The 130,357-nt window shown below is 39.7% G+C and overlaps 4 protein-coding genes across 5 annotated transcripts; all 4 read left to right on the top strand.

The window, feature by feature from the left end:
• Positions 1-10,726: 10,726 nt before the first annotated feature.
• LOC134077459 (NLR family CARD domain-containing protein 3-like) lies at positions 10,727-34,800 on the top strand. The gene is made up of 9 exons (XM_062533087.1): positions 10,727-11,144; positions 11,711-13,784; positions 13,947-14,207; positions 14,643-14,816; positions 15,148-15,303; positions 16,131-16,298; positions 16,440-16,613; positions 16,926-16,972; positions 34,173-34,800. The coding sequence occupies exons 1-9, from the start codon at positions 10,727-10,729 to the stop codon at positions 34,694-34,696; spliced, it is 3,996 nt and encodes a 1,331-aa protein (XP_062389071.1). The 3' UTR covers positions 34,697-34,800.
• An 8,174-nt stretch (positions 34,801-42,974) lies between these two features.
• On the top strand, positions 42,975-59,194 carry LOC134086276 (NACHT, LRR and PYD domains-containing protein 12-like). Its single transcript, XM_062540015.1, has 9 exons — positions 42,975-43,034; positions 48,372-48,657; positions 49,240-51,070; positions 51,588-51,761; positions 51,890-52,057; positions 53,165-53,335; positions 53,628-53,801; positions 57,584-57,630; positions 57,755-59,194. The coding sequence occupies exons 2-9, from the start codon at positions 48,402-48,404 to the stop codon at positions 58,312-58,314; spliced, it is 3,381 nt and encodes a 1,126-aa protein (XP_062395999.1). The 5' UTR covers positions 42,975-43,034; positions 48,372-48,401; the 3' UTR covers positions 58,315-59,194.
• A 1,724-nt stretch (positions 59,195-60,918) lies between these two features.
• LOC134086185 (NACHT, LRR and PYD domains-containing protein 3-like) lies at positions 60,919-77,812 on the top strand. 2 transcript variants are annotated; one of them, XM_062540008.1, is made up of 10 exons: positions 60,919-60,973; positions 65,012-65,254; positions 68,037-70,008; positions 72,853-73,110; positions 73,560-73,733; positions 73,826-73,993; positions 74,409-74,579; positions 75,077-75,247; positions 75,807-75,853; positions 76,660-77,812. In XM_062540008.1, the coding sequence occupies exons 2-10, from the start codon at positions 65,047-65,049 to the stop codon at positions 77,103-77,105; spliced, it is 3,615 nt and encodes a 1,204-aa protein (XP_062395992.1). In that variant the 5' UTR covers positions 60,919-60,973; positions 65,012-65,046; the 3' UTR covers positions 77,106-77,812. The 2 variants fall into 2 exon arrangements, with proteins under 2 accessions (XP_062395992.1, XP_062395993.1); XM_062540009.1 differs by lacking the exons at positions 74,409-74,579; positions 75,077-75,247; positions 75,807-75,853; positions 76,660-77,812 and adding an exon at positions 74,094-74,392.
• A 4,166-nt stretch (positions 77,813-81,978) lies between these two features.
• LOC134086117 (NACHT, LRR and PYD domains-containing protein 3-like) lies at positions 81,979-123,887 on the top strand. The gene is made up of 13 exons (XM_062540003.1): positions 81,979-82,013; positions 89,153-89,258; positions 89,455-89,532; positions 106,110-106,320; positions 107,051-107,101; positions 107,836-109,816; positions 115,161-115,424; positions 115,736-115,909; positions 116,405-116,572; positions 116,703-116,873; positions 118,655-118,828; positions 121,129-121,175; positions 122,973-123,887. Exons 2-13 carry the CDS (start codon positions 89,193-89,195, stop codon positions 123,488-123,490), a joined length of 3,903 nt encoding a protein of 1,300 aa, XP_062395987.1. The 5' UTR covers positions 81,979-82,013; positions 89,153-89,192; the 3' UTR covers positions 123,491-123,887.
• The last annotated feature ends 6,470 nt before the right edge of the window (positions 123,888-130,357 follow it).

Here is a 130,357-nt window from a genome sequence, read left to right as displayed (position 1 = left end):
CTCTGTCTCGGTTAAAGGCCCCCTAACCAAGCATAGGCACCTCTGTCTCGGTTAAAGGCCCCCTAACCAAACGTAAGTACCTCTGTCTCCGTTAAAGGCCCCCTAACCAAACGTAGGCACCTCTGTCTCGGTTAAAGGCCTCCAAACCAAACGTAAGTACCTCTGTCTCAGTTAAAGGCCTCCTAACCAAACGTAAGTACCTCTGTCTCGGTTAAAGGCCCCCTAACCAAACGTACTGTAGGTGCCTCTGTCTAGGTTAAAGGCCTCCTAACCAAACGTAGGCACCTCTGTCTCAGTTAAAGGCCTCCTAACCAAACATAGGCACTTCTGTCTCGGTTAAAGGCCTCCTACCCAAACGTAGGTGCCTCTGTCTCGGTTAAAGGCCTCCAAACCAAACATGGTCATTGATTAATTTCTGCGTGTGAATCCATGTGCATTACGTGCCCTTTGTCAACATTTCGGTGTTTTTTCTGGGGGAAACCAAGAAAAACATAGACTACACCTGTAAGTCTGTTTCTCATCTGTTAAACACAATAAAAATGAAAACAATAAAAATCAAATGTGGGCTAAGAGCATCAATGAGAACATACGATTTCAAGACTGACAGCCTTGCTCAAATGTCCTTCCTATTAGCATTAACAAAAGCATCTGTTACATTTTGTACATGAAGCTGAAACTGTGAAAAACTGGATAACAAAATCAGACTGGAAGCAAAACAGTGTGCAGTGGTCTTAGTCACATTCACATGCACCCACACGTGCGCACGCGCACACACACACACACACACACACACACACACACACACACACCGGTCCATTCTGCATCACATCAACTGCATGAGTAACCAGGGAGACCCCAAGGAAGCTCAGCTGGGAGAGTGAGTGTGTGTGTGTGTGTGTGACCAACACACTGCACGCTCTTTTAGTTCCAGTTTGATTTTTCAAGTTATTGTGTGTGTGTGTGTGTGTGTGTGAGAGTGAATGTAGATGGGCTTTTTTGTCTTCTTTTGCTTTGTGGGAACCTCATAGGATAAGTATGCATGCATTTGTGTGTGTGTGTGTGTGTGTGTGTGTGTGTGTGTATGTGTGTACATGCAGATGTGTACTCTTTGTGTTGTACTGCTTGGGGACTGGCTCAAATACCACACACTCTTGACCTGCCATTATAGAGAAAGAGAGAGAGAGAGAGAGGGAGAGAGGGAGAGAGAGAGAGAGAGAGTGAGAGAAATAGAAAGAGAAAGAGAGAGAGAAAGACAGGGAGAGAGTGAGAAAGAGCGAGAGACAGAGAGAGAGAGAGAGAGAGAAAGAGAAAGAGAGAGCGAGACAGGGAGAGAGAGAAAGAGAGAGAGAGAGGGAAAGAGCAAGAGAGAGAGAGAGAGAGAGAGAGATAGTAGCACTGACATTACCCCCCCATACTGTGGTTTCCCACGGTGACCCACATTCCAGCAAGTGCTGCTCAAGACAGCAGGGATAATCCAGCAAATTAACGGTCCACCTTCACACACACACACACACACACGCTACATACAGACATACACACACACACACACACACACACACACACACACACACAAAGTAATATCAAGAAATACTGTACACATACCACACACAGACAGACACACTTTCTCAAAAATCACACACACACACACACACACACACACACACACTACATACAGACATACACACACACACACACACACACACACACACACACACACACACACACACACACACTTTTAGGTCCACTGTGCTAGTGTTCTGTAGTTGTTTGATAACCTCAATGCAGTCACAACCTCAACATCAACATAGAAACCTACTGTATGTACACGCACACACACACACACACACACACACACACACACACACACAGAGATAACCTCAATGCAGTCACAACCTCAAGGCTAAGAATGAAGTTGAAACTCTAATGTGTGGCAACACAGCTCATTTTAATTTCTCTTTCTTTCTTTCTCTCTGTCTGTCTCTTTCTTTATCTCTTACTTTCTCCCTGTCTGTCTGTCTCTTTATCTCTCTCCCTCTCTCTGTTTGTGGACTGCAGGCCTTGTGGTCGAATTAAATCACACACAAACACCTTCTCCCGTGTCACCTTTATATCATAATTCTCTCCCTCCCTCTCTCTCTCTCTCCTTCTCTCCCTCTCTCTCTCCTTCTCTTCCTCCCTCTATCTTTCTCAACAGCCACGCTTTGTTCAACAGAGAGAGAGAGAGAGAGCTGCAGATAGCTGTTTTATTTCCTTTGTGATATTGTTATTTGTAACACTATAGCTTTGGCAACACAGTCATGCTAATAAAGCACCCTTTGAATTTGAATTTGAGAGAGAGAGAGAGAGAGAGAGAGAGAGAGGGGTGAGTGTGTGTGTGTTTATAACACATTGTTTTATGAATCTGTATGTTACCTATATTCTGATGTTTTCTAGATACATACAGTATATTGTATGTTTTGGCAACACTTTCTTTATGAAGTACTATGCCAATAAAGCAATAAAGAGAGAGGACACTGGGTTGGGGGATTCAAACCAACCTCTGTCACTGATTGGTTAGGAGGAGAACACTGTTCCAGTCACAGCACTCCTAATTGGTTAACTGATGCAGCATGACTTTGCTGATACTCACTACACTTAAGGAATACATACATGTACACATATGCACATGTGATCACACACACACACACACACACACACACACACACACCTCACACTCCTCTCACACCCAGCTGCAAGTAAAACTTGAGAGAGAGAGAGCGAGAGAGAGAGCGAGAGAGAGAGAGAGAGAGAGTGGGTGAAGAGGAGAGGACACTAAACAGTGAGTCTAATAGCAGTAAAGTAACTCAGTTAGCCGTAATGCTAATTTAATATGGTAGAGAGCAGAGCCAGTGTAGCCAGGGCTATTATAGGACAGCAAGGCACCAACACACCATCAACAACAACAGCGTTGCCAGCACACCGCACGTACACACAAACACTCTCTCTCTCTTTCACACACACACACACACACACACACACACACACACACACACACACGGATTCACCTCACAAACTCTCTCGCTCTCTCTCTCTCTCTCTCTCTGTAACACAGTCACACATCCAAACCACGACGAAGAGAGGTCGCCAACTAGGAAAATGAACATGACGCAATGTTCTGAGAAGGCAGATTCACAAAAAGCTCACAAACAAAAACAAACACGAAAAAGTAATTGTAGTAGTTTCTTCTCCGGGAGAAACATGGAGGAAGTTTATATTAATTCCACGATGATGGTGGCGGAATTAACAAGTTGACTTCCTAAACACACACACACACACACACACACACACACACACAGACAATGCACGAACACACACTGTGACACAGCTGGTGGTTGGACCTTATGTCACTCTAAGTGACCTCTCCTCTACCCCCCATCTTCCACTTCAGTCAGCGTTGTTATGGAGACCGGATCCCCGCCTTGACAAGGGAGTCTGGCACTGCTACCATGGGAGCCACAGGTCATTATGCCATCATCATCATCGACGACAACAACAACAACAACAACAACAACAACTACATCAACACTGATGCGATAGAGGATACATGATGGAGGAGTTGAGTGGTGACCTTATGCTGTTTATTTGAGGTTCCTTTAACTGTGGTGCTTTCTGTGCACTTTGTGCATTGGCATTATGTAACCAGAGAGATGAACTGGGGAAAGGGAGAGAAAGAGAGAGAGAGAGAGAGAGAGAGAGAGAGAGAGAGTGTGTGTGTGTGTGTGGGGGGGGGGGCAGCCCAGAGCCACATATATAAACAGTTTCCAACACCAGATGACTAACAGCGTAACCCTATGGGGTGAATATACTGTACGATCACCATTATAACAGGCATATAAATGTTTCATCATCAATGTTTGTCAATATGTAAAGGGCCCTTACAGAACGCCATGGCTCTGGGTTAGCCTAGCTAGCTAGAAGTCAGCATTCTATCTGACCTGAAAAACTGCACTACATGAAAAAGAAGGCTCTCTAATGACTGATGACAGAGAAAGAGAGAGGCAATGCAGTGTGTGTGTGTGTGTGTGTGTGTGTGTGTGTGTGTTTGTATGTGTGAGAGAGAGAGAGATAGAGAGAGAGAGAGAGAGAGAGGGAGAGAGAGAGAGAGAGAGAGAGCTGCAAGTGAACACAGTTAACAAAGGTCTGTCCTTGTATGTCATGGACACACAAGCACATGAGGTCTCCTATTGATCAGCTCTGTGTAAAATGTCACCTGATCTTTACCCAATCAATTATGTTCACAGTTAAACGTGCACAGGGGAGAGAGATACCCAAACAAGAAAGAGTTGAGATTTTGACTTACCCTTATCAAAAAGTCCTATAGTATTACAATAGCAACAATCCTATTTTTTAGGACTCATATAGGATTGTCAAAAAAAAAAAACTGATTTGGAATACTATACAGTTGTCAATTCCATGGGAACCCAATCCTATAAGATCTTACTGCTTTCAAAATCTGATTGGAATCCTATATATTGTAGGACTTTTTGATAAGGGTATTTAAAGTCCTACCATGAGTCTGCTATTCTGTCCATTTAGTAGCCTATATTCTCCAACAGGGAATGTGCTCCCTCAGCTTCACCACATCTTACCAGCCACGTGGAAACGCTATGCGCTTTACTTGACAGGCCTTTTTAATACATGTAGCCTACAGAAGCTAGTTATATCGCCTATATGTAGACCAAAGTGATTCTCAACTGACTGAAATCGTGTCCAGCTTCCATAGTGTCTCTCTCACCCCGAAAGTGCATTAAAATTACATGAAGTGGGCGTGGGCGACTAACAATGGTCTTTGTGCGCGTGTTCGATATTAAGGTTTAGGTGCACGCCGTCACTTTAATCACGTCATCATTGGTGCAAAAAGGCTGTCATCCCGGTTACCGGGGACCTCATCAACAAAGGGAAAAAAATCCTCGGACAAAACTTAAATTACGTAGACTACACGGTCGGTGTAACAGACACATCCACACACGCATGTACAGAGGCAGTAAAATGCGGGTCCTTGACATTTACAATGCACCTAACAGTGGGAAATCTTCAGGGCAGCGTAGCGTCGACCTCGCGTGCGAATCCAGCATCACTCCAAACCGGTAGCCTAGGATACTCGTGGTAGCCTAGTAGGCTACCACAATCGAATTACATAAAACATTGACCTGACATCTCGGAGTGCTAGTCGCCACCCAGTTAAAACGTGTGTGAATGGAAAGCTGGGTAGAACAGGGCCATTGAGACACACACAGCACTCAGATAAATGGCCTGAAAACCGGCTTTGAGTATAGCCTACCCAGTGACGCCGCCCTACGCATATTAAGTGTGATGGTGGTGAATCAGAAATAGGTCCAGTAGCCTACACGGTTTTTCATTGACAGCCGGGCGGACCAGAGTGAGTGTCAAGTAGGCTACACTTGAGGGAAACGAACAAGCCAGTTGTCTTCAGTTGAGTTGAGACTACATTTCTAGCTGTTGTGGTTGTGCACGACTGCTTGGCGACCCTGCAGACTGAGGCTTTTTGTTTTGAAGGATGCGCTAGCGCAACAAACAGCAACGTCCCCGCAGAGAGAGCTCGCCGGGAAACGTGGGAAGGAGGGAGGGAGGGAGCGTTACTCGGATGAGAACACCGCCTTGACCCATATTTCTTCCCGAATCAAAACCACAGCCATTTCGTTCTCTCGGGTGGCCCGTGCACAGTGTCCCGGCTCATAAGCACGTTCACCACTGCGCTGACGCACTAAAACGATACGCGTATACACACATACATACATGTAGACACACATTCTCAAGATGTCACAACGCACGTAATGCACGGCACTGATGCTGCTTCAAAATTAGCTTACCTCCAGACCCATAGGCCGTCACCAACAGCCATCGAACACTGGCGTGTATCTTGGCCCGGCCGAAATCGTACCGATCCAGAGGCGTAATCTCCGGTACCGTGGAGGTTTTCCTCGGTACGTTTGCGTCTACCATAGCAGAATTCTTGGACGCAGCCGAGAAAGAAACGAGAAAGGGAGGGGAGGGAAAGAGAGCCAAGGCAAAAAAAAGGAGAACGAGAAAAAGGGGCAGAGAGGGCAAAACGCGGATGTATCAATCTGACATTTTATTTTATCACGGATCCCAGGGCTGGCAATCGAGAAGACACGACGTTGCGATGCCTGTCAAAGTCCCGTAGGCCTATTCCGAGTGAAACGCCGACGAATCCGCATCTTCATGCGGAGGGTGCGTGCGACAAAGGGGCCACCAGGACACCCATGCAAATCCCCCGAACCCTCCTTTCATCAGCACCCGTCCGGTCCGCTCATGTCCGGTCCCCCGCGTGTCGCTCGCGCAACTGGGTGGACAGTCACAGCAAGCGCACAAGTGCCGCAGCTTGACCGAATTTCAGGTGCCCACGCTGTCGCGTCACTCAAATAGCCAGCCACCAATCACAAACGAGACTGAACGGGCAGGGGTGAATATGGGCGGTATGATGTGATGGTCAGTGGAAGGCCGAGGACAAAGACAGGTGTAATGTAGGCTGCCTACAAATCAGCGGAACTGTCCTACTTGTTCCAATTGATCGGGTTCTTTTTATTGAAAGAGGACTAACTCGTCACTCACACCAAGCGATATAGGCCTATTATTGATATGTTTTAAGTCTCAAATTATTGGGCCAATTTTAATACATTTGGGATATTTACAAATATTTCGAATATATATAATTCTGTGTATGGGTTTGTTCATAGTCAAGTCAAGTCAAGTTTAGGCCTATTTATACACATTCCATAAACAGAAGTCACATAAACAAACACCAAACAGTAATAGCAGATAAAAGCATAGACGTGGGCAAAAAGTTTATTAAAGGATAATTAACAAGAAAACATAAAAAAGACTTATGGTGGAATAATGGAAAAAAAAGGTAGATATTCACTCACTATCTCATTCAGTCTATGTACACGTTTATACAATGTAAGCTATTTTCCTATAGATTTCTAGGCTAATTTTCCTACTTATGAGGTCTACACATCTATTCTAATTCAGGAAATCTGGCGCCACCTAGAGGTTAGGTATCATAGTGTTCCATATTGGTCAATATCGATAATTATTTAAACACTGTATGACTTATTTAAAAATAAGAACCAGGAAGGGAAAACATTTTATTTTAAACTTAACCTTCCTCTGATTGTAGGCAAGGAAACATGTTCTTGGCTATGTAATATGCCACTGTCTGAGTTGTCTTTAGATGCAGGGCTCCTAACATTTTGTGTTGGTTGCGCTGGCGCACCTAAGGGTTTTTTTAGGTCCACTTGTCACCTTTAACACCAAAATGTTACCTTTTTAATCTCTCTCCTTTCACATGATGTGATTTTTTTTAACAACGATAAGATTATAGAAGAAGCTTGTCTTTATTTGAAACAGAACAAGAGTGCCCTAGAAAATCATCATACCCCTTTGAAATAGTTACTTTATTTGTCTTACAGCCTGAAATCAAAACCCATTTTAAAAAAAATCTTTTTCCAGTTTTATTTACAAATTTAGCTGTACAACATCAAAATAATAAAGAAAAAGACAACAGTTCTGAAAATCAATTAATGAAAAACCAAAATAACAGGGTTGGGAAAGTCATCATACCCCTGATTTAATACTTTGTAGAGCTTCCTTTTGCTTTAATTACAGCCATACATCTGTTTGGATATGTCTCTATTAGCTTTGCACACCTACTGTAGATCGTGGAATATTTGCCATCTTCCAAATTTAGTCAAATTCTGTGGGGAATGGTGATGGATGTTCTAGGGCTCTGACTTGGCCACTCAAGGACATTCACCTTACAATCCTAAAGCCATTGCTTTGTTCTTTTGGCAGTATGTTTAGGATCATTGTCGTGTTGGAAGGTGAATGACATCTTTGGAACCTTAGTCTAAACATACAGCTAAATGATAAATACATAAATAAATAAATAGTATATACATAAATAATATATATATATCATTATGGTTCATATAATTATGATTATTCTTTTACATTTGAACACAAATAAGAAGATGTGTACTTGCATTACATTTGAATATATAATGTAATTTAAATGAATTATTTCAAATATTTTGTGTTAAAATTCATTATTTAAAATATTTTTGTATAATATATTAAACTTTGCATGTCAAAGTCATTTGTCAAAATGTTGTCTTGGGTCCCCCAGACTCCGCCAGAAATGCGGTCCCCCAATGTTTATTTGTCACATGCTTATGATTACTAATGTAAAGAATGCAGTGAAATTGTCAGTTCCTTCGCCTATTGTGCGTATGGGGGGCAGGATAGGTAACCTGACTTTCGCCAGATCCTGTAGTTCGCTGTCTGCTTCACACAAGGATCTGGGACTTCTCGATAGGAGATGTATTTATGAAGGCGGGTCCTTGTAAAACATCCTCGCATGTGATTTGATAAACCACTTGCCTGTTATCTTGAATGACGTGCTAGGCTTCTTCAAGCTCTTGCCAAACCCGGTCGGAAGAAGAGTAAAAACATCCTTGCCACCAATAAATGTCTTCAAAACTATTCTCTGTTAATCTTTTAAAGAATGAATACTCGATAGATGCGACAAAACGGTTGAAATAGCAGAATCAATGTCAGCACAAGACTCCTCGCTGCGCGCCGCCAATAGGCGTGTTCAAGTTCAACTCCAAATGACCTTTTGCAGCAACGATAGCTGCTGGTGGCAGCAGGGGATACAAACGCTGCTATGAAGTTGTACACTCTCTACTTCCCGTAGTCTAGACTTGACCATGTGACGAATCACGAGGCACGGACCCGCACGGACTCTTGAGGATATGAGGAGGCATCTAAACACCTGCACACACGTCAGGGATGTAAAAGCCAATTAGGGCAAAGACCTGACGTCATGAAGGCAGGGTCTAGGCTCCACTGCGCTCCGCAGTACCTCAAAAGCGGCTGCTCCGCTGCAAAGCAGCTGCCTGGCCACGCCTTGCTCCCGCGATAAGTTGAGGCCATGTGATACCGACTGCGGAGTCGAAAACACACCCATCTAGACCATCGTGGACAGATTTTTAAGCACGTGCATCTTGTGCTGCGCAGTTTTTGTGCTGCGCAGCCATCTTGAACGCGCCTATTGTTGTTTGAATCAAACACTCGCTTCGGCGCTCCTGATTGGTTAAATCATTTTTTGATCACTGGAACGAGTTTGGATTGCCCTCGAGTCCAGACCCTTGTGTGGAGCTCAGCGAAACGCCTCTGGTGGAGCATGGCGGAACTACAAGGGTCTGGTGAGAGTCAGGCTACAGGATATAGGTGCAAAAAACATTAAAGTGCAAGAGTAAGAGCTGCAGGGGGGGGTGAATGATGTACGTGTGAGGGGGGGGGGGGGGGGGAGGGGGACTTTAACAAAAGTTTGACAAAACTCATATGTCATGCTCGCCTGTGCATTTCTGACAAATTGCCTAAATTGCTGAGATAAACTGTACTGAACAGAGAAGTGTATTGAGTATGCAGGCTCATTTTTGTTGTTAAATCAGAGAGACAGGATCAAGGGTGAAACAAGGAAACAAGTGGGAGAGATGAGATGGGATCGGGAAATGGCCCGGGTCAGACTCTAAGATATGGGTGCTGTAACCAGTTGAGCCTCAGCACCCTCCTAATTTTACACATATTTACTTATTTTTACTATATTTTCACTATTTATACTCCTTGTCTCAACGTCTTCTTGAAAACCACTGGGTTACAGAATTTCAACATCTTCCTTTAAAGAGACCCTATGCAACTTTCTGCAGGAGACGATCGCTCCTTGTTTACATCTGGAAGTCTGAGACGAAGAACCACGCTTGCAATTTATATATTTAAATATAGCCTATACATGTATAAATATACACGCTAAAGCTGTCAGGGAAGCTCTGCAGAGAAAATGCAAGCATAAAACGAGCGAAAACGAAAGACGAAACCGAAACCAGAGATGAAATCGCCAATCCTGCATAGTTCCTCTTTAACTGTTGGAATTATGGCGGAATTTCCCTTCCACATTTGGAGGGAGGTGTAAAGGTAAAACTGGTTTGACCTGTTGGATGTGGGTAGGTGCATCTACTGTATGCGGAAATGGTGGACAGCACGGTGAGGTAAGTTGACGCAGACTATATCTTAGTCCTGTTATGTGAATGAAATACAAGCTGTACTCCGTTCATAAATTTCAGCCAAGTGCTTAAGAATGGTCACTATCAATGCTGTGTGAAGCCTAAATGTTATTTTTAGGTTTTCTTATACATTATAAGTAAACCTAAAAACTAAACTTCCAAGGCTACTGCTTGTGTTAGCATAGCATTTTTTTTCTTCGGACAAGTGCCCAAATGAGACATAATCCTGTTTCATTATAAAAATCGGTAAGTTGGCAGCCCACATTTAATGCTTGATATTGTTTGGCACTATAAAGTAAAACAAAAATTAAAGTAGTAACCAGCAGTCGAGCCAATTGGTGTCAGTAGTCTCACTAATAGTGACATGGTAGTGGTAGGCTACCCAGTGTAGTGAATCTATATCAGTGGTGGCTGGTGGAATTTTTTTTTAGATACAAAAAGTTATCTCTGCTCTGTATCTCTGCTCCTCTCACCAGATCTAGAAGGTGTGACGTTGGCATCAGACCTTGATAATCCACCACTTCATCCTGCACACCTGAGTGTTCAAGTCTGCAGTCGACGCCTCTAACACGGCCATTATGGATCAAACACCTGACGGGGTCTGTGAATCTCAGTCTACTGCTGTGGATCAAACACCTGACGGGGTCTGGGAATCTCAGTCTACTGCTGTGGATCAAACACCTGACGGGGTCTGTGAATCTCAGTCTACTGTTGTGGATCAAACACCTGACGGGGTCTGTGAATCTCAGTCTACTGTTGAGGATCAAACACCTGACCCACGCGTGGCTAAAGAACATGGATTACCCGGCTCACCCTATACCATATCAATGAACATTGCACCCCAGTTTACCATACCAATAACCACTGCACCCCAGTTATCTAGATCAATGATCATTGCACCCCAATTATCCAAATCAATGATCATTGCACCCCAGATTATTAACAGTTCTGTTCAGGGAGGAGTTGCCGTGAACGTTTCAGAAACCACAGACACAGGTTTGTCTAGTTTCATAACATCTCTGCCATATCAGCCAATGTTGTAATTTTTACCTCCGCCAAGGAGGTTATGTTTTCATCGGGGTTTGTTTGTCTGTCTGTCTGTTTGTTTGTTTGTCTGTCCGTTTGTTAGCAAAATAATTTAAAAAGGAATGGATGGGTTTCGATTACATTTTCAGGGAAGGTCAGACATGACCCAAGGAAGAAACGATTAAATGTTGGGATTCCGGAGAAGTTTATGTGTTTCGCTTAGTGGTGTAATGGCATGGTTTGGCCACGTGGTGGCGATCTGAATAGTTTAAGTTCAAATGTATGACAACCTAGGAAGAACAATACAGGCGGAGGTCTGCACTCTCTGAGTGCTTTTCTAGTTTAATTTACTTTCACCAAACCAAACTGTTGCGCAAACATTACAAACTGACATATAGCCTATATAAGGTACATTTAGCCTTTAACATGATTTGTGAATATGGGCCCTGGTGAGTAAACTTGCTAATTAAATGTGTGACACAAATCATAAATTAAATTATTTTGTGAATTGGATATATTCTTGTTTCATTTGATAGCTGAAGATGTGAGTGTCTGCAGCCTCTCAAAAGAGCTTAAGTCCAATCTCAAAAAAAGGTTTGAGAAAATATTTGAAGGCATTGCTAAAAGAGGAAACCCTATTCTTCTGAACAAGATTTTCACTGATGTCTACATCACAGAGGGTGAGAAGGAAGTTGATATTGATAAGGGCGAGAACCAATACAAGAACAGCCTCTGGAGGAGGGGTCCTAAAAGAAGACACATACTGTATTATGAACAGGAATGGTTAAAGAAAGAAAACTCTGACAAATTAATCAATGAGCATGATGTGTGGCAACTGGAGATGGCATCCTCAAAACAAAATGGTCAAGAACCTGCCATCAACTGCAATGACATCTTTAAGCCTCTGCATGATCCAAACTTGCACATCAGATCTGTGCTAACAAAGGGTGTGGCTGGAATTGGAAAAACAGTCTCTGTTCAGAAATTCATTTTAGATTGGGCAGAAGAGATGGCCAATCAGGATGTGGACATCATTTTTGTCCTCCCTTTCCGTGAGCTGAATCGTTATAGATACAGGGAGTTGAGTCTTCATGAGCTGCTTGAGATCTTCCACCCCGAGATGAAAGTTGTGACAGACATGAAGATGTATGATGAAGCCAAAATGGTTTTCATATTTGATGGTCTGGATGAAAGTCAGTTTCCTTTAAACTTTCAGAGAAACAAGTTTGTTGCAGATGTTGCAAAGAGATCATCGCTAGATGAAGTGCTGACCAATCTCTTCAAAGGTAACCTCCTTCCTTCTGCCCATATTTGGATAACATCACGACCAGCTGCAGTTTACCAGATTACATCCGAGTGTGTTGATCGAGTAACAGAGATACGAGGCTTCAATGACCACCAGAAGGAGGAATACTTCAGGAAGAGGATGTCTGATAAGCAACAAGCTGATACAATCATTTCACATCTCAGAACATCAAGGAGCCTTCACACCATGTGCCACATTCCAATTTTCTGTTGGATCATCTCAACTGTTTTGGGGGGAACCCCAAGTGGTACGATCATTCCACACACATTAACAGGAATGTACACTCATTTCTTGCTCATCCTATCAAATGTGAAGAACCGGAAGTACAGTGGGAAAGATGAGCGGACATCAAGGGCCTTATCCTCGTCTGATGTCCACATCCTTGTCAAAATAGGAAAACTGGCCTTTGAAAACCTGGAGAAGAGCAAACTCATATTCACAGAAGAAGACTTGAAAAGATTTGGCTTGAATATTGAGGAAACATCAGTCCACTCTGGACTTTTCACAGAAATCCTGAAAAAAGAAGACCCCATATTTGAGGGGCAGTGGTACAGCTTTGTACACCTTAGCATTCAGGAGTTTCTCGCTGCACTCTATGTGTTCCTTTCATTTGTCAGAGAGAGAGTGGACATTAACACAACAGGTTTTGACCTTGACCTTGACCTTGACAAAAACTGGCTGAGAGAGTCAATGGAGTATGGTCAGAAATCTGGAAACCAACCACTTACTCAGGAGCAATATCTATCCTATGTACTAGACGACTCAGATGATTCAGATGATGAGCCGTCAATGGACTTTCCCTTTGAACCTTTACAGGACTTCTCTACACTTCATGAGTGGCACAGGGTTGCCATTGACAAATCCTTGAAGAGCAAGAATGGCCATTTGGACCTCTTTGTTAGGTTCCTCCTTGGGCTCTCTCTAGAAACCAATTACAGCCTACTCAAATGCCTGTCCTTACCACCAGGGACTTTTCAGGAGGATAACTGGAAAACAACACAGTACATCAAATACCGGCTCGGATTGGAAAACCAAAGGGAATGTCCTACTCCCGAAAGATGCATTAACCTGCTCCACTGCCTCACTGAGTTGGGTGACACCACAGTGGAGGGCGTGGTAAAGTCATTATTCACCTCCAAACACGTTCCTGCCAAGAAACTGAGTTCAGCCCAGTGTTCTGCTTTAGCCTACAAGATGTTGATTTCTGAAGATGTTTTGGATGAGTTTGACCTGAAAAGCTACAGGGCCTCTGCAGGAGGTCGCAGAAGACTGGTCCCACTGGTTAGGTGCTGCAGAAAAGCACTGTGAGTATACAAATATACTGTAACTCAATAACACTATTGCAGTGGAAAGTTTGTATAAACCACTGCCCATCATACAGTATTGTTGGAATTATTTCAAAACCACCTTGACAGTACTGTAAATAAATAAGTTGTGAAAAATATCCCAATAATATTTTCTTGCAGACTTGCCAATTGCCAACTAACAAGGAAATGCTTTGAGACAATCTCCTCAGTCCTTCAGAGTTCTGACTCCCTCCTTCAAGAGCTGGACCTGAGCCACAACTTCCTGGTTCCACAAACACTGGAGACACTCTGTGCCAGTCTAGCCAGTCCCCACTGCAACTTGGACTCTCTGAACCTCAGCTGCATCAACCTGAAGCAGTCAGGTTCAATGCTGCTGAAGGCAGTATTGCTGGGACCTCATCGTCAGCCTAGCTGTCTGAGGTAAGAAATACTCACAGAACTCAAAAGGTTGATGTAATTGAAAGTATTCGTTTTTTTTCTTCCATCCTCTTTTCCCAAAGTGTGGGGTGGGTCCTTCGAGTAGGGAAGAGACATGACAGTTGGGGTGTAATGAACAGGAGAAAATTGTTTTTCAAAGGTCTCACGTACAAGCAGATTTCTTCTGCAGAGATGCGCTCACTCATAATACAAATACCAACATGCTTTTTGATTTTGTGCTCCTTGCTCTTAAAGTGAATGGAAGATGTCACTCTAATTTGTTTACTGGATGCTACACTTAAAACACACCCTAGGACTTGTTAAATTTGGAGGAAAAAGTCAGTCGAATATCAGTCTGTCCACTATACATACAGTACATACCAGGCCACATACCATTTCATTCTGCTGTCTGAAAGAAATGCCTGTGTTTTCCCCCAGACTTAGCGGATGTTACCTGGGAGACGACTGCAGTTTGATCCTGCTCACAGCTCTTCAGTCAGAGGACTCCAGGCTGACTCTACTGGATCTCTCCTATAACAGCCTGACTGATGCTGGAGTCACACAGATCCTGACTGGACTTGCAAGTCCAAACTGTAAACTTAACACACTGAGGTGAAATATATCATATAATGCTACATCAATATATACTGTAGATTTTTGGGATTGATGTCGTTTTGGACTCCAAAAACAATTACACTCATTATCATCCAAAAATAGACTTGAGGTTGTTGTTAGACCTGGGTTTCACTTTATTTTGAGGAACATTACGTTTCCATATTATTTATGTCATTGACAATTTTTCATGCTAATACTTACTGATTTATTAATACTACCTCTTGTCCCTTCGGTATAGTAGCTTGAATGGTATTTCTGGTTTTGTATGTCACTTGAAATGAATGAAAGTGTCTGCAAAATTACTAAATGTGAATTTAAATGTTTCTAGGTTGGGAGGCTGTGCGATTACTAAGGTATCCTGTGAGGTGTTGGGTTCTGTTCAGTCCTCCTCTCTCAGAGAACTGGACCTGAGTGGCAGTGGAGTAGGAGATGAGGGCGTGAAATATATCTTTTCCCGAACATCAACCCAGCTGGAAACACTAAGGTGGGTTTCATAGGCTGTATTTTCCTAACTGATCTCCCCACTCTGTAGCCTATGTATTTATGATCTGATTTTAGTTCAAGTAAAATGTAATTGTTTGATATGTATACTGTAGCCTAAATGTTTCAAGTGAAATTCTCTTTTTTCCCAGACTGAATGGTATTTTGTAGTTATGTTGTGTTTTGCGAGCAAGTATTTCACATGTTCAATCTCTTCTTTCCAAAATCTTCTTGAGAATGAGATTCTCCTTGAAGGTGCATGAAGTTGTGTAGTAGAAATATTTCAGAATTTGCTTTAGTCATGACCACCAGCCTTTGATCACGCCAAACCTTGTCAACCAACTACCCTTGTGACCTTCTGATCATTTGACGATGAGGCCTTTCCTCTTGATACAATCAAAAGGGGGCGAGGCCTGAAATGCAGAGAGAACACACAGCACGGGAGGCTCAGTTGGCCACTGCCCCAAGCGGTGGCGGTCTCCGGGGCCGGGCTCATAGATTTGAAACTGTTGTTAACTAATAAATGTCTTACCATGTTTGTCCATGTCTTTAAACCTGCTTGCATTGCATTTTTCATACCACAGTTGCATTTGGTTGTGTTTATGTTTAGATCAAATTTACTATTAAACCCTTCATGTCCAAAACAACCTATTTGAACTCACCCCACCCTTAAGTATTCCCAAAGAAACTCAATGTGAAGTTTTGATTCTGTTAGGGGACAGGTTGCCCCTACTTTATTTGTTTCCAGTTTATGTAGTCCGGGATGCCTAAAGAGACCTTTTTTTTTCTCAATGTCACTGATAATTTCTGTTGTCTTCTTCCCTCTTTCAGACTGAGGGAATGTGGTCTATCAGATGCTGCTTGTGATGTGCTGGGAAAGACTCTGAGTTCCTCTGGGCTGAAGGAGCTAGAGCTGCGTGACAACGACATCAGAGATGCAGGAGTTAAGCTGCTGTGTGTTGACCTGGCAAAGCCAACCTGCATCCTGCAGTCCTTAGGGTGGGAAAAACACGACACCGAACAAATTTCAAATAGCATGATCAGAAAATTGAGTAACTAATGGCTTCCAAGCTGTGGACTTCTAAGATGTTTGTTGAAATTATAATAGATCACATAGGCTACATGTTTCCTTGCTGCTAGGCTCTCTGGCTGTCTGATCACAGAGGAAGGCTGCACTTATCTGGCTTCTGCCCTCAAAACAAACCCATCTCACCTGCAAGTGCTGGACCTCAGCTACAATCACCCAGGGGAGTCTGGGGCGGTGATGCTGTTAGAGGCACTGGAGGATCCCAACTACAAGCTGGCAACGTTGAAGTAAGCAAACATTCCAGTGTATTTCAAGTGGTCTTTGCAAGTGTACGATCATACACACTGCATACCATCAGGCTACTCACTCAGCTATATAGAGTAAAGTGCAATAAAAGCAACCTAGCATGACATAAAACTTGCTAGGAAGCTATGAACCATTGGACCATGGTTGTTGGCTTTGTTTTGTCACATTAAATGATAGGGTGCCAATAACGTATTTTGCTGAGATATGCATTTTTTATGTTTTCTCTGAATAAAAATGTCTCATTTCTCTTTCTCTCTCTCTCTCTCTCTCTCTCTCTCTGTGATTCTCTACAGCTTACAAGAGGGTGGACTGCACAGGATTAATCCTATGCTGAAGAAATGTAAGTGTATCAGTGATGACGTGCACTTAACAATTAGATATCTTCAAGGACAGACTGGCCATCTGGCATAGCATGCTTTTTCTGTGTGGGAATATTTATGAACCGCTTATTCTACATTATTCATTTTTGTATACATTAACAAAGTAAATGTACTGTATGCTATGAAAACTCAAAATTAAGTTGTTAACATCAAGCAAACTTAATACAAATCAAAAGATCACAATGAACCAGTGAAGAACAGGACCCTCAGGGAGTACGCCAACTACAGAACTAGAAATGCAATTCCAAGGAATTACCAGTGCATGAAAATGCAGAAATAGATAGATAATGTAGATATGGTTACTAAGGTGTAGCTAGGGTAAACATGGTGGTTGCATAGTTTACAGAGAGTTGATAGTGTGAAGGTAGACTGTTTAAAGATGAAACATTCCAGTTCTAACTTAACTAATGATTTCTAGTCATGTTAAAATGTTGATTAGCTAACTTAGCTAATGATTTCTAGCAGTCACGCTAAAAATGCCAATTATGCTAGCAATGCTAACTTTACTAACAATTCTAACCAGGTTGATTAGCTAACTTAACCAATGATTTCTAACAGCAATGCTAAAAATGCTAACTATGCTAACAATGCTAAATTTGCTAACAATGCTAACCAGGTTGATTAGCTAACTTAGTTGATGATTTTTTGCAGTTATGCTAAAAATGCTAACTATGCTAACAATGTTAACTATGCTAACCATGCTAACTAGCTAACTTGCTAGTGAGGACTTTTATTTTGAAACATTTGTTGCTAGGGTATCCATGGTGGCCACTATCAGGAAACAAGAAGTTACTGCAGTATAATCATGTTGGTTGCTATGGAAACGGTCATAAACGCTTAATTTTAATGGTTGCTATGTTGGTTGCTAGGTACATGGAGGTTTCATGTAGTTGACTGGAGGCATAGTGGATGATAACTGACAGTTGGAATGGTTGAACAGTTCAATAGTTGAGTAGTTTCAATGGTTAAATGATTTAATAGTGTATTATTGCAGTGAGGACTTTTATTTTGAAACAGTTGTGGACAGAGGAAACAGTTAACAGGATATGTAGTCTTCTGAGAGACTGTATGCTTAAAGCCAGAGAAACTGACAGTTGGTGCCCAGGTGGCCGGCCACCTGGCCTAAGATTCTAATTGCTGCCGTGATGTCATAATGAGCAATGTTAAGTCTATGGGGGGAATTGTAATAGTTTTTAACTAATAGTTTAAAAAGTATAAAAGTTACAAAGTTGAAAAATACAAAGCAGGCATGGCATAAGCAAGACCTACGCAACAACGTTTGAATGAAGTTTCTACGTTAAACGGTTGAAGCTGAATTGCGTGCGTTAGAAGAAGAACTAGAAATGCAATTCCAAGGAATTACCAGTGCATGAAAATGCAAAAATAGATAGATAATGTAGATATGGTTACTAAGGTGTAGCTAGGGTAGACATGGTGGTTGCATAGTTTACAGAGAGTTGATAGTGTGAAGGTAGACAGTTTAAAGATGAAACGTTCCAGTTCTAACTTAACTAATGATTTCTATTCATGTTAAAATGTTGATTAGCTAACTTAGCTAATGATTTCTAGCAGTTACGTTAAAAATGCTTATTATGCTAGCAATGCTAACTTTACTAAAAATGCTAACCAGGTTGATTAGCTAACTTAACCGATGATTCCTAGCAGTAATGCTAAAAATGCTAACTATGCTAGCAATGCTAAATTTGCTAACAATGCTAACCAGGTTGATTAGCTTACTTAGTTTATGATTTTTTGCAGTTATGCTAAAAATGCTAACAATGCTAACTATGCTAACCATGCTAACTAGCTAACTTGCTAGTGAGGACTTTTATTTTGAAACATTTGTTGCTAGGGTATCCATGGTGGCCACTATCAGGAAACAAGAAGTTACTGCAGTATAATCATGTTGGTTGCTATGGAAACGGTCATAAACACTTAATTTTAATGGTTGCTATGTTGGTTGCTAGGTACATGGAGGTTTCATGTAGTTGACTGGAGGCATAGTGGATGATAACTGACAGTTGGAATGGTTGAACAGTTCAATAGTTGAGTAGTTTCAGTGGTTAAATGATTTAATAGTGTATTATTGCAGTGAGGACCTTTATTTTGAAACAGTTGTGGACAGAGGAAGTAGTGAAACAGGATCTGTAGTCTTAATGAGATTGTATGCTTAAAGCCTGAGACAGAAGGTGCCTCTCATATATAGCGTTTACGCGTCCTCTCTCGCTCCTCACTGATCTACATAAAGAATGATGGAGCGGCAACAATGGGATAGTCTAGCCCTTCTTCTATCTTTCTTTATGTAGATCATTGAGGATCGAGGAGCGAGGGAGGACATATAAACACTGCTTGAGAGGGACCCACAGTAAATACTTTAAAAGTTGTATATAGTCTAATTAATGTTGATAGACAGAATGTTTAATGGATGTTGATAGGCAGATTGTTTAATAGATATTGATTGACAGTTTAATGGGTGGATGAGTGAATGGTCTGAAGAAGATGAATGGATAGAAGGTTGGATGGAATGTGCCTTATATTCTTGTTAAGAGAGACACTGATACAGCTCTCTGAGAGTAGTTGACACAGGTGTAATCAATTTAACTGGCTAGTCTTAAGAGAGCCAGCGTGTACTCTTAAAGCCTGAGACAGTAAATAATTTAAAAGTTGAATGTAGATAGTCTAATTAATGTTGATAGACAGAGAGTTTAATGGATGTTGATAGACAGATTGTTTAATAGATGTTGATAGACAGTTTAATGGGTGGATGAGTGAATGGTCTGAAGAAGATGAATGGATAGAATGTTGGATGGAATGTGCCTTATATTCTTGTAGAATGGAGAGACACAGCTCTCTACTGAGAGTAGTGGATACAGATACAGGTGTAATCAATTTAACTGGCTAGTCTTAAGAGAGCCAGCCTGAGACAGAGTAGATTGTTTAAAAGTTCAATGTAGAGCGTCTAATTGATGTTGTTGATAGGCAGACTGTTTAGAATGGGTGGATGAGTGAATGGTTTGAAGAAGATAAATGGATATAAAGTTGGATGGAATTAGGAGGACTTATTTTGATACTGTTGTGCGCAGAGGATACAGGGGAACAGAATATGTAGTCTTCAGAGAGGAGCCTGAGAGAAACTGACAGTTGGTGCCCAGGTGGCTGACCAGCTGGGGTAACATTCTAATTGCTGCCGTGATGTCATAATGAGCAATGTTAAGTCTATGGGGGAAATGGTGATAGTTTTTAACTAATAGTTTAAAAAGTATAAAAGTTACAAAGTTGAAAAATATAAAGCACATATGGCATAAGCAAGACCTACGCAACAAAGTTTGAATGAAGTTTCTACGTTAAACGGTTGAAGCTGAATTGCGAGCGTTAGAAGAAGAAGTTTAATAATAACTAGAAATGCAATTCCAAGGAATTACCAGTGCATGAAAATGCAAAAATAGATAGATAATGTAGATATGGTTACTAAGGTGTAGCTAGGGTAAACATGGTAGTTGCATAGTTTACAGAGAGTTGATAGTGTGAAGGTAGACAGTTTAAAGCTGAAACATTCCAGTTCTAATTTAACTAATGATTTCTATTCATGTTAAAATGTTAACTATGGTAACAATGATAACCAGGTTGATTGGTTAACTTAGCTACTGATTTCATGCAGTTATGGTAAAAATGTTAACTATGCTAACTATGCTCACAGTTCTAACCAGGTTGATTAGCTAACTTAGCTAATGATTTCTAGCAGTGATGCTAAAAACGCTAACTATGCTAGCAATGCTAACTATGGTAACAATGCTAACTTAAACTAACATTGCTAACCAGGTTGATTAGCTAACTTAACTGATGATTTCTAGCAATAATGCTAAAAATGCTAATTATGCTAACAATGTTAAAAATGCTAACAATGCTAACCAGGTTGATTAGCTAACTTAGTTGATGATTTTTTGCAGTTATGTTAAAAATGCTAACTATGCTAAACATGCTAACCAGGTTGATTAGCTAACTTAGCCAATCATTTCTAGCAGTTATGCTAAAAATGCTAACTATGCTAACCATGCTAACTAGCTAACTTGCTAGTGCGGACTTTTATTTTTAAACATTTGTTGCAAGGGTATTCATTGTGGCCACTATCAGGAAACAAGAAGTTACTGCAGTGTAATCATGTTGGTTGCTATGGAAACGGTCATAAACGCTTAATTTTAATGGTTGCTATGTTGGTTGCTAGGTACATGGAGGTTTCATGTAGTTGACTGGAGGCATAGTTGATGATAACTGACAGTTGGAATGGTTGAACAGTTAAATAGTTGAGTAGTTTCAATGGTTAAATGATTTAATGGTGTATTATTGCAGTGAGGACTTTTATTTTGAAACAGTTGTGGACAGAGGAAGTAGTGAAACAGGATCTGTAGTCTTAATGAGATTGCATGCTTAAAGCCTGAGACAGAAGGTGCCTCTCATATAGTGTTTACGCGTCCTCTCTCGCTCCTCGATCCTCACTGATCTTTCTTTATGTAGATCATTGAGGATCGAGGAGCGAGGGAGGACATATAAACGCTGCTTGAGAGGCACCCACAGTAAATACTTTAAAAGTTGTATGTAGATAGTCTAATTCATGTTGATAGACAGACTGTTTAATGGATGTTGATAGGCAGATTGTTTAATAGATATTGATCGACAGTTTAATGGGTGGATGAGTGAATGGTCTGAAGAAGATGAATGGATAGAAGGTTGGATGGAATGTGCCTTATATTCTTGTTAAGAGAGACACTGATACAGCTCTCTGAGAGTAGTTGATACAGGTGTAATCAATTTAACTGGATGAGTGAATGGTTTGAAGAAGATGAATGGATAGAAAGTTGGATGGAATTAGGAAGACTTATGTTGATACAGTTGATACAGGGGAACAGAAAATGTAGTCTCAAGAGAGCCAGTGTAGCCTGAGAGAGAGAGAGAGAGAGCTGGTGCACCTGGACTGGCCACCTGGCGTAACATTCTAATTGCTGCCGTGATGTCATAATGAGCAATGTTAAGTCTATGGGGAAATGTTTAATAGTTTTTAATTTACAGTTTAAAAAGTATAAAAGTTACAAAGTTGAAAAATATATTGCACAGGTCTCCTTAGTAAGACCTACGTAGCAAAGTTTGAATCAAGTTTCTACGTCAAACGGTTCAAGCTGAATTGCGAGCGTTAGAAGAAGTTGGAATAATAAGAAGCCTAGGAAGAACAGTACAGTGCATTTTCATGCACTGTAATAATAAGAAGAATAGGAAGAACAGTACAGTGCATTTTCATGCACTGTAATAATAACTAGAAATGCAATTCCAAGGAATTACCAGTGCATGAAAATGCAGAAATAGATAGATAATGTAGATATGGTTACTAAGGTGTAGCTAGGGTAAACATGGTGGTTGCATAGTTTACAGAGAGTTGATAGTGTGAAGGTAGACTGTTTAAAGATGAAACATTCCAGTTCTAACTTAACTAATGATTTCTAGTCATGTTAAAATGTTGATTAGCTAACTTAGCTAATGATTTCTAGCAGTCACGCTAAAAATGCCAATTATGCTAGCAATGCTAACTTTACTAACAATTCTAACCAGGTTGATTAGCTAACTTAACCAATGATTTCTAACAGCAATGCTAAAAATGCTAACTATGCTAACAATGCTAAATTTGCTAACAATGCTAACCAGGTTGATTAGCTAACTTAGTTGATGATTTTTTGCAGTTATGCTAAAAATGCTAACTATGCTAACAATGTTAACTATGCTAACCATGCTAACTAGCTAACTTGCTAGTGAGGACTTTTATTTTGAAACATTTGTTGCTAGGGTATCCATGGTGGCCACTATCAGGAAACAAGAAGTTACTGCAGTATAATCATGTTGGTTGCTATGGAAACGGTCATAAACGCTTAATTTTAATGGTTGCTATGTTGGTTGCTAGGTACATGGAGGTTTCATGTAGTTGACTGGAGGCATAGTGGATGATAACTGACAGTTGGAATGGTTGAACAGTTCAATAGTTGAGTAGTTTCAATGGTTAAATGATTTAATAGTGTATTATTGCAGTGAGGACTTTTATTTTGAAACAGTTGTGGACAGAGGAAACAGTTAACAGGATATGTAGTCTTCTGAGAGACTGTATGCTTAAAGCCAGAGAAACTGACAGTTGGTGCCCAGGTGGCCGGCCACCTGGCCTAAGATTCTAATTGCTGCCGTGATGTCATAATGAGCAATGTTAAGTCTATGGGGGGAATTGTAATAGTTTTTAACTAATAGTTTAAAAAGTATAAAAGTTACAAAGTTGAAAAATACAAAGCAGGCATGGCATAAGCAAGACCTACGCAACAACGTTTGAATGAAGTTTCTACGTTAAACGGTTGAAGCTGAATTGCGTGCGTTAGAAGAAGAACTAGAAATGCAATTCCAAGGAATTACCAGTGCATGAAAATGCAAAAATAGATAGATAATGTAGATATGGTTACTAAGGTGTAGCTAGGGTAGACATGGTGGTTGCATAGTTTACAGAGAGTTGATAGTGTGAAGGTAGACAGTTTAAAGATGAAACGTTCCAGTTCTAACTTAACTAATGATTTCTATTCATGTTAAAATGTTGATTAGCTAACTTAGCTAATGATTTCTAGCAGTTACGTTAAAAATGCTTATTATGCTAGCAATGCTAACTTTACTAAAAATGCTAACCAGGTTGATTAGCTAACTTAACCGATGATTCCTAGCAGTAATGCTAAAAATGCTAACTATGCTAGCAATGCTAAATTTGCTAACAATGCTAACCAGGTTGATTAGCTTACTTAGTTTATGATTTTTTGCAGTTATGCTAAAAATGCTAACAATGCTAACTATGCTAACCATGCTAACTAGCTAACTTGCTAGTGAGGACTTTTATTTTGAAACATTTGTTGCTAGGGTATCCATGGTGGCCACTATCAGGAAACAAGAAGTTACTGCAGTATAATCATGTTGGTTGCTATGGAAACGGTCATAAACACTTAATTTTAATGGTTGCTATGTTGGTTGCTAGGTACATGGAGGTTTCATGTAGTTGACTGGAGGCATAGTGGATGATAACTGACAGTTGGAATGGTTGAACAGTTCAATAGTTGAGTAGTTTCAGTGGTTAAATGATTTAATAGTGTATTATTGCAGTGAGGACCTTTATTTTGAAACAGTTGTGGACAGAGGAAGTAGTGAAACAGGATCTGTAGTCTTAATGAGATTGTATGCTTAAAGCCTGAGACAGAAGGTGCCTCTCATATATAGCGTTTACGCGTCCTCTCTCGCTCCTCACTGATCTACATAAAGAATGATGGAGCGGCAACAATGGGATAGTCTAGCCCTTCTTCTATCTTTCTTTATGTAGATCATTGAGGATCGAGGAGCGAGGGAGGACATATAAACACTGCTTGAGAGGGACCCACAGTAAATACTTTAAAAGTTGTATATAGTCTAATTAATGTTGATAGACAGAATGTTTAATGGATGTTGATAGGCAGATTGTTTAATAGATATTGATTGACAGTTTAATGGGTGGATGAGTGAATGGTCTGAAGAAGATGAATGGATAGAAGGTTGGATGGAATGTGCCTTATATTCTTGTTAAGAGAGACACTGATACAGCTCTCTGAGAGTAGTTGACACAGGTGTAATCAATTTAACTGGCTAGTCTTAAGAGAGCCAGCGTGTACTCTTAAAGCCTGAGACAGTAAATAATTTAAAAGTTGAATGTAGATAGTCTAATTAATGTTGATAGACAGAGAGTTTAATGGATGTTGATAGACAGATTGTTTAATAGATGTTGATAGACAGTTTAATGGGTGGATGAGTGAATGGTCTGAAGAAGATGAATGGATAGAATGTTGGATGGAATGTGCCTTATATTCTTGTAGAATGGAGAGACACAGCTCTCTACTGAGAGTAGTGGATACAGATACAGGTGTAATCAATTTAACTGGCTAGTCTTAAGAGAGCCAGCCTGAGACAGAGTAGATTGTTTAAAAGTTCAATGTAGAGCGTCTAATTGATGTTGTTGATAGGCAGACTGTTTAGAATGGGTGGATGAGTGAATGGTTTGAAGAAGATAAATGGATATAAAGTTGGATGGAATTAGGAGGACTTATTTTGATACTGTTGTGCGCAGAGGATACAGGGGAACAGAATATGTAGTCTTCAGAGAGGAGCCTGAGAGAAACTGACAGTTGGTGCCCAGGTGGCTGACCAGCTGGGGTAACATTCTAATTGCTGCCGTGATGTCATAATGAGCAATGTTAAGTCTATGGGGGAAATGGTGATAGTTTTTAACTAATAGTTTAAAAAGTATAAAAGTTACAAAGTTGAAAAATATAAAGCACATATGGCATAAGCAAGACCTACGCAACAAAGTTTGAATGAAGTTTCTACGTTAAACGGTTGAAGCTGAATTGCGAGCGTTAGAAGAAGAAGTTTAATAATAACTAGAAATGCAATTCCAAGGAATTACCAGTGCATGAAAATGCAAAAATAGATAGATAATGTAGATATGGTTACTAAGGTGTAGCTAGGGTAAACATGGTAGTTGCATAGTTTACAGAGAGTTGATAGTGTGAAGGTAGACAGTTTAAAGCTGAAACATTCCAGTTCTAATTTAACTAATGATTTCTATTCATGTTAAAATGTTAACTATGGTAACAATGATAACCAGGTTGATTGGTTAACTTAGCTACTGATTTCATGCAGTTATGGTAAAAATGTTAACTATGCTAACTATGCTCACAGTTCTAACCAGGTTGATTAGCTAACTTAGCTAATGATTTCTAGCAGTGATGCTAAAAACGCTAACTATGCTAGCAATGCTAACTATGGTAACAATGCTAACTTAAACTAACATTGCTAACCAGGTTGATTAGCTAACTTAACTGATGATTTCTAGCAATAATGCTAAAAATGCTAATTATGCTAACAATGTTAAAAATGCTAACAATGCTAACCAGGTTGATTAGCTAACTTAGTTGATGATTTTTTGCAGTTATGTTAAAAATGCTAACTATGCTAAACATGCTAACCAGGTTGATTAGCTAACTTAGCCAATCATTTCTAGCAGTTATGCTAAAAATGCTAACTATGCTAACCATGCTAACTAGCTAACTTGCTAGTGCGGACTTTTATTTTTAAACATTTGTTGCAAGGGTATTCATTGTGGCCACTATCAGGAAACAAGAAGTTACTGCAGTGTAATCATGTTGGTTGCTATGGAAACGGTCATAAACGCTTAATTTTAATGGTTGCTATGTTGGTTGCTAGGTACATGGAGGTTTCATGTAGTTGACTGGAGGCATAGTTGATGATAACTGACAGTTGGAATGGTTGAACAGTTAAATAGTTGAGTAGTTTCAATGGTTAAATGATTTAATGGTGTATTATTGCAGTGAGGACTTTTATTTTGAAACAGTTGTGGACAGAGGAAGTAGTGAAACAGGATCTGTAGTCTTAATGAGATTGCATGCTTAAAGCCTGAGACAGAAGGTGCCTCTCATATAGTGTTTACGCGTCCTCTCTCGCTCCTCGATCCTCACTGATCTTTCTTTATGTAGATCATTGAGGATCGAGGAGCGAGGGAGGACATATAAACGCTGCTTGAGAGGCACCCACAGTAAATACTTTAAAAGTTGTATGTAGATAGTCTAATTCATGTTGATAGACAGACTGTTTAATGGATGTTGATAGGCAGATTGTTTAATAGATATTGATCGACAGTTTAATGGGTGGATGAGTGAATGGTCTGAAGAAGATGAATGGATAGAAGGTTGGATGGAATGTGCCTTATATTCTTGTTAAGAGAGACACTGATACAGCTCTCTGAGAGTAGTTGATACAGGTGTAATCAATTTAACTGGATGAGTGAATGGTTTGAAGAAGATGAATGGATAGAAAGTTGGATGGAATTAGGAAGACTTATGTTGATACAGTTGATACAGGGGAACAGAAAATGTAGTCTCAAGAGAGCCAGTGTAGCCTGAGAGAGAGAGAGAGAGAGCTGGTGCACCTGGACTGGCCACCTGGCGTAACATTCTAATTGCTGCCGTGATGTCATAATGAGCAATGTTAAGTCTATGGGGAAATGTTTAATAGTTTTTAATTTACAGTTTAAAAAGTATAAAAGTTACAAAGTTGAAAAATATATTGCACAGGTCTCCTTAGTAAGACCTACGTAGCAAAGTTTGAATCAAGTTTCTACGTCAAACGGTTCAAGCTGAATTGCGAGCGTTAGAAGAAGTTGGAATAATAAGAAGCCTAGGAAGAACAGTACAGTGCATTTTCATGCACTGTAATAATAAGAAGAATAGGAAGAACAGTACAGTGCATTTTCATGCACTGTAATAATAACTAGAAATGCAATTCCAAGGAATTACCAGTGCATGAAAATGCAGAAATAGATAGATAATGTAGATATGGTTACTAAGGTGTAGCTAGGGTAAACATGGTGGTTGCATAGTTTACAGAGAGTTGATAGTGTGAAGGTAGACTGTTTAAAGATGAAACATTCCAGTTCTAACTTAACTAATGATTTCTATTCATGTTAAAATGTTGATTAGCTAACTTAGCTAATGATTTCTAGCAGTTATGCTAAAAATATTAATTATGCTAGCAATGCTAACTTTACTAACAATGCTAACCAGGTTGATTAGCTAACTTAACCAATGATTTCTAGCAGCAATGCTAAAAATGCTAACTATGCTGACAATGCTAAATTTGCTAACAATGCTAACCAGGTTGATTAGCTAACTTAGTTGATGATTTTTTGCAGTTATGCTAAAAATGCTAACTATGCTAAAAATGTTAACTATGCTAACAATGCTAACTAGCTAACTTGCTAGTGAGGACTTTTATTTTGAAACATTTGTTGCTAGGGTATCCATGGTGGCCACTATCAGGAAACAAGAAGTTACTGCAGTAAAATCATGTTGGTTGCTATGGAAACGGTCATAAACGCTTAATTTGAATGGTTGCTATGTTGGTTGCTAGGTACATGGAGGTTTCATGTAGTTGACTGGAGGCATAGTGGATGATAACTGACAGTTGGAATGGTTGAACAGTTCAATAGTTGAGTAGTTTCAATGGTTAAATGATTTAATAGTGTATTATTGCAGTGAGGACTTTTATTTTGAAACAGTTGTGGACAGAGGAAACAGTTAACAGGATATGTAGTCTTCTGAGAGACTGTATGCTTAAAGCCAGAGAAACTGACAGTTGGTGCCCAGGTGGCCGGCCACCTGGCCTAAGATTCTAATTGCTGCCGTGATGTCATAATGAGCAATGTTAAGTCTATGGGGGAAATTGTAATAGTTTTTAACTAATAGTTTAAAAAGTATAAAAGTTACAAAGTTGAAAAATACAAAGCAGGCATGGCATAAGCAAGACCTACGCAACAACGTTTGAATGAAGTTTCTACGTTAAACGGTTGAAGCTGAATTGGCTGCGTTAGAAGAAGAAGTTTAACTAGAAATGCAATTCCAAGGAATTACCAGTGCATGAAAATGCAAAAATAGATAGATAATGTGGATATGGTTACTAAGGTGTAGCTAGGGTAAACATGGTGGTTGCATAGTTTACAGAGAGTTGATAGTGTGAAGGTAGACGTTTTAAAGATGAAACGTTCCAGTTCTAACTTAACTAATGATTTCTATTCATGTTAAAATGTTGATTAGCTTACTAAGCTAATGATTTCTAGCAGTTACGCTAAAAATGCTTATTATGCTAGCAATGCTAACTTTACTAACAATGCTAACCAGGTTGATTAGCTAACTTAACCGATGATTTCTAGCAGTAATGCTAAAAATGCTAACTATGCTAACAATGCTAGATTTGCTAACAATGCTAACCAGGTTGATTAGCTAACTTAGTTGATGATTTTTTGCAGTTATGCTAAAAATGCTAGCTATGCTAACAAAGCTAACCATGCTAACTAGATAACTTGCTAGTGAGGACTTTTATTTTGAAACATTTGTTGCTAGGGTATCCATGGTGGCCACTATCAGGAAACAAGAAGTTACTGCAGTATAATCATGTTGGTTGCTATGGAAACGGTCATAAACGCTTAATTTTAATGGTTGCTATGTTGGTTGCTAGGTACATGGAGGTTTCATGTAGTTGACTGGAGGCATAGTTGATGATAACTGACAGTTGGAATGGTTGAACAGTTAAATAGTTGAGTAGTTTCAATGGTCAAATGATTTAATAGTGTATTATTGCAGTGAGGACTTTTATTTTGAAACAGTTGTGGACAGAGGAAACAGTTAACAGGATCTGTAGTCTTAATGAGATTGTATGCTTAAAGCCTGAGACAGAAGGTGCCTCTCATATAGCGTTTACGCGTCCTCTCTCGCTCCTCACTGATCTACATAAAGAATGATGGAGCGGCAACAATGGGATAGTCTAGCCCTTCTTCTATCTTTCTTTATGTAGATCATTGAGGATCAAGGAGCGAGGGAGGACATATAAACGCTGCTTGATAGCAATAAATACTTTAAAAGTTGTATGTAGATAGTCTAATTAATGTTGATAGACAGAATGTTTAATGGATGTTGATAGGCAGATTGTTTAATAGATATTGATTGACAGTTTAATGGTGGATGAGTGAATGGTCTGAAGAAGATGAATGGATAGAAGGTTGGATGGAATGTGCCTTATATTCTTGTTAAGAGAGACACTGATACAGCTCTCTAGCTGAGAGTAGTTGACACAGGTGTAATCAATTTAACTGGCTAGTCTTAAGAGAGCCAGAGTGTACTCTTACAGCCTGAGACAGAGTAAATAATTGAAAAGTTGAAGGTAGATAGTCTAATTAATGTTGATAGACAGAGAGTTTAATGGATGTTGATAGACAGATTGTTTAATAGATGTTGATAGACAGTTTAATGGGTGGATGAGTGAATGGTCTGAAGAAGATGAATGGATAGAATGTTGGATGGAATGTGCCTTATATTCTTGTAGAATGGAGAGACACAGCTCTCCACTGAGAGTAGTGGATACAGATACAGGTGTAATCAATTTAACTGGCTAGTCTTAAGAGAGCCAGCCTGAGACAGAGTAGATTGTTTAAAAGTTGAATGTAGAACGTCTAATTGATGTTGATAGGCAGACTGTTTAGAATGGGTGGATGAGTGAATGGTTTGAAGAAGATGAATGGATATAAAGTTGGATGGAATTAGGAGGACTTATTTTGATACTGTTGTGCACAGAGGATACAGGGGAACAGAATATGTAGTCTTCAGAGAGATTGCCTGAGAGAAACTGACAGTTGGTGCCCAGGTGGCTGACCAGCTGGAGTAACATTCTAATTGCTGCCGTGATGTCATAATGAGCAATGTTAAGTCTATGGGGGAAATGGTAATAGTTTTTAACTAATAGTTTAAAAAGTATAAAAGTTACAAAGTTGAAAAATAGAAAGCACATATGGCATAAGCAAGACCTACGCAACAAAGTTTGAATGAAGTTTCTACGTTAAACGGTTGAAGCTGAATTGCGAGCGTTAGAAGAAGAAGTTTAATAATAATAACTAGAAATGCAATTCCAAGGAATTACCAGTGCATGAAAATGCAAAAATAGATAGATAATGTAGATATGGTTACTAAGGTGTAGCTAGGGTAAACATGGTGGTTGCATAGTTTACAGAGAGTTGATAGTGTGAAGGTAGACAGTTTAAAGATGAAACGTTCCAGTTCTAACTTAACTAATGATTTCTATTCATGTTAAAATGTTGATTAGCTAACTTAGCTAATGATTTCTAGCAGTTACGCTAAAAATGCTTATTATGCTAGCAATGCTAACTTTATTAACAATGCTAACCAGGTTGATTAGCTAACTTAACCGATGATTTCTAGCAGTAATGCTAAAAATGCTAACTATGCTAACAATGCTAAATTTGCTAACAATGCTAACCAGGTTGATTAGCTAACTTACTTGATGATTTTTTGCAGTTATGCTTAAAATGCTAACTATGCTAACAATGCTAACTATGCTAACCATGCTAACTAGCTAACTTGCTAGTGAGGACTTTTATTTTGAAACATTTGTTGCTAGGGTATCCATGGTGGCCACTATCAGGAAACAAGAAGTTACTGCAGTATAATCATGTTGGTTGCTATGGAAATGGTCATAAACACTTAATTTTAATGGTTGCTATGTTGCTTGCTAGGTACATGGAGGTTTCATGTAGTTGACTGGAGGCATAGTGGATGATAACTGACAGTTGGAATGGTTGAACAGTTCAATAGTTGAGTAGTTTCAATGGTTAAATGATTTAATAGTGTATTATTGCAGTGAGGACCTTTATTTTGAAACAGTTGTGGACAGAGGAAGTAGTGAAACAGGATCTGTAGTCTTAATGAGATTGTATGCTTAAAGCCTGAGACAGAAGGTGCCTCCCATAGCGTTTACGCGTCCTCTCTTGCTCCTCACTGATCTACATAAAGAATGATGGAGCGGCAACAATGGGATAGTCTAGCCCTTCTTCTATCTTTCTTTATGTAGATCATTGAGGATCGAGGAGCGAGGGAGGACATATAAACGCTGCTTGAGAGGGACCCACAGTAAATACTTTAAAAGTTGTATGTAGATAGTCTAATTAATGTTGATAGATAGAATGTTTAATGGATGTTGATAGGCAGATTGTTTAATAGATATTGATTGACAGTTTAATGGGTGGATGAGTGAATGGTCTGAAGAAGATGAATGGATAGAAGGTTGGATGGAATGTGCCTTATATTCTTGTTAAGAGAGACACTGATACAGCTCTCTGAGAGTAGTTGACACAGGTGTAATCAATTTAACTGGCTAGTCTTAAGAGAGCCAGAGTAGCCTACTCTTAAAGCCTGAGACAGAGTAAATAATTTAAAAGTTGAATGTAGGTAGTCTAATTAATGTTGATAGACAGAGAGTTTAATGGATGTTGATAGACAGATTGTTTAATATATGTTGATAGACAGTTTAATGGGTGGATGAGTGAATGGTCTGAAGAAGATGAATGGATAGAATGTTGGATGGAATGTGCCTTATATTCTTGTAGAATGGAGAGACACAGCTCTCTACTGAGAGTAGTGGATACAGATACAGGTGTAATCAATTTAACTGGCTAGTCTTAAGAGAGCCAGCCTGAGACAGAGTAGATTGTTTAAAAGTTCAATGTAGAGCGTCTAATTGATGTTGTTGATAGGCAGACTGTTTAGAATGGGTGGATGAGTGAATGGTTTGAAGAAGATAAATGGATATAAAGTTGGATGGAATTAGGAGGACTTATTTTGATACTGCTGTGCGCAGAGGATACAGGGGAACAGAATATGTAGCCTTCAGAGAGGAGCCTGAGAGAAACTGACAGTTGGTGCCCAGGTGGCCGGCCACCTGGGGTAACATTCTAATTGCTGCCGTGATGTCATAATGAGCAATGTTAAGTCTATGGGGGAAATTGTAATAGTTTTTAACTAATAGTTTAAAAAGTATAAAAGTTACAAAGTTGAAAAATACAAAGCACACATCGCGTAAGTAAGACCTACGCGACATAGTTTGAATGGAGTTTCTACGTTAAGCGGTTGAAGCTGAATTGCGTGCGTTAGAAGAAGAACTAGAAATGCAATTCCAAGGAATTACCAGTGCATGAAAATGCAAAAATAGATAGATAATGTAGATATGGTTACTAAGGTGTAGCTAGGGTAAACATGGTGGGTTGCATAGTTTACAGAGAGTTGATAGTGTGAAGGTAGACTGTTTAAAGATGAAACATTCCAGTTCTAACTTAACTAATGATTTTTATTCATGTTAAAATGATGATTAGCTAACTTAGCTAATGATTTCTAGCAGTTATGTTAAAAATGCTAATTATACTAGCAATGCTAACTTTATTAACAATGCTAACCAGGCTGATTAGCTAACTTAACCGATGATTTGTAGCAGTAATGTTAAAAATGCTAACTATGCTAACAATGCTAAATTTGCTAACTTAAGTGATGATTTGTAGCAGTAATGTTAAAAATGCTAACAATGCTAAATTTGCCAACAATGCTAACCAGGTTGATTAGCTAACTTAGTTGATATTTTTTTACAGTTATGCTAAAAATGCTAACAATGCTAACTATGCTAACTAGCTAACTTGCTAGTGAGGACTTTTATTTTGAAACATGTGTTGCTAGGGTATCCATGGTGGCCACTATCAGGAAACAAGAAGTTACTGCAGTATAATCATGATGGTTGCTATGGAAACGGTCATAAACACTTAATTTTAATGGTTGCTATGTTGGTTGCTAGGTACATGGAGGTTTCATGTAGTTGACTGGAGGCATAGTGGATGATAACTGACAGTTGGAATGGTTGAACAATTCAATAGTTGAGTAGTTTCAATGGTTAAATGATTTAATAGTGTATTATTACAGTGAGGACTTTTATTTTGAAACAGTTGTGGACAGAGGAAACAGTTTACAGGATATGTAGTCTTCAGAGAGATTGTATGCTTAAAGCCTGAGAAAATGACAGTTGGTGCCCAGGTGGCCGGCCACCTGGCGTAAGATTCTAATTGCTGCCGTGATGTCATAAAGAGCAATGTTAAGTCTATGGGGGAAATTGTAATAGTTTTTAACTAATAGTTTAAAAAGTATAAAAGTTACAAAGTTGATATATACATTGCCCACATCGCGTAAGTAAGATCTACGTAACACAGTTTGAATGAAGTTTCTACGTTAAACGGTTCAAGCTGAATTGCGTGCGTTAGAAGAAGAATAATAAGAAGAAGATGAAGAAGTTGAAGACTAGGAAGAACAGTACAGTGCATTTTCATGCACTGTAATAATAAGAAGTTGAAGCCTAGGAAGAACAGTACAGTGCATTTTCATGCACTGTAATAATAAGAAGACTTGGAATAACAGTACAGTGCATTTTCATGCACTGTAATAAGAAGAAGAAGAAGAAGACCGAGGAAGAACAGTACAGTGCATTTTCATGCACTGTAATTATGAATAAATGTTTGGTTGGAGAAGATTTCAGCTTGAAATTGGGCCTCACCAGTTTTACGTTTGGTCATCTGTAGACAAGATTACACTCCATGTTATTGTTTAAACTGCTTTCTTCATTAGTATTCTTACTTCATAACCTTATGTTTAACACACTCTGTCATCACAGATGCATGTGAACTCACCCTGGATTCAAACACGAAGGATAGCGGTTTGTATTTGACGGAGGACAAGAAAAGGGCATCTAGGTCTGTCCCAGGTGGCTCATCAGATGATTATTATTATGTATTAAGGAAGTGCTGGTTTGGGGTGAGCTGTACTGAAGACCTAACAGGAGGGCGCTTCTACTGGGAGGTCGAGTGGAGGGAAGAGGTTGTGATCGGTGTGAAGTACAAGGGGAAAGACTCCAGGTACCAGAAAGAGTCCTGGAGCCTCTACTGCAACTCGCGTCATTCCTACTATGAGGCCAGCCACAACAACAGCTTCTTCAGGATCGACATGTCCGACAAAGAGTCCAGACGTGTGGGAGTACATGTATATCTCGACTGTCTAGCCGGCACGCTGTCCTTCTACGTGGCAGCTTCTGATAGGCTCACACACCTTCACACTTTCCGTAGTGACTTCAGTAAGTCTTTGTATCCTGACTTTTATCAGACTAGCGCACCTGATGCATACATTACCATAATCAGGTAAAAGCTGTTCATAGGGACAGTTTCTCTCATATGGGCAGTGTCTTGTCGAGGGCAACACGAGCATGCACAAAAGGAAAAACAAGAAACAGAATTTTTAGCTTTCATTTGCACTAATCAGTTTTCTATCACTCATTTGCATGTCAAGTTAATCATATGTCACCATGTGATACGGTTGCTTGAGGGGGGGTGGGGGGGGGTGTTTTGATGTAAAATGTCATTTTCAGTCAATGGAACACAAAGGCAGTCCTGCCCTATTAAGTTAGTCACTGCCAGGTGCGTATAAGAGGCCACACCTTTAATTAGCTGCTGTCATCCATAGGCATTCTTTAATTCACATCATCTGCCTCAAGACTAAGAGGTAGTCATACAGTATGATAGTCAGAAGAAGAAACTTTTGGTTTTGTCCTTTTGGACAAAAAGGGTGTTTGGTGTTGATGTGGTGGCTGTTCAAACTGATGTGAATGATTACCCTGATTTATTTTCCTTGTTTGTTGCTGATGTTTTGCCCTTGTGGTAATCAAAATGCTGTCATGCTAAATATATTATTGTAGATACTGTATCGCACCAATCTTGTGAGCATTGTTTTCTTGTTTCACAATTTAGTTAAGATAAGTGATACATGTATTTGGTAATGCTATCTCTTGCTTTTATGATCTATACATTTAAGTGTATTAAGTGCTACAGTGTAAGCACTTGATACAGTGCTGTAAGAATACAGAACGTATCGCACACAAAGATTACAAGTATTTTCTATGTCTTATTTGTTTGCAGCTTCTCTAACATTGCCCCACACTGTCAATAAAGGTGCTTGCTTGTGAAACACTATTTTGGTTAACTGGGTTCATTTAGTTAAACACTTACCCAGGGCTGCAAAAACAACACAAACGCCAGTTGCCAAAAAAGCCAAGCGAACAGAGGCAGCAGAGAGGCAAGCTATAGCCTACGAAACGCACTATTAGTTTATGGCATTAGATTAAACAGAGCACATTTTGTTTACCACGGACAAAGGTCAAGTAATGAGTTGGGGGTCCGTGAGATCTTGTTGCTTGTGCATGATGCGGCACGGTAAGTCCTTTTCTGAAGGAAGAGGGGGTGTTTAAAATGCCAAATGACACTGCCGCCATCTTCCGGGCGGAGGTGTGATCTAATGGGATGTTACTTCATATCCTGTTTACGACTAGGCTATTACTACTACAACTAATATATTTTAAAAATAATAATTAATAAATAAACCTAACCTAACTAAATTTTGCTTGCTAGTTGGGTTTGTTTTAATGCTCTATGGGACTTATTAATAATATTGATTGAAAAAAATGTCCTGGGGTGCATCTCATTCGTCTTTTAGGCTACATCCTCCCTTCCTTCCTCGCTCCTCGTCCTCACTGATCTACATAAAGGATGATGGGGCGGCAACAATGGGATAGTCTATAGTTGTGGATCAGTGGTAACGAGCCTGGAGGACCGAGCAGAGTGACCGAGAGAAGTTGAGAGGCACCCCTGATCTCACTTTCCCAAATTGACCTTGTCAATGTTCTGGGCAGCCTCAGTAAGCTATTCATTGTTAGATCTTTCTTTATTGCTTTCTTCATCTTTTCCCTTTTTCTGGAATACTTAGTGCAGTTTAACCCTTAAACAGGCAGAAGTGAAAAATTAGTTGAAAAAAATCATTTCATGTTATTTTTTGTCTCATTTGCACCTAAGGAAATCATTCCCATACTCATTTTGAAAATATTTTGGATATTTTGGATTTTATGAGTTGTATCTCCCAGGATACGTTGCCCTATTAAGGTACGAAAAAAATCAAAATGGTAAACATTTTAAGGTTTTATTTAATAAACATAACTGATAGAAACTTTATTTTTTTTGCCCATTTATTTAACAAATATAATTCTTAAAATTAATTTTATATTTTTTTATGAAGCTCTTCATAGTATGAATATCAAAATTCGTAAAAAAAATAAAATAAAATAAAAAAATCCGAAATTTTTAAAAAATTCATTTTTTTTTAATTTTTTTTTTTAATCCTGATGATCACAATGCTCCACATTTCCTCTATAAACAGTCAACATCACAAATCTTATCTACTTTGTCAGTATTTGTGTACACTAATCTAGCCTGGAAAATACAGACCCTGGCAATTTAGAAAGGTTAAGGGTCTGGCCACGAATAATGTAATGGCCTAACTCGAGGGACGGCACCAAGCATGCATTTAAAAATTTCACTGCACGCAATTGGATAACACTACGACCAACGTTTACTCTGACTGATTCCGGACTTTGACGCAATTAGATATCACTATGACCAATGTTTACTGACTTCCAACGTTGCAGCTCTGTCGTCATCTGTTAAGCTCGCCTCTGGGCCGCCTATATCAGATACACCGATGTGATTGCTTCCCCGCAATGCAAGGGAAAAAAATAATGTGCATCATTACTCATTGCCACAGTCTGTTGCAGACACAATTCCAAGTGTGCTCTCGCGAGGACTCTGAATTTACAGGGTGACGTTAATCTGCAAAAATCTGCAAAATATCCGCAACGTATAGCCTATACACACTCTAACAGTGCTGAGTTGAGAATATGACTGGGGAAAGTCACAGTTTTAGGAAGCTATCCAGACCAATAAGGGGCAGCATATTGGTTAAGATGGTTTGCCTGCTCACAAATATGACCAAGTGTCCATCAATGAAGGCACTGTCACCTAAATTCCTTAGCTTTTTTGGGCGTTTGTTCCATTTGTCCCCCCCCCCCCCCCCCCATCAGAACTATCCTCCTTTTCTAATTCTTCATTCTGCCTGATAATTGCTTCCTCATCTTCATCCTCATCACTACTGCCTGAGTCTAAAGAGCCTTCAGGGTTAGGGTTCTCTATCACTCTCATACTCGTCCATCTGTTGCTATAAAATGAACTAACTGTGATACCCTGTGGGCATATATATATGGTTATACTGTCATAATGTACATACCTGTACCTGAAAACATTTGTTTTTGCAGTGTATATTAGTTTGTCTTCCTGTCTGAAACAAAATTTTCAATACCACATAGAATACACAATATTACACATTGACCACATGTTATACCGCTAATCTGGCAACGTATCTCGTGGGATACATACATTTCAAAGTTGCTAAACTAACACTTTGAGCATAATAGGCTTTATTTCCTTTCATAAATATATTTAGACTATAGTTATAATCAGTTATAATAGTTAATATGGTTGTTTTATTGAAAATAATTATGTTTTATACGTAATTACTCATCTCATGGTCAGCCTGTGCTCCAGCACTGGTGGCCATTTTGATTTCTGATCAGGCTGACGAAACAATGACTGATAACCTGAACCAAGTCATGTGACCTAGATACTGATAACAGACAAGACTTTTGATAACCGATAACTTGATTTGAAAAAAATATATATTGTGGCCCCATACAGGATGTTTAAAAGTATGTATCTCGTAGTGCACATCGTAAGCTATGTGTTTCACATTGTCTGCTTCTCAGTGTTCCATATAATAGCCTACTGTATGTAATCCTCTGTTTAGACTTGTGTATCCATATAGTTTGAGCATTTTGAATGGGCTATGTGATACCAAAAATGAGTGATTCTCCTGTAAGAATAGCGAGGGACCATCTGGGACTTTTTTTTAAAATTGGAATTTGAGGACAATCTGATTTCCCACAGCTGAAAGGCCACTGGACTCTTTTAGGTCTGAGCATCTGTATCAAAACGTGCCTTTTTATCTTCAACATTACCTACACGTAATTTATAGGCAATTATAATTTGCAGTAATTAATTAATTAATTTGTGGTAAGATGGGGTTGCATACAGAGTCTTGCAGACTACTTGCTGGGGTGTGAAAAGGGTTATGCTGGGTCTGTTGCCATCCTTGGTAGGATGATGATGATGATGATGATGATGATGATGATGATGATGGGGCACCCCTCACTGCTCCCTGAGCGCCGCTGTATGAAAGCAGCTCACTGCTCCGGGTTAGTGTGTTCACCTCACTGTGTGTTCACTGTGTGCTGTGTGTGTTCACTAATTCACGGATGCAGAGACCACATTCCTTGTATACCCAAGTAGACCTATATGTGGCCAATAACCCTGATTTGAATTGATTTGATTTGATTCAATTTCCAATATTCACATACCCTTATGGCCAGCTTATGTCAATTTATTAAATTGTGCGCATGATTTACTAAATTGAGAACTATATACTTAGTGAAATGAGCACAAATGAGCGTACGTTTTCTGGATATAAAATATATATCTTGCATGACCCCTCTAGAATAGGCCTATAGGCTACTAGTCAGGGGGCCAATTCTGAAAAGGGCTTCCGTTAAGACTTTTGCGGACATGTTTTGGTACAAGCGGTCAACCTATTTTTTTAGTTAGAAGACACCCATAGGTAAGATATTATGGTGGTTGTCAAGCAATTTATTTATTTTTTTGACTTGTGCAAGCAATTTCAGGCCAATTTTTTGGTTTCCTGCTCAACATGACATGCCAACGATAAATGTTGAATATCTCCACAACCACAAGAACCATATAGATAAAAATGGTATGGAATGAAAGCTAACACTCGTGGGATGTCTGCTGAAGTGTCAGAATTAACATTTATTGTACAGTATAAGAGACAACAGACCTAGAACATGAAAAAAACAATCTCCGCCTAAAGAGAACCAGTTTTCAAAGTGAATATCAGATTGGAAACATAACATAGCATTCCAAAACCTCTATCAATCAGTACCCCTATCTATGGGAATGAGTCAAGCCAAGTTTAAAGCTTGTAGGGAGAGACAGTGCACTGCTGCACATGTTGTAATACTTTAATGTTATGGCGAAAATGTAGAACTGTAGATGGTGGTCTATGGTGCTATTTGACTTCATTAATGTACCAGGTTGTGACAAATTGTGTTTAATGGACATATCACTATAGTTATCAATTCTACCCAAACATAACTGCTCTCTCAGTTCTTTAGGATTAGAGGTTAGTAACTAGTTAGTAGTAATAACTTTGTAATAGTCGTATGGCAAAGGCATTTTTCCCCATCCAAGCAGTGGTGCTCGGGTATAGGCAGCCAACAGAAGAAGGCACATGAAGGATGGCATGCTTTCCCCCCAGCTTTTAACCACAGAGGTCAGGTGCTTGGAGCTTGGTGAGTACAGGTCAGGTGCTTGGAGTTGACGATATGTGGATGTGAGGAAAGTGGAAGTCAGTGCAGTACCAGGCAGTGTCGATGTCCCTGACCAGGACTCAGACTGAGCACATGGACATGGTCCCTGGGTACCTTCTGTTGGCTGCCTACCTGAGCACCACTGCTTGGCTGCACTGTAAAACCCGGGAAGTTAACTTAAGTGTATATAAGTCATTCAGCTGAGTTATTTCTATGTGTGTAGTTTGTGTTGGGATAACTTTAAAGAGTCAAGTAAACTACTGTATACTAATTTTATTCACCTAATTTCAACTTGAGTAAAATACAGTCATGGCTGAAAGTGTTGGCACCCATGTTAAAGTTGACTAAAAAGAGGAATATAAAATCATCTTTTGGAAATTGATCTTAATGCCTTAAGTAATAAAAGTAGAACATATCCAACCTTTAAGGACACCAACGTTCAATGTGAATGAATAATGTATCATAAATAAATAAATGTATTGGCACCCCTATGTAACCCTATGGGAATTTAACACAAAGGGTTAACATAGGGGCAGCAGATTTTTAAAGGCCACTTATTTCATGGATCCAGGATACTATGCATCCTGATAAAGTTCCCTTGACCTTTGGAACTAAAATAGCCCCACATCATCACACACCCTTCACCATAAGTAGAGATTGGCATGGTGTTTTATTCAGTTGGCCTATTAGCTGGTTTGATTTGCATTGAGCTCAATGAGCATCAAACAGGCTAATAGGCTAACTGAAGAAAACTGAACAAAACACCATGCCAATCTCTAGGTATGGTGAAGGGTGTGTGATGATGTGGGGCAATTTTAGTTCTAAAGACCAATGGAACTTTATCAGGATGCATAGTATCCTGGATCCATGAAATAAGTGGCCTTTAAAAATAAAAATCTGCCTGCCTCTATGGGAGTTGAGAACATAGGCTTAACATAGGGGTGCCAATACATATGACCCCAGTCTTTTAAGGAAGAACATTTATTTATTCATGATACATTATTCATTGCATGGGGTGCCAACACTTTCAGCCATGACTGTATATGCCACTCATTTCAATTAAGTAATCATGGCAAGAAGTATATTCACAATAAGAAATGGCTGACCACACATTACATTTCCCAGAATGTCACTGTCCATAGTATTCTTAACACATCACATATTAATCTTGACTGAAATGGAATCTTAAATGCAATAGTTAAACTATATTTACGGCTATACTATAGCTGTTATGTTATTGTGTTATTTACATTGACACCACACACCATCAAGCAGATGACTATCCATAACAGACTTGGCCTGTGGGCTGATTTTAAAATCTTAGATCACTTGTAATGCTTCTGACAGACGTAATGATAATCTGAAGATACAGTATATCATGATGGCCAGTACTGCCATGGTGATAAATATTATGTTTCACTACCATCATTCTGCAGTAATCCTATTAATTTAATAGAAATTTAAACCTATAAAAAAATCCTGAAATCTTTACTCCTGAAGCTCATATCCTGTCCATAAGAGGGGTAATATAGTTACTCAATGTAAACATGCATAATGTGTCTGTATATCTCCCCAAGAGACAATACAGACAGACAATAGGAGGCTCAATCACACCATTGGGATACTCAACTTTGTGATACTTTCAAGTGACTATAGGTCAAAGTCAAATTGGGAAACGCAATCAACTTTGCATTAGGCCAAGAAAAAGTGAACTTCAAAATGTTCTTTATATTTTGAGAATGGGCTTCTCCTTAATGGTATATCTGATCATATTCTGAAAATCATCAACACAATATTTTTGCCCATCACCTGGTAAACAGTAAGAAGCCACAATTAACAGCTAAGAGAACAAATACTTATTAGAAAATCAAAGAAGCATTTACCCATAATCCATAGAAAATGATAGCTCACACATTGAGTACATTGCATTTTTTCGTGTGTAGGCCTACATAATTCTTACTTGTCATGACAATTCACTCAAGTTGTTATTAGGTGAATAAAATTAGTGTAGTTTACTTGACTCCTTTAAGTTATCCCAACACAAAATGCAATACATACTGTACAATATACTAATAACTCCAGTTGAATGACTTAATTACACTCAAATTAAATGAGTTGCCAAACTCAAATGTCAAGGCATCCGGTTTACTCAAATAATTTCAGATAAATTAGCTTCCCAGGCTTTACAGTATACTCAAATAATTTGAGTTCAGTTAACTTCCCGGGTTTTACAGGGGAAAAACATACCTTTGCCATACGACTATAACAAAGTTGTTATTGCTAACTAGTTACTAACCCCTAACCCTAAAGTAGTGAGAGAGCAGTTATGTTTGGATTGAATGAATAACTATAGTAATATGTCCATTAAATATCATTTGTGTCACAGCCTGGTATATTAATGAAGTTAAATAGCACTATACACCACCATCTACAGTTCTACATTTTCACTGTAACATTTAAATATTATAACTTGTGCAGTATTGCATGTCTCTCCCTACAAGCTTTTAACTTCGTCTTCACAACCACCCTGATATCTTACCTATTTGTGTCTTCTAACAAAAAAAAAATAGGGTGACACTGACAGCTTGAACCAAAACATGTCTGCAAAAGTCTTAACGGAAGCCCTTTTCAGAATTGGCCCCCTGACACAACAGTGGCCCTTGTGGTGTGATACTCTTGTGGTATTTATTGATCATTATTTTTTAATGATCATGCTTGCACACAAGTTGGATTATATTGCACATTTGCCCAAAATTACAGTAGGTAACATGGAAGAAAAAGGAAGCACTTTGGGGGGAAAATCCGCTTTTTCCATTTTTAAGAATATAGTGTTAAAATGGACAAAACAACATTTTCTAAGCTGACAACCTGTCTAGAACTCATGTTGAGGGGTTAAATATCAATACTGGATAGGTTGTATGCTTGTACCAAAAAGTGTCCGACAAAGTTTTAATATCAGTTTTGGCCCCCTGACTATACACCGCATTTGAAGGCGGCATTTCATTCATAGCCCTCTTACGCCCTCTATGGGATGTAGAAAAGTTTGCGGGTAGAAGCATGCGGGGCGGAGAGAAAGCTGCGCCTATTGGATGCGGAAGCATGTTGGAGAATAAGCTAAAGCCAAAGTTTTTGGTCGGCTAGTTTGACCCGACGCCAGGACAGGTAAGAGACTACATTTGCCTGCATAATGAGACAAGTCGCTTCTTTAAATGTTGTCAGTCAACCTCTACAACTTGTTTAATGTAGGCTAATGTATGCCTAATTCCAATAGGCATAGTTGTGCAAGAGAGTAGTAGCCTATACAGAATAGTTTTCAAAAAGATGAAGGATAATCGACTTTACGATCTTACTTTCTAACATGATTTCTGAACGCATAGCATATGTTAGCCTAGGTAGGCCTATATCCTGGCTTAAATGAATGGTTGGCACAGATATGTGGTAGGACTTTTTCTTTCTGAAAATGGATTTTTCCACCTCTGTTAAGCATGAATTGGTAAGTAAGTAGGCTTGCATAACGTTCTCCTAACGTTTTATTTGGTTGCACTAACGTTCCCCTAACCTAGGGGCAACCAAATATAATGTTGCGTTGCAGTAACGTTCCACCAACCACGTCCATATAAAACCTCGCGGCAACCTTCAACGTTGCCATTTGGATGTATTAACGTTCCCCGGGCCGTAATCATTGACATTTAATAATCTAAGGACAAACTTTAAAGAACGTAGCCTGCCTGACCATAGCTGCAATCAGGGGCATGACAATAGGGAAGTAGGGTAAGGAATGATTTTCGCGGCCGGACTCTTCAGAGTGACATTGACATTTGTTTCAGCTGAGCCCTTGTGGGAATGTTGAGGCTTACCCGTGGGAAAGTACAGTAGCCTAATTCACTCGCGTCACCAGATAGGCCTAGCGAGCCTACTTCAGAACCATGTTTACAATCAGGATTTTAAAGTAGGCTATCATTAGGCTATAACATGCTCCTGCTCGATGGCCCCTCTTTAAAACTGTAATTAAATACATATTTAAAGATCGTATTTCACAATTGAAAACAGTGCGGGAGTTGACTAAGATGCGGATAGCAATCGAGAACAGCTAGGCCTACATCACTGCGTTTTTGGGAGATTTGCACTCTCATCATGCTTTAAAAAAAAAAAAAAAAAAAACATGGTTATGGTTATGGTTATAGTTATTTAGCGCCTTTGTCCAAAGCGACATACAAATAAATAGCAATAGCCTACAAATTCAATTAACAGTGAACAATTACAAAAATAGGGAGAATAGCAATATTATCAATAAAACTGTACAAAATAATATCATTTTAATCAATAACCTAATGAGAAATAAAACAATGAATATATAGGAGAATAGCAATAAAATAAGTCATTCAATCAATCAATCAATCATATATCATAACAATAACTATGGCATGGTAAGGCTACATTTTAGGAGAATAGCAAAAATAAAAACAACAATGCAAATTCTATCAATGGACAAATTATAACAAAAACAATACTATTATTATACAAACCATAACACATAAGAAACGCTCAGTAGACTAAGTGCATATTAAACAAATATGCTTTAATACCCCTCTTAAAAGATCCAAAACTGTTGCTGGAACAGAGAGCACTGGGCAACTCATTCCACCAACATGGAACCACTGATGAATAGAATCTACAATTTGACCTAGCATATATGGTTGGTCGACATAACAGACGCTCATCAGAAGATCGCAATGGGCGGTTGGGAATGTACATTGATCAAAGAACTGAAGTCAAAGAACATACCAGTGACAGTGGACTCTGCAGAGCATTATTTTTTCTAAATTGAAACAGCAAAGCTCAATCACCAGCAGTGTTTTTTCATAGGTAGCTCCTCGTGAAACAAGCATTCATCATTGACACAATAATATAATAATCAATATGAGAGACATGTCTCATATTTTAATTGCGAGCTACCTTATTGATATAGGCCTGCTACATAATGCTATATCATAATTAGTTATTTAAAATTGCATTCTTGCTGATGGTGGTGTTATGCCTGTTTTTATGGTGGTCATATGCAACGAAATTCTACACTGCGGACAGAAAGATTCGCAAGGTTTGTGGTTCAATAAATCATAAAGAACGTTTTCGTTAGCCTATAGCAGTTATATCTAACTATTTATTATAAGGTAGGCTAGACTAAGGCACAGCCCGGTTTTCATCCGAAAGAAGCGTCTACATAAAGTGCTCTAAGTGAATACACCCATGCTAAAGTTGACTTAAAAGAGGAATAAAAAATATATATATATATTTTGAAAATTGATCCAAAATCCAACCCTTAAGGACACTTATTTTCTTTGTGAAAGAATAATGTATCGTAAATAAATAAATAAATGTTTAAATACAGGGGACATGTGAGTAGGCTACAATTTCCAAAATATTATGTTTTATTCCTCTTTTAAGTCAACTTTAGCATGGGTGTATTCACTTACTGTGCATTCAGACCGAAACCGTCAAAAATGTCAAAATCGCTGGTGAAGCTCATAGTGCGACGCTCAACCCAGTTCAGCGCCAAAAGCGTCAAAGCTATGAAGTGAGACATTCGACCAAACCATAAGCAGCAATCCTGAGAGTTCGACCTTCTGATTGGTTGACGCCGAACCGTGTCATAGCTCATTACCATAAAGTTAACTGAGGCTCAACTTTTTTTGACGCCCGTGACGCCACGCTCACGCCCAGAATGCTTTTGACGTCAGTAACGCCGACTCTCCATAGAAAATGAATGATTTCCGGCGCCCTTGACGTTTTTGACGGTTTCGGTCTGAATGCATTGTAAGGCGGAAAATTTGCTAGTCGACTACACCACCTAGTGCTGGGCGGTATGGCCAAAAATGTATATCACGGTATTTTTCAAAATTCTGACGGTTTCACGGTATATGACGGTATTTTTTTTCCATGCACAATCAGATGTTCGCAACATTTTCTATGGGTTGACCAAGGAATTACTGCAGTAGATTGACTTAGGATGGCCTATTTTACTGTCATGATGAGTGAATATTTAAGCAATATAGCACGAGTGGGAGTGGGTTGTTGCTGGATATTCCCACAGGTGTTGTTCGGCCGTAGCCTCGAGGCCGGAGGCTACGTTGCTTTTATACAACAACGACCACGAGTGCTATATTGCTTTTATACAACAATTCTACCACTTGTTTTTTGCGCTAATTTCCCATTATAATCTATACGTTTAAATCGCTAAAACTGTCTTGTTTGTAGAACTACTTCTCTCCGCCACAAATTTCCTACTTGCAGGACAAACTGCCGTTACTAGTTCTAAATGGATGGTTGCTATGGCCAAAGGCCAGTTGTTAGTTCTAAAAGCACGTTGCTATGGCCAATAGCCAGTCGTTAGTTCTATCTCTCCCGTTGTCAAGCAATAAACGTTAGCTCGCATTGCGTCTGGTTAGGACATGCTTTTAGCTTTGAAACATCACTATTTTACTTAGCCTACATGCCATCCAACTAGCTAATATCCACCTCCGTCATATTCTACGTTCTGAGCGTCTGTATTTCAGCTGGGATGCAACGTGACAGTTCGTTTTAACTTGACATTGTATCGCGGAGTGATTTATTATTAGCTGTGAAAAGTCCGAGTGGATTATCGTGGGATATTTCAACTCATGGAACGTCTCTCGGCCAATCAGAAACAAAGAAACAGCTTCTTAGAACCCAATTGTTGTATAATGTAGAATAATTCCACACCAGAGCCATGTATCTATATGGCTCTGTTCCACACTAGTGGTAGTATTACAGGTTGCATGGCCATGATGCTGTTTACAAAGAGGCACTCATGATTCCAATGGGCAATTGCAGTCAAAATACAGAACTTTTACTATGCAAATTGCACAAACCTACACAAAAAGTAGTGCAAATACTTATGCTTCAAGTTCAAGCCCAAGTACACTGTTTTCAAGTAAATATAAAAAGGAAATATAAAACAAGTGTGACTAAGTGAAGAGACTGCTCCGCTAATATGCCTACTCTGTCAAATAGGCCCATCAGAATCATGCTGTGTTGTTATTGTGTGCTCTACACATAACGTTAGTGGTAGGCTAACGTTTACAGAATTCACGTGGATGTCTTGTTAGCCTATCAAGTTACGGTTCGCTAAGCAAAATGTAAACACAAAAGTTCGTTTCAGTGCACTGATGACAGTCAAGATCATGACCAACTAGTATTGTTCAGTTCATGTCTGTAACATGCTTTACTTGCTACTTGGATAATTTCAGCGAATGTTATTAAGGTAAGATGAATGATAAGATCATAAAGCTTTCCTGTGTTCGGTGGGTTCGCCTACTAGCCAGCTAGCTAGTAACAGCGGTGAACAATCTTTGGGTTTTTTTTTCCTACTGGAAAATCCCTTTCAATGTAGGTTATTAAGACCAGTGATGCTTTCTTTAACTAGGGGAACAATTGAAGGTATTCTGTGCAACACCCGTAAATAAATCCCTTACCAAAGGAACAAATAAGCCTTCTGCATCATTATTAAAGGGAAAACGTGAGGTGTCTTGTGTTACAGGCTCCACTGTTTACTTTCTCCATGCGTGTTTAGAAGCGCAACACTGAAAAGGGTCCCGTCTGAAACAATGACGCGCGACGCAGCATTCCGCCCACAGTGTAGCCTAATCAAATAGGCTACACCGGTATGGCGGTATATTAAAAATTCATATCATAACGAAAATATACACCGGTATTCGGTGTGAACCGGTATACCGCCCAGCACTAACACCACCCCAGTTACCGGGACAGAGGAAACGTCACACAGGTTCGTTATGCTTTCGAAAGACAGAGACATAAGCACATGGACGCATACAATAATTTATTAAATATAAGGACAGCCATTTAAACACACACAAGTCAGAAAGATCAGCAGCCACCCCAAAACCACCTTTTTGGAAGATACTGAGCCGGGATTTACTGGAAAGGAGTTTTCAGAACACGGGTGCATCTCACACATACACACACACACACACACACACACACACACACTGGAGGGGTGATTGAAAATTGACACACAGTGAATCACTACACCACACAGTGATTTAGTCTCCCTACCATAAATACTGTACGTGGCCTATAGTCCACCCAATCAGTAGGCTACACGGGGTGAGGAGATGCTGCACAAGCATAACACCAAACAAATTGTAAATCACAAACAAATATAAACAGAAATAAAACTTGCAACCAGCATGGAAGCAAATTGCACATGATAAATGGGCTTATGTATGCAGAGCACACATGCGGATTAATGAAATGCATCCCTGTGAGCATATCGCTTTCGGCCGAGCGTCTAGGGACCGTCTACAAAGAGCAAAAATGCAAGTGGATACAAAGATAAATGAACATTTGTCAGTGTAAAATGTAAATGTAAATGTAATTGCACTTCATAATAGTCTTTATATTGTCACAACAATTGGCTTTGTGATCTGTCCACCATTCTCACATTCTCTTTCGTACCAGGATTCAGCATTTGACAGCTGACTTTCAGTAATGGCCGATTCCACGTCCAGTGAGTCGGCCATTACGGCTCAGACTGGACCTGTCCAACCCACCATTACGGCTCAAACTGGACCTCTCCAACCCACCATTACGGCTCAGACTGGACCTCTCCAACCCACCATTACGGCTCATACGGGTGGAGTTGCAGTCTTACCTCAACTACATTCTTGCCACATTGAAGGATCGGTCAACATCAACGTCAGCACATGCTTGGCTCCTGTGCTAAAATCAGATGCAGAAGTCATAGGTAACACTCTACAGTTCATAGATCAAATATTCACAAATCATTAAGGGTATGAATGAGGTGAAAAAGAGGTGCTGAAGTCTGACTTTGCTGTTATTTCAGATTTAATTATTATTATATAGTCTTCTTCAATGTATGAGGGATTTAAAAGGGAGTTTGACAGTAGTCAGTGTTACAGCTTTAAGATTAACACTGCCAGGTTTAGACATTTAAATCATTACATTTGGTTAACAGTTGAACATTTAGAATAAAAAAGTCATACAATGTAATATGTAGTTGAAGTAAATACACTGTTATTACATTTTGATTGGTTAACTTGTTATCATAATCTATTATATTTCAAAATGAACCTTCCCAACATAGTCACATGTGACCTCAAGCATTAATTACGGTATGCTACCATATCATAACACTTCATAAGCACAGTCTTGTCTATAAGCAGTTTCAATTTATAGACTTATGTCAGATGCTGTGATGCATTATGAATACTCACAGCACACCATTTGTGCCCAAAATATTCAAATGTATACTTTCAAACTAGTGGTCCATCTGATATTAAAGTCAATGCTGCCTTCTTTTCAACAGATATCCGCATTAAAAGAGTGTTTGAAAAACTGAAATCAAGTCAGAGAATGACATTTGGGAGCATTTTAGAAGGCATTTCAAAGAAAGGAACCCCAACGTTGCTCAATGACATTTACACAAAGCTGTACATCCTTGAGGGCGAGAAAGAGGGAATAAACCATGAACATGAGGTTTGGAACTTTGACAGCATTTCCAAATCACAATCCTCTCAAGACACTCCAATTGACCTCAATGACATTTTCAAACCTTTGCCCAATAAAAATGATCAAGAAGATTTTCGAATTGTGCTAACTAAAGGAATTGCTGGTATTGGGAAAACAGTTTCTGTGCATAAATTCATCCTTGACTGGGCAGAAGAGAAAGCCAACCAGGATGTGGACCTTATGATTGTGCTTCCCTTTCGAGATCTGAACACGTTGATCGAAGATGATGAAGGGTACAGTCTTCAAGAGCTGCTGGAGGAGTTTCATCCTGGACTTAGAGATGTCAAAGACCCAAAGGACTATGAGAACTGTAAGATTGTGTTCATCTTTGATGGTCTGGATGAAAGCCGACTTCCTCTTGATTTCCACAACAACAGGAGGACGTCTAATGTAACAAAGAAGTGTTCAGTGGATGAGCTGATTACAAATCTCATACAATCTGATCGTCTTTTGCCATCTGCACGTATTTGGATAACTTCTCGACCGGCAGCACTCCACAAAGTCAGCGACTGGACACAAGTGACACATCGTTTGACTGAAATTCAAGGATTCAGTGACCCACAGAAGGAGGAGTATTTCAGGAAGAAGATCCGTGATGATAATTTGGCTGACAGGGTTATCTCCCATATCAAAACATCTAGAAGCCTGCACATCATGTGTCACATCCCAGTCTTCTGTTGGATATCAGCGACAGTGCTTTCTTCTCCGGAGGTCTTGGACACTGCTTGCGAAAACATCCCTACCTCCCTCACTACCGTGTACACCCGATTTCTTCTTTATCAGATGCAGAAGAAGAATGAGAAGTACTACGGCAAACACAATACGGTGCCACTGACAGAGACAGACATGATGGTAATCCTCAAATTGGGTGAGCTGGCCTTTGCAAACTTGGAGAAACAAAACCTGGTGTTTTCTGAGAGGGACCTGAGCAAGTATGACATTGACGTCACTGATGTCTCCGTACATTCAGGAGTGTTTACAGAAGTGATCAAAGAGGAAGATCCCATCTTCAAAGAGAAGTGGTACAGCTTTGTCCATCTCACCATACAAGAGTATCTTGCTGCATTCTACACATTCTACCAGTTTTTCTCTGAAAGGACTCTCTACGCATATGACTATGAAGGTGAAGGAAGACAGAGTGATAATACAGAGAAAACGGAAACTCTACATGATTTACACAAGGCTGCAATTGGCCAGGCGCTTGAGAGCAGTAACGGACATCTGGATCTCTTTCTCCGATTCCTTCTTGGGCTCTCGGTGGATGAGAGTCTGGGGAGATGTTTGAATTTACAAATAACCAGAGATCAAGAGAGCATCATGAGAACCAGCCAGCTCATTAAAACCAAGTTCAGAAAGGACAACGAGAGAAAGTTTCTATCCCCCGAACGTTGCATCAATCTCTTTCACTGCCTCACCGAACTCAAAGACAACTCAATGGTGAAAGAAATTCAGAGCTTCATGAGGAATCTTTCTGATCAGACGATAAGCGCAGCCCAGTGCACTGCTCTGGCCTATATGATTACCGCGTCAGATGAGGTGATGGAGGAGTTTGACCTGAGGAAGTACAAGACATCAAGAGAGGGTCGGATAAGACTGATTCCGGTTCTGGGACGCTGCGTCAGAGCTAAGTGAGTATCGTCTTGGTTGATAACTTCACCCTGGAGGGAAAATGCTGATTTAATGATTCTACAGTACATTTTGATAGTAGTACCTATAAAAGCAATTCACCCCCTTGGATATTTCCACTTTCACTGCTTTTATAAATGGAATCTTGATAAATTCATATTGCACTTTTTTTGCAATAATTTAATTTGCAATTATAAAAATACACACACACACACACACACACACACTCTCTCTCTCTCTCCTTTTTTTGATGGACACCATTTATTGTCAGTCTCCTGAAATGTAGCTAAGCTTTATCCTCACCTTTCCTCTCTCTGCTAAAACAACCCAAGTACTAAGTGAAGAGAAAAGTCTGCTGCAACCAGAATTTTGATCCCAGTTGTTTTATTTAAAAAAAACACTTAAAAGACATTTCTGTTTTTAAAAAAAAAAAAAAATTGGGACTCTTCTCTTAACTTAGTCTCCTGAAATGTAGCTAAGCTAGGCTAACAGATAAAATGTTTTTTTCTTCCTTCACAGACTTTGTGCATGCGAATTGGATCAAGATACCTGTGACATATTGGTGAGGTCCATGGAGATGCCATTATCCCAACTTAAGATACTTGACTTGAGTTACAACCCCTTGACAGATGCTGGAGTAGAGAAAGTTCTTCAGCCACTTTTAAGCAAAAAGTGTGACCTGGAAACGCTGAGGTATTGTGTCACTTGCTTGCTTGTCTGTAGAAATAGACCTGTTGTACTGTAGAAACATGATATAAAATATGTTTCTATGTTATGCACTGGTGGGCTTTCTTACACATACTGGCCTATTTTGTTACCAGGTTGTGTGCCTGTCACATCACCAAGATGTCCTGTGCGACACTGGCCAAGGTCCTTCAGCAGTCGAGTCTCAGGGAACTGGACCTGAGTGGCAATCTGTTAGGAGATGAAGGAGTCAAGCTGCTCTGCACCGGACTAATGAGTCCCCACTGTCGGTTAAACACACTGGGGTGAGTATTGGGGAATGGAAAAGTGAAGCCTTTGTGAGCTTGTGAAACATTCCGAATGCAACAGTTCGTACAGTAGGATGGAACAGCACAAATTCCGTATACTTCAGACAGAGAATTACAGACAATTTTCATCGGCCCTGCATTTCCTAGAATGCCACAGCCCCAGTCCACATATTCTAAGAGTTTGTTGTAGATGCACTTTGTCAAGTCTGAGTCAATTGAGCTTATGATATGAGAGGAATGCAGCTCTCATTCTAACTAGCCTAATGTTACTCGGCAAGCAGAAGCAGAGCAGGGCAGGTCTTGGCAACTCCGTCTGGTTGAGATCCGATGTAAAGATAGAGCGAAGCAAATAGTGGTCATTATTAGCCTGTTATCTTATTTGGTGAAAATTGTGGCACATGGGCACTTTTGATCTTTTTAATGACTTTCATCATTTGTGTTAGAGGCCAAGTCACTAACGTTTTGCTGAAGGTAGTCTACAGGATTAATTTATGGTTGTCAATGATGTTGCCAAACATAGGCTGGACCAACACAAATGGGAGTGTTTTACACTTTAACTTCAAGAACACAAATTACTAAGTAGATCAGTTATTATTGAGGTATAACATAGTTCAACGTTAAAGGAAAATTCCTGACACTTGTTAAACTATGCAAAAAAAGTTGTGAACATTCTTAGTAGGCGTCACAGTAACTTATATCGCTCCAAACCTTTTCCATCACATTTATATCGATTTAACTTACTCTCCTTAATCCACCTCTAGCGAGCGTATTAACGTAGCGCGTCGAATTGAGTGTTAAAGCGATATAAGTCCTTTTCCATCACGTGTCGCACTAACTTTTTGATGCGCATCGTTTTTAAGCTAATTAACTTTTTAAAGGAAAAAGGACTTTTGAGTGCCCAACTTTGTAACACCTTCAAGTGAGGTCAGCGTTAGTTGAGAAACTAATCAATTCCACATTGAGGCCAGAAGTCCTCTTAAGTAGCAGTGATATTAGCCTTGTGCTATCATCTTTACACAGAGGCTTACTCTGATTAAGTCTGACTGAGATATACCCTGTTGTTTTGCTTCCTACAGTGTATGTGTGTGTGTGTTTCCATTCTAGATTGAACGACTGCAACCTCTATAAAGGATCATGTGAAGCTTTGGCTCCGGTCTTGTGGTCTTTTTCGGAGCTGAAAGACTTAGACCTGTCCGACAACGACTTGCCAAACGCAGGACTGAGACGACTATCGGTTGGATTAAGGAATCCCAACTGCTCCCTTCGTGTCCTCAGGTGCAAATATGATATGGAAAACCATGCTGTCCTTTATCATTGTTTTAATATACTTAGGCATGGGTCATATCCTAATATGAATCCATGCCTATATGATCCATGCAGGCTTCTTTACCTAATATCTTTGAATTAGTAGAATTAGTTGCCAACATAGTGTTTACTCTGAAGTCTCCCAAACTACCTAAGTTTGATTGTTATTCCTGAATTACAAGCTGCCTTTGTTTAAGAAAAAAAAAAAAACCTCTGCCAAAATGAATGAATGTAAATACTGTATACACTTGCTCCTTTGCAGGCTGTCTGGTTGCCAGATCACAGAGAGAGGCTGTGCTTTGCTTGCCTCCGCTCTCATCAGAAATCCCCATCATCTTGAAGAGCTGGATCTCAGCTACAATCACCCTGGAGAGTCAGGAATACAGCTGCTGTCTGCCAGACTGGAAGATCCACACTGCCATCTACAGAAGCTGAAGTAGGTTTAAGATAATTTTGTGGTATAGTCAGATGGTGCAATTGGCAATCATTGAATAATAGCTGTTAATGATTTGGCGAGAACGCAGGAACACAAACCTTGAAACTCACAAGTGAGGTCGAAATAGGTTTCATAGCAGAAATCTCATCAAAGGAATATTTTCATGTTGAAGTGAAATATGTATGTGTGGGTATACTGTATATACATATTCAGGGTTTCCCCCAGAAAATTTGTCAGTTAAGGTGGTGTCTGTCCAGGGGAAGGGGGCGTCGCCGTAGCGTCCCTGCCGCATCGCCGCCACTGCCCTACGATGGGAAGGGGGGGGTTAAGACCCTTGGTTTAACTGTAGAGTGACAACGACCGAGTCTTTTAGGAAGCAAGTCTGAGTCGAAACCGAGTCTTAAAGGAGTCAAGGCCGCATCAAGACCAACCAAAGAAAGGGTTTTTTATCATTTACATCACCAAGGATCATATAACAGTTCAATTCCCAAAGGGTAGAGAGGGGATTGTTGGCTACAGGAGCAGTCTTGCACACACTTGTCTAAATAACTTCTTTTCTGATTTACTTGAAGACAAGGAGGTCAGCTGAAGTAAAAATTTAGTAGGCTGTCAGCATTTCATTAATGTTGAAAATGTTGAATTTTGACACTAACTAGAAATGCAATTCCCGAGGAATTACACGAGGGGATGCAATCTGTTGGGTAGACTTTTATTTTGACACACAGGAAACACTTCAATAGGATGTGTAGTTCAGGGAGAGAGAGAGATGCTTAAAGCCAAACATTCTAAAGTGGAACTCTGTTCTAGAATCTTTGATTAAAAGTGACAGTTGGATTCACAGGGCAGTGTTCTAACTAGACTGGGAACTGAGAGTTCTGGCTCATTATGACATCACATTCTCCATTAAAGTCTATGGGGGAAAAATACACTTTTAATTACAAATATCTCAAAAAGTATAAACTTCTCAAAAATGTCAAATAGATTGTCTAGTAGATATTTGGAAGATCTACAGAACGGTGTTTCAACCAAGTTTGTACGTTAAGCGGTTCGGGCTGAATAGCGCGCACAAAAAGGTAAAAAGAATAATAATAATAAGAAGCGACCGGATTTCAATAGAGGGGATGCATCCCCTCTAATGACAGCAATATACCTGGATTTCACATTCATTGTATCAGATTTAATTGTATCAGCAACCAATTAAACATCATTAACACAATTTAGACAATATTATACCTTAAAAGTGTAAGTTTACAACTCCAATACAGGGCCTTTTGTATCTTTCAAAACCTTTACACTGCTCAGCATAGCACCATAGGATATATTTTAAAGCCAGTCAATATTATAATATTCTATTAAAACCAAGAATATTTGTAATGGTGGATATTTTAGAATACACCATGAAATAAAGATGAAACTGTATGAAAATGTAACATTGCGACTGTATGGTAAAGTTAGTGAATTGTGATTTAGTAGCCTAAAGCTGCAATTCTTTGATTGAAGCTGTATATTGTGCGTGCCTGTTGCTCAAGAGAGCCGGAACGTTTTTAATGCTTTTTAAAACATAATTAGCGAGATCGTACCGCATTGAACGCTAATATTTTGTCACTAGCAACCAAATCTGTCATCTGTCAAATAGCCTACAGTTGCATGTTCAGCTCTGAACAAAAACATTCAGGAGTTATTTCAGCAAAACCGAACCCGTCCCGCCCGGTCGGGATGAATGAAACTGGCATGGGAGACAAGAAGCTACAGTTGAAGTTTAAACTAGCCTGTGTAAACCTCAGACAATTTCAGTATTTTACAACACGTGAATGAATAGCCGTCACAAGTTGTTGTTAGCTGTAGGCTAGATGGCACAAGTGTTTGTCACAACAAATTACAAGATGCAGTGGGCTATGCATTCATAGTAGACGAGTGATAAAAAAAAAAAAAGATAAAGCGCTCAAAAGTGTTATGCCATTCATCTCATACATTTGGTAGATTCACCGGAGAACCATTCCTGTGAGAGTCGTCAAATCTAGCTAGGTTTAGGCTATTTGTGTTCGCAGTCACTCTGAGATATGCGTGGCAGTGGCACCTGATATCAAATACTCATGCTGAATGAGCGCGTCGCCTGTGCGCATAGGCCAACTCGATTAGAAAAAGTTTATTTTTTTTATGCGTTCTACAGAGAAGGGAGACTAGCGGCTACGGTTTGGAATGACAGGGATAAAACATGACAGAGTAATACGGCGAATATCACTATACATAATATATTTATTTATTTATTTATTGAAGACGCTAGTTAAGGCGGCAGCCCTGTGTTGTTAAGGCGGCCGCCTTAGCAGGAAAGCGCTGCGGGAAACCCTGATATTTATTATACGGCTCTCTAGAATGTTGAGGGAGCTCCCATTCACTTTGAATGGGCCTCCCCAACGTTCTGCGGTCAGTTATTTTTGCATAATGACCGCTCCGAAGGTATAATGACCGCTGCCAATGGCAACGGGTTCACTCCGCTAGTTGTTGCGGAAGCCACGAAACGGTAGCCAAGTCATTGCTAAAGACACATTGAGATAAGTTTCTTTTCTCGTTTTGGCAAGTAGCCGTATAATACGCGTGATAATGTGCGATTATCGGAAAATAATTCCCTTCAGTCGGGGTTCAGTTCATCCTGTCGGGAATTATTTTCCGCCGTTCTATACATTATCCCTTACATAATCTTCAGACTTATGAAAGTGCACATTATTAAATCTAATTAAAGCTAATTAAACCTTGAAAAAAACCTTGACCAAACATTGGTGAGCTTGCTCAATCCTCCCACTTATCAACAATATCTATAGGGCCCAATCACCCACCCAAGGCCATTTCAGACCTTTAAGAAGTTGTGTACCCATCTGGCATTTCCACAGAGAAAGTGCAAAGTGAGCTTGCTCAGAGAGGCATCTCCATGTCGTAAATGTTAGGGGCGAGACCAGTTAGAAAAGCATACACTACACACAGTATGGGCGTGATGTCTAAATTACGCTTGTTTCCAGCATTTTTCAAGACATGTTTATTCTTACGCTGCAACTGGAGTGATAGGAACGTTTCATGAATCATGCGTGATCCCCGTCATAAGATGATTTCTGCGCTCAGATCTACGCTGGTTTCTACACTCGGTTGATAAAGAGGGCCAATGTCATTTTTTTATCCTTTATCCTTTCTCTCTTCTCTCCATCCTCTCCACCCTCTCCCTTCTGGGGCAGCCGTGGCCTACTGGTTAGGGCTTCGGGCTTGTAACCTGAGGGTTGCCGGTTCGATCCCTGACCAGTCCACAGCTGAAGTGCCCTTGAGCAAGGCACCTAACCCCTCACTGCTCCCCGAGCGCCGCTGGTTGGGCTGGCAGCTCACTGCTCTGGGTTGTGTGATTCACCTCACTGTGTGTTCACTGTGTGTTGTGTGTTCACTAATTCGGTTAAATTGGGTTAAATACAGAGAACTGAATTTCCCTCACGGGATCAAAAAAGTATATATTCTATTCTCTCTCTCTCTCTCTCTCTCTCTCTCTCTCTCTCTCTCTCTCTCTCTCTCACACACACACACACACACACACACACACACACACAATACATCATGACTTCCCTGAAGGCCCCTTTGATATCATCTGTGTAAATCCAGGATAACTAACTTTACTTTCAGATATACAGCATGTATTTATGTATATGTACAGTTGTTGTAATTTCTTTTCACATGTTTCATTATATCCATAATGAATCATGAGTCAATTAAATATTAACATTAAATAATTAAATATTTTTTCACAGCATTGAGCATGTTGGGGAAAGGCACCTAAAATGGGGTTTCGAGAAATGTAAGTGCATTTAAAGTTTTCAATTATTTTAGAAACATTTTCTGTGTTACAGTACATACTGGTATTCGTTAAGATTAATTTTGTGTTTGTTTTTTGTATTACCTTTTTGTTCCGTTTGAAATAGATGCAGTAGACCTGAAATTTGATTTGAGCGATGGAGTAGACTTATCTCGAGACAGAAAGAAAGCCACAAGAAGAAACATGGAGGTGTTCTCCAGCCCATTGGACTCAGACGATGACGATATGTCTATTTTGCCAAAGTCCAACCTGCAAAACTCCCAGGTGGAAGTGCAGTGTTTCCCAAGTCTGTCGGGGGAACGCTTCTACTGGGAAGTGGATTGGACTGGTATGGTTTTCATTGGTATGAGACAAAGGTTTGGTATCAGCTCATTTGAGAACTATTATCTGGCATGCAGCAGGGATCAGTTCATTGCTTTCCACAACAACCGGGTCAGTACAAAGTCGGTGTCACATTTAAAGAAGCCAAATCCAGACCCTCAGCGGATCGGTGTGTATCTGGACTGGCCAGCGGGTATTTTGTCTTTCTACAGCGTCTCTTCGGGTGAGAGGACTTTCTTGCACACGTTTCACACCACATTTAGCGTACCCGTCGTACCTTTTTTTTCCTTTGCAAAGCCACATCCTTATGATGGCATTGGTTCAGTCACTCTTCGTACATTTTGAATCTGTGAATGAGGCAATTGCACTGTGAACACAGCAGAAAATATGTATACAGATGTGTAATTTCCACAGAATAAGCCTTATTATGTACAGTACTTCCAGGGTGAGTCCCTCATCACTGACATTAAAATGTGTGCTTTTTTAATCAAAAAGTAGCTGCAGTAGTAGTATTATAGCAGTAGTATAGGCATAAGTATAAGTATACGTATATACTTTTTTGATACGGTGAGGGAAATTCGTTCTCTGCATTTAACCCAATTTTAATTAGTGAACACACACAGCACACAGTGAACACACAGTGAGGTGAATCGCACACTAACCCAGAGCAGTGAGCTGCCTGCTTGGGGAGCACTTCAGCCGTGGACCGGTCGGGGATCGAACCCTCCAGTCACAAGCTCGAAGCCCTAACCAGTGGGCCACGGTGGTAGCAGCAGTAGTAGCAGTAGTAGCAGTAGTAGTAGTAGTAGTAGTAGTAGAAGCAGCAGCAGCAGTAGTAGCAGTAGTAGCAGTAGTAGTAGTTGTAGCAGCAGCAGCAGCAGCAGTAGTAGTAGTACAGTAGTAGTAGTAGTAGCAGCCTGAATTCATCATGCCCCACAAAGTGAGGAAGTCAAATGCCGTAATTGCTGTTTTCTGTTTGAGCTGTCAATATCTTGTATATCAGACGAAATGGCAGAACTTAACCATCTCACTTCTCCAGTGGCAGCAGTTTTGTTGTGAACCAAATCAACTCAAGTGCGCTCAGGTGAGGTAGAGAGGTGAGGTAGATTGTTCCAAGTCTGAACATGTTTTATTAATTCTATATTATTGACTCTTTCGATGAAACATTTCATTCATTTTCTATGGATCATACCTATGATGTGGTGATGTTATGAATAAAATGTGTTTTGATTTTAAAATTCACTATATTTGTGCTGACATCATTTACTGGGAAGCACTGTGCCATTCCTAATTGTACTCGATGTGAATACGCAGCCAATAAGAAGTATCGCTTATTAGGTTTTTATTTTTATTTTTTAGGCCTCACTTTAACTCACAACTCTGACGATGAGAGATTCCATTCACTATAGCCTGCTAAGCTAAGCTAGTGGTGGAGCTGCCGGACTAAGACAATGCATGCACGGAGACAATATGCTTTTCTAACTCTAGGGGAGATGGTGAATATCCAATTTCATAACATGGTGGCGTGTTTCTTTAAGATTTAAAAATTGAATTACAAAAACAGATATAAAAGGAAAAAATACATAACTGTATAATGAGGTCCAAATGACCAAGGCCATCCAATATATATTTTTTCAACCGTGTCCCTTGCATTAAAGATTTCTCTGGCTTCTCTAAAAATGTTAATGATATTATGTACTGTAGATGATGAACTCTAGTCTGGCTATCACCATTCTAAGCTCAATCTTTTAAGATTTAACATAGTATGGGGAGGCTGCGCTTTGTTTCTACTGCACAAGAGGTCAGATCAATGGGCATCGTTCAAATGACTCCGTACACTTGGATAGTCCTTCAACCAATCAGACCAATGATCCGGTGCGTCTTTTGGATAAGCTAGTTTCTGATTGGAGCCAAAAGTTCTGGCAGGGAACAGAGGAGATAGATGTGCAGGTTTCCAGCCTGAGCTGCCGGGCGAAATCCAAATTCGCCGGACGTTCAGGCAGGGTTCACCCAGGCAGCTTAGGTGAAATTCCCAAATCCTTCACAATGTCATGTTAAACATTATTCTTACATTGTTGTTACATTTGCCTACACAGGTTTACAGGGTTCCTCCTTTTCCTGTTTATTCCAGCCTTTGCTGCATCCCAAGTTCAAAATGTAGGCCTACTCATATTTTCCATGAAATAGTCACATTTGTCATTTGATATGTTGCCGATGTCCTTTATTCAGCTAAATGTGGGTTTACAAGATTTGCAGAGGATCACATTCTGTTTTCATTTAAATTTTACACAGTGTCCTACTTTTTTTTGGATACACAACAAATACACATAAAATCTTGCCCATTCTCACATCATTCTGGTTATCCACTGTTGCATCACTAGAGCAGCACACATAACTCAGCTGGCATGTATACTGATTAAATGTGTACACAGGATGTTGCCTGTATCTGCACAGTACTGATAGGCTATAGTGTAGTAAATAAAGTGCTAAACAAAGGCAGAGGTGACAGTGGGCAGATTCTGCAAAAGAAAGACAGGAATGTCACTGCCATATGTGTCATAAGGTGTCACACTGCCAGACTGTGTTCGATAAAGGAGGAGTTAGCTGAAAGAGTTTTGTCATCCCATCTTGTAACTGTCACCAGATAACCAAAGCTTTGTTTACATAAACATTTTAGCAGCCTTCACACTATGTGTGATTTTGAAGGCTAATGAATTACTACTTGTTTGAATGTAATTTGGTCACAAGTTCACAACATATCACTGTAGGCTATAGGCCTACTATCTAATTAATACATATTGCTATTTAACACAGCATTTGAATGGATACATTTTATTAGTGCTCTAGCGCACTACATGTATTCATTCATAGCGCCCTCTATGGGGTGTAGACGGTCTTGTGGGTAGAAGCATAGGGCGGAGAGAGAAAACTTTGCCCATTAGATGCGGAAGCATGTGAAGAGGAATCGGTGCCGTCTAGTCTGACTGACCCGACGTCAGGACAGGTAAGACATTGCATTTGCCTGAATAATGAAAGAATAGTCGGGTCTTCTTGTTTTACATGTTGTCAGTCTGCCTCAGCAACTTGTTTAATGCCAATTCCAATGTAGTTTTGTCAAATGTACATTAGAGCATTAATTGCGTAAACAGGCTAGCTACACCTACAAGAAAGCTGAATACTCTGAATCGAAACTTAAGCAAAATGAAGGTGTCGTAGGCTAGGATACGTTCAGCTTTAGATCAAATCAAGAGATCCCTGTAGGCATCTGAAAACAGCCTAGGTTCAAACCAGGCTGTCATTTTTTTCTGTCATTCCCCACTTTGAAGTTGGTGAATTTTCAAGCCCCACCTAACCCCATCAACTAGGCCAAATGGTGACGTTAAAATATAGGCCTATTTTAGATTTTGGGTCCACGTAGGCTTACGTTACATTTCCCGTCCCGAGGGCTATTTCACAAAAGCAGAATTAAGACATCCCAGCTAAGTGTTAAAGCGAGGTTTGACATAGCGTTGTCTGGTCATCTTTGCTCAACTCGTTTCACTAACGCCAAACCAGGATGAGTGAGCTGTCCAGGTGGGCTACGTGCGCGTTCTCGTTTCTCCCCAAAATAACTAACGGTTGAAATAAAAAAAAAGAAAATGTCATTCACTCAAAGTGAACATCCGCTTTTGATATAGACTAATACGAAGTAAAGTTTCACAATGGGGAAGCATGACTATTTATGTAACATAGCGAGAGTATGTGTGGCAGACCAACTGAACGCAAATTTACGTGTATGCCAGCGTTTCTCAAACTGTGGGGCGCAGAGACATGCCAGGTGGGGCGCGAGCTGACGAGAAAAAAACGGATATTTATTTTTAATCTGTAGCCTGTGCCCTCTTTTATTGATAATTACGAGAATGCACCTCCATCTCACAAAACAAACACAAACAAGGTAATCTAGACTCTTGTAGGCCTATCATTGACCAAATGAAAATGTTAGTCTGTCCTGGAATCATAGTCCGAAAAAAATGATTGACGTCGTAATTTTAATTGCAGCGGAAACGGAAAAAAAACGTTCATTTTCGAGACGAGCGCAGTGAAATTGAAGGATATCTTGGCTATCTGTCCGACGACATAATTAGTCTACCTGGCAGAACAGGACATCAAATGGGAAAACTGTGAGGGACTTTGCTCGGTTGGGGCCCAGATAATAGCAGGTAAAAGAAATGCTATCGTCGTGATAAAGACGGTGCCCGATGCGCAACAGACGGACTGTTTCATTCAGGGAAGCGCTAGCGTCAAGGCTTGACCTGAATACGATAGTAAGAGTGTTGAACTTAATTTATAACAAAATGGTAGCATATAGTTGGTCCTTTTGCTGTATTTTTGGAAATCAGCTTTTTTTGAAGCAAGGATTGACACTTGTCAATTACAAAAAACTGATGTTATTGGTCATTGATTTAGATTTTTATTTTTTCTCTATTTTTGAACTGATATTTATCTGTAGTAGCCTAACTGTTAGGCCTATTTGTTACTGATGTATATTTAGCAAGTGACGTTATAAATGTGACAATTTTGAGCTTGACCTATACTTTCTTAGAGCGATGATGGACAGGTGGGGCTCGAGAAAGCCCCCTTGATCAAAGTGGGGAATGAAAGAAAAAGTTTGAGAACCACTGGTGTATGTAGTTGAAAACACCTTCGAAAACAACGAGTAGGCTTATGTTAATAAGGCCACCATAATTTAAATGATAATATGGTATTGGGCAGACAATCTATTGTGTTTTGCGAGTAAATGCATGTAGCCAATACATGAAATAGGCTACAGCTCTTAAAAAATCGCATGGATGTCTGATTTGAATGACAGCTGCTGAACCAATTTTGAATGCTAGCTGAACCAATCAGATAATGTAATCACCATTAGAATTAAAGGAACACTTCACTGTTTTTTCATATTAAACTATGCCCAATGGATTCATTAGGATCCAAACAGAGATGAAGTTAGATGATATAGTTATCCCCCTTACCTGCTTAGAAATGCACCACGTTTTATTTTGTCTCACCATACTTGGTCGTGTGACTACTCGTGTAACTGTGTTTTAATAGGGAAAACATGGAGATGTTTGGTCGCTTGTGTAGCACACAGTTGATTTGATATCCATGAACTAGTCTATAATCAATAGGCTACATGAATTAAGGGATAATGTATAGAACACCGGTCATTATTGGAAAATAATGACCGGCCAATAGGCTATTACGTTCAATACTTTATTTTTTGACCACCGAAAAAACATTTAGAGTGAGCCCTTTTAATTCGAACGTAGGCTATCTATAATGTTTAAAAGCCTATGGTAAAGTTGTTTTCAGTTTAATTAGCCTACTTATTCACTCGTTTTGTTCAGGGTGAAGACAATCAAAGTCCCAAGTCAAACCATCATAATTGCTGTTTAGTGATTTACGATTTCGTTAATTCTCCTTTTATGTAGGCAACTATCTTTTTCTCTCAATGTTCAATTTGATGACTTCCGATGAAAATCATGTAGATGGTGCTTGTTAATCGAACTGAAATCCTCTAGTATTGCCTTAAAGGTAGGGTATGGGTAGCCTGATTACCATCGACTTTCAAAGGCTCTGCGAGACTTTAGTCTGACCAAGAGCCTGTGCTAACACGGTTTCTCCAAGCGCTGGTTGGCCCGCCTCCTTTAAGTGCCTCGATTTGCTACTGGTCGATGTCAGAAAGCGGTTTGCCGAGTTTAAACCAATAACAACACTCTTTCCTCTGCCTTGAACAAGCCTCTACCCAGAGCCGTTGGAGCTGCTCAAAGTTGATTGGTTCTCGACCAAAGGGGGCAGTTCTGCAGATTTCGGGAACTCAGAAATCCTTCCCGATTAGCAGTTGACCAGACCAGCGACAGCAAAAGCCGAAGGTGTTACGTCACTGGGAGGGCGTGCCAGGCTAGGGTATGGGTAGGGTTGGAAGCACTGAAATGGAAATTAAACATGTCAATCATCTGTGGGACGGGCAGGGCTTGAAAAACTCCAGACAATTATATTGTTGACCCTAGCATCATTTCACAGCTCGTTTGTCAATCTAACTCAAGTAGAGGTCTATGCTAGTTCAAGCCAGGCTATTTCTGTTAAGCGCCGCCTTCTTTAGCGAGGTTGATGGAATACCCCCCCTGGTAAATAGTTGAAACATCACTGAGGAAACATTATTTTGATGAAGGGGAAACATTTGTCAGTGTAAAATGAGTTAATTGTAAATTGACTAAACTTTATAACAGTCTATATATGTGACCCTGTAAAGCGAAACCAGTCACTTTGCGCGTTATTTTGAGAAAATTACCTAATTTCACGGAAAAACATACATTTTGCCTGTTAAACTGTTGACTGTTATTTATTTTATCGCGAGATTAACGCTCTTTCTGACCTGTGACAAGTTTTTTCATAAACTGCTGTGGCCACGTTAGAATAACTACAGGACCCGGCTGTAAACCAGAAGCAAAACAGTAAGCGCGCCCCACAATGCCATTGTTTAGATGTCCAGCGGAAGACGTTAAAATGGACGCTGCTACAATTAATGAATGAAAAGTTTAGTTTCAAAACATTGGCAGGGTTGATAAGAGCAAAGTTATCTGCATGTACTGCTGATGTGAACTGAGTTACCATCGTAGCACGACTAGTTATTATTAGCCGCATTGAGAATTTGCACGAAACTGAGAAGTAGGTAGAGCAGGCATTGGGGCAGACGAATACAGTTGCGCTAACGGGAGATAGGCTTGAATAAGGCTACAACAATTAAGAGCTTTTTTATGTTATTGCAGTATCTGAACTTCTAGGAGGAGGGAAGTTTGTTTCTTGCTCAGTGGTGCTGCCAGCAGGTGCCATCTGTTTCAATACTTATTGACAGTATTAGGCTACTACAGACTTAGTACGCAAGTTAACTAGAACATTCATGAGATTATTCGCGATTAAATTTTTTTTAATCGATTGACTGCACTAATTTATAGCAATTGGCTCTGTGATCTCTCCATCATTCTTGTATTCTCCTCCGCACCAGGTTTCAGCATTTGACAGCTGACTTTCAGTAGGCTAATGGCCGATTCCACGTCCAGTGAGTCGGCCATTACGGCTCAGACTGGACCTTCACAGCCCACCATTACGGCTCAGACTGGACCTCTCCAATCCACCATTACGGCTCATACGGGTGGAGTTGCAGTCTTACCTCAACTACATTCTTGCCACATTGAAGGATCGGTCAACATCAGCGTCAGCACATGCTCAGCTCCTGTGCTGAAACCAGGTCATAATGTACACTCCACATCTTTCCCTTGTACCTGCATGCTTCCTACCAACAAATATGGCATCGTAAACACATTCATAAAGGGTTATAAAGTATTCATAATGCCTCATAATTGACACAAGTATAGACATAGTAATGACTGCATGCATAAATGTAAGGTATTAAAACATGACTTCATAAGGCTTCTTAATGGCACTAATGACATCTTTGTGTGAAATGCTGTAATTTCACCAAATACTCTTTGTTGAGCCAAGCTTTAAAGTACCACTCCAGTCTTTGAACCTCATTTATCATTTATCATTACGTTAATTTCTCAGACATCAGATGAAAAGGAGTCAGGCCTCAGGAAAAACGCTGTCAGAAGTCAGACAAAAAAGTCAGGCTTCAAAACAAAACAACTGTTTTGTATCATATCACAAATAATTTTGATTTCTTTACTATGCCAGGCTACCAGTTTACAGAGACCTGACTCTGATTTTTCTGACATCGTTTTTTCTGAGACCTGATTTCACTATTTCTGACATCATTTTTTCTGAGACCTGACTTCACTTTTTCTGACAGCGTTTTTTCTGAGACCTGACTCCTTGTCATCTTATGTCTGAAGCCTGACTGATAACTTTTCATCTGAGGGTGCTTTCACACTAGGTCCTCTGGACCGGAACCGGGTTCGTTTGGTCCGATGGTTCGGTTGTTTTTGAACGTGAGAACGCAACCGTACCGAACTCGGGTGCGGACCCGGGACCGGACCCGGGTCCGCCTGAAAAGGTGGTCTCGGGTCCGGTTCGCTAGAACCCTGGAGCAGGTTGCTAAGCAAACGTTCTGAAGAATCTAAAGAATCTTTACCTTTGTCTTCTTCACTGCTGTGTTGCCAAGTGATATTTGTAAACAGAATTCTCGAAATTCGTGTCTAGAAGCATGGTGCTTATGACGCAAACGGACCCGGGTGCGCAGACAAACATGTAATGTGAACACAGACCAACTACAGTAGAAGTAACCGCACTCGGGTCCGGTCCAGTTAAACGGACCTAGTGTGAAAGCTTTTTTTTTGTCTGACTCTTTTTTCCTGACAGCGTTTTTCCTGAGACCTGACTCCTTTTCTTCTGATGTCTGAGAAATGAATGTGTACATGACATTGGTTTCGCTGAGACCTGATGCCTTTTCATCTGATGTCTGACATCTGACTCTGACATCTGAGGATGTCCTAAAATGGACACCGTACATAGGACCTCATTTTCTTTTTTTTAAAGTATATTTTTTGGCCTTTTTGCCTTTAATGTTATAGTACAGTGAAGAGTAGACAGGAAACAAGTGGGAGAGAGAGATGGGGTGGGATCGGGACATGACCGCAGGCCGAATTTGAACCTGGGTCCCCGTGGGCACTCGGACCCGTATATGGTACGAGCGCTGTAGCCTGCTGCGCCACAGCACCCCCCTAGGACCTCATTTTCAACTAAAGCCTACCTTACATTGACAGACTTTGCAAAGATTTGGAAAATATTTTTGAAAGACTACAGTCTCAGACACTCTCACATCTAAAGACAATTCATCCAGTTTCTAGTCACAGTCTAGCACAGGCCAGTCTCAGATTAGGATTTTGCAAAGACTGTGGGTCACTGTTTACAAGACTGCTACAAGATTCCTTCAAATTATTTCCATTGTGCACTACATATCAACACAAACTCATATACGATAAACTACTCATATCAAAGTATTTTTTTTCGCGTTTCTGCAGCATTGTTTGATGTGTGACATCACTAACAGATATAGAGTTGTTCTGTCACGTAGAATAGCCGACTAATAAATTATTAGAAACGAAATAATCATATAGGCCACAGCTGTCGCCTATTTTGCCCCTTCCTGTTTCGTGTTCGAGCAAGGTTGCTATTGGTTTTTAATGTTAACGTCACTATTTGCATGAGCCACGACTGAAAAGACTTCCGATAATATCAAACATGTTTGATATTGTCGTAACGGCAAAACTAGAAAAAGACTGACTCCGACGGACTTAAAACCGCTAAGATTGGCACCTTACACTAAACGATTTAGATGACGGGAGCGCGCCGCGATTCTAGAACAACTCCCATGATTTCCTCCCGATTTAGGAAATTTAGTCACCGACTGTTAAAACAGACCAAAATCGTACAATGTAAGCCAGCCTTTAGCCAGTGTGATATAAGTCAGTGGAGACCGTTTTCAGCACATTTCATCCAGTCCTTCTAGTTGCAGAGTTCGCCAGTGCTAGGCTAGCACAAGTCAACGGTTTCTTAAGCCTCCCACTCCACAGAACACCCAAAATGACGTGTCAGACCATCGATGTACATGTCTGTGTTGATAGTTTTATTTCTAAGATTATTCTATCACACTGGCTGAGTTGGAAATTAGGTGCTATTGGAAATGAGGTGCTATGTCCAAAATTCCGAACTACTGTATTCCTTAATAATGGTTTTGTAGGTTGTCAAGATCAAAACACTTCATGAGTTCAGTCGTGTGTTTTAATAGTTACATAGACTTATGTCAGATGCTGTGGTGCATTATACACTTTTATGATGCAAACATTTATAAACCCGCTTATAATGCTTTATGTGCAATGAGTTTTTTAGTGTCGCCAACAATTATTCCTAACCATATCTTTAGCTTTACAATATGTCACAAAAGTGTTTTACGTCTTCACACATAAGCTCATAGCACACTGATTATTCACAAAATACTGTACTTTGAAAACCCTCTGATATACTTTGAAACTCTATGATATTAATATCAGTTCTCCCTTTTTTTCAACCAGATATCTGCATTAAAACAGTGTCTGATAAACTGAAATCAAATCTGAGGAAGACATTTGGGAGCATTTTAGAGGGCATAGCAAGGAAAGGAACCCCAACGTTGCTCAATGATATTTACACAAAATTGTACATCATTCAGGGAGAGAGAGAGCGAATAAACAATGAACATGAGGTTTGGGAATTGGATAGTGTTTTAGAATCAGAAACATCTCAAGACACTCCAATCAACCTCAACGACATTTTTCAACGTTTACCTGACGAAAATGAAGATTTTCGAGTTGTCATAACGAAAGGAATTGCTGGTATTGGAAAAACAGTTTCCGTGCACAAATTTATCCTTGACTGGACAGAAGAGAAAGCCAACCAGGATGTGGATCTCATGATCGTGCTTCCCTTTCGAGACCTGAACACAATGATTGAAGATGATGAAGGGTACAGTCTTCAAGAGCTGCTGGAGGAGTTCTATCCTGAACTTAGAGATGTCAAAGACCCAAATAAGTATGATGGCTATAAAATTCTGTTCATCTTTGATGGTCTGGATGAAAGCAGACTTCCTCTTGATTTCCACAACAACAAGAGGACATCTAATGTAACAAAGAAGTTTTCAGTGGATGTGTTAATTACAAATCTGATCAAAGGACAACTTTTGTCATCTGCTTATATTTGGATAACTTCTCGACCGGCAGCCATCCACAAAGTCAGTAACTGGATTCTACATCGTTTGACTGAGATACAAGGATTCAGTGACCCACAGAAAGAGGAGTATTTCAGAAAGAAAATTACTGATCCGATTTTGGCTGACAGGGTTATCTCCCATATCAAGACATCGAAGAGCCTACACATCATGTGTCACATCCCAGTCTTCTGTTGGATATCGTCAACAGTGTTTTCTATTCCAGAGATTTTGGACACCACCCCTGAAAATATTCCTACCTCCCTGACTGCCATGTACACCCGATTTCTTCTTCATCAGATGCAGAAGAAGAATGAGAAGTACTATGGCAAACACAATACAGTGCCACTATCTGAGACAGACATGAAGATAATCCTCAAATTGGGTGAGCTGGCCTTTGCAAACTTGGATAAACAAAATCTGGTGTTTTCTGAGAGTGACCTGAGTAAGCATGACATCGACGTCACTGATGTCTCGATACAATCAGGTGTCTTCACTGAAATTTTTAAAGAGGAGGATCCTACCATCCGAGAGAAGTGGTACAGCTTTGTCCATCTCACCATACAAGAGTATCTTGCTGCATTCCATGCATTCTACTTGTTTGCTTCTGAAGGATCAAACCCATTTCCACCTCAAAAAAGATCCAGATATGAGTATGACTACGAAGACGATAGTGAAGAAAGTGTGAACCAGAGTGGTAATACAGAGGAAGATGAATTCAGTGATGATGAGAATGATTCCAGTGATCCAGAGTATGCAACAAGTGAAGATGATGAGGAGTACAGTGATGAGGATGAGATTCAACAGACTGCTTCACAGCAAATAAAAAGTCTTCATGATTTACAGAAGACTGCAATTCGTAAGGCTTTGAAGAGCACCAATGGTCATCTGGATCTTTTTGTCAGATTCCTTCTTGGGCTCCCAGTGGATGACAGTCTGTGGAGACATTTCAACTTGCAGATAACCAAAGATCAAAAGAGCATTAAGGAAACTATCCAGTACATTAAAAACAAGGTTGTAATGATGAAGGAGAGAATGCTCCCATCCCCAGAACGTTGCTTCAATCTCTTCCACTGTCTCGGCGAACTGAAAGATGTGTCACTGCTTAAGGGAATTCAGAAGTTCTTGTCCTCCATGAATCTATCCAATCAGACGATAACTGCAGCTCAGTGCACTGCCTTTGCCTTCATTATTATCACATCAGATGAGGTGATGGAGGAGTTTGACCTGAGGAAGTACAACGCATCTAGAGAGGGTCGGAGAAGACTGATTCCAGTTCTGAGATGCTGCATCAAAGCCAAGTGAGTACAGTGTTTCCCACAGAATGTTATTCTATTTGTGGTGGTGTAGCCGACAGTCGTTGCCAGTCTGCATATACACTCACTATATTGCCAAAAGTATTGGGTCACCTGCCTTGACTCACATGAACTACATGTTACTCACATGAACTGAAGTGACATCCCATTCTTAATCCATAAGGTTTAATATGATGTCCACTTTTTACAGCTATAACTGCTTCAACTCCTCTGAGAAGGCTTTAGTTTACAAGGTTTAGGAGTGTGTTAATTAGAATTTTGACCATTTTTCCAGAAGCGCATTTGTGAGGTCACACACTGATGTTGGATGTGGAGACTGGCTATCAGTCTCCACTCTAATTCATCCCAAAGGGTAGTTTCAACAATCATTCACAAATATGGTCAGAAAGTTTGGTGATTGGAACAACAACTTTGTGTTGAATTGAGTTTTTGAATCATCATTCAAGGATATTTGTGGTTGTCAACTGTTGTAATTGCCTGTTTTCATTTCCTGAATGTCAAATAGTATGTAAGTAATTTAAAAAATCGACATAGCGCCTTTTAAATGGCATATTCGTCTTTGTCCAGAAAGGACAGTGAAGAGTGACAGCCAGGAAACTAGTGGTAGAGGGAAATAGGGTGGGTAGAGGGAAATAGGGTGGGTTCAGGAAATAACCATGGGTCATAGTGCTGTGCGATACTACGGTATATATCGTTGTACGACAGAAAAATGTCTATCGTACGATACGATCCCGTTTATATCGTAATTTTAACGTGTGTGGCTGTGACTGCTCAGATAATTTAACTGCAGGTGCGTTGCCGCTTCTCGCAGTGGGCAACGTAAACGTAATTGTCTGACTCGGGATGGGTGGCCAGGCAAATGAACATAGCTAATAGTAAACAAATTAAACTTTTTTTGAAGTTGGCATAAAGACTAGTGTTGCACGGTGCACCGATACTACAAAAGTATTGCAATACCCTGAAATTAAAAATGTCATAACACCTAATGTTAGCCTACTTTACGTTGTCCTCAACTTTGTTACATTTTTTAACATTTATTTAATCTAATGATGTAGAAAACAAGGAATTGCACCTCTGATTGCATCTATGCGCTATGCACAACTATTATTTCACTAGCCTAAAACAATGAGACTGTAAGCTAATTACTCTCACGTTTTTCTTAAAGTGACAGGCACTCAATTACACCTACTGTACACACAACCACAACTGTTAAAAAAAGTTTAATAAATGATAGGAGAAAATAAATGAAAAATTGGCATTCATGTGTGGATATAAATATATAATTTTAAGTAGAAATTAGTGTTGTCAAAAATATTGCGTTATTAACGCGTTAACGCAAAACAATTTTAACGGCGTTATTTTTTTTTTTGCGAGATTAACGCTCTTCCTGACCTGTAAGAAGTTTTTTCATAAACTGCTGTGGCTACGTTAGAGAAACTACAGGACCTGGCTGTAAACAAGCAATCCCATGCCATTTATGTCCAGCTGAAGAGGTTAAAATGACAAACTAATAAATGGAAAGTTTAGTTTTAAAGCCAGGGTCAGTTGATAAGAGCAAAGTTATCTGCATATACTGTCGATGTGAACTTAGTTACCATCGTAGCACGACAAGTTATTATTAGCCGCATTGAGAATTTGCACGAAACTTAGAAGACTGAGATAGAGCAGGCGTTGGGGCAGACGCAGTTGCGCTAACGGGAGATTAGCCTACTGGACTCGGTGTTGAGAACTATCTCGAGGTAACGTTAATGTGAGTGTATGTGTGTGTCTGTGTGCGACATCCCTCTGGCTCTTCTCTCCCCTTCCTACTGCTGCGTTATCTGTCTTCTTGTACCTGTGTGCTTGTGTGTGCGCGCACGCGTTCATGCACATTCGGTCAAAGCCATCGATCGATGGCTTTGCATTCGGTGTGTGTGTGTTTGTGTGAGTGAGTGTGTGTGCATTCGTGCACATTCGGTGTGTGTGTGTGAGAGAGAGAGAGAGAGAGAGAGAGAGAGAGAGAGAGAGAGAGAGAGAGAGAGAGAGAGAGAGAGCTATGTTTGAATTAGGCTTGAATTAGGCTACAACAATTCAGAGTTTTTTTTACTATCTCGGGGTAACGTTAATGTGTTTGTCTGTGTGGGACATCCCTCTGGCGCTTCTCTCCCCTTCCTACTGTAACTTGCGTTATCTGTCTTGTGCCTGCGTGCGTGCGTGCGTGCGTGCGTGCGTGCGTGCGTGCGTGTGTGTGTGCGCGTGCGTTCATGCACATTCGGTGTTTGTGTGTGTGAGTGAGTGTGTGTGCATTCGTGCACATTCAGTGTGTGTGTGTGTGTGAGAGAGAGAGAGAGAAGAACTATGTTTGAATTAGGCTTGAATTAGGCTACAACAATTAAGAGCTTTTTTTTATGTTATTGCAGTATCTGAACTTCTAGGAGGAGGGATGTTTGTTTCTTGCTCAGTGGTGCTGCCAGCATTGTGTCATCTGTCAATAGCCTACTTATTGACAGTATTACTACAGACATGAATGGCTGTAACACTATACTGTGGTTTGCAAAAAAAAAAAAAACATTTGCACAAAGCAAGCCTATCCACTTTACTTTCGATTGACAGCACTAGTAGAAATACTATATCGGGATATAGAATTGCCTATATCGGGAAATAGCTTTTTGTCCATATCGCACAGCACTAATGGGTCAGATTCAAACCTGGGTCCCCATGGGCACTTGGACCCAAAAGAGGTACAAAAGCTACTCTGCTTGGCACATGCCTTTACCACTCACTCAGCAGTATACTGATATGCAAAGTATGAACATTTTGTAATTGTTTATGTCATTTTTATGTTTGTAGGCTAGCGGATTGCATACTCAATGAAAAGTGCTGTAAGGCTTTGGCACAAGTTCTTCAGTCAAACAACTCACACCTGAGAGAGTTGGACCTCAGCCACAATGATTTAGAGGAACCTGCAGTGAAAGCACTGGCAGATGGGCTGAAAAACTCCCACCGCTCACTCGCCTCCCTCGACCTCAGCTTTGTTGACCTAGAAAAAGCAGGACCGGTTTTAATGAATGCCATTTTATTGGGACCCCATCAACCGCATACTTTGAGGTAATATGGCAATTATAACTGTTATTACTACAATTACTGACTTAACTACAGTCAGTACTATTATTATTGCTGTATAATGGTTGCTATTTCTGGTAACAATTGAAAACATTGGTTGCTTCCTCCGTAAACCACGTTATATTAACTGTTTACATACAACATAGGCATATGATGACTTACCAGCAGTTGTTCGATTTAGATTAGATACTTTAGATAATTTTTAACTCTCTGTCTATGTCCTCCTGTTTACCCAGGGAAGACGCGATGGATGACTTATTTTTTCCCCACTCTAGACTTTATACTCACATAAATGTGCTATTCACTTCCGAGCAGCCTATATGTGTGACTGTGCCTTTACACAATACACAAGCATATTGCACATGCGCTGACATGTTCTGCTGAGAGGTCCCAAACATAATATGTAGCCTTTAAATATGTTTTCCCCCAAATAGCCTCCGTGGATGTAAACTGAAACAGGATATATGTGACATTCTGGCCAAGGCCATGGAGATGCCGTCATCCCAACTGAAGAATCTTGACTTGAGTTACAACCCCTTGACAGATGCTGGAGTAGAGAAAGTTCTTCAGGGACTTCTAAGTAAAACATGTGTGCTGGAAATGCTGAGGTACAACCCTCCTACCTGCATGTCTTTAAAAAAAAGAATTCTGTTGTGCACCTGTGGGTTCTCTTACACATACTGACCTATTTTGTCACCAGGTTGTGTGCCTGTTACATCACTGAAGCATCCTGTGTGACGTTGGCTAAGATTCTTCAACAGTCAAGTCTCTTGGAACTGGACCTGAGTGGCAATCTGTTAAGAGATGAAGGAGTCAAGCTGGTCTGCACTGGACTAATGAGTCCCCACTGTCGGTTAAACACATTGGGGTGAGTAATCCTCCCAATACTTTAAGATTAGTGCTGGCAAGAAAGCTAGCAGCCTGGGCTTACAGCTCGATCTTACAATCCGAGGTGCTGATGTTCGCAGGTTCGAGTCTGGGCGCGTGCAGGGCTGCGCGGTTCAGATTACACTTGGCACAGATGTTGTGTTGATGACTCATAACATTTTGGCAGATGTTCACCTGACAAAATATGCCAACCAATGCTGGAAGCAGTTTTCCTTTAAAACATCATAAAAATACAGAACATATTTACGATACGGAAAGTACTCTGAACTTTAGAACTATTCATTCACTTCTGAATACTGTTGAAACTGTTTATTGTTCCACACTCTCTTTAATTTGGACTAATCCCAAGAGAGTCTGGGTTTTTTCACATTGTGTGTGTATTTTCAATCCTCTAGATTGAAAGACTGTAACCTCTACAAGAGTTCCTGTGCGGCTTTGGCTCCTGTCTTATGGTCTTTTTCGGAGTTGAAAGACCTAGACCTGTCCGACAACGACTTGCTGGACGCAGGAGTTCGGAGACTCTCGGCTGGATTAAGGAATCGCAACTGCTCCCTTCGTGTCCTAAAGTGAGAAAAATAGATACGTTGCAGTGTGCTGTCCACTAATGACTCATTGTTGGTTCATTTATATCAGTTTTTAATCACACCTGTCATATTTTCCTGACTTTGTGTCTTATCAATCTTGCCCTTGGTGACCCCAAAAAACAGCATGCAACTAGATTGGTTTAATCAAATATAATCAGCTTATGAATATCAAGTGAATGTATATGGCTCTGTATTAACATACATTTAACACATATTTATTCAGTAGACACTGTTATCTAAAGTGACCTACAAATGTCAACTATATTACAATGGTTTACCCCAGAGCAACTTGGGGTTAAGTGTCTTACTCAAGGGCAGAATGGTGGAAGCCAGAAATTGAACCCAAAACTTTTCAGGTTACTGCACGCTAGCCTAGCTCCTTAACCTTTACAATACCACTGCCCCACATCTACACAGTTGTATTTATGTTGTACAATGTAGCGCTCAACTAACAAGTCTTGGAACATCTATCTTTGCAGGATGTCTGGTTGCCAGATCACAGAGAGAGGCTGTGCTTTGCTTGCCTCCGCTCTCATCAGAAATCCCCATCATCTTGAAGAGCTGGATCTCAGCTACAATCACCCAGGAGAGTCAAGACAGCAGCTGTCTGCCAGACTGGAAGATCCACACTGCCATCTACAGAACCTAAAGTAAATCTGTGTACAACTCCCATTGTATGTACTAACGTGTCCTGAGTCCTGACAAAAGTCTGTCGGGACACTAAAAATGTGTTTACACTAACCACTATAAAATTATCCCGGTTGTCAGCAATTACATAGCCGAGGTGGTCTCCTTATAGGCTGATCATTAACTAAACTCATGTAGAAATACTACTTATATTAAGTGTCCAGCGTTTAATTTCAACAATGGCCGGGTTTCCCAAAATCGTTAAGAAGCTCTTAAGTCCTAAGAACTTCTTAGGAGCGTTCTTAGAACATTCTTACAACGCTCCTAAGAAGTTCTTAGCACTTAAGAGCTTCTTAGCAATTTTGGGAAACCCGGCCAATGTGTGTTTGTGTGTGTGTCTGTCAATCGTAGCCGTCCGCATAATCTTTGCAGCCAACGTCACAATGCATCTTTGTAAACACTCTTGCAATGCCTCTTCATATCTGCCTCATTTTAACGGTTATATCGCTAGCTACGCTATGACAATGTCAAAGAGAAAGTCATGATTCTCAAAATAACCTATGACTAAAATCATTTTTACAGCATGGAGCATGTTGGGAAGAGGAGCCTAAAATGGGGTCTGAAAAAATGTAAGTTCCTTTATGATCTAAGCTATTTAAACGTTTTGTGTGCATAATGGCTAACATAGCCTGGTCCTACCATACTCTCATACATTCATAATGTACAGAGAGTCTGGTCAATTTCCATTGCCAAGCTTGAACTTCCTTGAATGTGGTGCCCAGCGCACTCGAACAGCAGACGGAGAGAGATCAGTGATAGAATTATTTTGAAGGTTTATTTTCCTTCAAAAACACAGCAGCAGTAACGTTAACTCATAATAATTTACATGTAACAAAAAATAACTAACTAAGTTAAAGTAAATAGGCACGTAAGCATATAGGGCACATGAGCACAGTCGAAAAACTGTTTGCTTCCCAATCAACAACACCTGTGATTAGGTTCCCTTAGGTTAAATGGCCTAACTCTGCTGACCTAAGGTCAACTGAACCACACAGCAAATACAGCCCCCTAATGGCACAGGGCAATATTACATGAAACATGAAGCAAAATTGATATGACTCATACAGATACTCTACTGATGTTTAAAACTATTGGATCTACCCAGAGCACTCAGATCTGCCATAACCAATCGCTAACGTGTGGTCGTGATGTGACATGCTCAAACTACCGCACAACCTCAACATTATATCGTTCTCAGCTACTCCCTCTGTTTGCTGATTGGACCTGCACATTTTTGTCTTGAGAAAACCTGCGAATAAACCGCAGACCCAGACTCTCTGTATGTTATGAATGTACGAGAGTATGGTAGTACCAGGCTAATGTTAATATGTAGCTTGTAGATGTTTCATGATTCCTATTGTTCTCTTAAATACAGATGCTGTAGACCTCACATTCCATCCACTTGTTCGCCTATTTGAAATAAAATCTCGGGAAATCAGAAAGTGTGACGTAGACAGTGATAAGGCTGGTTTGAATATCTTTGGCTGTGCAAGTGGGGTGAGTGATGATAACCTCTCTGCCCTACATTATCCTCATAAACTTGGAGTAGTCCTTTCATCTGACAGAAAAAAGGCCACAAAACCATCTAGAACTCAACAGCAAAAAGATGATTTGTTTCACTTTTTTTCTGCTTTTGATGCGGCGACTGGTCTGGAGTCAATGAGACAAGTGGAGTGTGACCAACCCTTATCTGGGGGACGCTTCTACTGGGAGATGGGTTGGACTGGTTGGGGTTACATCGGTGTCAGACACCATAGGACACTGAGACATGAGGACAACAAGAAACAGTGTGCGGAGATTCCTGACAGACGCTCAGTTTGACCACCATTTTCTAATGTGCTATCAGTGTCAGACCTCCGGGGTCAACGCAGGCCCTCGGCGAGTCGGTGTGTTCCTGGACTGGCCAGCGGGCACTGTGTCTTTCTACAACGTCTCCTCACGGGAGAGGATTTGGCTGCAGACAATTCACACTGCGTTTAGCGCACCGGTCACACCTTACTTTGCCTTCGGACCAGATTCTTATCATTCATCAGTCACTCTCCTGAGTCAGTGAATGGTGCAACATCACAGGGAACCCAACAAGGGAGGATGCAAACTCACCTTTGAGACCACAATATTTGTACAGATTGAAGGGGGGTAGTTCTGTCTGAGCACAACAAAAGTTAGCCTTGGTTCCCAACCTGGGGTCCGGCAACATTCAGGTCGAGCTAGGCTAGGCATTGGCAATTCATCCCCAGACCCTGATTGTTGAATAAAACAATGTGTGTGTGTGTGTGCAGGAGTTTGAGTAGGGGGCCCTGTCTTGTCTTGGACACAGGCAAAGGGGCCTTCAAGGAAAACATTTTGGGAAACACTGTTCTAAACTGACAGAAATATGCTGATCAATTTCTAAGATCACCCTAAGCTGATTTCTACTCTTTGTCTGAATTAGTCATAAATTGATTAAGAAATGTGATGTAAATTTAATTGATGTTCAATCTGTTTGCAATGTGGCAAGATTTTAGAAATAAAATATGTTTTGATTTTAATATGCATTAGCCAGCATTCTGTGCCCACATTGTTCCAATGGAAAGTACGCTGTAGGGTGGATTGCCCTAATATGGGACATTTTTTTGCTCTTCAGACTCCAGTAGTAGCCTAGGCTATATTATGCTACAATGTGAGGGCAACACATTAAATCCACATCCAATTTTGATCAAAGGACCCTACAGCGTTGACTTTCTTCTAGTTTTACTGAATTTCATTGGTTTGGGGAAGAGCTACACCCACTGGAGCTTAGGTGTCCCACATTAGGCAATGTGTCTCACATTAGGGCAATTTAGTATAAATGACAGTCATAAGAGCAATTCTACATTTGGGACAATCTAGTAAAAGACTGGCAACAAAGTGCATGTTCACCTAGAAGCACTTGGTCCGCTGGCTTGGCATGGTAGGTTAAACAGGCTATATTTGAATAAACACAATCAATATGTGGTCTATGCATAATGTGCCTAAGCAGTTATTGTAGTTTGTAAACAATAGTTTTATTTTTTTGTTGTACAAATACTATATATATATATATATATATATATATATATATATATATCATTATTATTACTACTATTATATTTTTTATTATTGTAATTATTATTATTTAATTTATTTAATATTGTGTGAGCAGGCAGATACAGTATGTGACTACAAGCCCACATGTCTTTTCAGATGTAAGAAAGACAAAGGGCTCTTGGGAGTGGCCTGAAGAGTACGCTGTTGTTCAAAAAATCGAAGTGAGAAAGAACGTTCTGCGCAGTCTCCCAAGCTGTCTGTCGACAAAAACAGAAAACAATCCCAGTCTCTCAAGAGATTCTTGAGAACTTTGAAGAATGGCTTGTTGGTTAGAGGAGGAATATCACCAAGAGCTTTCCGTAATATCCACATTCATTACCTAAAAAGATATCTTAAAGTAGAATGTGGAGTTGCCCATAAGGCACGTCTTTTGAACCCTAAACATGAAATATAAAGCCTAAAGATATATAAAGATTAATCACAAATGAAACAATGTCGTAAATGTGTAGGGGGAAAACACATTGCCTGTTGACTATATTGTCTTTCAGATAAAGGGAATGTGGTCTAAGTGAAAGAAAGAGTTCCTCTGGGCTGAAGGGAAAACATCCCTCGATCGTTTTTTCATACTTAGCGTTACATACTGTAGTGTTATGAGTTTGAGTCTTGTATTGTGGCTATTGCATTTCCCATGGGATGAATGACGTATCTGTATCATATCTATCTTACAAATGCATCTGAGTTAAACATATTTAATATCAGAAAAATGTGTGGAAATACATTTAAAGAGAAATGCAGTTTTGGTGATTTCTTCGCTGTTTTTGTGTCGTCCTCCCGCACATGCGTGGTGGACAATGTGCGGGATTCTCTTTTCGGGTTTAACTGGGTAACCTATTCCGACGCACCTGTCCCCACAAAAGAGGTGTGTAAAAGCGTTTTGTAAACCCTCTATAGTATAATCATTTATATCACCATTGATATACTTATTAATACCAACCATCATGACTTACAGTAATACTAACACACTTTATTTCTCTTCCCTTTCCCTATACCTCACCTGTTAGGTAAACCATTACCAGCCATCAACCATCTCTGTGCCTGTCCCTCATCACACCTGAAGTCACATCCCTCTGACTGCCCTACCATCGCCATTGCCATCGCCATCCCTATGACTGCCCTACCATCGCCTGCTGTGGTTCCCTGCCCGAATCTTTGGCCTACGCATCCTAGCGACCCATCACTTTCCGAAATAACTAATGGATTACTAATGGACAATTTATTCCCTACACTGGACTATTTGAACTTTCATTGTCATTGTAACTTTCAAACTACAAATGACTTTACTGTAACTGACCCCAGGCAGGGTTGGGCCCTTGAGTCGTGGATCTGTCTGAGGTTTCTTCCTATATGTATCTCCAATTCTATAGGGAGTTTTTCCTTGCCCCTGTTACATGGGCTCTCTTTGAATGTTTAACACTCTGCAAAGCGCCATGAGACATGTGTAATGTTTTGGCGCTCTATAAGTGAAATTAAATTGAAATTGAAAATTGCTTTTTCCTTCTACACTTGCAGGAAAAACATACGATCATCTTGTACTGTGTTTTGCAGTGGCTACTGGTTACATTTGTTTTATATTTATATTGTATTGTATATATGTTTTATATCAATCTATCTATCTGGGAAATGCATCTGATTAAAACATATTTCATTTCAGAAAAACTTGGAAAAAAATAGTACAGTTGTGGTCATTAATTAAACACGTGCTAAAGTTGACTAAAGAGGTAAAAAAAATAATTTTGGAAATTGATCTTATGCCTTAATTTGAAATGAGGATAAATCCAACCTTTAAGAACACCAATTTTCTTTGTGAAGGAATAATGTATCGTAAATAAATAAATAAAGGTTCTTCCTTAAAATACAGGGGACATACAGTAATTATACTGTACATACCCCTATGCTAAATTCCCATAGAGGCAGGCAGACTTTTATTTCTAAAGCCAAGGACAGTTAATTAATGGATCCAGGATACATCCTGATAAAGTTACCTTTGCCTTTGGAATTAAAATAGCCCCACATCATCACATGCCCTTTACCATACCTGAGATTGTCATGGTTTTATTTCAGTTAGACTGTTTGATTTGCATTGAGCTCAACGAGCATCAAACAGGAAGGCTGCTGGTATACCTAATACTTCGCACCTTCTGATGGGTTCACACAATTTTCGCTTTTCATCTTCATTAAGTCTGTGTAGCCTACCCTCTTGACTACACCATCTTAGATGCTTAGGCAGCAGCAGTTATGACTGTCTCGTAACCAGATTGACATCTACTGTATGCCCTGTCGGAACCTACATTTAATAGGTTATATTCCTCAGTCGAAAAACATCCAATTGTTAGTCTTTATATGAAGAGTTTGGTTCCAAAACGCTATATCCACCATTTTAATGAATTTTCATAAATATTTGTTTTAATTTTGTTTTGCAAGTAATTACAGTGGAACTGTATTGGTTTATGTTTAGTTGATTTATCTTTACTCAATCAAAACAAAACAACTGCATTTTTATTGATATTACCTGAAATACACAATTAAATAACATGACTTTTTAATGTTTTTAAAAATGGATATGCGTTTTGGAATCAAACTCTTTATATTGACATTTCCTTTTTTTAAAGGTTATTTTTTGGGCTTTTTATGCCTTTAATTGGACAGGTCAGTAGAGAATGACAGGAAGCGAGTGGGAGAAAGAACTGGGGTGGGATCCGGAAAGGACCACGGGGCGGGAATCGAACCCGGGTCGCCGGCGTGCGGTGCAGGTGCCCCAGCCTGTTGCGCCACGGCTGGGACCTATATTGATATTTCAATATAAACTACTGAATTTAATACTACTGTGGTGGCCGGGCTGTGCAGTCATTTTTAAGCGTTTTTAAACCTATGGTTGAATGCCACATGTTCATAATAATAAGCAGTCAGACTTTGATTGACAGCCTACAGTAGTTAACTCGCTTGTGTCAAAAAAGTGTTTAGGACCCTTTTTGTAGTAGCCCATAGCCTAATACAGTAGGCCTATGTGACTAGAGCAAAATAGTAAAAAGAGGCAGTGACATTTTTTTCCATTAATCTCTTGGGACAAGTGGCACAATTAAAAACTGTGATTTATTATTTCTAATTTACAAGAATTATTGCCTTCAGATTAACTAATGCCCCTCACTTCTTTTCAATTTGTATGTGCCAGGGATATTGACTTGGGGTGAAAAATAAAGTTTTAAAACATATGTTTTAGGCTATTCATATCCTATTAAAAAGCTCTTTGGAAATCCAAGGTTCTGCACAATAATAATAATAATAATAATAATAATAATAATAATAATAAAAATAATCATATATCGCTTTTCAGTGTAGGCTACCCAGAGACGCTTTGCCACAATGGCAAAACTATCCTACACCAAGAAATGCATCCAGCATAACACGTTTCCCCCTTTTTATATATTTCACAATCCAGGATATATGCTTTCAAATATCATGAAGAACTACAATGAAATAGGCCTACTTTTATCTATAGACTTTTTCAGGAAACATGGAAACATGTGGAAATGCGACATCATGCATCATGCGTAGCCTGGACAGAATAAAGTTCCGCCCATCAACACGGAAGCGAAGAGATCAGTCGTTATCTTGGCATTTGAACAGGTAAGCGGAATATTGTCTATGCCTGGTCAGTTCTGACAAAATATTAATTTAGGCTACACAGAGACTAAAATATAGCCTTTTCAATTAATCTAGTCATCTGCAATCTCGGGAAAGATCAGGGAAGATATCGTGTAGCCTCTACGAAAGGGCTGCCAAGTTTCAGAGAATGGCAAGCGTGAAATGCGTTCGTCCGCCGACCGTGCAAATACACGTTACACAGCTTTACAACAAGTATAGGACAACGATAGACTTATAGCAGCCTTAAAACAGTAGTCTAGCCTACATTAACTTCTAAACTCAAGGAGAAACAGCGAATCAACAGTGAACAAAACCTAGCAAGCAGAGGACGTTTTAACTGTTGGAGTCCGCGCTGTTGTGTGTGAAAAATATAGGCTACCAAAGTCCTTTCTCTGGATAAACTTAGAGGCGCCAAGACCCGCCTCACGTTGCTTCTGATTTGTTTATTGCGTGATGCCTTCCGTGGTTGGTTAGATTTAGGCACTGATGGATTGGTTATTGCGGTGAAGTTGACCGTTTATGTGAATATTGTGAAACTGAAATAGGTAAGGGATAACGGCCGACGAGGTGACCGGTTCGATGGAAATAATGGCTAGGTGGAGGTCTAGAACTCCGGCGACGTGCGAAGCAGGATTCTGATTAACTTTAACTTTGAAAGATCGCTACTTTTATAGCCTACATGGCATCCAACTAGCTACAATCCACCTCCGTCATATGCTACAATGTTACTATGGTTCTGCACGTCTGTATTTCAGCTTGGATGCAACGTGACAGTTCATTTAAACTTCGCAACGAGTTTGGCGAATTAATATTCAAGTGTGATACGGGAACTACTACTAATTCCATTGTTGAGGGAGATAAAGATAATTATCTCCCTCAACAATGGAATTCTCTTCTCTGATTGGCTGATGGGGTGGCCATTAACTTCGTATAACCTGCTACCTGTGAAGTAGTTCCCGTATCACACTTGAATATAATTCAGCACAGGTTTTTTGGAACTTTTGATCGAGTGGCGGCAACATCAAAGAGTGTCGCTACTCTCTCTTTCTATGGCTCTGGGCTACACAAGAACACATGTCGCAAAATTGCATGATGTGACTCAACCACCAGTGATCGTCGAAATGGTCATGTTTTCCCAAAATAACATATCCACCACATGCAATAACATGTTAAAGCATGCTGTTGTCTATGATTTCTTTGTCAACATTCTCAGTTCCCTTCAAAGTGTAACTGCACCCCATAACTCCACCCACTTCACATTTCTGAAAACAGCTTTCAAAATGAGCGGGACGTTCTCTAATTTGGAATGGTGATTTTGTGTCAATCTGGGAATGAGTGCTGCTGACACGGCTTATCACAGGTAATCAGGGCAGCAGGTGTCGGGGCGTTTCATTCCTAATTTTGTAACAACCCGGTGACGTAGAGTCGCCAGAGAGGTGCAGGACTACGTCAGCATTTTGGACCAAAATGCCATGGCATGTTTCAACTTGTAGAAGGCGCGGAGAGCTATATTTCCAATACAAAATCATACAAAATGTTTATTTTCTCGGGAAACACGATTTTAGTCAATATTAATCCTGGTAATAGTGTAGTTCACCACTTGTGAGTAATTCCAATAAATCAACAGCTCAAAAACATGTTTTAGGGTGCAGTTACACTTTAACGTTAGCCCTATTTAAAGAGTCACTTCACCCCATAACTCCACCCACTTCACATTTCTGAAAACGTCTTTCAAAATGGGCGAGACGTTCTGAAATTTGGAGAGAGAGTGCAGCACTGCTGCAACCAATCAACCATGGTGATTTCGTGTCAATCTGGGAATGAGTGCTGCAGACATGGCTTATCACAGGTAGGCTAATCAGGGCAGCAGGTGTTGGGGCGTTTCAGTCCTAATTTGTAACGACCCGGTGACGTAGTGTCGGACTAGAAGTGCAGGACAACGTCAGCATTCCAATAGTATTTTGGACCAACATGCCATGGCATGTTTTCAAACGGTAGTATGCGCGAGAGAGCAATATTTCCAATACAAAATCAGACGAAATGTTACTTTTGTCGAGAAACACGATTTTTGTCAATATTAACCCTGGTAATAGTACAGTTCACCACTTATGAGTATTTTCAATCAATCAACAGCTCAAAAAACCTATTTTAGGGTGCAGTGACCCTTTAAATGGTCTGTCTAGCATTTATAGACCGCCGTCACGTCATTCGGAGAAATCTTCCTTGGTCGCCGCATTTAGCTGATTTACGGCTCCCATTGACTTCCATTGACTCCGATTGAACATTTCTAATGAAAACGTCAATTATGTGCTTAAACAAACGCTGCTGACATATGCCAGCAACCATTTCACTTTGATAATAACCTACATTTTTGTCCAACATATAAACAGCAAGAATGACACAATTTTATTACCGCAACATGGAAAAACCTAGGGGAGAGCAAAAACATTACATTACATTACATTACATTTCATTTGGCTGACGCTTTTTGACCAAAGCGACTTACAAGATGGAAAAAAAAAATTAGGTTTTTAAGAGCATTTCTAACAACAATAAAGAATACAATAAGTGCATTAGTGGGTCTAATAAGTGCATAAATAAGTGGATAAGTGCATGAATGAGTGCGATTGTCTGAAGTGCTATGAGAGGAGATGTTCTTTGAAGAGCTGGGTTTTCAGACCTTTTTTGAAGATGGCTAGGGATGTTCCTGCCCTAGTTGGACCAGATAGTGCATTCCACCAACGAGGGACGACAGATGAGAAAAGTTTGGATTGGCCTGCTCGTGCTGGCGGAAGAGCTAGACGTCGCTCAGCTGAGGAGCGCAGCGGTCGTGTGGAGGCATATGCCTGTATGAGGGCATTACATCCGTGATCCCATGTGCAATAGGGCTCGGGAACATGACGTGAAAACTTTGCGGGCACAACCAGCCTCACTCCTTAGTTTACTATGGATTCCTATGGATATACTCCCACCTATTAGTGTGTTCCTCCATATTTCTGCTTCTTGTCTTCTGCATCTGAATGAATGGATATTACGTTCAGTGCGCTACCAACATGGCGGCAATATTCCTAGAATGCAAGGCGTGTGCCCGAGCCCTATTGAATTCCCCATTGACCCGGCGTCACCAAAAACGGCAGACGTTATTAAGATTAAATGTCAGAGTAATGACATTCAAAAGGATACCTTAATAATACACCACCATTCATAAAGGAACGAAGGATGAAAAGAAAAACAATTTATTACATGGGTGTTGCACTGAAATACACTTACATGTAGTAATAACAACTGAAACACCAGAAATTATACACAGCCCAAAGCAGATAGTTAAATCTCCGCTTAGCATGCTAATTTATTACAATATGGGCATATAACGTGTAAACACAAAATCTCATATACAGTAGCTACTCATTTGTTATGCATTTAGAAACGTAGCCTAACCGTAGGCTACTCCTTTGCTGGTTTGATGACTGTGGTCCATATGGTTCATACAGAGTTGCCATCGAAGCAAACAAAAGCATTTAAATGCAACATAGTAGCCTAGCCTAGGTAAAGCCTACCTTACACTGATAAGATTTGGGAAAGATTCTTCAAAGATTGTAGTCTTTTCACTAATGCCCCTCATTCAAACTTTACTCAAAAGACTACAGTCTTTCAAGAATCTTTCCCAAATCTTGCCAGTGTAAGGTAGGCTTAAGCTGTATATTATTTAGGAAAGTTTGCAAACGATAGCCCAGACTGCTACTGCTACGTCTCAAGTATAGCTGTTGTTGAATAACGTTTACGTTTACGTTTACATGTCAACACTTTCACACCTTTAACGATACTGGTAAAAAAAAACCTTGCCATTACACACAGAGGTGAAAACGCAAAGTTGCCCAGAAGAAGCATGCCAGTGGGTGTTCCCGACATCTATGCAAATACCTTTCCTCGTCAATGAGCGCGCTCAAAACCTAAACAGCAATGTAGGCTTAGGCTATGTCAATCACACTCTACATTGTGGATGTTTGCACAACCATGAGAGCTAATGCACAGTATTGCTTTTCAGTTTCGGTCTTGTAATGTAATTGTATATGGCCCCCTAGAATAATATCCAATGTCTATCAGAAGAACTATTTTGCTTGCACGGTTAATATAGGCTACGGACATTCGCCTTACATTATTTACTGAAATTCTAAGGAGACGATGTGTGCCATAGGCTATTGTGGTATCAGACACTACACATTATTTAGGGTGTTTTATTTACTTATAGGCTGCGCAAAGCACAGGGCAGTCTGTGTGGCAGGCTTGATTTTCGAGGCGTGATTTGTGAGACGTTTCGTTTGAGTGGCTATCAAAACATTTTCGGTTTGGTTTGGGATTTAATTTACTTTCAGACTGTCTGATTATATCGCTAAATGTTGGGACTGGTGAACACTGAAATCTGGGGTGTATTTGATGGTTTACTATTAGTTTCATGTCGTTGAAAGTGTCGGGATTTCCACCCGCTGAGAGAATTCGTTGAACATGCTCTGTGCTGAATTATTTGCATCGCGGCCACAAGTAGGCTAGCCTAGTTGCTATGTGGGTATTACAAACAAAATGTGTGCGCATAGTTCTGCATTAAGTTGATTACAGTAGGCTACGTGTTTATTAACTCTTCTAGCAGGGGGAGGTGGTGGATTTAAAAGTAGCCTAGACTATTTGGCGCAGGTTATTGTTAATGCATTATCGCTGGTCGTCGAAATCATGCAGAATTGCAACGTTTTGTTCCAGCATTGTCAACAAATGCAGCAGTGCAGCACACACATGGCTCCGTGATCCAGCATTGTTGTTGTTCTGCCAAGGGTCTAGTCAGGTGAGGTCAAGCGCGGGGGCTGGACTAGAGGTTCGAGGTGGGGCTATGTCGTCATAAAAACTCCAGATGTGCCTTTACACGGCAAAATGAAGACGGGGTTTTCAAAAACCTTCACCTTGGAAGCAGTTTTCAAAAACCATCGTTTTCAGCCTCCAAAACGGCGTTGTCGTGTAAACGCAAGGCCTAACTGATGAAAAAAACACAGTTTTTAAAAAAAAACGTTGTCGTGTAAACAGGGCCTAAGCCTTGGCTCGCCCGAGTCGGCCTGCTTTTGGCCCGATAGTGTGAACACGGTGACTGTTGCAAAATGTGGCAAAGTGTCAAAATGCACCAAAGATTAGCATAAGACAGGTCTAATTGGTGTTTTTAAAAAGAAGGGAAAGAGAATAAAGAACATAAACATTCCCACAAGGTGGTAGGGTGCTCTGAAAATGAAATCCAAAATGATTTTTCAGACCTGTGAGGCCTACTATTCAGACCCTTAAAGGAGAATTCCGGTGTGATATTGACTTTAAATGTGTTGAAACATGATACCGAGTGTGAGCGATTGTCTCAGAGCTGATTTCGACCTGTCAGCTGTTCTCCGAAACCCGGCGGGAGCTTAGAAATAGTCAACCAGGTTTTTAACGTTTGTGCCTCGGGCATCGATCTGCCGTGCAAATAAATCACTGTTTTACACCATTAATGAGGCTCAAAGTAGCTCCACACTTTATTGGTAGACTTCTGAGGGCCCTGACATTTAAAACGAGACATCGAGAACTTTGAAAAAGCACTGGTTGTTTACTTACATGACTGTTTATTCAGGCAGTCACTTTCGAAAGTTTACCGGTCGCAGCCATCTTGAATTTAGTCACGTGACTGATTCATGACTAGTGCACGCATAGGGAGGGAAAGTGAAAACCAGCGCCCCAAGTGGTTGCGTTCCTATCGAAGAACAGCTCCAATGTTAAGTCCCATAGACCGACTTTTCAAAAAAATACTACGCAGCTATACCAGCGATCTTATCCACCAAAAATATTTTTCAGTCTGCATACTGTAATAATCTACTAACTGTGAAAATATCAGACCCTATTTCGCCTTATTTAAAAAAACCGTAATTGCTCGTTTCATTTCATAAATGGACTACAACTCCAAGTGACGTGACACCCTTCCACGACGTTACTCGCCTAGCATGGTTTGTTTATTAGCCTGTTAGCTAGTTGGTTAGTTAGTAGACAATCACACTTACTGCCAGCTCTTGTGTGAGTAGGAGCACAATACAAGTTATCCCAACATAAAGGTAATTACCACGCGGTTTACATCGCTCTCTGTTATTACAAAAATATGATTGCCAGTTAAGCAAATTGCCGTTTTGATCAGTTGGAGATGAAGCGCCCAAACTGGTGACGTCAAATGCTACTGTAGCTAGCTACTGTAGTTCGTTATCACCATGTTACAAACAAACTCAAAACAATTAAACTGATCCTAAAAAATAAAGTATGACCACTCGAAGCAATAGAGCTGACCTACATGTATAGCATGTTGAAGGCATTTAACTAACTTCCCATCATGGGCCGAGATATATTTTTTCTAGAAGAAAATCCCATCCACTCCTGCTAGCCTCTAGGAACGCAACCACCAGGTGGCGATGAGATTACTTTCCCTCCCTATAGACATAGCGATTACGTGAACCAGTCACGAATCAGTCACGTGACTAGATTCAAGATGGCTGCTACCGCTAAACTTTCGAAAGTGACTGCCTGAATAAACAGTCATGTAAGTAAACAACCAGTGCTTTTTCAAAGTTCTCGATGTCTCGTTTTAAATGTCAGGGCCCTCAGAAGTCTACCAATAAAGTATGGAGCTACTTTGAGCCTCATTAATGGTGTAAAACAGTGATTTATTTGCACGGCAGTTCGATGCCCGAGGCACAAACGTTAAAAACCTGGTTGACTATTTCTAAGCTCCCGCCGGGTTTCGGAGAACAGCTGACAGGTCGAAAACAGCTCTGAGACAATCGCTCACACTCGGTATCATGTTTCAACACATTTAAAGTCAATATCACACCGGAATTCTCCTTTAAGGAATTTATTGTTTTTTGTGGAAGTGTTTCTACTTATCTCAATAAGGGAAACAAATTAAGAGCCTACAGTATGTCGAGTCCAAATATGTCTATGACATATTAATTTATTTGGAAGTCCATCCAAGTTTCCTGTGGTGGTTACCGGAGAAACGACTGTGGCTGAAAATAATCAATTAACCTATTGGTCACCTGCATGAAGCACCCTTTTTTTATTTGTTCAAACAGATTCGTCACAGTCAGCCTTTGTTCACAGTGTCGTGTCATCATGAGCAAGAGGAAGGGTGGAGGTGACAGTGGCCAGTTTCCTGTGCAGCCTCAGAAAAGAAGAAATGTAAGTTGAGAGCATTGACAAAATGAGACCTTGCAATAGGGCAAATCCAAACCAAATTTCCTGAACGCCCACATTTTGTTGGTGGGGTAAATTTGGGTTGGCTTTCAGCCTACATTTTGCCATTCAGATCTGAAATGGTTATACATTTGTGAACGGAAAGAAACTTGTATACTGATGTCCTTCATTTTCCCTCCAGTCCACTGCAAGTCAAGACGGAGATGGAGAAAGGAAGCATGATGACATCATTTGTGTAGGGGAAACAGCTGACATGGAGGTGAGTGGGGAAAGGAGCAAATATGTAAGGCATAATGATTAATTGAATCTCACTTGTACCAAGGGTTGTCACATTTTCATACACATTTAATTTGCTATAATAATAATAATAATAATAACTAGAAATGCAATTCCAAGGAATTACCAGTGCATGAAAATGCAAAAATAGGTAGATAATGTAGATATGGTTACTAAGGTGTAGCTAGGGTAAACATGGTGGTTGCATAGTTTACAGAGAGTTGATAGTGTGAAGGTAGACAGTTTAAAGATGAAACATTCCAGTTCTAACTTAACTAATGATTTCTATTCATGTTAAAATGTTGATTAGCTAACTTAGCTGATGATTTCTAACAGTTACGCTAAAAATAACTAATTATGCTAGCAATGCTTACTTTACTAACAATACTAACCAGGTTGATTAGCTAACTTAACCGATGATTTCTAGCAGTAATGCTAAAAATGCTAACTATGCTAACAATGCTAAATTTGCTAACAATGCTAACCAGGTTGATTAGCTAACTTAGTTGATGATTTTTTGCAGTTATGCTAAAAATGCTAACTATGCTAACAATGTTAAATATGCTAACCATGCTAACTAGCTAACTTGCTAGAGAGGACTTTTATTTTGAAACATTTGTTGCTAGGGTATCCATGGTGGCCACTATCAGGAAACAAGAAGTTACTGCAGTATAATCATGTTGGTTGCTATGGAAACGGTCATAAACACTTAATTTTAATGGTTGCTATGTTGGTTGCTAGGTACATGGAGGTTTCATGTAGTTGACTGGAGGCATAGTGGATGATAACTGACAGTTGGAATGGTTGAACAGTTCAATAGTTGAGTAGTTTCAATGGTTAAATGATTTAATAGTGTATTATTGCAGCGAGGACTTTTATTTTGAAACAGTTGTGGACAGAGGAAACAGTTTAACAGGATATGTGTAGTCTTCAGAGAGATTGTATGCTTAAAGCCTGAGAGAAACTGACAGTTGGTGCCCAGGTGGCTAACCAGCTGGGGTAACATTCTAATTGCTGCCGTGATGTCATAATGAGCAATGTTAAGTCTATGGGGGAAATGGTAATAGTTTTTAACTAATAGTTTAAAAAGTATAAAAGTTACAAAGTTGAAAAATACAAAGCACATATGGCATAAGCAAGACCTACGCAACAAAGTTTGAATGAAGTTTCTACGTTAAACGGTTGAAGCTGAATTGCGAGCGTTAGAAGAAGAAGTTTAACTAGAAATGCAATTCCAAGGAATTACCAGTGCATGAAAATGCAAAAATATATAGATAGATAATGTAGATATGGTTACTAAGGTGTAGCTAGGGTAAACATGGTGGTTGCATAGTTTAAAGAGAGTTAATGTGTGAAGGTAGACAGTTTAAAGGTTAAACATTCCAGTTGTAACTTAACTAATGATTTCTAAAAGGTATGTTAAAATGTTAACAATGATAACCAGGTTGATTGGTTTACTAAGCTAATGATTTCTAACAGTTATGGTAAAAATGTTAACAATGCTAACTATGTTAACAATGCTAACCAGGTTGATCAGCTAACTTAACTAATGATTTCTAACAAAAATGTTAAAAATGTTAACTATGCTAACAATGCTAACTATGCTAGCAATGTTAACCAGGTTGATTAGTTAACCTAGCTAATGATTTCTATCAGTTATGCTAAAAATGCTAACTATGCTAGCAATGCTAACTATGCTAACCAGGTTGATTAGCTAACTTAGCTAATCATTTCTAGCAGTTATGTTAAAAATGCTAACTACGTTAACAATGTCAACTATGCTAACAATGCCAACCAGGTTGATTAGCTAACTTAGCTAATCATTTCTAGCAGTTATGCTAAAAATGCTAACTATGCTAACAATGCTAACTATGTTAGCAATGCTAACTAGGTTGATAAGCTAACTTAGCTAATCATTTCTAGCAGCTATGTTAAAAATGCTAACTATGCTAACTATGCTAACCATGCTAACTTGCTACTGAGGACTTTTATTTTGAAACATTTGTTGATAGGGTATCCATGGCTGCCACTATCAGGAATAAAGAAGTTACTGTAGTAAAATCATGTTGGTTGCTATGGAAACGGTCATAAACGCTTAATTTTGATGGTTGCTATGTTGGTTGCCAGGTACATGGAGGTCTCATGTAGTTGACTGGAGGCATAGTTGATGATAACTGACAGTTGGAATGGTTGAACAGTTAAATAGTTGAGTAGTTTCAATGGTTAAATGATTTAATAGTGTATTATTGCAGTGAGGACTTTTATTTTGAAACGGTTGTGGAAAGACGAAACAGGTTAACAGGATATGTAGTCTTCACAGAGAGTTGTATGCTTAAAGCCTGAGAGAGAGAGGGCTGCTGCAGGTGGGGCTGGCCACCTGGCATAAGATTCTAATTGCTTAACGACCCGACTGTGATGTCATAGAGGCCAATGTTAAGTCTATGGGGAAATTTTTAATAGTTTTTAATTTATAGTTTAAAAAGTATAAAAGTTACAAAGTTGAAAAATACTTAGCAGCATGCCCCTATTGAAGACCTACGTTACAACGTTTGAATGAAGTTTCTAGGTTAAACGGTTCAAGCTGAATAGAAAAAATGAATTTGGTAAGCGGAATAATAATAATAACTAGAAATGCAATTCCAAGGAATTACCAGTGCATGAAAATGCAAAAATAGATAGATAATGTAGATATGGTTACTAAGGTGTAGCTAGGGTAAACATGGTGGTTGCATAGTTTACAGAGAGTTGATAGTGTGAAGGTAGACAGTTTAAAGATGAAACATTCCAGTTCTAACTTAACTAATGATTTCTATTCATGTTAAAATGTTGATTAGCTAACTTAGCTAATGATTTCTAGCAGTTACGCTAAAAATGCTTATTATGCTAGCAATGCTAACTTTACTAACAATGCTAACCAGGTTGATTAGCTAACTTAACCGATGATTTCTAGCAGTTATGCTAAAAATGCTAACTATGCTAACAATGCTAACTATGCTAACTAGCTAACTTGCTAGTGAGGACTTTTATTTTGAAACATTTGTTGCTAGGGTATCCATGGTGGCCACTATCAGGAAACAAGAATTTACTGCAGTATAATCATGTTGGTTGCTATGGAAACGGTCATAAACGCTTAATTTTAATGGTTGCTATGTTGGTTGCTAGGTACATGGAGGTTTCATGTAGTTGACTGGAGGCATAGTGGATGATAACTGACAGTTGGAATGGTTGAACAGTTCAATAGTTGAGTAGTTTCAATGGTTAAATGATTTAATAGTGTATTATTGCAGTGAGGACCTTTATTTTGAAACAGTTGTGGACAGAGGAAGTAGTGAAACAGGATCTGTAGTCTTAATGAGATTGTATGCTTAAAGCCTGAGACAGAAGGTGCCTCTCATAGCGTTTACGCGTCCTCTCTCGCTCCTCACTGATCTACATAAAGAATGATGGAGCGGCAACAATGGGATAGTCTAGCCCTTCTTCTATCTTTCTTTATGTAGATCATTGAGGAGCGAGGAGCGAGGGAGGACATATAAACGCTGCTTGAGAGGGACCCACAGTAAATACTTTAAAAGTTGTATGTAGATAGTCTAATTAATGTTGATAGATAGAATGTTTAATGGATGTTGATAGGCAGATTGTTTTATATTGATTGACAGTTTAATGGGTGGATGAGTGAATGGTCTGAAGAAGATGAATGGATAGAAGGTTGGATGGAATGTGCCTTATATTCTTGTTAAGAGAGACACTGATACAGCTCTCTGAGAGTAGTTGACACAGGTGTAATCAATTTAACTGGCTAGTCTTAAGAGAGCCAGAGTACTCTTAAAGCCTGAGACAGAGTAAATAATTTAAAAGTTGAATGTAGATAGTCTAATTAATGTTGATAGACAGAGAGTTTAATGGATGTTGATAGACAGATTGTTTAATAGATGTTGATAGACAGTTTAATGGGTGGATGAGTGAATGGTCTGAAGAAGATGAATGGATAGAATGTTGGATGGAATGTGCCTTATATTCTTGTAGAATGGAGAGACACAGCTCTCTACTGAGAGTAGTGGATACAGATACAGGTGTAATCAATTTAACTGGCTAGTCTTAAGAGAGCCAGCCTGAGACAGAGTAGATTGTTTAAAAGTTCAATGTAGAGCGTCTAATTGATGTTGTTGATAGGCAGACTGTTTAGAATGGGTGGATGAGTGAATGGTTTGAAGAAGATGAATGGATATAAAGTTGGATGGAATTAGGAGGACTTATTTTGATACTGTTGTGCACAGAGGATACAGGGGAACAGAATATGTAGTCTTCAGAGAGGAGCCTGAGAGAAACTGACAGTTGGTGCCCAGGTGGCTGACCAGCTGGGGTAACATTCTAATTGCTGCCGTGATGTCATAATGAGCAATGTTAAGTCTATGGGGGAAATGGTGATAGTTTTTAACTAATAGTTTAAAAAGTATAAAAGTTACAAAGTTGAAAAATACAAAGCACATATGGCATAAGCAAGACCTACGCAACAAAGTTTGAATGAAGTTTCTACGTTAAACGGTTGAAGCTGAATTGCGAGCGTTAGAAGAAGAAGTTTAATAATAAGAAGCCTAGGAAGAACAGTACAGTGCATTTTCATGCACTGTAATAAGAAGAAGAAGAAGCCTAGGAAGAACAGTACAGTGCATTTTCATGCACTGTAATAACTAGAAATGCAATTCCAAGGAATTACCAGTGCATGAAATGCAAAATAGATAGATAATGTAGATATGGTTACTAAGGTGTAGCTAGGGTAAACATGGTGGTTGCATAGTTTACAGAGAGTTGATAGTGTGAAGGTAGACAGTTTAAAGCTGAAACATTCCAGTTCTAACTTAACTAATGATTTCTATTCATGTTAAAATGTTAACTATGGTAACAATGATAACCAGGTTGATTGGTTAACTTAGCTACTGATTTGATGCAGTAATGGTAAAAATGTTAACTATGCTATCTATGCTCACAGTGGTAACCAGGTTGATTCGCTAACTTAGCTAATGATTTCTAACAGTTATGCTTAAAATGCTAACTATGCTAGCAATGCTAACTATGGTAACAATGCTAACTTAAACTAACAATGCTAACCAGGTTGATTAGCTAACTTAACTGATGAATTCTAGCAATAATGCTAAAAATGCTAACTATGCTAAAATTGCTAACAATGCTAACCAGGTTGATTAGCTAACTTAGTTGATGTTTTTTGCAGTTATGCTAAAAATGCTAACTATGCTAACAATGCTAACTATGCTAACTAGCTAACTTGCTAGTGAGGACTTTTATTTTGAAACGTTTGTTGCTAGGGTATCCATGGTGGCCACTATCAGGAAACAAGAAGTTACTGCAGCATAATCATGTTGGTTGCTATGGAAAAGGTCATAAACGCTTAATTTTAATGGTTGGTATGTTGGTTGCTAGGTACATGGAGGTTTCGTGTAGTTGACTGGAGGCATAGTTGATAACTGACAGTTGGAATGGTTGAACAGTTAAATAGTTGAGTAGTTACAATGGTTAAATGATTTAATAGTGTATTATTGCAGTGATGACCTTTATTTTGAAACAGTTGTGGACAGAGGAAGTAGTGAAACAGGATCTGTAGTCTTAATGAGATTGTATGCTTAAAGCCTGAGACAGAAGGTGCCTCTCATATAGCGTTTACGCGCCCTCTCTCGCTCCTCGATCCTCACTGATCTACATAAAGAATGATGGAGCGGCAACAATGGGATAGTCTAGGCCTTTTTCTATCTTTCTTTATGTAGATCATTGAGGATCGAGGAGCGAGGGAGGACATATAAACGCTGCTTGAGAGGCACCCACAGTAAATACTTTGAAAGTTGTATGTAGATAGTCTAATTAATGTTGATAGACAGAGAGTTTAATGGGCGTTGATAGGCAGATTGTTTAATAGATGTTGATAGACAGTTTAATGGGTGGATGAGTGAATGGTCTGAAGAAGATGAATGGATAGAAAGTTGGATGGAATGTGCCTTATATTCTTGTAGAATGGAGATACACAGCTCTCTACTGAGAGTAGTGGATACAGATACAGGTGTAATCAATTTAACTGGCTAGTCTTTAGAGAGCCAGAGACAGAGTAGATTGTTTAAAAGTTGAATATAGATCGTCTAATTGATGTTGATAGGCAGACTGTTTAGAATGGGTGGATGAGTGAATGGTTTGAAGAAGATGAATGGATAGAAAGTTGGATGGAATTAGGAAGACTTATGTTGATACTGTTGATAGAGGGGAACAGAACATGTAGTCTCAAGAGAGCCAGTTAAAGCCTGAGAGAGAGAGAGAGAGCTGCTGCACCTGGACTGGCCACCTGGCGTAACATTCTAATTGCTCCCGTGATGTCATAATGAGCAAAGTTAAGTCTATGGGGAAATAGCTCAATGTTAAATCTATGGGGAAATCGTTTTTTAATTCATAGTTTAAAAAGTATAACAGTTACAAAGTTAAAAAATACAAAGCACACATGGCATAAGCGAGACCTACGCAACAAAGTTTGAATGAAGTTTCTACGTTAAACGGTTCAAGCTGAATTGCGTGCGTTAGAAGAAGAACTAGAAATGCAATTCCAAGGAATTACCAGTGCATGAAAATGCAAAAATAGATATACAATGTAGATATGGTTACTAAGGTGTAGCTAGGGTAAACATGGTGGTTGCATTGTTTACAGAGAGTTGATAGTGTGAAGGTAGACAGTTTAAAGATGAAACATTCCAGTTCTAACTTAACTAATGATTTCTATTCATGTTAAAATGTTGATTAGCTAACTTAGCTAATGATTTCTAGCAGTTACGCTAAAAATGCTAATTATGCTAGCAATGCTAACTTTACTAACAATGCTAACCAGGTTGATTAGCTAACTTAACCAATGATTTCTAGCAGTAATGCTAAAAATGCTAACTATGCTAACAATGCTAAATGTGATAACAATGCTAACCAGGTTGATTAGATAACTTAGTTGATGATTTTTTGCAGTTATGCTAAAAAATGCTAACAATGCTAACCATGCTAACTAGCTAACTTGCTAGTGAGGACTTTTATTTTGAAACATTTGTTGCTAGGGTATCCATGGTGGCCACTATCAGGAAACAAGAAGTTACTGTAGTATATTCATGTTGGTTGCTATGAAAACGGTCATAAACACTTAATTTTAATGGTTGCTATGTTGGTTGCTAGGCAAATGGAGGTTTCATGTAGTTGACTGGAGGCATAGTGGATGATAACTGACAGTTGGAATGGTTGAACAGTTCAATAGTTGAGTAGTTTCAATGGTTAAATGATTTAATAGTGTATTATTGCAATGAGGACTTTTATTTTGAAACAGTTGTGGACAGAGGACGTAGTGAAACAGGATCTGTAGTCTTAATGAGATTGTATGCTTAAAGCCTGAGACAGAAGGTGCCTCTCATATAGCGTTTACGCGTCCTCTCTCGCTCCTCACTGATCTACATAAAAGCTGTGTCTCATTTCAGGGGCTGGATGCTTCGGAGCATTCGTGCTACCTAGCACCGGTCTTCTGTGACCGCATAGACCCAACCTAACTGGACCAACGTTTTTTTAAACGGGACGGTCTAGCCCAAAAGAACGGCTCTGTTACGTCATGAGTCCGAGCTTGGCCTACTGATCTGTCAAACTCATGTAGGCTACGTGAAAAGCATCCTTTCAACACGCCCATGTCATCAAAACATGTTACATTTAACTCATAGGCTACAACAGTAGGCTACAACATGCTACTACTGACTGAGAACAATCATCTATTCGATGTTTTATTTTTTATTTAGCAGACGCTTAGAATAACATTCAGTGCAGAGGAAACGCTAACAAGGAATTAATGTGGCATAGGCAATGCCAATCTTATTTTATTATCAAAACAGTGATAGGAGGATAGCCTATATGGCCATATTCTATGCTTGCCTTGTCCATCTCCAATTTAAAATAATTTGTTAAACCACCGGCTAAAAGCGGCCACACAACTGTCGCATTAGGCTACTTTTCAAGAGATGGCTATTTCAAAGGGAGTTGGATATAGCGTTCATGTGAGTAGCCTTGCCCTTTTTCTTTCTAGCCTGGTTAAAACCAAACTTTACAGGTAGGGTACAGATGGGCATGGCTAGCGTAATTGCTTTCGCTGCTTGACATAATTTCAAAAACATCGGAGGGAATATAACAGGAGTTTAGATAACTGGCGGAATTGCAGGATAACGAGCTGTGATCAGCTGATGTGAACTTATGCTGGTCGTTTGCAGGCTTAAATGCATAACTATTGGACTTTGTCGTTAACTGACCTAGCTTGTAGCTCCATTGCAACGTTGACAAACGTCATTGAGGCTCAGCTGATGATCATATCCATGTTAGCAGAAGTTGATCTCTTGCGCAAGTGCTGTTTGTAGGCTTATATCATGTTTAAATAGGCTATCTCTTTTCATATCTCGATCATGCACAAAGCATCACATGCATTTGCCACATAAAATAGATCGACAAAGTAGGTTACTCTATTGGATTGCCCTGAGGAAGACCCGCTCCTGTTGAAGGGCAGTCTCATATAACGGCAGAAGATGCGCTCTCATATAAGTCGAAACGCGCTAACTTTATCCAATGAAATAAAGGATTTTTTAAAAATGCTTTCACTTAATCGGTGTGCCTCGGACCTCTGACTAGCCTACTGCCTTCTACAAACTTTATCACCAAGAAACTTTACATAGGCTATTGGACAGTCGCAGTTTGTTTCAATTCTATTTTTGTCCGTTCCTTTACTTTAATTAAGCGACCCAACGCAACACACACTCTCTCTCTCTCTCTCTCTCCGTTAGGCATTCTATTATCGCAGGTTTACAATTAGTGCAGGCTTGCTTTCATTAGGCTTAGGCTACTGATTATATAGCCTACACGAAAACTATCTCCAGCGGCATCGTGTGTGCAGGCTGTGGTTAATTCAGGCTACACATTTTCTTTGAACTGATGGAATTGTATTTGCTACTTAATTTGCTAGGGACACATTTGTAATCTATCAAATTTAATCTAGTTTCCATTAGGCTAGATGTCACCAACAAATGCTTTAAGAAACATTTGGTGGATGTCATTCACCCTTGGACTTTACGCAAACGGCCATCAACTAACATTACGATCTTCTAGTGGGAACCAGTTATAATAGACTAGCCTAGGCCTACTCACTAGTGATTATCTGAGCATAATGTTAATTGGCATATGACTTGATAAACCATTTGACAGTGAAAGGCCAATGTTTGAGCTTTATTTAGGAAGATTATTTTGATAGCCTACGGAAATCGGCGACATCGTTTAAGCATAGTTCACATTTCAAAAAGTTATTTTCGAAACTGAGACTTAACTGAAAATATATAATAACTTCATTTAAATATTATTATAACGTTTATTAAATGTTTAAACGTGTAGGCTACTCCTCTGCCGACTATCTCGCCAACTCAATGAAACTCAATGAAACGTCATAAACGTATCGAATCTTGGTGGCCAGGTAGGCCGCGAAGCATACATCCGATGCACACTCCGTTTCGGGGAAAAGAAGGGTGGGTTTGTCGGCCGGATTCGAAGGAGCCCACGGAATGGGACAGTACTAGGTGCGCCACTATGACGCAACCGGTCTACGAATCCGGCCTTAGAACCACGCAGCCCCTGGAATGAGACACAGCTATTGAATGATGGAGCGGCAACAATGGGATAGTCTAGCCCTTCTTCTATCTTTCTTTATGTAGATCATTGAGCGAGGGAGGACATATAAACGCTGCTTGAGAGGGACCCACAGTAAATACTTTAAAAGTTGTATGTAGATAGTCTAATTAATGTTGATAGACAGAATGTTTAATGGATGTTGATAGGCAGATTGTTTAAAAGATATTGATTGACAGTTTAATGGGTGGATGAGTGAATGGTCTGAAGAAGATGAATGGATAGAAGGTTGGATGGAATGTGCCTTATATTCGTGTTAAGAGAGACACTTGCTGCGTTTACATGAGAGCTTTAATTCCGAATAAAACCAAGTTAAATCGGAATAAAAGTTAATTCCGCTTTAAAAGAGACCATGTAAACGCTTATTCCGCTTGAAAATGATTATTCTGAATTAAACTTAATTCCGATTTAAGTGGTTGGTTTATTCCGATGTTAAAGCGGAATTAACGCACTCCTTGATCATGTAAACCTTTATTCCGATTAAAGTTTATTCCGTTTGTTTGGCGCATGCTCATACAAGGAGGAAGACGCAGCGCATGCTCGTTTCATTGCTAATTCGGCTCCGTCTTCTTTCCCCCTTCTCCGCCACTCTTCTCCTCCTCAGCTAGCAAACGTGAAGCTTGACAATATTCTCGAGCTGCTGGTTAAATAGTAGGCCTATTATCATAATTACTGCGAAAACCGTTTTCATTATGTTATTGCCCATGCTATAACGTTAACCCGAGATGACAAAAAAAGCCGCTAGCCAGCTAAAGTTTGTTTTCTTCCGGTCGACCTTAATTAGGCTGCGTTCATGCACCGCCTGTCCAATCGGAACCCTTCCCGACCCCCAGACGTTCAGCGGAAGATAATAAAGCGGAATTAACCTATGCTCCATGTAAACGCCAATTCGGAATTATTATTTCCATGTAAACTCGAAGAAGAATATTTTAATTCCGATTTATTTAATTCTGAATAAACTAATTCAGAATTAAAAACATCATGTAAACGTGGCAACTGATACAGCTCTCTGAGAGTAGTTGACACAGGTGTAATCAATTTAACTGGCTAGTCTTAAGAGAGCCAGAGTACTCTTAAAGCCTGAGACAGAGTAAATAATTTAAAAGTTGAATGTAGATAGTCTAATTAATGTTGATAGACAGAGAGTTTAATGGATGTTGATAGACAGATTGTTTAATAGATGTTGATAGACAGTTTAGTGGGTGGATGAGTGAATGGTCTGAAGAAGATGAATGGATAGAATGTTGGATGGAATGTGCCTTATATTCTTGTAGAGTGGAGAGACACAGCTCTCTACTGAGAGTAGTGGATACAGATACAGGTGTAATCAATTTAACTGGCTAGTCTTAAGAGAGCCAGCCTGAGACAGAGTAGATTGTTTAAAAGTTGAATGTAGAGCGTCTAATTGATGTTGATAGGCAGACTGTTTAGAATGGGTGGATGAGTGAATGGTTTGAAGAAGATGAATGGATATAAAGTTGAATGGAATTAGGAGGACTTATTTTGATACTGTTGTGCGCAGAGGATACAGGGGAACAGAATGTGTAGTCTTCAGAGAGATTGTAAAGCCTGAGAGAAACTGACAGTTGGTGCCCAGGTGGCCGGCCACCTGGCGTAAGATTCTAATTGCTGCCGTGATGTCATAATGAGCAATGTTAAGTCTATGGGGAAATAGCTCAATGTTAAACCTATGGGGAAATCGTTTTTTAATTCATAGTTTAAAAAGTATAAAAGTTACAAAGTTGAAAAATACAAAGCACACATGGCATAAGCGAGACCTACGCAACAAAGTTTGAATTAAGTTTCTACGTTAAACGGTTCAATCTGAATTGCGTGCGTTAGAAGAAGATTAATAACTAGAAATGCAATTCCAAGGAATTACCAGTGCATGAAAATGCAAAAAAATGTAGATATGGCTACTAAGGTGTAGCTAGGGTAAACATGGTGGTTGCATAGTTTAAAGAGAGTTGATAGTGTTAAGGTAGACATTTTAAAGCTTAAACATTCCTGTTCTAACTTAACTAATAATTTCTAACAGGTATTCTAAAATGTTAACTATGCTAACAATGCTAACCAGGTTGATAAGTTAACTTAGCTGATGATTTCTAACAGTAATGCTAAAAAATGCTAACTATGCTAACATTGCTAACTATGTTAACTATGCTAACCACGTTGATTAGCTAACTTAGCTAATCATTTTAGCAGTTGTGCTAAAAATGCTAACTATGTTAACAATGCTAACTATGCTAACAATGCTAACCAGGTTGATGAGCTAACTTAGCTAATCATTTTTAGCAGTTATGCTAAAAATGCTAACTATGTTAACAATGCTAACTGTGCTAACCATGCTAACAATGCTAACTTGCTAGTGAGGACTTTTATTTTGAAACAGTAGTTGCTAGGGTATCCATGGTGCTCACTATCAATAATAAAGAAGTTACTGTAGTATAATCATGTTGGTTGCTATGGAAACTGTCAAAAACGCTTAATTTTAATGGTTGCTATGTTGGTTGCTAGGTACATGGAGGATTCATTTAGTTGACTGGAGGCATAGTTGATGATAAATGACAGTTGGAATGGTTGAACAGTTAAATAGTTGAGTAGTTTCAATGGTTAAATGATTTAATAGTGTATTATTGCAGTGAGGACTTTTATTTTGAAACAGTTGTGGAAAGAGGAAACAGTTAACAGGATATGTAGTCTTCACAGAGAGATTGTATGCTTAAAGCCTGAGAGAGAGAGGGCTGCTGCAGGTGGGGCTGGCCACCTGGCATAAGATTCTAATTGCTTAATGATCCGATTGTGATGTCATAGAGGCCAATGTTAAGTCTATGGGGAAATTTGTAATAGTTTTTAATTTATAGTTTAAAAAGTATAAAAGTTACAAAGTTGAAAAATACTTAGCAGCCTTCCCCTATTTAAGACCTACGTTGCGACGTTTGAATGAAGTTTCTAAGTTAAACGGTTCAAGCTGAATAGAAAAAATGAATTTGATCAGCGGAATAATAATAACTAGAAATGCAATTCCAAGGAATTACCAGTGCATGAAAATGCAAAAATAGATAGATAATGTAGATATGGTTGCTAAGGTGTAGCTAGAGTAAATATGGTGGTTGCATAGTTTACAGAGAGTTGATAGTGTGAAGGTAGACAGTTTAAAGCTGAAACATTCCAGTTCTAACTTAACTAATGATTTCTATTCATGTTAAAATGTTAACTATGGTAACAATGATAACCAGGTTGATTGGTTAACTTAGCTACTGATTTCATGTAGTAATGGTAAAAATGTTAACTATGCTAACTATGCTCACAGTGTTAACCAGGTTGATTAGCTAACTTAGCATTTTTAGCATAACTGCTAGAAATCATTAGCTAACTATGTTAGCAATGCTAACTTAAACTAACAATGCTAACCAGGTTGATTAGCTAACTTAACTGATGATTTCTAGCAATAATGCTAACTATGCTAACAATGCTAAAATTGCTAACAATGCTAACCAGGTTGATTAGCTAACTTAGTTAGATGTTTTTTGCAGTTATGCTAAAAATGCTAACTATGCTAACAATGTTAACCATGCTAACTAGCTAATTTGCTAGTGAGGACTTTTATTTTGAAACATTTGTTGCTAGGGTATCCATGGTGGCCACTATCAGGAAACAAGAAGTTACTGCAGTATAATCATGTTGGTTGCTATGGAAACGGTCATAAACGCTTAATTTTAATGGTTGCTATGTTGGTTGCTAGGTACATGGAGGTTTCGTGTAGTTGACTGGAGGCATAGTTGATAACTGACAGTTGGAATGGTTGAACAGTTAAATAGTTGAGTAGTTACAATGGTTAAATGATTTAATAGTGTATTATAGCAGTGAGGACCTTTATTTTGAAACAGTTGTGGACAGAGGAAGTAGTGAAACAGGATCTGTAGTCTTAATGAGATTGTATGCTTAAAGCCTGAGACAGAAGGTGCCTCTCATATAGCGTTTACGCATCCTCTCTCGCTCCTCACTGATCTACATAAGGAATGATGGAGCGGCAACAATGGGATAGTCTAGCCCTTCTTCTATCTTTCTTTATGTAGATCATTGAGGATCGAGGAGTGAGGGAGGACATATAAACGCTGCTTGAGAGGGACCCACAGTAAATACTTTAAAAGTTGTATGTAGATAGTCTAATTAATGTTGATAGATAGAATGTTTAATGGATGTTGATAGGCAGATTGTTTAATAGATATTGATTGACAGTTTAATGGGTGGATGAGTGAATGGTCTGAAGAAGATGAATGGATAGAAGGTTGGATGGAATGTGCCTTATATTCTTGTTAAGAGAGACACTGATACAGCTCTCTGAGAGTAGTTGACACAGGTGTAATCAATTTAACTGGCTAGTCTTAAGAGAGCCAGAGTAGCCTACTCTTAAAGCCTGAGACAGAGTAAATAATTTAAAAGTTGAATGTAGATAGTCTAATTAATGTTGATAGACAGAGAGTTTAATGGATGTTGATAGACAGATTGTTTCATAGATGTTGATAGACAGTTTAATGGGTGGATGAGTGAATGGTCTGAAGAAGATGAATGGATAGAATGTTGGATGGAAAGTGCCTTATATTCTTGTAGAATGGAGAGACACAGCTCTCTACTGAGAGTAGTGGATACAGATACAGGTGTAATCAATTTAACTGGCTAGTCTTAAGAGAGCCAGCCTGAGACAGAGTAGATTGTTTAAAAGTTCAATGTAGAGCGTCTAATTGATGTTGTTGATAGGCAGACTGTTTAGAATGGGTGGATGAGTGAATGGTTTGAAGAAGATGAATGGATATAAAGTTGGATGGAATTAGGAGGACTTATTTTGATACTGTTGTGCGCAGAGGATACAGGGGAACAGAATATGTAGTCTTCAGAGAGGAGCCTGAGAGAAACTGACAGTTGGTGCCCAGGTGGCTGACCAGCTGGGGTAACATTCTAATTGCTGCCGTGATGTCATAATGAGCAATGTTAAGTCTATGGGGGAAATGGTGATAGTTTTTAACTAATAGTTTAAAAAGTATAAAAGTTACAAAGTTGAAAAATACAAAGCACATATGGCATAAGCAAGACCTACGCAACAAAGTTTGAATGAAGTTTCTACGTTAAACGGTTGAAGCTGAATTGCGAGCGTTAGAAGAAGTTTAATAATAAGAAGAATAGGAAGAACAGTACAGTGCATTTTCATGCACTGTAACTAGAGAATGTAATTCCAAGGAAATTACGAGTGCATGAAAATGCAAAAATGTACAGATAAATCATGTAGATATGGTTACTAAGGTGTTGCTAGGGTAGACATGGTGGTTTCATAGTTTTTGAAAGTTGATGGTGCGAAGATAGACAGTTTAAAATTGAATTAGCTAACCTGATTACCAGATTAGCTAACAATGCTAACCATGCTAACTATGCTAACGAGGTTGATTAGCTAACTTAGTTGATGATTTCTAGCAGTTAATGCTAAAAATGCTAACAATGCTAACTATATTAACAATGCTAACCAGGTTGATTAACTAACTTAACTGATGATTTCTAGCAGTTATGCTAAAAATGCTAACTATGCTAACAATGCTAACCAGGTTGATTAGCTAACTTAGTTAATCATTTCTAGCAGTTATGCTAAAAATGCTAACTATGCTAACTAGCTAACTTGCTAGTGAGGACTTTTATTTTGAAACATTTGTTGCTAGGGTATCCATGATGGCCACTATCAGAAATAAAGAAGTTACTGTAGTAAAATCATGTTGGTTGCTATGGAAATGGTCATAAACGCTTAATTTGAATGGTTGCTATGTTGGTTGCTAGGTACATGGAGGTTTCATAGTCGACTGGAGGCATAGTTGATGATAATGGTTGAACAGTTAAATAGTTGAGTAGTTTCAATAGGTAAACGATTTAATAGTGCATTATTACAGTGAGGACTTTTATTTTGAAGCAGTTGTGGACAGAGGAAGTAGTGAAACAGGATCTGTAGTCTTAATGAGATTGTATGCTTAAAGCCTGAGAGAGAGAGAGAGCTGCTGCACCTGGACTGGCCACCTGGCATAAGATTCTAATTGCCCTATTATGATGTCATAATGTAATGTTAAGTCTATGGGGAAATTTTAATAGTTTTTATTTAATAGTTCAAAAAGTATAAAAGTTACAAAGTTGAAAAATACATAGCTGAAGTCACCTAAGTAAGACCTACGCAGCGCAGTTTGAATGAAGTTTCTACGTTAAACGGTTGAAGCTGAATTGCACGCACAAAAAGCGTTAGAAGAATAATGACCTATAAGAATAAATCGGATAACAGTAGAGTGCATTTTCATGCACTCTAATAAGAAGAATAGGAAGAACAGTACAGTGCATTTTCATGCACTGTAATAATAATAATAACTAGAAAAGCACTCCGAGAGCGCAGACCTCCGCCAAGCAAAAACATAACCGCCTCCTGGATCCAGACGGTGATCCGGATCACTCCCTTGGGTCATTTCAGACCTTTCCTGAAAATTTCACCGAAATCCATCCATAACTTTTTGAGTTCTCTTGCTAACAAATAAATCATACAATCATACAAACAAACAAACAAACCCTGATGAAAACATAAGGTAATAATAATAGTAATAATTGCTATAACTAGATGTACTGCAAAGCGATACAAAATATGACTGCCGATCAGTCCTGCACATTCTCTCCACAAAAATAAATCATGCATGTTGATTTTTTTCCATCCCCCACTTTTATGTATGTAAATGAGTGCGCGTGCGTAGTGTGTGCGCTTGCTTTTGTGTATGTGTGCTTTTCTGAGTTCATACTGGACCTTCTCAGCCCACCATTATGGAGACTGGACCTTCACAGCCCACCATTACGGCTCATACTGGACCTTCACAGCCCACCATTACGGCTCATACTGGACCTTCACAGCCCACCATTACGGCTCATACGGGTGGAGCTGCAGTGGTACCGCAACTTCATTCTTGCAGCATAGGAACAGTCAACATCAACGTCAGCACATCATCAGCTCCTGTGGTGAAATCAGGTTGTAATACACATCTGATCCATGTAGATCTTCTCCATGTAGAGAACAAAATGAGAGACATCTGATCCAATCTAGTAGCCATTTAGAAGTTTAAGGATGCAGAAGTAGTTGTTCTTAAAGGGATATTCCCGCTATTTTTGGAAATAAGCTAATTTTCCACCTCCCCTCGAGCAAACAATTGATATTTACCTTTTTCCCATTCATCCAGCCATTCTTTGGGTCTGGCGATACAATCGGAATACAATCGGATACATCGGAAATCTTAGTCACTTTTAAGCATGATGCTAGCTGGCGAGATGCTAACGGTCTAATCCAACTCAATGATCTATGCTAGGCTGAAGTTGTATCACCAGACTCACAGAATGGCTGGATGAATGGCGGAATATCCCTTTAAAGGGAAACTATGCAGGTTCAGCGCCGGTTTCGCTTTTTTTTTCACTCGTTTTACGCTTGCAGATTTCCTTGCAGAGCGTCCCCTACAGCTTTAGTGATAATAATTGTACAACACTCCTCAATCGGTCAGTCTGCCTGTTAATGAGCACGATCGCGAGGCCGGAGACTTTCTCTTTATCAGTGCCGTCCTGGTGGCACAAAACTTGCATAGTTCACCTTTAACTTCAAAAGTATGAAACCGTTTAACACTTTTGGGATGCTGAGTGCTTTTATTAGCATAACTGTAACTGTATCTGTTGTTATTGACACTTGTCTTCCCTCGACTCTTCTACCATAGAGAGCAACGATGTTCAGCAGCCTTCCACCAGCAGCACAACTACGGACACAGGTGATTAGAAATGCACCTGAATATACTGTATGTGACCCTGTAAAGCGGAACCAGTCGTTTCGGTAAAATGTATTAAATTAAGTTATTGTGCTCACGTGAACGGCCATAAACTAAGCTTTCCAACGATATGTATATTGAGGGTATTACACAAACTATCGCTACGATAACAGCATCCAAAGTTGACATGGTTCTCCTGTCACGATATGCCAGAAGAGGAGAAATCACCTTTTTAAGCGGCGCGTGCACAACGGGAATGACAGCAAATGTGTTGAATCTTCACCGGGTTTAACAGTCAAAACATATGTTTTTTCCGTGAAATGCGTTCACGATATGAAACTGTAGACGGTATACAGTCGAATTATGCGAAAACGTGAAATTCAACATTTTAACCCGGAAGTTTGTTATTGTTGATTTTCTCAAAATAACGTTTAGCGCAAAACGACTGATTTTGCTTTAAATGGTCACGTATATCTTCAATGCGTATGCAAAAACAATGTATGCACGTCCACACACTTGTTTGTACTGGCCAAAACAGCTCAATATCGTATGGGCAGTAAATCATGTCATTCTTCTAATCTAATCTATACCATATCCTCATTGTGGAAATATTATATACGATAAAAGTTAGTAAGCTCATAGCGCTCTAAACTTATATTAATGATTCAAATGATTCCCCTACTTTCAGAACACTGATTTCTTTTATATTAATATCAATGCTGCCTTCCTTCAAACAGATATCAAAACACTATCTGCAAAACAGAAATCAAAACTGAAGAAGAATTTTCAGAAGATTATTGAAGGCATCACAAAGAAAGGAACTCCAACTTTGCTCAATGATATTTACACAAAGCTTTACATCATTCAGGGTGAGAGAGAGGGGATAAACCAGGAACATGAGGTTTTGGACCTTGACAGTGTGTCCAAATCACAAACATCCGAAGACATTTCAATCAACCTCAATGATATTTTCAAATCTTTACCTGGAGAAAATGAAGATTTTCGAATTGTCCTAACTAAAGGAATTGCTGGTATTGGGAAAACCGTTTCAGTGCACAAATTTCTTCTTGACTGGGCAGAAGAGAAAGCCAACCAGGATGTGGACCTCATGATTGTGCTTCCCTTTAGAGATCTGAACACAATGATTGAAGATGATGAAGGGTACAGTCTTCAAGAGCTACTGGAAGAGTTCTGTTCTGAACTTAAGGATGTCAAAGACCCAAAGACCTATGAGAACTGCAGCATTTTGTTCATCTTTGATGGTCTGGATGAAAGTCGTCTTCCTCTTGACTTCCATAAAAACAAGAGGGTGTCTAAGGTCACAAAGAAGTGTTCAGTGGATGCGCTGATTACAAATCTCATACAATCTGATCGTCTTTTGCCATCTGCACGTATTTGGATAACTTCTCGACCGGCAGCACTCCACAAAGTCAGCGACTGGACACAAACAACACATCGTTTGACTGAGATTCAAGGATTCAGTGACCCACAGAAGGAGGAGTATTTCAGGAAGAAAATCCTTGATGAGAATTTGGCCGACAGGGTCATATCCCATATCAAAACATCAAGAAGCTTCTACATCATGTGTCACATTCCAGTCTTCTGTTGGATTTCAGCGATGGTGTTTTCTATTCCTGAGATCTTGGACACTGCTCGCGAAAACATCCCTACCTCATTGACTTCAATGTACACCCGATTTCTTCTTCATCAGATGCAGAAGAGGGATGAGAAGTACTACGGCGAACACAAAACAATGCCACTGTCAGAGACAGACATGAAGATAATCCTCAAATTGGGTAAGCTCGCCTTTGCAAATTTGGAGAAACAAAATCTAGTATTTTCTGAGAGTGACCTGAGCGAGCATGACATCAATGTCACTGATGTGTCTATACAATCAGGGGTCTTTACTGAAGTAGTTAAAGAGGAGGATCCCACTATCAGAGAGAAGTGGTACAGTTTTATCCATCTCACCATACAAGAGTATCTTGCAGCGTTTTATGTGTTCTATTCATTTGCATCGGAAGGATCTTTCGAATTTCCAATAAAAGAAACAACACGACCAAATTCCCAAGTCATGTATGACTATGCCACTGATTGGTGGGTTGAAAAGACGGACACGGACGATGAGGATGAAGATTATAACTCCGATGAGGAAGTCGCATGCATGGATGACGATGAATGTGATATTATACATTTTGTTCAGGAGGTGAACACTCTGCATGATTTACACAAGGCTGCAATTGGCAAGGCTCTTAACAGCAGCAATGGGCATCTGGATCTTTTTGTCAGATTCCTTCTTGGGCTTTCTGTGGAGGAGAGTCTGTGGAGACATTTCAAGCTACAAACAACCAGAGATCAAAAGAGCATTGAGAAAACAAGTCAGTTCATTAAAACCAAGCTCAAAGAGGAGGACAAGGAGGAGGATGACGAGGAGGAGGAGGAGGAAGAGGAAAAGAGAAAGCCCTTATCACCAGAACGTTGCATTAATCTTTTTCACAGCCTCACTGAACTGAAAGACGATTCGCTGGTGAAAGAAATTCAGTGGTTCATGACCTCCAGGTATCATCAGAAGTTGAGTGCTGCTCAGTGCACAGCTCTGGCCTACATGATTACCTCATCAGAGAAGGTAATGGAGGAGTTTGACCTCAGGAAGTACAACACATCAAGAGAGGGTCAGACAAGACTTATTCATGTCGTGGAACGCTGCATTAGTGCCAAGTAAGTAATAATCCTGTTAATAACTTCTGATCTAATTTCTCATCTAATTTAGGATGAGAACATGCAGATTTAATGATTAACAAATATTCTTAAGTTCTAAAGGTACAGCAAATACTCAATGCTCAAATTCAGCAAATACTTTTAACTTAAAGCAACACTAAAGAGTTTTTCTTACCTTAAAATAATGTTTCCAAAATCATTTCAGCGGTTCATCAACTCATAACAAGGTGAACGGCACTTCTGCTTTCACTTCGCGACCCTCTATCGGCTATAACCGCACTATGTAACTTTACGAGATCGGGTAGCGTATCTGTAGTTCAATGAAATGAGATATAAGAAATTACAAATTTGACTTGCTTCAATGTCGCAATACATCATACTTTCATAAAATCATGCAACATACTCTACCTTGTCTGTGGACATCGGTATTTGCTGGATAAACAAATAGCGTGGGTGTGACAGAGGAAAAGTGCTTTAGTGTTGCTTTAAGATACTGTAACTATGTCCAAATGACCAGTGTAAATGTTACCCATGGGTCATTCCGTGTCAAATCATCACACAAGAGTATTTGCTGAAAGTATTGACTAGTATTCAACGTTAGATTGACATCAAGGTGCAGCTAGGATCAGCAGTGATGGGAGCAAGTAGGCAGATGATAATAATAATAATAATAATAATAATAAATTACATTTATATAGCGCCTTTCAAGATACTCAAGGTCGCTTAACAAGAGTAGGAGTGGGGAGGGTGGGAGGGGGTGGGGGGCTAAGAGGGGTAGGTCAGAGAGAAGAGGTGTGTTTTCAGGTGCTTTTTGAACATTGACAGGGAGGTGGCAGAACGGATGGGAGATGGTAGGTTGTTCCATAGGGTAGGGGCAGTTACGCAGAAGGCCCTATCACCAAAGGTCTTTAGTTTGGTGCGGGGAATGGTGAGTAGATCCTTGCCTGTGGAGCGCAGGGACCGTGATTGGGAGTAGGGGTGGAGGAGATCAGTAATGTACTTGGGTGCCAGTGAGTGTAGTGATTTGTACGTGAGGAGGAGGATTTTGTATGTGATGCGTGCTTTGACAGGGAGCCAGTGGAGTTTCTTGAGTATGGGGGTGATGTGCTAAATAAATGAGATAAATAAAATGTAACACTTGCTCCCACGCCAGCACCAGATTTGACTATAAATTTGTTTTTTACTCAGGCATTTTTTACTGCTGCGGTACATAACTTAAGTACGTAACTTTAGGTCACAGGAATGGACTAGAAAGACATTTCCACAAAATAACTGTAATAGGTGGGGCATTACTTGCCGACTTTAAGTTTCAATGAAGTTCAGTTGTGATAAATAACCAAACCAACTTCTCATAGAGTGATTTTATCTACCGTATTTTCCGAACTATATGTCACTCTTTCATAGTTTGGCTGGCCCTGTGACTTATGGTCAGGTGCGACTTATATATGAAATTGAACATGTTTTTGAATAATTCCGAAATGAAAGGGGAGTAAATAGGGCCGCAGCTATTGAATATCGAGTATTCTATCGATTTCGATTTTTTTCAACGATTAATCGAGTATTCGGATAAATTAGACTTTTGTGTTTTTAAACACATAGGCCTATATCAATAGTGTATTATGCAACGTAAAAGGCCTCTAAAAATAAGCAGCCCGTTGGCTATTATTCCTTACTAAAAAAGGTTTTTATTTACACTCAACATAAGATCAAAGCCCAAGTGGTAGGCTAGAGTTGTTTATCTATATCCTTGTCTGTCAGATATCAGAAAAGTTTATAATTATAATAAGGAATGCATATTCTTATATGTGTGTTCGAAAAAAATATTTCATTTCAGATATTCCGGACAAAGCTATCCATGCTTTGCTGTGATGTACTGTGGGAGGATTAAAAAAAAAACGTATTTGTACAATGCTTGCTAAATTTCAAAAAGTAGCCTAAGTAAAGCAAATCTGTATGCTAATGAATTTATTTATCGGTGACTATTAGGCTACATCAGGGTGGGTGTGTGTGAGCGCGTGTGTGTGCGCGCGTGTGTGACAGAGCATTAGAGTGAGTGAGATTTAGGTGCTTTGCTAACGTTACTTATGTCTCATCACTATAGATAAATAACACACGTTACACATACTGCCATTATAACAAGTGGTAGTGTTCATGTTTAGCAATCAAGTTAGCAATATCCGCACAACGGTATCTTCGTTTTCTGCCATTGTCAGTGAGCAAGTAACATTAAGATCGAGCACCGCCGTAAATATTTGAAAAGTGCGTCAGTAATTGCAGTCCAGGGGAACAGTGATACTGCAGCCGTGCAGTGCTGTTGTGTACAATGTTGACGTGATACGATAGCAGCTGCATTTTAAATAGACATAATTTGGTGACATAAATTAAACGAAGCCTCGAGGCAAAATCGTCCGTGTATGCTTCGTTCATTTGATATTCAATTAAGAACCAAAAATAAAAAAAAATAAAAAATGACTTGTTATTTCATTATTTGTTTATGAATGTAATACGAAGAAGAAAATAACGCTTTGTTTTTCAGACTTTTGATTTCGTGGTCAGATCAAAAGTAGAACATTTGAAAAACGGACTCAGGGCTAACTGATTTTGATAGGCTATTTATTTTTTTCCGATAGCTGTGACCTGGAAGTCAATTCAAAGTCACTTTCTTGGTCTTTCAGTGCTCAGTGTTGCCAATTTAGTGACTTACCAGAAACTGCGCGACTTTGCGCAACTCAATTTCATTGTTAAATCGTCAGAAAATCATCTCCCCTCTCGTGCCTGTTTTCTTGAACATTGCATTCGCCCAAATTGTTGCTCCATGATTAGGCCTATAGAAGTAGCCTAATGATTAGTCTGCAGTAGCCTAGGCTATCAGGCCATGTTATTGCATGGAAGTAGGCTACAGTGGGTTGACACACTGAGGACGGCTTAACGCCGAAGCGCGTTTGTTTTTTAGGCATGGTGCTACAATAAAGAGATAAAGATAACGAACCAGTGAGTGCGGTTCTTTTGCACATTGGAATTCCCTAGAAGTGGCCACTTAATTCACGCACATTGAATTGTATTACAACTTATAATCATATAGGCTACAGCTGTTGCCTATTTTGCCCCTTCCTGTTTGGTGTTGGAGCTAGGTCACTATTGGTTTTTAATGTTCATGTCACTATTCGCATGAGCCACGACTGAAAAGACTTCTGATAATATCAAACGTGTTTGACATTGTTGTAACGGCAAAACTAGAAAAAGACTGACTCCGACGGACTTAAAACCGCTAAGATTGGCACGGTTACATGCTGCCACTCAGACACGCCACCACTACGACATGCTTCCATTTAGACATGCCTCTATTTCGACATGCTGCTATTTCGACATGCTGCCAATCCGACACATTTTAGTACCCCCATTCCGACAGTTTACAAATCCTATTTTTTTCCAAGTCAATGAGCCCGACGGACGCAAAGTGCATCAAAAAACACACCCATTCTTCTCTGTTACATTGCTCCGCGATTATTAGTCACATCGAGATGAGACCTATATTGCATGAAAGGGCAGAGCCGGGGCTTTCCAACGAGACTAGACACGTGTCTGTACGATCAAGTATGAAAATAAAATATAATCATGAATTTAAATCAAAGTATATCATATTTACAGTCTATTGCTCTGCGTTCACCCACGCAGCCACTGCTCTCGCTTAAATTACTCCGGGACCAGGCATCGTACAGACATGACACGCATATCAAATGAAAGAGGAGAAACAGAGCTTTCCATCGATACCAAACACATGGATCCTTTTGTGTTATACAAACAGACGAAGTGACAAACAAATAAGAATGTCATATAGTTTCGGCTACCGCTACTTTCGTTTGATTTACTCGTGAAACGATGGTCAAAAGATATGGCTTGCATGTCAGATAAAAGAGGAGAGCTAGAGCTATCCACAGATACCAAATACACCTTCTAGGCCATAAAACAGACGAAGTGACAGCAAAATAATAACTTACTTCAGCTCCACTTAATCCGCGAATAATGAACTTGCCATGTACTGTACAGAACTGCTTTCACTTCCCCGAGTAGCGCACGCAACAGACACATAACCATATCAAGAAGTCTTCACAATAACATTTTAAATGTGAATCTATATTTTACACAATTGGATATAGTTATGACATTAATAGCCTATTAATGACCTCATATCGGAATGGCACGTTGTTTGAAAAAAAAGTTAAATACCGCCACTGCGACCATGAAAAAAAAAAATGTCGGAGTGGTGGGACTTTTTCTCATAGACATGCCTCCACTACGACAATTGGACGTCAATGTCGGAGTGCTGGTATGTCGGAATAAACGGCGGATACCGATTGGCACCTTACACTAAGGCAGGGATCACACTAGCCAGCGGCAAACGGCAGGTTTCCTATTGTTCTCTATGGTTCGGCAGCGGAACGGTGACAACGCTGGCGTAACGCTAGCGTTGAGCAAACTGAGAGTTGAACTTGGTTCAACTTTGAAGCGCAACGCTCGGCTCACACAATCAGTTTTAGAATGTTTAGGTATTTTAACCAATCAGATTTGTCTAAGACCGTAACAACAAAGATTGAACTTAGGAATGACATAGAATGTTTTGGATGTATTATTGTGGTCTGAGCGTTGTGTTGCACTTGCCACTGCCGCTTGCCGCTGGCTAATGTGATCCCCGCCTAAAGGATTTAGTTGATGGTAGCGCGCCGCGATTCCAGTGCAACTCTCATTATTTTCCGATTTTGGAAATTTAGTCGCAGACTGTTAAAACAGACCAAAATCGTACAATGTAAGCCAGCCTTTAGCTACATTTTGTTGTACCACATCAGCATTTTTGTTCAGTGAATCTTTTGTAAATAGCTTTACAATTATCTTCGGGGGCCTTCCTCTTGGCATCCTTCCTTATCACTGCCATTCACTCCTACTCTTCATTAATATTAATCTTTTTGGCCTCTATGTGTCAAGTTACATCGCCTCTAAATAGATGTGACTTTTAGTCCGATGCGATATCTTTTGTAAATAGCTTTACAATTATCTTCGGGGGCCTTCCTCTTGGCATCCTTCCTTATCACTGCCATTCACTCCTACTCTTCATTAATATTAATCTTTTTGGCCTCTATGTGTCAAGTTACATCGCCTCTAAATAGATGTGACTTTTAGTCCGATGCGATATGTTTTTTCTCCTCTTCATGAGGCATATTTTGACTGATGCTATTATACAGTACTCCAGAGCAAGTCCGGAAAATAGGGCATTAGTATTTTATGTTGTCAGGAAGTTTGTTCGACACAGTTACATGTTTTTACATGTTTTTTCATTTTTATTTTTCAGGCTAGCAGGTTGCTCATTGACAAAGGAATGCTGTAAGACCCTGGCACAGTCTCTTCAGTCGAGCGGCTCGTGTCTGAGAGAGTTGGACCTCAGCCACAATGATTTAGGGAAACCTGCAGTGGAAGCTCTGGCAGATGGACTGCGAAGCTCCAACTGCAAACTCACCTGTCTTGACATCAGCTTTAATGACCTGGGAAAGGCAAAACCGATGGACCTGCTGGGTGCCATTTTGTTGGGACCCCACACACAACCACATACTCTGAGGTAAGGTGAAATTGCACAATTTTTACAGGGACTGGCAAGGTTTTAAATAATTATATGTTGCTGCCTCAGCTCTCTACCAACAGCTATTTCAGAATTGCAATTGAAAATAGATAGATATTTTTATAGAATTCTAACCTATTTTTATTGATAGATTTTAATCTGTAAACTGCCTGTTTACCAAAGGAAGAAGCCATATTCACCAAAAATATATCATATTGATGCTAGATGAGAAAGTGAAATTAGACCTTTGATATTTAGAAGTTGATATAGTCAGTCATCCTAATAGCATTCTATGTTATGTTCCTAAATAGACTCAGTGGATGTGAATTGAAACAGGACATCTGTGACATACTGGCTGAGGCCATGGAGATGCCGTCATCCCAACTGAAGAATCTTGACTTGAGTTACAACCCCTTGACAGATGCTGGAGTAGAGACAATTCTTCAGGCACTTTTAAGCAAACAGTGTGAGCTGGAAACACTGAGGTATTATGTTCCTTATCTGCTTGTCGATGAAACGAGGGAACACCTTTGTCTAGGCGAATGCAAAAGAGCGAATGCAAAAGAGCGAATGCAAAAGGGCATAGTGCATTCGCTCTTTTGCATTCGCCTAGACAAAGGTCTTTTCAATGAAGGTTCAGGTTATTTCAATGAAGGTTAAAAGCATGTCTTTTCTAGATAATCCATTCACCCAACATGTGTGTCACATCAAAATACTTACTAAAATGCACAGATGTCACAATAAAGGGTTGCTCTAAAATGTAATCACAACAAAATACCACTGATCTCACACGTATTAAAGGAGCGTGCAACTGGCCTGCTGACTGCAGGAAGATCCATCAGAGTAGTTTGCTTTGAACCGAATGTAATTAACAATTTTTACCACACATTCTCACTAATATTTGTGAAAAAACAAATGAAAAGTTTCTGTGTTGTGCACCTGTGGGTTCTCTTACACACTCTTGCCTATTTTCTCACCAGGTTGTGTGCCTGTTACATCACTGAAGCATCCTGTGTGACGTTGGCCAAGGTCCTTCAGCAGTCGAGTCTCAAGGATCTGGACCTGAGTGGCAATCTGTTAAGAGATGAAGGAGTTAAGCTGGTCTGCACTGGACTAATGAGTCCCCACTGTCGGTTAAACACACTGGGGTGAGTATTAGGGAATGTACTGTACAGCAGGCACACATTCAGTTGACCTTGCTTATGTTTTAAAAATTATGCTCAATTCAGCTATTCTAATATGGACATGTGTTCCCTGTGCACATTTTGACCCTGCTAGATTGAAAGAGTGCAACCTCTACAAGAGTTCCTGTGCAGCTTTGGCTCCTGTCTTGTGGTCTTTTTCGGAGTTGAGAGACCTAGACCTGTCCGACAACGACTTACCAACCGCAGGAGTAAGACTACTTGCGGCCGGATTGAGGAATCCCAACTGCTTCCTTCATGTCCTCAGGTAAAAATTGCAAACATGTTTTTACCGATCAAATGATCATGTAACAAAGAGTTCTAATCTGTCAATTTTCAGTAGTCTATTTTCCCACATCTTTTGGTCATATACTTTTGGTACATTACTCACTCATATGATCATCGAAAAAACACTACACTGGAAAGGCAGCCTGAATTTCGCCCCACCCACAAAATTTGATGTTGGGAAGTTCGGTCTGGTCCATTTAGAAGCTATTATCTTCTATAGTTTGGCAGAGCCAATCCGCCTCCAGCTCTTGGACGTTGTAAGAAATCCTTACTAATGCTAGGGTGCTGAGTACCCCATATGAACTTAGATATCATTTTATCAAGTTGGCAGAAAAAAGATTTTGATAGGAAGAAAGAAATACATTGAAACAGAAATGAAAATCTCGGCAGGACGTTCATTTTAACACAGTTCACTCTGCCTGCTAAAGTATAAGATGCAAAATGTCCCATTTTTGTAAGTCTCGTTTAAGTTTAGACATGAGTGGGGCAAAATTTCCATCAAAGAGGTTTTTAAATGCAGGGGTTATGTTAATACCCAAATATTTGAATCCTGATCCAGAAATATGAAATTGCAGCGCATGATCTGGAATTTGCAGAGCCAATTTATTTACAGGTAAACATTCACTTTTTGAGAAGTTAAGCTTATAGCCTGAGATCTGATCAAAAGTATGTGACACTGAAATAATTGTATTGATGCATTGTATTGGATCTGATATGTAAAGCAACATATCATCTGCATACAATGATAATTTAACTTCCAGTCCCCATCTACGTATACCATGTATTGAAGGTGTTGATTTGAGGACCAGAGCTAATGGCTCTATTGCTAATGTGAATAATAAAGGGCTCAAAGGGCAACCCTGTCTGGTACCTCTAGACAGAGAAAAACCTTGGGAGCGCATTTGATTCGTGATTACTGAGGCTTGAAGGGAGGAATAAAGCAGGTGGATCCATTTGGTAAATGTTCTACCAAAACCAAATTTCTTTACAACAAAAAAAAGAAAATCCCATTCAACACGGTCGAATGCCTTCTCTGCATCTAATGACACCACAACTTCTGGGCAATCCTCAGATGAGGGACTATACAACACATTCATGAGCCGTCTAATGTTGGAAAATAAATGCCGCCCTTTAATGAAACCTGTCTGGTCGGTTGATATTATGTGCGGTAATGATGTCTCCAAACGTATAGCCAATAATTTGGAGAGTATTTTAATATCAGTGTTTACTGGTTGATAAGATCCACATTTTGAAGCATCCCTACCTGGCTTTAACAGAAGAGTTATGGATGCTTCATTAAGGGAGTCAGGCAGTTTAGATAATGCATCAATAAACATATCTAATAGCAGAGGGGTTAGCTGATCAGAGAATTTTTTATAAAAGTGAATTGGAAAGCCGATGGCTGTTTTTTGTAGGTGAGTGAAAGTGAAAGTGCAGCTCAGAACAGTGAAAGTGCAGCTCAGCTAGCGCAATGCTAACTGAGAGAGCAATTGCCCCATGGTCAAACATGGAAGAGCTAAATACTATCAGACCAAGGGTGCCTATCGTATATAGATAAATAGATAGTAGTTATGCGCGGATGGGCTTTTTTAAAACCCGCCCCAACCCGATTCTTCAGGAGATCCAACCCGCCCTGCCCAACCCGCAAAAATATGTTCGAATCGTGACCCAAATCCGACCCGACCCGAGGAAAAGAAAAAATGCACCCAACGTCTTTGCACGATGTCTGAATGAATGTAAATATGCATTGCTCCTTTGCAGGATGTCTGGTTGCCAGATCACAGAGAGAGGCTGTGCTTTGCTTGCCTCCGCTCTCATCAGAAATCCCCATCATCTTGAAGAGCTGGATCTCAGCTACAATCACCCCGGAGAGTCAGGAATACAGCTGCTGTCTGCCAGACTGGAAGATCCACACTGCCATCTACAGAAGCTGAAGTAGGTTAAAGATAATATTGTGGTATAAAAGGTAGATTACTGATTTAGCATGGTGAATGGTTTGTCTTCCAGCAGAGGGCTGGCTGATTGACATTCTGCACTAATCGTGCAACTGAAAAGGCTGAAGGGCAGGACATTGATTGCTGAGATCTTGTGAGAAAGTGAACTACACTTCTCACTGGTCCGCACCCCCGCATTGACTTTGAATGGCGTTACCGCCGCATTGACTTTGAATGGCGTTACCCGCGAGAGCGGGAGAGAGACTTTGGACATTTACACACACGCATACATACACCCGCACGCTGCTTTATAAAAGGACTTGTTATATGTGCACGATAACTATGTGTGTACTGTTTGTGAACACGGGGGATTGTGTTTACAGGGAAGGGAAAAGTAGCAAAGAGCTATGCGCCACTAACGCATCTGCGTTAGTTTGTTTGTAGCGCGGTCAGTCCGCGATTTCATTCATAACACTCAAAACTCATTTGTCACTTCCCATAACTTCATACTTTACCACCTCCATGACATGTAGTGCGGTACCCACTATTTCATGTCCCATTTACTCGCTGTTTCTGTCTAAAATCCCAGTTAACTCATACATATTCCTACTCACACACTTCCTGCTTCCCGGTCTGGTTGACTGTGTCTGCGCGGCTGCGCGCGCCGTTGTAGGGGCAGTATTTCTCCCTGTCCCGGGGCAGAGGGTGCAGGTGATTGTGCACAGGGGTGTCTGTTTGTTGTAATGTTTGTATGTATACGTGTGGTGGAAATGGGATGTGTACATATGGTATAATATGGTTATGATAGCTTAATAATAATATTTATTTTGTCATATAATGTTTATTTTCTATTTTTGTAATTATTTTCATGACCATAGAATGTTGACAAACCCTGATGGTTGGTACATTCCAATTATCCCTGAATGGGCCAATTTAGTTTAATGCTTTGCCCTATTTAAGAGGGCCTCATTCTGCATTGTGGGGGAGAGAGTGAGTACTAGCTTGTTGCGAGGCTATGTACGGTACTGTTGCTTTGAGATTGAAGCATTGTGCTATTTTGATTTACTTTTGATTATTTTGCTTTATAGAATTCTGAGTTAATTATAAATAAACCTTATTATATTTTTGATACAACTTTATGCTCCGGTTGCTGTGTTTTCCACCTCCACCATCTCCAAGCCAGTGAGCCTTACACATCCCAATACTAGGGGTGACGCTCGGTCCCTCACAGATCTCATTAAATTAATCATTGTATTTATATCAGGGTCCAGAACTATTTGGAGAGTAACACATTTTTGTTTAATTTTGCCTCTGTACACCACCAAAACGTTGATTACAAAAACATCGCTGTTTAGGAATTACAGTCTTTACATACATTGCTATACATTCCTAGATAGACTGTAAACCCAGCCCGATCTGCCGGCGATTGAATTTTGTCCTGCACCTCAGGCTTGAAACCTGGACATTTATCTCTCCTGCTTCTGTTACAAATCTGTGGGGACCAATCACAAACTGGCTTATTCACCTGGTACACCCAGATCATTGGTCTGATTGGTTGAAGGACTATCCAATTGCATAGGCTACAGAGTCATTTGAACTATGTCCGTTCATCACGCAGTAGAAAATACCAGGGGGTCAAGACTGTGTAGATTAGCTTCGGCATACGTCATTTTCAAAGATGGCGCCGCATGGAGCATTTAGAACCAGCTCCGTGCACGAAAATCTGTGTTTGGCACGAGCTCTCATGCGCGTGCGTACATGTTGGTGGATGGGTACCTATCCGGCGGCTACAGCCAATTGTTACTCAGTGCGGGATTCCACTCGGACTCAGGTGTGCGTTCCCGAGCAACTTTTTCTTCTTCTTGTTATGCGGCAAGCAAGATATGTGCATTATCGCCACCTTCTGAACTGGAGGATGGCTCTCTTTTTACAGAATGTCCAATAAAAATCAATGTAGGTCCATGCGTCATTTGCAGCTTTTGAACTTTGCGCATGGTCAGAGCCGACTGGGGCTGGATCGGAGCTCCAGTGCTCAATATGGCGTTGACTATGAATTGGCCGGGTTAACTAGCCTAGCCTCCGCCATTCATTTGAATGGAGGGCGGGACTTAGTCACGCTCTCCAGTTATATATAATACTTCCAGGGAAAATACAGAGCAGACTTCCCAGACTAATGTTCAGTCTTAAAAGACTGAGCTTGGTCTGGTGATAAGCCAGGCCAATGCATTCATTTACTGTGTCCATAATATGTAAATGATGGTATATAAAGTAACTATTACTTTATTTGCTTTTTTTTTACAGCATGGAGCATGTTGGGGAGAGGCACCTAAAATGGGGGCTGAAAAAATGTAGGTTCATATTATTGAAAATATTGAAGAGATAATGGCCGACAAGGTGACCTGTTTGATGGAAATAATGGCGAGGTGGGGGGCTCGCCTCCGACCAACAAATTAAACTACTTCAAAGATAGCCTGTTGTAATGGCCACCCCATCAGCCAATCAGAGAAGAGAATCCGATTGTTAAGGGAGATAACTAATTTTTAACAAGGTCTTTTTGTGCATACTGGTATTTGTTAACATGATTATAGTGTTACAGGGGCATGTCTAGGGGGAGGCTGGGGGAGGCAGTGCCTCCCCAAAGATAACCTCTGCCACCCCAGAGAAATTATCTGCGACGGGCGAAAAATGGAAAATGCACACCCATACTTCTCTGTTGGATTACTCACGAAGTTCTAGTCATACTAATATATAGTTTCACTTGTTGACAGAGCACGATGTTAGCTTTCTGATGGTATTAAGAACTTAGTTGCTGTAATAAGGGTTCGCGAGAAAATCAATATGAATTTAGGCAAGGCCTGCATTAACATTCGCATTATCTGCGAAAAGTGCAAAATGCACACCCATTCTTCTGTATTGGATTGCTCACGAAGTTCTAATCACACTGATATCACATGCATATCACCTGACAGAGCACGATCTTAGCTTTCCGATGATATTAAACACCAGTTGCTGTAATAAACAGTTCGCGAGAAAATCAACCTGAATTTACATGAAATGTAGGCTAGCCTAATCGTTTTTATTCCATCTCCACAACATTACCCTCGGTAAAATATCTCAAGCTCTTCATTCAATCTACACGTGGCAAACCATATCAAAACAAATGGCAGACCTTACCAACTACGAGGCTATAAAGCATTCATTTGTACAATAAGCCATTCCCGAGTAATCCAGCTTTTAAATTGCAGGCAGCACATACACAGGTCTCCAACTTCGCTCTGTATGTAATAGCACCCCACAATAATCACTGCATGCATATTGTGCTGTTATTGTTTGATTTTTTGAACGTTTATTTAAACCACATAGAATCAACGCATTGCTTCCACATATTTCTATGCATTATGCCTATTTTAGACTAGCCCAATATCATTACTCAAGCCTAATTGCTCTCACTTTCTCTTAAAGGGACAGGCACTCAATGACATTAAAGATAGCCTAAATGTAAATCAATATGACAATCATGTAAAATGTGAGTCAAAATAAAAAAATCTATATGAAATAGTCAACTTAATATAACTAATTACGCATAGGCTAGCCTATCATAATGTAAACTTAATATGAATTTCAAAATGTTTGAAATACAAACAAAGCGTGTGTTGGGGGAAGAATATGCCTTGTAATGTCTTTGATCTCCACTGGTGTGGTTGGACTCCCAAATCAAATCAATACCAAATCAGTATCAAAACAATTGTGACACATAGTCTTATGTATTTTTCATCGACTACTGTATGTCTCCTGGCTGATGCATGAGAGATAGATAGATAGATAGATAGATAGAATGGCTACAGATCTATGATTCTGTATATATTATTGTATTAAATGTGAGATGTATCAGTCACAACACCACTACAAATGATATTGGGAAACCCATACATTTATTCACCTGGTTTAACAACTACTACATTGTTTAGTCTAGAGCCTAGACTATGGGCCCTGTGAGTCTGCCAAGTGGCCATGCGCTAAAAGATCATGCTTTTTTTGTTGCCACCACAAATAAGCCAAATGCCCCCCCAAAGATTGCATCCTGGTAACCCCTCTGTAGTGTTATATGCAACCTTTTGTTCAATCTCTTATGTTTTATGTTAAAGATGCTGTTGACCTCACATGTCATCAGAGGAATGGAGTGGATCTTTCTGAAGACGGAAAGAAAGCCACAAGAAGTAGACGTATGGACATGTTTTATGGGCCATTTGATACAAGATGGATGCCAAGTGGTAAAATGTTGAGAGAGAGGCAAGACTCACAGCTCCAGGTGGAGTGTGTTCAACGTCTATCAGGGAGACGCTTCTACTGGGAAGTGGATTGGACTGGTGTGGTTTCCATTGGTGTGAAACACAATTCTCAAATACTCTGTATGAGATGTTGCAAGGATGCCTACAGGGACACATTCAGTACAAACAGGGCGTCATGTTCTTTTAAAGATTTTCAGCGGATTGGTGTGTTCCTTGATTGGCCAGCGGGCACTTTGTCTTTCTACAATCTCACTCTGATGGTTTCCATGCACACGATTCACACCACATTTAGCTCACCGGTCACGCCTTTCTTCGGTTTTGAAAAACCATTTCCTTATGCTGTCATTAGTTCAATCAATATTCGCACATTTTGAAATCAGTAAATGAGGTAATAGGACAGAAAGCACAGCAAAAAAACATTGTACACTTGTGTTATTCATCTTATATCAAGATTAAAAAAAATTGGTAACACTTTACATTACAGATCAGTAATAAGTGGGTAATGTTATGGTAATATATATGCAATTTCATGGTAATAATATTTTTAAACCACATATTACAAATAATTAATGTGTAATTTCTAGACAATTACTGTGAAATTACCATACGACAACGATGCAAATAACTTGGATTTAAGGGTAAAATAGAATGGTAATAACTGCTGTAAATATGTACTTACCGAAGCAATAAATATTTAGGATTTACTTATTGTGACATAATATGTGACCTGTTGTCGGTTGTCATGATGAAATAAAGGTGAAGGTGAATTCAGAGGTTAGAGACTTAAAATATTTCTGCTGTAGGCTAGCCTAAACTATTTGCACTTCAGAATTTTACACAAGTGGAATAGTTTTGATAGGCCTACTGCATTATGGCCTATGCAAGATTTTTTAGCTTAATTTCCCTTAACTAATCAGCTTCGTAGTCATTGGAATGGTTATTTGACTTATTTTGGGTTGAATGACTCCGTCACACTTTTATAGCGCCTCTGAGCGGAAAAAACACACACGCAATTTTTGTGACACTGGGTCAGTGGCACTTCCGGCACTTCGTAACAGAAAGTCTCCAGCCTCGCAATCATGCTCATGAAAAGGCATGACGGATTGAGGAGTTTTGTAAGATATACACGCTGAAGCTGTAATTAAAGCTCTACAGAGAAATCTGCAAGCATAAAACGAGCGAAAACGAAAAGCGAAATCAAAACCTGCGATGAAATCCTGCTTATAGCTTCCCTTTAACTTCACAACCACAAAGTGTAGTTTCACAGTTCAGAAATAGTCCAAAACATAAGCTATAACATGCAATTATGCAGGTCTGTGTTGTTCAGCTAGTTCAGCTAGTTAATCTAATTGTAATGGCCATGATCTAGAAGATATTGCCAAAAGTATTGGGTCACTTGCCTTGACCCCATATGAACTTCACACCTATCCTGTTCCAACATGACTGTGCACTTCTGCACAAAGCAAGGTCCATAAAGACATGGATGACAGAGTTTGGTGTGGATGAACTTGACTGGCCTGCACAGAGTCCTGACCTCAACCCAATAGAACACCTTTGGGATGAATTACAGTGGAGACTGAGAGCCAGTCGCCACGTCCAACATCAGTGTGACCTCACAAATGCGCTTCTGGAACAATGGTAAAATCCCATAAACAACCACAAAAACCTTGTGGAAAGGCTTCCCAGATGAGTTGAGGCTTTTAGCTTCAAAGAGTGGACCGACGTCATATTAAACCCTATAGATTAAGAATGGGATGTAACCGCAGTTCATATGGGGGTCAAGGCCGGTGACCCAATACTTTTGGCAATATAGTGTATATCTTCCTATTTCAGGATATTCTGGGCTGTATGTGATTATGTTCACATATGTCAGGCTTTATAAGTGGGATGTCTGGAATAATAATAATAATAATCTTTATCTATAGAGCGCTTTTCTGAATATAGTTAGCCTACAATGTGCTTTACATACACAAAAGAATAAACAGAACCCAAACAAAACAAAAATTAAATGTTTAAAAACAATGCAAATCAAAGTAATTATACACTACATAAGGCAGAAATAAAACCAAACAAGGCATAACAAAATTAAACTTAAATAAACTCTTTAAATGCTTAATGGTATAAGTGTGTTTTAAAGGAACACTTCACCGTTTTATCAAATTATTGTGTTCCCTTAACTAATTATCAAATTAATGTTATTCCCCTAACTAAGACGAGTTGATACATACCTCTCACGTTTCAATGCGTGCACTCACAAATAAGGAGAGTTGAAATAGGATTGTAGTAAAGTACCACACATAGCCAAACTATCCATATCGTCACTTCAGGCAAACATGCATGCAGGTTTCAAGAAAGTTGGCTGAACAAAGAGGATTTCAAACACTAAAATATTGCCCATTTCTTTATATCGGAGGTCATGGAAATTCTGTTTATGGTCAGGGAAAGTCAGAGAAAAGTCAGGGAATTTTAAGTCTGACTTACTGTGCATTTAGACCGAAACCGTCAAAAGCATAAAAATTGCTGGTGAAGCTCATAGCGCGACGAAAGCGCCAAAGCCATGACGTGAAACATTCGAACAAGCCACAAGCAGAAATCCTGAGAGTTCGACATTCTGATTGGTTGACGCCGAACCGTGTCATAGCTTAATACCATAAAGTTAACTGAGGCTCAACTTTTTTTTGACGCCCGTGACACCCATGAAGCCACGCTCAAGCCCAGAACGCTTTTGACGCCAGTAACGCCGACTCTCCGTAGAAAATGATTGATTTCCGGCACTCTTGACGCTTTTGACGGTTTCGGTCTGAATGCACAGTTACAGTGGGAACCCTCATGGGCTGCTGCATGCTTGTCTGCAGTTTTGTAATAGCCTGAAACGTGACCTTCACGTATCCATCATGCCCTGAACAATTAGAGGCCAAGCCAGGACTTGATGCACTTAACTTAGTCAAGACTTTCAGAAAACAATTTCAACAATGACGATGGCTGTTGTGCTTTTTCAATGTGCACAGAGGCCTTTCATAACATTAGGCTACTGTTCATGTGAAGTAGCTATCAGAATATCAGAAAATATGTATACAGATGTGTAATTTCCACAGAATACGCCTGATCATATGCACTTCCAGGGTGAGTCCAGGGTTAATCAAATGTAGTAGCAGTAGTAGTAGTAGTAGGCTTGTAGTACTGTAGTATAGCAGTAGTAGTAGTAGCAGCAGCGTAGGCAAAGGCCCTGCATTATTTTTTACTTTAGCACTGTTATTATAAGACTTTAATCTGAGCAGTTAGTGTGACAGTTACTTCGACTGTTCTAAGAAATATGCTGAGTTGTTTCATTAAGGGGTGATATTTAGTTTGCCATAGCCAGACATCGTAACATGTTCTGATCAGAATCAAAATTCTTATCAGTCTGGTAACATGTAATTTGGATTATATTATGGGCATGTTTCAAGCTAGCCTGAAAGCCAGTCTAAATTCACCATGCCCCACAAAGTTTGAGGATGTCAAATGCCGTAATTGCTGTTTTTCCGTTTGAGCTGTCAATATCTTGTACATGTCTTGTGTATATCAGATGAAATGGCAGGCCTTAACCATCTCACTTCTCCAGTGGCAGCAGTTGTGTTGTGAACCAAATCAACTCAAGGGTGCTCCACTCAAGTGAGGTAGATGACTCCTATACACTGTTGTGATGAATTTATGTGTTTTGTTCCAAGTCTGAGCATGTTGTATTAACTCTATTTTATTGAATCTTTTGATGAGACATTTCATTCATTTTCTTGCTATGGACCATATATGATGTGATGATGTTATGAATAAAGTGTGTTTTGATTTTACTCACTTTATTCACTATATAAGCGGCTGCATATATGAAAAAAAACACCTAACCCTAAACAAATTCTAACAAAAGGTTTCTCAGCTATTTTCTGTAGTATTAGGTGTCCTTAGTAACATACTAAAAGTTACCAAAGTTTGACCACTGGAAAGGTGCAATTTTCAAGATGGCGTCCAAGACGGGCAGAAAGCCCTTAAAATATGCTAACTCCTTTATTTTTTGACCTAGCCAAGTGTTTTCTGGGTCTATGAATATGTGTGCTGACATCATTTACTGGGGAGCACTGTGCCATTCCTATTTGTACTCATTGTGAATAGGCAAGAATAGAATAGAAGGAAGGAAGGAATAGAAGCACCGCTAATAAGGTTGGGGTTATTTTGCCTCACTTCAAACTCTGGCGACGAGAGATTTCCATTCACTACAGCCTACTAAGCTCAGCTAGCGGTGGAGCTGCCGGACAATACATGCACAGAGACAAATATGTTTTTCTAAAATTAAATTAAAAAGCAGATATATAGAAGAAAATAAATAGCCTATATAATTTTATAATGAGCAATATACAAGATGGAACCAACAAATTCCAAATGCAGTGCCATCTGAGGTCCAATTTTTTTTTTCTTTTTTTTTTCAACCCTGTCCCTTGCTTTAAATATTTCTCTGGCTTCTCTGAACATTTTAATGACATCATGTCCTGTAGATGATGAAATCCCCAAATCCTTCACAATGCCGTGTTAAGAAACATCATTATGTGATTGCCAAAGTTTTTTTCTTCTTCTTCTTCTTCCTCTTCTTCTTCTTTCCTGTCATCTACTTCCTGAATTTTTGGTCAACGATTCCGATACACAAACATCCACAGATTCCACACACATATGCAAGCACACATACACACACACAGACATACAGTACACGCACACACACATATCCACATTCACACAGGCACACACACACTCTCTTATACAAAAATGCTAACTCACACATGCACACACTCATTATGACCTGCACAGGCGCGCACACACACACACACACACACACACACACACACACACACACACACACACACATATGCACGCACACATACAGACACACACACACAAACTCTCTCAGGCAAAGCAAGCAAACTCACACATGCACATACTCATTTATATATACATGAGCTTCAAGAGTAGAAGATGCATACAAATTGCACAAATAGGAGATGCAGTAAAGTTGACATGCAACATTTATTTTTGTGCTGAGAATAGTGCAGAACTGAGCTGCAGTCATATTGTGTACCGTTATGCGGTGCATCTAGTTATTACATTGTTTCATTAGAAACTAGAGGCCATCGGGCCTTTAAGTCACCCTCATGAAGTGTTTCTGACAGTGTGGTCTGAGACATTCACACCAGCGGCCTGCTGGAGGTCATTCTGTAGGGCTCTAGCAGGGCTCTTACTGTTCCTACTTGCACAAAGGAGCAGATACTGGTCCTGCTACTGGGTTAAGGACCTACCACCCTGCCCTGCTCTACTAGAGCAACTTGCCTATCTCCTAGAATCTCTTCCATGTTCTTGAGACTGCAGTGGGAGACACAGCAATATTTCTGGCAATGGAAAGTATTGGTGTGCCATTCGACTACCCGTGCAACTTAGGCTTCAGATGGCTCATGCCACCAGTAGTGACACTGACCCAAACCAAATGCAAAACTAGTGAAAAATCAGTCAAGAAGGATAAAGATGGAAAAAGTACCAGTTGCCACCACCTGTAAAGCCATTCCAGTTTTGGTGGTCGTCTCATAGTTGGCCCTCTAGTACACCTGTAGTAGGCTACATTTCGTTGACATCAGAGCAGGTGAACCTGATTCACAACAACACTGGCCAGATCATCCCACAAGTGTGAGTGACTTGATGACATACTGCTATGAACCAGTGTCTCCAATATTTTTGAGCAGTGTACATTACTACGTAATCAATTGTTACCTAACACAGCATTTGAAGGCAGCATACATTTTTATATTCATCCATCGGCCTCTTACGCCCTCTATGGGATGTAGACCCGTTTGCGTAAGTCTGCAGGGCGGAGAGAAACTTGTGCCTATTGGATGCGGAAGCATAGACAGACGGTCAAAGTTTTCGGTCGGTAAATTCTAGTTTGACCCGACGTCAGGACAGGTAAGACAATTTGCCTGCATAATGAAAGAATAGTCGGTTCTTTAAATGTCAGTCTGTCTCTGCAACTTGTTTAATGCAGCCTAATTCAATGTAGTTTTGCAAACCGAGAGCAGAATAACCAGAATAGTTTTCAAAAAGATGAAGGAAAATCGACCTGACGATCTTCCTTTTTAACATGATTTATGAACTCATAGCCTATATGAATGTAGCATTAATTGCGTAAATCGGCTATTGTCTACTAGCCTAGGCCTACTGCAAGAAACTACTAGACTAAGCTATGAGGAAGGCAAGCGGTATCGCAGCCTAGGGTGTTGGTCTGTGCGGTTCCGGCGGCTGTTATTCGACTGTATTCGTTCTGCATGGTAAGTAGGCCTAGCAGATTCGGGGTTTGCAGTTCAATTTCATAGGCGAAACGTTTTCTATCTGACTGTCATGAGCCCAGGCTAAACTACAAGTTACAGCCCAGTTTTCATCTGAAAGAAGCAAACATACAGTGCCCTGCGTAAGTGAATACACCCATGATAAAGTTGACTTAAAAGAGGAGTAATAATAAAAACATCTTTTGGAAATTGATCTTTTAAAAATGAGGGAAAATCCAACCCAAGGACAGCTATTTTCTTTTTGAATGAATAATGTAGTGTAGCCTAGGCTAAATAAATAAATGTTCTTCCTTAAAATACAGGGGGCATGTGAGTTCAATTTCCAAAAGATCCTTCCTGTTTTAACCTCCTGAGACCCGGGATGAAAATTTGAATGCATTTTTCATTTCACTCAATTATTTTGGCTTAGTAGGGCTTCATAAACATACAAAAAAAAATTCACCTCTGTACATCAAGTAGTTTTTGAGAAAAACCATGTCCTCGTATGAGGACATTGAGTATCTATTACCATAAAAAACAATGAGATTGCCAATCCAGAAAGAATGTGAATATTCATGTGTGTAGGCCTACTACAAGTGGCTAAGATTCAACTATTAAGAAAACAGTTTGGTTTTATTGAACAGAAATGTCCTGTTATTAATTTGGTTAAGTTTAGTGTTTATTTGTAAATGTTAGTTGTGTGTAGGCTATGGGTCACACCCATGTGGAGAGAAGTCTATCCACAATGAAAAGCAAAACAGTTCTGCTTTATTTGTTTCTTATTTGTTTATTTATTTATTTTTGTAATTCCTTCAATGGATTTATTTATTCAGGCTACTCTATTATGTCAATGTCCACACTTTCACTTCCATTATTGCTTTACAGTAGTTTGATATGGCCAATGAACGA

This window comes from Sardina pilchardus, chromosome 1 (assembly GCF_963854185.1).
Source record: "Sardina pilchardus chromosome 1, fSarPil1.1, whole genome shotgun sequence".
In the NCBI taxonomy this organism is placed as follows: Eukaryota; Metazoa; Chordata; class Actinopteri; order Clupeiformes; family Clupeidae; genus Sardina; species Sardina pilchardus.
The sequence above is the reverse complement of the archived record's forward strand: the minus strand, read 5'-3'. Positions and strand labels throughout refer to the sequence as shown.

Bases quoted from the DNA above. Each gene is read 5' to 3' on its own strand.
- LOC134086185 (XM_062540008.1), top strand. From the start codon at position 65,047: ATGGCCGATTCCACGTCCAGTGAGTCGGCCATTACGGCTCAGACTGGA. The intron at 73,111-73,559 runs GTAATATGGCAA...TCCCCCAAATAG, and splicing joins CATCAACCGCATACTTTGAG to CCTCCGTGGATGTAAACTGA. The intron at 73,994-74,408 runs GTGAGTAATCCT...TCAATCCTCTAG, and splicing joins TGTCGGTTAAACACATTGGG to ATTGAAAGACTGTAACCTCT.
- LOC134077459 (XM_062533087.1), top strand. From the start codon at position 10,727: ATGGATCAAACACCTGACGGGGTCTGTGAATCTCAGTCTACTGCTGTG. The intron at 16,299-16,439 runs GTGGGAAAAACA...CCTTGCTGCTAG, and splicing joins TGCATCCTGCAGTCCTTAGG to GCTCTCTGGCTGTCTGATCA. The intron at 16,973-34,172 runs GTAAGTGTATCA...CTGTCATCACAG, and splicing joins TAATCCTATGCTGAAGAAAT to ATGCATGTGAACTCACCCTG.
- LOC134086276 (XM_062540015.1), top strand. From the start codon at position 48,402: ATGGCCGATTCCACGTCCAGTGAGTCGGCCATTACGGCTCAGACTGGA. The intron at 48,658-49,239 runs GTAACACTCTAC...TCTTTTCAACAG, and splicing joins ATCAGATGCAGAAGTCATAG to ATATCCGCATTAAAAGAGTG. The intron at 53,336-53,627 runs GTGCAAATATGA...GCTCCTTTGCAG, and splicing joins TGCTCCCTTCGTGTCCTCAG to GCTGTCTGGTTGCCAGATCA.
- LOC134086117 (XM_062540003.1), top strand. From the start codon at position 89,193: ATGAGCAAGAGGAAGGGTGGAGGTGACAGTGGCCAGTTTCCTGTGCAG. The intron at 106,321-107,050 runs GTTGTAATACAC...CTTCTACCATAG, and splicing joins AGCTCCTGTGGTGAAATCAG to AGAGCAACGATGTTCAGCAG. The intron at 109,817-115,160 runs GTAAGTAATAAT...TTTATTTTTCAG, and splicing joins GAACGCTGCATTAGTGCCAA to GCTAGCAGGTTGCTCATTGA.